General features: G+C 40.7%; 5 protein-coding genes and 1 long non-coding RNA gene across 10 annotated transcripts in view; 2 read left to right on the forward strand and 4 right to left on the reverse strand.

The window, feature by feature from the left end:
• Positions 1-23,303, forward strand: part of LOC133655944 (calmodulin-binding transcription activator 1-like) — a 257,478-nt gene extending 234,175 nt beyond the window's left edge. The window contains exons 16-23 of one of the 3 annotated variants that reach the window (XM_062056624.1): positions 4,105-4,253; positions 6,718-6,779; positions 6,849-6,967; positions 8,760-8,828; positions 10,961-11,106; positions 11,183-11,254; positions 16,033-16,063; positions 16,360-23,303. In XM_062056624.1, the coding sequence (XP_061912608.1) occupies positions 4,105-4,253; positions 6,718-6,779; positions 6,849-6,967; positions 8,760-8,828; positions 10,961-11,106; positions 11,183-11,254; positions 16,033-16,063; positions 16,360-16,386 (675 nt within the window). In that variant the 3' untranslated portion in view covers positions 16,387-23,303. Of the gene's footprint in view, positions 1-4,104; positions 4,254-6,717; positions 6,968-8,759; positions 8,829-10,960; positions 11,107-11,182; positions 11,255-16,032; positions 16,064-16,359 lie in introns of all 3 variants that reach the window. The other 2 variants (XM_062056615.1, XM_062056608.1) reach the window with 2 other exon arrangements.
• Positions 23,304-29,251: 5,948 nt separating this feature from the next.
• On the forward strand, positions 29,252-63,377 carry hipk1b (homeodomain interacting protein kinase 1b). Of its 3 annotated transcripts, XM_062056639.1 has the most exons (18): positions 29,252-29,585; positions 33,857-34,590; positions 37,945-38,136; positions 38,193-38,374; positions 38,455-38,578; positions 38,644-38,763; positions 38,851-38,937; positions 43,261-43,445; positions 43,508-43,658; positions 43,728-43,914; positions 51,236-51,354; positions 51,881-52,015; positions 53,086-53,246; positions 54,387-54,458; positions 56,064-56,234; positions 56,298-56,503; positions 56,576-56,688; positions 61,247-63,377. In XM_062056639.1, the coding sequence occupies exons 2-18, from the start codon at positions 33,859-33,861 to the stop codon at positions 61,703-61,705; spliced, it is 3,396 nt and encodes a 1,131-aa protein (XP_061912623.1). In that variant the 5' UTR covers positions 29,252-29,585; positions 33,857-33,858; the 3' UTR covers positions 61,706-63,377. The 3 variants fall into 3 exon arrangements, with proteins under 3 accessions (XP_061912623.1, XP_061912642.1, XP_061912632.1); XM_062056658.1 differs by lacking the exon at positions 51,881-52,015 and having other exon boundaries at positions 53,089-53,246; XM_062056648.1 differs by lacking the exon at positions 51,881-52,015 and having other exon boundaries at positions 29,253-29,585.
• Positions 63,378-68,566: 5,189 nt separating this feature from the next.
• LOC133637258 (RING finger protein 208-like) lies at positions 68,567-71,093 on the reverse strand. The gene is made up of 2 exons (XM_062030476.1): positions 70,279-71,093; positions 68,567-68,943 (listed from the first exon to the last, which is right to left on the reverse strand). The coding sequence occupies exons 1-2, from the start codon at positions 70,626-70,628 to the stop codon at positions 68,874-68,876; spliced, it is 420 nt and encodes a 139-aa protein (XP_061886460.1). The 5' UTR covers positions 70,629-71,093; the 3' UTR covers positions 68,567-68,873.
• Positions 71,094-78,032: 6,939 nt separating this feature from the next.
• Positions 78,033-102,704, reverse strand: ube2j2 (ubiquitin-conjugating enzyme E2, J2 (UBC6 homolog, yeast)). Its single transcript, XM_062056669.1, has 7 exons — positions 102,522-102,704; positions 97,304-97,434; positions 93,835-93,875; positions 90,747-90,849; positions 90,541-90,679; positions 90,388-90,468; positions 78,033-79,475 (listed from the first exon to the last, which is right to left on the reverse strand). The coding sequence occupies exons 2-7, from the start codon at positions 97,432-97,434 to the stop codon at positions 79,185-79,187; spliced, it is 786 nt and encodes a 261-aa protein (XP_061912653.1). The 5' UTR covers positions 102,522-102,704; the 3' UTR covers positions 78,033-79,184.
• A 4,018-nt stretch (positions 102,705-106,722) lies between these two features.
• On the reverse strand, positions 106,723-113,866 carry LOC133655996 (uncharacterized). The gene is made up of 2 exons (XR_009827078.1): positions 112,721-113,866; positions 106,723-108,311 (listed from the first exon to the last, which is right to left on the reverse strand). It is a non-coding gene; the product is annotated as an uncharacterized LOC133655996 (long non-coding RNA).
• Positions 113,867-126,174: 12,308 nt separating this feature from the next.
• The window catches only part of LOC133655989 (arf-GAP with coiled-coil, ANK repeat and PH domain-containing protein 3-like), a 151,453-nt gene continuing 133,448 nt past the window's right edge, over positions 126,175-144,179 (reverse strand). The window contains exons 16-24 of the mRNA XM_062056701.1: positions 142,892-142,961; positions 142,736-142,830; positions 142,445-142,665; positions 140,868-140,960; positions 136,819-136,911; positions 134,915-135,138; positions 133,011-133,120; positions 132,843-132,953; positions 126,175-127,162 (exon numbers count right to left, since the gene is read on the reverse strand). Coding sequence (XP_061912685.1) covers positions 127,015-127,162; positions 132,843-132,953; positions 133,011-133,120; positions 134,915-135,138; positions 136,819-136,911; positions 140,868-140,960; positions 142,445-142,665; positions 142,736-142,830; positions 142,892-142,961 — 1,165 coding nt within the window. The 3' untranslated portion in view covers positions 126,175-127,014. The remainder of the gene's footprint in view (positions 127,163-132,842; positions 132,954-133,010; positions 133,121-134,914; positions 135,139-136,818; positions 136,912-140,867; positions 140,961-142,444; positions 142,666-142,735; positions 142,831-142,891; positions 142,962-144,179) is intronic.

The raw sequence follows: 144,179 nt of genomic DNA on the forward strand, positions 1-144,179 counted from the left end.
GAAGGTGGCAGGACTCTGAGTGATAGTGGAAATCGGTGGTGTAGATGGTGAAGAGGAAGGGGGAGGTGACTGTGCCCTGCGGGGCCCCGGTGTTGCTGACCAACCTGTCAGACACACAGTCCTGCAGTCGCACGTATTGTGGACTGTCAGTCAGGTAATCAACAACCCAGGACAGCAAGGGGGCCTCCACCTGCATCGTCTCCAACTTCACACCCAGTAGTCCAGGCTGTATGGTGTTGAAAGCACTGGAGAAGTCAAAAAACATGACCCTCACACTGCTCGCAGGCTTGTCTAGGTGGGTGTGGGCTCTGTTCAGCAGGTAGATGACTGCGTCCTCCACTCCCAGTCAGGGCAGGTAGGCGAATTGGAGTGGGTCCAGGTGGGGCTTGACTATAGGGCGGAGTTGTTCCAGGACCAACCTCTCCATGGTCTTCATGATATGGGAGGTTAGAGCCACTGGCCTGTAGTCCTTCGACGTGCTGGGTCGCGTGCACTTGGGGATGGAGACCACGCATGGGGGGGTGGGGGGGGGCAGGAACTTTTCGGAGCCACTGTGTCAAACCTGTTAAAGAACTGGTTTAGTTCATTGGCCCTCTCTTTGTCTCCGTCCAGTCCCCTATCCCCCGACGGTTTGAGGCCGGTGATGGTCTGCATACCTCTCCAAACCGCCTTCATGTTGTTGTCCTTCAGCTTCCCTTCCAGCTTCCTCCTGTAGTTCTCCTTGGCCTCCCTAAGTCTGGTCTTCAGCAGCCCCTGAACTCTTTTCACCACCTCCCTGTTACCAGCATTGAATGCCCTCTTCTTCTCATTTAGTAGGGCTTTGATGTACTTGGTCACCCACGGCTTGTTGTTTGGGTAGCAGGTGACCGTCCTTGATGGGACATTTGAGTCAACACAGAAGTTGATATAGTCTGTGATGCACTCTGTGAGCCCGTCAATGTCCTCTCCATGAGCACCTGCCAGTCAGTTACCTCAAAACAGCCCTGTAGTGTCTCTTGGACCCCTTCTGACCACCTTCTCACTGTTTTTTTGGTCACAGGCTGTCTTTTGATCAGAGGCACATAACAGGGGTTGAGGTAAACAAGGTTGTGGTCTGACCGGCCCAGCTCTGGCAGTGGTATGGAGCTATACGCATCCTTGATGTTTGCGTACAGCAGGTCCAGGATCTTATTTCCTCTGGTGTGGCAGCTGACATACTGAGTGAAGTTGGGTAGTGATTTGTCCATAGTAACATGGTTAAAATCTCCCGAGATGAGGATGAGAGCTTTCGGGTGCTTGGTTTGGAGTCTGGCTATCGAGCTGTGGATGACGTCACTGGCAGCTGCAGCGTTAGCAGAGGGGGGATGTATACTGCCATCATGATAACATGCGGAATCTCCCTGGGCAAATAATATGGTCTGAGTCCTACAGCTAACATCTCTATATTCGGGTCACAGTGGCACTCTTTTATTGTGATATGACCGGGATGACAATATTTCTTATTAATAAACAAAGCAAGCCCCTCTCCTTTCCGCTTGCCGTTGGTTCGGTCCCGGTCAGCGCGCACCGTTTGAAACCCGTTTATAGAGACGTTACTATCCGGAACATTGTCGTGCAGTCACGTCTCAGTAAAACACATTAGGCTACACTCACGATATTCTTTCTGACTACCGGCAAGCACCGACAACTCATCCATTTTATTTGCCAGAGACCGCACGTTACCCATGACGACGGAAAGAAGATATGGTTTGTATCTCCTTCTCTCCCTCCTCGCTTCAGCCCTCTTCTGTCTCGAGCGTCTCCCTTTCCCTCGACAGCCACGAGAACCTCCATAAGTCCTTATTAGCTCCTCCGGGATTTGGTTAGTTAGCGCCCGGTCCGTTAGCTGGATGCTAATAACTGGTGCCGCTAACAACGGTTCCCTGGTGTAGATGAAAGAGTCTCTCAACTGTTGTCCGTCTGAGCTCTTCAATAGCGTCCCCACCGTCAGTAGGACGAACAAAACACTTCTAAACTGCATATTTAGAAGGGCACGACTAGATAGAAAGTAAATGTAGAGTAAATGTAAAAATATAAAAAAGTACAAAGCGAACAAAGCGAACAAAGCGAACAAAGAACAAAAACAAAAGACAAGGACGGAGCGAACTGCAGCAGCGGCCGTCTAGATCGAAAAAAAAAAAATATATATATATACTGTATATATATATATATATAGTCACCTTTAGTCACATTTAGTCTCATTTAGTAACATTTAGTCACATTTAGTAACATTTAGTAACATTTAGTCACATTTTGTAACATTTAGTCACCTTTAGTAACGTTTAGTCACATTTAGTAACATTTAGTCACATTAGGAACATTTAGTAACATTTTGTCACATATAGTAAAATTTAGTAACATTTAGTAACATTTAGTAACATTTAGTCACATTTAGTCACATTTAGTCACCTTTAGTTACATTTAGTCACATTTAGTCACATATAGTAACATTTAGTAACATTTAGTAACATTTAGTCACATATAGTAACATTTAGTAACATTTAGTCACATTTAGTCACTTTAGTATCATTTAGTATCATTTAGTCACATTTAGTAACATTTTCTCACATTTAGTCACATTTAGTCACCTTTAGTCACATTTAGTAACATTTAGTCACATTTAGTAACATTTAGTCACATTTAGTCTCATTTAGTCACATTTAGTCACATTCAGTCACATTTAGTAACATTTAGTAACATTTAGTCACCTTTAGTCACCTTTAGTCACATTTAGTCACCTTTAGTAACATTTAGTAACACTTAGTCACCTTTAGTAACATTTAGTCCCATTTAGTCCCATTTAGTCTCATTTAGTCACATTTAGTCTCATTTAGTCACATTTAGTAATATTTAGTCACATTCAGTCACATTTAGTAACATTTAGTCCCATTTAGTCACATTTAGTCACATTTAGTCACATTTAGTAACATGTAGTCACATTTAGTCACATTTAGTCTCATTTAGTCACATTTAGTCACATTTAGTAATATTTTGTCACATTCAGTCACATTTAGTAACATTTAGTCACTTTTAGTCACCTTTAGTAACATTTAGTCACATTTAGTCACCTATAGTCACATTTAGTAACATTTAGTAACATTTAGTCATGTGTCCCTAGAAAAAATACATGTGAAACTAAAAAAATGTCATATTGTGCAGAGGTGTGTTTAGATGTTGAAGGTGAAAGTAATGGATGACAGGATCATAACATTCTACTCAAGATGTTTCAAGGCTGCTTTTGAAATCATTTTGATGATTATAGCTTCCAGCTTATGAAAACCACAAATCTCAGAAAATATGGACTTTTCAAAAACTGTAAGCGATACTGATCAACATGATAACAAATAAAGTCTGACTTTATATCACTTCTTAGTTTCACATTAGAAGTTGAATTCCTGACATGAAATAACTTTGACACCATGTTCTACTTTTTGACTTCCACCTGTACGATATCATGACTGAGTGAAATATCCAGGGGGAGGAAAACCCGACTACAATTGAACATTCACCTACTGAAAATCAGGAGCACAGTGGCAAATAGTTCCAAGGTTTTGACCACAAAGTGAGTCACTGCTCGGTGACCTTGGTCCTTCCTGTCCTGTGTCTTGGTACTCTTCCCTGCCGCGGCCAAAAGAGAAGCTAGCGGCAGACGTGAACTGGAGCGAATACGCCCGCCTCTGAACTAGTCACAATCTGTCCCTCGCTATGCCTATTTCCATCAGAAGGCATTCATTTCAGTTGAAGAGGTACTAGCTAACATTGTAGGCGTAGTACCTGTTGTATTTACTCCAGGTGACATGAACTTATTGCATGCTGTGTGTAACAGCATATTGCTGGTATGTCCTGCTCTTAAAGAAACAGTACTCTTGCAGTTATTACAGTTTTTTTGTAAAACGTTGGCAAACTTTAGCGTGCTGTCTTGCTGTGTGACGTCACGACGCTCGTCATCCCCTCCCAACAATCCTTAAGGGAATCGTTTGACAAATTGCCAAGCGATTCCAAGAAATTGGTGCACTGGAAACCGGTTCTTGTTTTTCTCGATCCCTAGTCGAAACAGAAAATGTAATACATGTGCGTGTGTTGCAGTTGGACATCTCCATGCTCGCTGATCACATCATGGAGACGTCCACCGGTGGACTTGAACAAGGGACTATGGAGACTGACACCGATTCTGGAAGGCTTGGACTCAGTAGGGATGTCAGATTACTGTCTGGTTATCTGGCTGAAGTGGAAAGGTACATTGGATTTTTTAAATATTTGTGTGTATATATATATATATATATATATAGATATAGATATAGATATTGATATAGATATACATATATAGATATATATTAGGGGTGTGGGAAAAAGAACAATTCGAATTCGAATCGCGATTCTCACGTTGTGCGATTCAGAATCGATTCTCATTTTTAATTTTTTTTTTTTTTTTTTTTTTTAATTAATCAATCCAACAAAACAATACACTGCAATACCATAACAATGCAATTCAATTCCAAAACCAACCCCGACCCAGCAACACTCAGAACTGCAATAAACAGAGAAATTGAGAGGAGACACAAACACAACACAGAACAAACCAAAAGTAGTGAAACAAAAATTTATATTATCAACAACAGTATCAATATTAGTTACAATTTGACATTATCATTAGACATTTATAAAAAAAATTTAAAAAAGAACAATAGTGTCACATCGGCTTACACTTGCATCGCATCTCATAAGCTTGACAACACACTGTGTCCAATATTTTCACAAAGATAAAATAAGTCATATTTTTGGTTCATTTAATAGTTAAAACAAATGTACATTATTGCAATCAGTTGATAAAACATTGTCCTTTACAATTCTAAAAGCTTTTTACAAAAATCTACTACACTGCTTGCAGGTCAGCAGACTGGGGTAGATCCTGCTGAAATCCTATGTATTGAATGAATAATCGTTTTGAATCGGGGAAAAATCGTTTTTGAATCGAGAATTGTGTTGAATTGAAAAAAAAATAGATTTTGAATCGAATCGTGACCCCAAGAATCGATATTGAATCGAATCGTGGGACACCCAAAGATTCACAGCCCTTATATATATATATATATATATATATATATATATATATATATATATATATATATATATATATATATATATATATATATATATATATATGTATATATATATATATATATATATATATATATATATATATATATATATATATATATATATATATATATAAACAAACTTCAAAAGCAGTGAAGTTGTCACATTGTGTAAATGGTAAATAAAAAGAGAATACAATGATTTGCAAATCCTTTTCAACTTATACTCAATTGAATAGACTGCAAAGACAAGATATTTCATGTTCACACTGAGAAACTTTGTTATTTTTTTGCAAATATTAGCTCATTTGGAATTTGATGCCTGCAACATGTTTCCAGAAAGCTGGCACATGTGGCAAAAAAGAGTGAGAAAGTGGAGGAATGCTCATCAAAGACTTATTTGGAACATCCCACAGGTGAACAGGCTATTTGGGAACAGGTGGGTGCCATGATTGGGTATAAAAGTAGCTTCCATGAAATGCTCAGTCATTCAAAAAAAGTACGGGACGAGGGTCACCACTTTGTCAACAAATGCTTGAGCAAATTGTTTAAGAACAACATTTCTCAACCAGCTATTGCAAGGAATTTAGGGATTTCACCATCTACGCTCCGTAATAACATCAAAAGGTTCAGAGAATCTGGAGAAATCATTGCACGTAAGCGGCAAGGCCTGTGACCTTGGATCCCTCAGGCAGTACTGCATCAAAAAGCCACATCAGTGTGTAAAGGATATCACCACATGGGCTCAGGAACACTTCAAAAAACCATTGTCAGTAACTACAGTTGGTCGCTACATCTGTAAGTGCAAGTTAAAACTCTACTATGCAAAGCCAAAGCTATTTATCAATAACACCCAGAAACGCTTCACTGGGCACCAGCTCATCTAAGATGGACTGATGCAAAGTGAAAAAGTGTTCTGTGGTCTGATGAGTCCACATTTCAAATTGTTTTTGGAAACTGTGGATGTCCTGTTCTAGGAGCAAAGTGTAAAAGCCAGCATCTGTGATGGTATGGGGGTGTATTAGTGCCCAAAGGCATGGGTATCTTACACATCTGTGAAGGCACCATTAATGCTGAAAGGTACATACAGCTTTTGGAGCAACATATGTTGCCATCCAAGCAACATTATCATGGACGCCCCTGCTTATTTCAGCAAGACAATGCCAAGCCACGTGTTACAAAAGCGTGACTTCATATTAAAAGAGTGCGGGTACTAGACTGGCCTGTTGTTAAAAGGAAAGGCCATGTAACACAGTGGTAAAAATGCCTTTTTTGCAATGTGTTGCTGCCATTAAATTCTAAGTTCATGATTATTTGCAAAAATAACAAAGTTTCTCAGTGTGAATATTAAATATCTTGTCTTTGCAGTCTATTCAATTGAATATAAGTTGAAAAGGATTTGCAAATCATTGTATTCTCTTTTTATTTATGTATATATATATATATATATATATATATATATATATATATATATATATATATATATATATATATATATATATATATATATATATATATATATATATATATATATATATATACACATATATATACATATATATTACAGTGTTGGCTAAGGTGTGTGCTGTGCTGCCCACCACAGGTTCCTCGATGCCAAGCCCCAGACTCCTGGCCCTAAAGCAACCTCTCACTCGGGGCCCGAGGGTGAGCAGAGTCCCCCAGCAAAGCAAGACCTGTCCTCAGCCTTTGACTGGAACTCCTCCCTCTCCACAGCTATGAAAGGAGAACGCTTGAAAACAGGCTCCTCTTCTTTTCTGGCCATGACGGAAGCAGAGCAGAGAGCGCTGAATGAGACGGTCAGGAACGCTCTGCACTCCCTTCGAAAACACAAGGTATCCTTCATAGCCATCTTTCTTAACCATAGGGCCGGCGCCAAAAGATATTTGTGGGCTGCAGAGGTACTCGGTTGTAATACACCTTTCCACCACATGTGGCAGTAATGACAACATCAAACAAAACAGAGGAAATCTGCAGCTAAAGTCATAGAAAAGAGTCTTAAGCGCCAAAAATGATGACTAAAGTGGTGCAACTGTATTTTCATTTGATTGACAGTTTGTTAAGAAACATTCATTTAGGTCATGTATGTTCATTGTATGTCAATGTGTTTTTGTCATAAGTGTATTTGGTTAGTACTTATCTCTAAATCAGCCTGACCTAAGCCTAAGGTTGACTGAATACGATTAAAATATGATCAATTCAGTGTTGAAGTAAAAAAGCTGGGCCCCCAAGTCCACAAGGTCAATAAGCATTATATGCTCCATTCTTACATGATATAATTCTTCCATGATATAATATTAATTCTTCCATGATATAATATTAATTCTTACATGATATAATATTAATTCTTCCATGATATAATAATATGCATTCTTCCATTATATAATATTAATTCTTCCATGATATAATATTAATTCTTCCATGATATAATAATATTAATTCTTACATGATATAATATTCATTCTTACATGATATAATATTCATTCTTACATATAATGATATTCATTCTTACATGATATAATATTCATTCTTACATGATATAATATTAATTCTTACATATAATAATATTCATTCTTACATGATATAATATTCATTCTTACATGATATAATATTCATTCTTACATGATATAATATTCATTCTTACATATAATAATATTCATTCTTACATGATATAATATTCATTCTTACATGATATAATATTCATTCTTACATATAATAATATTAATTCTTACATGATATAATATTAATTCTTACATGATATAATATTAATTCTTCCATGATATGATAATATTCATTCTTCCATGATATAATATTCATTTTTCCATGATATAATTATATTCATTCTTCCATGATATAATATTCATTCTTCCATGATATAATATTAATTCTTACATGATATAATAATATTCATTCTTACATGATATAATATTCATTCTTACATGATATAATATTCATTCTTACATATAATAATATTAATTCTTATATAATAATATTCATTCTTACATGATATAATATTCATTCTTACATGATATAATATTCATTCTTACATGATATAATATTAATTCTTACATATAATAATATGAATTCTTACATGATATATTTATTCTTACATGATATAATATTCATTCTTACATGATATAATAATATTCATTCTTACATGATATAATAATATTCATTCTTACATGATATATATTCATTCTTCCATGATATAATAATATTCATTCATTCTTCCATGATATAATAATATTAATTCTTACATGATATATTAATATTCATTCTTACATGATATAATAATATTCATTCTTACATGATATAATATTCATTCTTACATGATATAATAATATTCATTCTTCCATAATATAATAATTTTCATTCTTACATGATATAATATTCATTCTTACATGATATGATATTAATTCTTACATGATAACTTACATTCATTGTTCCATGATATAATATTCATTCTTACATGATATAATATTCATCCTTACATGATAACTTACATTCATTCTTCCAGTCGCTCTCTCTCTTGTATGATCTTTGTTTGCTTTCTCGATTCAGCAACTTTTATATTCCACATCTCCTCAGGGTCCTATTCAACAACTTGTATATTCCACATCTCCTCAGGGTCCTATTCAGGAACAACGCAAAGAGATTGCAGCAGTGATCCAGCGCTGCTACAAGAGATACAAGCAGGTCAGAGTCCATCTTCATTGAGGAGCATTCACTCTTCATCATGTTCCTCTTATACCATGTTATTAAAACATGACAATTGGAGGTCAATAAGTCAATAAATGGAAGTTTAAATGGAAATTAACTCAAAAACGTTGCCGTCATTGATACATTGCTACGTCTTCGTCTCTGGCTTTCAACCTGCATACAGGAGGGTTCACTCTGTGCATTGCTCTCAGGAATAAACAAAGTGAGCCTCTTCCACAATCTCTGTTTGGGTATTAGAAAATGTTTAACAAACCGTTTTGAAACAACGGTCACTTTTAACATTGCCTCCAAACCGTAGCAAAAGATGTTGGCCAAGGTGACGTGCAGATCCATACTGGAATATCGATACCACCGATACCAGATCTTTAGGCTCTAATGTCCATCAAAGTATTGATACTTTTGATACTTTAATTCAGTTGTGTCCAAACTTTTTTCCACTGAAAAGTCAAAGTATGCAGCGGCCATATTGATATTTTTGATTTGAAAGAAATGCTAAAAACATATTTATTATTTATATATATTATGACTAAGTATATTATTATTATTAGTTTGAACATTTCAGCTTTTTCTCTTTACATACTGATTGTTTTTGCTCTTTTTTTCTTACATTTTTAACGATAGTTTAATTCCCATGTAAGAATTTAATACAAATAATAATAATATGGTTGTTAAACTGCATGACCTCGTGTGCCAAAAACATTTCCTGTCTGCAAATATTCATGTTCAGTTACACATTTAACATTGTTTATTATATTATTTTTATAGCACTATGAACAACACAACTGTTTCCAGAGTGTCGCACATGCAAACAATACAAAGTAATGAAATGACAAGCATTTAAAATGAAACAAATAAATAAAAAACGGTAAAAAAAACAATAAAATACAAATCAATCAATCAATGTTTATTTATAAAGCCCTAAATCACAAGTGTCTCATCAGTAAAATCACAAGTAAGTATGTTTGAATTAATTAACTAAACTTTCTTTATATTTTATTTTTTATTTTGAGAGCTTCTAATATTTCAGTTCAGGGTGTCTAAACTTTTTCCACTAAGGGCCACAGACTGAAAAGTCAAGTAAAAAAAAAACAAGCTAAAAACATATGATGTATATTTAAATCCAAAACTTTGTGTTGTAGCTGACTTAGTATATAGTTATTCATTATTAGTTTAACATTTCAGCTTTTTTTCTTACATTTTGACTATTGTTTTTTAGCTCAATGTTTTTATTTTAAAATACACAACTTTTTATATTTTAGCAGACATATTAGGTATATTTGCACAAAGTATCGGTCGATACCAGCCTAAGTTTTACTTGGTATTGGATGGGAAAGAAACTCAGTGGTATCACACATCACTGCTGTGAACCCTCGTAACAAGCTGACCAATCACAGCGGTTTTTGTTTTGTTTTCTAACTTAATTTTAACAACGATATTGTACATCCAATCGCAACATACATGTATTTATCATTGTTTTACAAATATGTACATAGAAATGATTTTCAAAGAGTAATTAAGAAAGACACAAAACTTCCAAAAGGAAAGAATAAGCAAAACAAACTTGCAAGGGATAACAAAAACTGGGAAAAAATAATAAAAACATCTTATTATTCTTTAAATGATATATATTGTTTAATTTATATGGCACTTTTCACTTTTTATTTAATAACAGCCAAAACAAAAAAACGAGCTGAACTGACTAATTTGCAGCCGCCCTGCAAACACGCACACACTCGGTCACTAGCACTGTGGTGCACTCACAAAACTAATTGACTTCAAGGTCGCTGTAACGATTAAGAAGAAAACGACAAAAGCTGCTTTACTTTGCCAGTACATTTCTTGCCGTGCAGCGGAAGAGAGTGGGAGGAGGCAGTGTCCACAACCCTAAGGATACTTCCTCAATGTTTCAAACCACACATGGCATGTCCATTGCTTTCTTTGGAACCATATGGAGCTAAAAAAAAATGCTACAATCTATTGTTAGGTTGCAACCATTCCATAGCATTCTTGTTAAGACCCTTCTTCAACAAGTCTTTTATATATTATATTCATAATGTTTCCCAGTATGCACTTTATAATGTTGAATAAAGGCTTGATGTATTCCCCAGTATGCACTTTATAAGAGGATGACCCTGGCAGCAATCCTGATCCAGAGTCGTTTTCGGAGTTTTCACGAACAGAGGAAGTTCCAACAGAGTCGCAGAGCAGCAGTCCTCATCCAGCAATATTACCGCTCCTACAGACACTCCCTCAGGTATTCTGCAAACACACACCCGTCACAATGGTTGCCCCCCCTCCCCCTCCCCACACACCTGTTGCTCCGCCCACAGAGACCTTCTAACTAAAAAGCAGAACCAGGCTGCACGCAAGATTCTGAGGTTCCTGCTCCGATGTCGCCACAGGTGAGCCATGAAGTTGTCCCCGCAGGTGTGCACACATACAGGAACACACAACAACACGCAGGTGTGCGCACATGCAGGAACACACACCAACACACAGGTGTGCACACATGCAGGAACACACCCCAGCACGCAGGTGTGCACGCATGCAGGAACACACCCCAACACACAGGTGTGCACACATGCAGGAACACACACCAACACACAGGTGTGCACGCATGCAGGAACACACCCCAACACACAGGTGTGCACGCATGCAGGAACACACCCCAACACACAGGTGTGCACGCATGCAGGAACACACCCCAACACACAGGTGTGCACGCATGCAGGAACACACCCCAACACACAAGTGTGCACGCATGCAGGAACACACCCCAACACACAGGTGTGCACGCATGCAGGAACACACCCCAACACACAGGTGTGCACACATGCAGGAACACATCCCAACACGCAGGTGTGCACACATGCAAGAACACACACCAACACGCAGGTGTGCACACATGCAGGAACACACCCCAACACACAGGTGTGCACGCATGCAGGAACACACCCCAACACACAGGTGTGCACGCATGCAGGAACACACACCAACACACAGGTGTGCACAAATGCAGGAACACACACTAACACGCAGGCGTGCACACATGCAGGAACTCACCCCAACACGCAGGTGTGCACATATGCAGGAACACACCCCAACACACAGGTGTGCACACATGCAAGAACACACACCAACACGCAGGTGTGCACACATGCAGGAACACATCCCAACACGCAGGTGTGCAGACATGCAGGAACACACACCAACACACAGGTGTGCACACATGCAGGAACACACACCAACACACAGGTGTGCACACATGCAGGAACACACCCCAACACGCAGGTGTGCACACATGCAGGAACACATCCCAACACGCAGGTGTGCACACATGCAAGAACACACACCAACACGCAGGTGTGCACACATGCAGGAACACACCCCAACACACAGGTGTGCACGCATGCAGGAACACACCCCAACACACAGGTGTGCACGCATGCAGGAACACACCCCAACACACAGGTGTGCACGCATGCAGGAACACACCCCAACACACAGGTGTGCACACATGCAGGAACACACACCAACACACAGGTGTGCACGCATGCAGGAACACACCCCAACACACAGGTGTGCACACATGCAGGAACACACCCCAACACACAGGTGTGCACGCATGCAGGAACACACCCCAACACACAGGTGTGCACGCATGCAGGAACACACCCCAACACACAGGTGTGCACGCATGCAGGAACACACACCAACACACAGGTGTGCACAAATGCAGGAACACACACTAACACGCAGGCGTGCACACATGCAGGAACTCACCCCAACACGCAGGTGTGCACAAATGCAGGAACACACACTAACACACAGGCGTGCACACATGCAGGAACACACCCCAACACACAGGTGTGCACACATGCAGGAACACACACCAACACACAGGTGTGCACAAATGCAGGAACACACACTAACACGCAGTCGTGCACACATGCAGGAACACACCCCAACACGCAGGTGTGCACAAATGCAGGAACACACACTAACACACAGGCGTGCACACATGCAGGAACACACCCCAACACACAGGTGTGCACGCATGCAGGAACACACACCAACACACAGGTGTGCACACATGCAGGAACACACACCAACACACAGGTGTGCACACATGCAGGAACACACCCCAACACGCAGGTGTGCACACATGCAGGAACACATCTCAACACGCAGGTGTGCACACATGCAGGAACACACCCCAACACGCAGGTGTGCACACATGCAGCAACACACACCAACACACAGGTGTGCATATATGCAGGACCACACCCTAACACACATGCAGTAACACACACCAACACACAAGTGTGCACACATGCAGGAACACACCCCAACACACAGGTGTGGACACATGCTGGAACACACACTAACACACAGGTGTGCACACATGCAGGAACACACACCAACACACATATGTGCACACATGCAGGAACACACCCCAACACGCAGGTGTGCACACATGCAGGGACACACACTAACACACAGGTGTGCACACATGCAGTAACACACAACACACAGATGTGCACACATGCAGGAACACACCCCAACACGCAGGTGTGCACACATGCAGGAACACACACCAACACACAGGTGTGCACACATGCAGGAACACACCCCAACACGCAGGTGTGCACAAATGCAGGAACACACACTAACATGCAGGCGTGCACACATGCAGGAACACACACCAACACACAAGTGTGCACACATGCAGGAACACACACCAACACGCAGGTGTGCACACATGCAGGAACACACAACACACAGATGTGCCCACATGCAGGAACACATCCCATCACGCAGGTGTGCACATATGCAGGAAAACACACGAACACACAGGTGTGCACACGTGCAGGAACACACACCAACACACAGGTGTGCACACATGCAGGAACACACACTAACACACAGGTGTGCACACAAGTAAGAACACACACTAACACACAGGTGTGCACACAAGCAGGAACACACGAGGTGGATCCATACCGTAATGTCGATACCGCTGATACCAGATCTTTAATATCCATTCTAAAATTAAAATATTTATACTTGTAATACTTTTGTTTAGGGTCTCCATTTTTTAAAATTTTTTTTTACTGTGTAGTCAAACCGTGCGGGGCCATATTGATACTTTTTTATTTAAATGCTAAAAATAGATATTGTGTCAGCTTTGCATTATTAGTGATTATGATTATTATTATTATTAATTATTAGTTAGAACATTTCAGCTTTGTTCATTACATACCTTTTTTTGCTCTTCTTTCTTATATGTTTACCATAATTGTTTTCCTATGTAAAAATATAATAAAATCATAATATTAAGATTGTGTAACTGCATAAAATAGTATGTCAAAATTTCTACCTGTACAAAAATATTAATGTTCAGTTACACATTTAACAGTTTTTATTATGGTTGTTGTAGTTTTTCAAATTCATTCATAAATTATGTTATTGATTTAATTAACTACCCCAACTTTGTTTATATTTTAATTATATTTAATTTATTTTTTAGAGAGCTTTAATATTTTAATTCGGGGGTGTACAAACTTTTTCCACCGAGGGCTGCTTACTGAAGAGTCAAACCATGCGGGGCCATATTGATACTTTTTTATTTAAATGCTAAAAACAGATATTGTGTCAGCTTTGCATTATTAGTGATTATGTATATTATTATTAATTATTAATCAGAACATTTAAACGTTTGCTCATTACATACCATTTTTTTTTTGCTATTTTTTCTTAAATTTTTCCCATATGTTATTCCCATGTAAGAATAGAATAACAGATTGTGTAACTGCATGAAATACTGTGTCATAAAATTCTGCCTGTACTAAAATATTAATGTTCAGTTACACATTTAACAGTTTTTATTACGGTTGTTGAAGTTTTTCCACATTAATTCATCCATCCATCCATTTTCTACCGCTTGTCCCTTTTGGGGTGGCGGGGGGTCGCTGGAGCCTATCTCAGCTGCATTCGGGCGGAAGGCGGGGTACACCCTGGACAAGTCGCCACCTCATCGCAGGGCCAACACAGATAGACAGACAACATTCACACTCACATTCACACACTAGGGCCAATTTAGTGTTGCCAATCAACCAATCCCCAGGACATTAATTCATAAGTTATTTTATTTATTTAATGAACTAACTTTGTTTATATTTGAAGTATATTTGAAGTATATTTTATTCTTATTTTGAATGCTTGTACTATTTTAGATCAGGGTGCATACTGAAAAGTGAAGTGGGGGGCCCCTTTTGATATACTTTTTTTTTTTTTTTTGAAGTGAAGTGAAGTGGGGCGACCTAGCTCGGTTGGTAGAGCGGCCGTTGTGTCCTTGGGCAAGACACTTTACCCACCCTCCCAGTACCACCCACACTGGTTTAAAAATGTAACTTAGATATTGGGTTTTCACAATGTAAAGCGCTTTGAGTCACTTGAGAAAAGCGCTACGTAAATATAATTCAATTCACTTCACTTCACTTTTTTTTTAAAGAAAATGCTAAAAACAGATAAGATATGAATTCTAAGACAAAACTAAGTATATTATTATTAATAATTAATCAGAACATTTAAACGTTTGCTCATTACATACCATTTTTTTTTTGCTATTTTTTCTTACATTTTCCCCATATTTTTTCCCATGTAAGAATAGAATAAAAGATTGTGTAACTGCATGAAATAGTGTGTCGTAAAAGTCTGCCTGTACAAAAATATTCATGTTCAGTTACACATTTAACAGTTTTTATTACGGTTGTTGTAGTTTTTCAGTTATTTTATTTATTTAATTAACTAACGAAACTTTGTTTATATTTGAAGTATATTTTATTCTTATTTTGAATGCTTGTACTATTTTATTTTTATTCAGGGTGCATACTGAAAAGTGAAGTGGTGGGGCCCTTTTGATTTTTTTATTTTTTTTAAGAAAATGCTAAAAACAGATATGATATGTATTCAAAGACAAAACAAAGTATATTATTATTAGTTAAAAAATGTCAGCTTTTTCCAATTTTGGCTCTTTTTTCTAACATGTTTTTAGATAGATTTGAAAAGAGACATTAGTGTGGGTATATTTGCACAAAGTCTGACTGGCTGTGGGCAATAAATGACACATGACTGGCGCTAAGCTAATAGCTGCTGTTGTTCTACCGTTCCTGCGAAGCCCCTTGATGGACCCTAGGCCCCTGAAGCGGGTGAGTTCCCCCCTCCCCCCCTCTGCTCTCTCTCTCTCTCCTCTGGGCGGATGTTTGCATGTTTGGGAGGAGAGGACCCCTGGCTGAGTCTCCTTGTCTGGTGGAGGACTGCGGAATGATGCTTCTACTCGTGCATGAGCGACGGATAGGTAGCACTCGAGGAGCACTCGTGCACACGCTCTTCCTGGGAGCATGACGTCCGCCTAGAGAAAAAAATGTTTGCTTGTGTTTGTGCCTGGAGGGAAGACATGTTCGCAGCAGACAAGACAAGGTGTGCCTGATGTGTGTCTTGACAGGGTCAGAGAGCAGAGAAGGGGTCCTGAGAGCCCGGCGCCAGGCCCCGCCCACAGCCCGCTCAGCCTGTGAGCCGTAGCCTCGCTCCTTCATCTTCTCCAAACTTTGCTCCTTCCTGTCCCCGACATCCTCGTCGCCGCCTCCATGCCCTCCGTCCCGTCTTCTCCTAAGCGGGAGAAAGAAAGAGGAGGCGTCCATCACGGCAGCTCAGACTGACCACGGCCAGCCCCCGGTCATCTTGCTCCGCCCACAGCGACCCGGGAGGCCGTCACATTAACCTCATGGCATTCTTTGCACTCTTCATGGGTACACAGGAGACCCGGCTGGCCAAGCCCATGCAAACATCCAAACAATGACCCGTCACACAACAACAACAACAACAAGTCACTTCTCTGTTGCATTTGCATGCAAGTTGTCCCTCCTTTTATTTGGCTTTCATCCCCGAGACTCTCGTGGCAACTCATCATCACCACCTGTCACCTGATCAAAGGGGAGGAGTCACTTGAATGTAGGAGGGGTTTGACTCCATTTGTCCCTTGGCCAGCCTGGCGTGTGTGTGTGTGTGTGTGTTTGCGTGTGTGTGTGTGTGTGTGTGTGCGTGCGTGTGCGTGTGTGTGTATGTGTGCGTGTGTGTGTGTGTGTGTGTGTGTGTGTTCCTGCATGCTCCTGCATGCTGGCTTTTGTGTGTTTCTTTTGTGGTGTGCCGGTGTCTCACCTTCTCCTCTCTCCTCCCGCCCTGCGTAATGTGAACTGTGTACAAACATTTGGGTGCTTTACTTTTCAAAGAAAAAAAAAAGGTTTATTTATTTAAGGGTCCGATTAATTATCGATCGGCTCAAGACTGATTCAAGGGGAACTGCACTTTTTTGGAGGAATTTTGCCCATCATTCACAATCCTCATGGGAGACTTTTTTTGGACGCATTCTAACCAGTAAATAAATGCTCGCGATGCTCTATTCTGCCTATAAATCGCTCTAAAAAAAACCTAATTTAATGTTGTATACACATGCTGTCATGTAAGTATATATGTATAGTAACAGGCACGTTCATAATATTTACGTATTTTGATCATTTTAAGCATACGGCAGTACATTCATTTTAAGCAGACTTCATGAGAGACAACAAACATAATAAAACATCACTTACTGGGCGTGTCAAAAAAAAATCAGATTAATCGCGATTCTTATTTGTAAAGATTTTAAAAAATCTAAAAAAAAATGTATTTATTTTTTAAAAATTTATTTCATCTGTCCTGTGCAGCCACTCAGACAAATCATATAGTAGATGTAGATGATCTATATCCACTGTACACATTTACTTTACAAAAGATACTTCTCTTGTTGTCTTATTTGTATTTGGCTTTATTAAATGTTTGGCTAGAATCTGATTAAACAAAACCAGTTTTCTTTTAAGTAATATAGAAATTAATCACAGCTGTTTATCTATTTTATCGAGGACTGTAGTTCATCATAGAACTGGCCTCCAATGTTATTAGAACATACTGATTTTGAATCGAGAACCGTTTTGGATCGAGAATTAATTCTGAATCGAATCTTTACCCCCAAGAATTGAATGGAATCATGTGGTGCCCAAAGGTCCACACCCCAATCACTTACTGTACAATGTCTGCTCTCACTGGGATATTCCCGTTTAGATGAAGAATGACTCATGAAGAAAAAAAGGGGGTAGAACCAAGCGTCTTTTCGGGTCTTTTTTTGCCATTCCCGGCTATACATTGGATGCCAAAGTTGACCAACTCGTTGGATTATGGTTTATGGTTTGAGTTTAGTTAGAACGTGCACCACACCTAGTGTGTGTGTGACAATCACTGGTACTTTAACTTTAACTTAACTTAACATACAACATGATATGTCACAATTTCCAGTTTCTCTATTCAACGTGTCGGAAAAGGAGTAGGAAGAAGCAGCGCTCATTTAATCCTATGCCTGTTCTCAATTTTGTTCACACTCCATAAATAATAACATTCTAAAAAAAAAATACATAAATAAATAGTGAAGTAAGTTGGATTTAAATATAAATAAATAGGATGATCAGTAAATTCAGAATGTTTATCATGTAATTCTTTGTACTTTGTGAACACTTTCAGAGTTTCTTGAAGTGGATTATATTAGTACATTGTTTGACATATTTATTCCATCATTTAATTCCACATACTGATATACTGAAGGTTTTAAGTGTTGTACGTGGGTACAAATGTTTTAAATTACAACTAAGATTATATTTCTCTTCTTTAGTTGAGAAAAATTGTCTTACATTCTTGGCTAGCAGGTTATAGTTTGCTTTGTGCATCATTTTAGCTGTTTGCAAATTCACTATGTCGTTGACTTTCACTATTTTTTATTGAATAAATAAAGGGATTGAATGTTGTCTATATCCAACATTATGACCACTTTGGTAACACGGTTAGCGACTGAAGCGTACGTTCCTAGTTACATTACCTCTAACACTACCAAGCAGTAGAGAATATTAAGTGATTTTTGGTCCAAAACATATTTTATCCCTTATTGAAATATTTATTGCCAACTTATGTTGTATATTTTTATTTCAAGTTCATTTCATCATCAATTTTTACACCCAAACATTTGATTTAATTTATTCTTTCATTGCCAACTTATGTCCTCATCCTTCTACTATCCAGGTGAGAGGCATTATTTATAAACTTTCAAGAGCTCCGAGGCGAGAAAGCAGCTCGCCAGCCCACAATGTCAACATGGCAGCATGACAGTGACTAAAACTGGTCCTGTTGTAGATTTAGTTTTTAAGATAACCTTAATAAATGTGCTTTCAAGACCACTTCAAAGATCTTTTATACTTTATATTTTAGTCGACGAAATGTACTGTTACTGAGGTCCACTGAAATGTTGAGAAATGTAGTCGACTAAAACAATCAATTTAGATGACTAAAATATGACAAACTAAAATACATTTTCCTCAAAAGACTGTGACTATGATTAAAAAGTGCTGTCGAATTTTAACACTGTTGAGGATAACTAAGACGAACATTTATAGTCAAAAGTTACCCCAGCAAGCACAAAACATTGAAACGTTTACAAACTTATTGAATCAGGTCCTGACATTGAGTAACACAAAACGTTGAAACAACATGCTTTTTGACAACGTGTAATCAATGTTGAGTTCTGACGTTGATTTTACATTGAAATATGGTCATTTCCCAACCAATATTCTACAACACAAATACAACGTTGAAACAACATGCTTTTTGACAACGTTTATTCAATGTCAGGTTGTGACGTTGATTTGACATTGAAATGTAGTCATTTCCCAACCAGTATTCTACAACACAAATACAACGTTGAAACTACATGCTTTTTGACAACGTTTATTCAATGTTGAGTTTTGGCGTTGAATTGACATTGAAATTTGGTCATTTCCCAACCAATATTCTACAACACAAATACAACGTTGAAACAACATACTTTTAGACAATGTTTAATCAATGTCATGTTCTGACGTTGATTTGACATTGAAATTTAGTCATTTCCCAACCAATATTCTACAACACAAATACAACGTTGAATGAAGCAACATGCTTTTTAACAACATTTAATCAATGTCAGTTTCTGACGTTGATTTGACCATTGAAATGTGGTCATTTCCCAACCAACAACGTGAATCTAACGTTGGGCACCAACGTTGTCTCAGTTTACAAATACAAATATTTTGCAAGGTTGTCTCAAGGTCAGTTTCAGAGGGCGTGTACGTACAATCAACGTTGTATCAATGTCTTGTGCCTGCTGGCTGCTGTCTGGCCACTCAAAAATAGTTTGTCTGCGTTAGTACTCATAATAACAATATTGCTAATAATACTTGGCTAATATTCAAGTCAGGAAATGTAAATTATTGTCGGCGCTTTTCGGATGTTTTTGGAGAGACTTCTGGGCGGAGTAGGGGACCTCTGCTTGCCTCCATTAGAAGCAGTATTTAGTCGGAATGCATCACAACAAAAACATGTCTTGTCTCTCCTGACGATTGTGAAGGATGGGCAAAGTTCCCAAAAAAGTGCAGTTCCCCTTTGGGCTGGAGAGCGGTCGCGCCCACCCCTCACCCCCTTGTGTGCTAAAATATGACATGTTGCGGTGGTTACTCGTCTCTGTTAGTTTGTTCTTTGCGTGAACCTCGAGATCCTAACTGTGGTTTTGAGGAGAGAGTCACATACAGTAACATTGCCTTGACTTCTTCCCGACTATGAGAGGTCTCTATGCTCGCTCTGTACAGGACAGATCCCCATATTAGCCCGTGTGGGCAATCAAATCCATATTTTGGACTATTGCATATTCCTGTATATAAACTGACGAGGTAAGGGGATACGAGGACCCTGAAACTTTTTCATAAGAGGACTGTATTTAAGATGATAAATTATTTTACTCCCATAATGAGAACTTAAGGTAGAGACCCTGTAAATAATGTAGATATGACAAAGTCAGTCATGTGCATGATATTTAAGAAACAGCAAAAAGAAGATGTGAGAGGATTTGAAACGGCTTCACCTTCAGAGTATCCAGTATAAGTGTTACTGAAAAGAACTTTTGGTACAAGCATGCAAATGACGAAAACAAAAAACAAATGTTAGAATGAAATAAGTGGGAAAACAAAGTTAGCAAAACATTATCACATGCTTTTGTTCCTTGGCTAGCAAAAATCCAACACCTTTTGCCAGTAGTGCCAACTATTAGGAATGCTGTAAAAGTTGAGGTCGGGCGGACAGATATCAGCACAGTATAGTCCTTGCTCGACTGTAGTTTGACCATGCAAGGATCAAAACAAGGACAGATGCTCACCACAAAGGCTTGAACATGAGGAGAAAAAAAAGGGTGCTACGTTCTATCATAGCGTGGTCGTGCTTCAGCAACATACTACCTTTATTTCCTACATCCTCACTGGCAAGACGCCTCCTTTTCACGCCCTTCACCCATCACTTCGATCTACTTTCCCCCTCATCACTGCCATCGTGTGCTGGAGGATTCTGGGAAGCTCCGTTTAGGAAGTGCCTGCTCAGCAACAAAATATCAGGAAATGTCTACTGTGTGTCCTCCAGATGGTGTGTTCAGAGTGGTAGAGCTGGTCCGCACCCTCACTTATTTGTCTGAGGTGTGAATGGACGCAGGCGGTCTTGCGTTCTCACCACCACAAACATGTGTGGCAGGACTTCCTGTGTCAAGTGTTCCCGTAGCAGTACCATGAAATAAGAAGGCGCTAGTTTTCCAGAAAACGCTCTTTTCCATTCTCTCTCTGTCTCCCGTCTAGCTCTCTCTCTCACACACACACACACCAACACACACGCGACTGCACACAGTCCGACACGTAAGAAGGCCACAGTCTTTCTCTCTGTGCTCATGTCTTTGGGAACAGTCCAATCTCTCCCTTAGATTTTACTCAGGGTCAAAGAACAGGGAGACGATATGTGGAGTGTCGCTAACATGACGCTAACACGACGCTAACACGACGCTAACACAACAATACTCCGCTCGTTTTGTCTCATTTTGTAAGGCGGTGAATGTGATCTGTCGAAGCTTTATATTTTTGTAAGTCATTTCTTAAGGTCGTAAACGCACAAGAGGAATACAAAGACGTAGAAGTGCTGTCCCCGGTCATGTGGTAAAACACCCATCTACAATTGGAAGATGTGTAAAATGTGCATTTCCCTGATTCCTCTATCACGTTTACATTGTTGACACAAACACACACACTCTTGCACTTCTGACCTTCTTGAGACCGGAGAAAAATGCCTCCCTCTTTAGGACCACCCTTTCTAGATATATAAAGATTTGTATTCACAACATTAATACTATATATATACAAACTATGCAAATATAAAAAAGGTAACATTTTAGTAATTTTTTTTGTTGTTGAATTTTTTGTTTGTAATTGGTTTTTAATCTTTATTATTTACTTCAAGTTATTACAGTATGTCTCTATATACATAATTATTTATTTTTTGTTTTAATTAATTGTGGCCAAAGGGGACGCATTTCAATTTTTTCACACACACTTGTTATTACATATGTTGGCCAGAGGGGGAACACTTCAAATTTTTACAAACACTTGTTATTTTATATGTTGACCAGATGGGGAGCACTTCAAATTTTTACAAACACTTGTTATTTCATATGTTGGCCAGACGGGGAGCACTTCAAATTTTTACACACACTTTGTTATTTCATATGTTGGCCAGATGGGGAGCACTTTTAAAAGCGACACACAGTCAATTTGAAAAATCCCTCCTTTTTGGGACCACCCTCGTTTTGACCAGCAGGGGTGCAAATGAGACATTGTCTATTAGATGCAATGTTATTGGGACCATGATTTATGTCATCACTTGTTCACACCTCCTCATATGGAAGATACTTTTCCTTGTCTCAAGAAGGGTAGAAATTCAAGAACACACACACACGCACACACACACACACACACACACAAGGTGACATTCTTGCGCTTGTCAATTCTCAGAAGGAATGGCGAACACGGAGACGGGGTGATCTTGTGTAGAAATGAGGTTGCTGGTAAACATGGGAAATGAACAGTATGACCTTACAGGTGTTCACCCTAGAAGGGGGCGTGGCCAAAAGCAGGACATTGCATGCTGGAATGGTAGACCCTTCTAGATAACCTCTGACCTCTCCACTCCTCCGTCTTCCCTCGGTCTCACCTCCACCCTGCCTGCTGTCGTCTTCTCCATCCTTCTCCATCATTCCTCTTCTTTTCTTCTTTGACTTCCTAAGTTCTTTTTTTGTTTGCATGCACAAGCATCACACAACTGTTGATGTTTTGAAGACAATATTTTTGTTGCTGAGGCCATGCAAAGTGTTTTGAATATTGCCCTTATATGTGGAAAATGTCCTCTGAATGCTTTACATAATTTCTGCTGTAAAATGAAATCAGAATAAAAAGAAAATTTGCACTTTAATGCGTCTTTGCTTGATATGTTGGGCATCAGTGCCAATCTTCATGGGCAGATGTCATCAAAATATATATATAATCATATCTACAAGGTTTTAAATAATCATTAAATTGTCATATTTGCCACACGATTTTGTATTCATTATTTGATGTATTGTCCTCTGTGGAGGACATTGGTATTAAGCTTTCATCCGTCATCTTTTCTACAGTTTTGGTGAAGGGAACGGGACATACTGTAGTAATACAACAGACTTTTTATAGCTGTCATTGCAAGACGTGGGAAATAATCAATTTTTAGGTGCATCACAAGGGTGATTGTAAACGTCAATAATGGGTAATCAATGTGTTTATTGTAAATAAAGTCCTGCAGGCAGTTGTAAAATGTGTCTGACTGCAGCGAGACGCCTCACCGAGAAAGTCGACAAGCTTCTTTATTTTAAGGCACTATTGTTCCAGTTTTGCACTCATTTCCATGAACTTAATAAATGTAAGCATGATTAATTGAACTGGTTCTTATTACAAATGCACTGTTTTTAAATGATAAATGCTCATTTAGTGCAACAAAAAAGAATGTAAAACTGCATCAATATACTTAGGGATGCATCAATAATTGTTTTTTAATCGAAACGTAACTATATGTTCCATATTTACAGTTGTTATAACAACAGTAAAAAAAAAAAACGAGAACATTTTTCTGATTTGGCCATTTTTTCTAATGACGACACACTTTTTCAGTCGTTTTGTAAATGTTACTGCAAGGAGAAGTTTGTCTTGTCACTTCCACACATGCATGTGTTTCATGGATGATCTTTGACATGAAATAGTTTTATACTGTAGAAATAGTATTATATATACTGGAGTGGTAAATCCTTGTGTCATTTGAAAACACTTGTTACCAAAACCACCTTGTTGTGCCTAACAAAACACTATTAAATTAACTTTATAAGGTTTTAGTTTATTTTTAAATGTTTTATTTGACCCGAACAATTGAATAATTGATTCTATTGTTATATATATAATAGGGTCAGGAAGAAATATTTTCTATTTTCTTGGACAAATCCAGTGGAAAGCCCAGGATGTCCTCTCCAAAACACAACAGCTTGTATTCTTCTTTTATTCCGAGTAGTTTTCATTGCAATTAGGTCAAAGGAAACTGAAAAAGTATACATATATATATATATATATATATATATATATATATATATATATATATATATATATATATATATATATATATATATATATATATATATATATATATATATATATGTGTGTGTGTGTGTGTGTGCGTGTGTGTGTGTGTGTGTGTGTGTGTGTGTGTGTGTGTGTGTGTGTGTGTGTGTGTGTGTGTGTGTGTGTGTGTGTGTGTGTGTGTGTGTGACCACAGAACTTTCCTCCAGAAGGTCTTATCTTTGTCCATGTGATGTCAGTTGAATCAAAAATTGAGCTGTTTTGCCACAATACCCAGCAATATGTTTGTAGGAGAAAAAGTGAGGCCTTTAATCCCAGGAACACCACACCTACCGTCAAGCATGGTGGTGGTAGTATTATGCTCTGGGCCTGTTTTTCTGCCAATGGAACTGGTGCTTTAAATGGGACAATGAAAAAGGAGGATTACCTCCAAATTCTTCAGGACAAGCTAAAATCATCAGCCCGGAGGTTGGGTCTTGGGCGCAGTTGGGTGTTCCATCAGGACCATGACGCCAAACACACGTCAAAAGTGGTAAGGGAATGGCTAAATCAGGCTACAATGAAGGTTTTAGAATGGCCTTCCCAAAGTCCTGACTTAAACGTGTGGACAATGCTGAAGAAACAAGTCCATGTCAGAAAACCAACACATTTAGCTGAAGTGCACCAATTTTGTCAAGAGGAGTGGTCAACAATTCAAGCAGGAGCTTGTGGATGGCTACCAAAAGCGCCTTATTGCAGTGAAACTTGCCAAGGGACATGTAAGCAAATATTAACATTGCTGTATGTATACTTTTGACCCAGCAGATTTGCTCACATTTTCAGTAGACCCATAATAAATTCATAAAAGAAGCAAACTTCGTGAATGTTTTTTGTGACCAACAAGTATGTGCTCCAATACCTCTATCACAAAAAATAAGAGTTGTAGAAATGATTGGAAACTCAAGACAGCCATGACATTATGTTATTTACAAGTGTATGTCATCTTTTGACCACGACTGTATATATATATATATATATATATATATATATATATATATATATATATATATATATATATATATATATATATATATATATATGCAAAATACGATAAGGGTATCGCAACTGGCTCACCTTTACAGGTACTCGCCCCTGCACCATCTGTGAGCCTGTGGCCTCGCTCTCTTCATCTCTCCTTCCATCAAGGCACCGGCGGGACTCTGCATGGCAGGGACGTCCTCCTCCCTGAGCCAAAACTAAGCTTGACCGCATACCTCAACTGGACATGAGTTGGTTGGCATCAGCAGATTCTCAAATGGGCACCCCCCGTCATCAACGTTTCGTCGAATTAAGCCCATGACGCTTCGGAGGGGCTCGACGGCAGATCCAGCGTCCTGGATCTACCCCCGCTGAATGCCACCCAACTCTATGTCCCTAGTCCTTCAGTAGGTCGGCTCTGCCATCGCACCTTTCTTTGTAACCAAATCCAGCGCGATGCTTCCTCTGCCCTTTTAGTGGTGTTGGCTACCAGCCGCTTCCTAGCCAGCCCCTCGATCCCTAGCAGTCCGAGTGCTCTCCAGAGCGACCACCCCGCAAAGCCTCTACAGCCCACCTCCACCGGTAGGTTCCAGGCCTTCCATCCATTGTGCTGGCTCTCGAGGATGAGGGTTTGGTACTTCTTGAGCTTGCGTTCGTACGCCTCCTCTATCCTCTCTTCCCAAGGTACTGTCAGCTCGATAAGCACCACCTGTTTGGTTCCTCTAGACCACAGAACAATATCAGGTCTCAGGGTAGTGTGGGCTATCTCCTCTGGGAATTTGAGCTGCTTCTTCAGGTCTGCCCGCATCTCCCAGTCGTTTGCTGTGGCCAGAACTCCTTTGTTCCTCCCTCCTGCTGCTGCGCTTTCACCTGCCCTGACGAAGTGGATGAAGCGTGGCCCATTAGAGAGCTGCCTTGTCCTCTTCCTGGCCTGCTCAACACCTTCTGCCAGCTGAGCAAGGATCTGGTCATGACGCCACCGGAACTTGCCATCTGCTAAGCTTGAGTGACAAGAGGAGAGGACATGCTCCAGGTTAGCTATCTTCCCGCAGAGTGTGCAGCTGGGGCTCTCTACCATTCCCCAAGTATGGAGGTTTGATGGGGTGGGCAGGACATCATATGTAGAACACAGCAGGAACCTGATCCGGTGGCCTTCCATGCTCCAGATGTCCTGCCAGGTTAGAGATCTGTCTTTTACACTCTCCCATCTAGTCCAGCTGCCCTGTTTTTTCATGGCTACTGCCTTGACATACCGGCTTTCCTCCTCAGCCTTTCGGACCTCCCTCTGCACCAAGCCTCGCCGCTCCTTTGGGTCAGCTTTGTTCCATCTTGTTCTGGATGAGCAACCCAGACCAAGTCTTCCCTGGGCTACTGATCCCACAATGTCCGCGTGATGCAGTCGATCCTCCGCCTCCCTCAGTGCTTTGCTGGCTAACCACTTTCTGCCTGACCTGACGACAATGCCTGCCTGCCGTACTCGCTTGTCTTTGCTGTCTCGTAGCATCATGGCCTGGCGTGTTTTTGTCACCTTGTACTCCTCCACCACTGATGTTATTGGCAGCTGTAGCTTGCTTCCTGTGCTGTACAGTCCAATGGAACAGAAGCTTCTTGGGACACCCAGCCATCTCCTCAAGTAGGTGTTCAACTTTTTCTCCAGACTCTCAACTGTGGATACAGGTACCTCATAAACCAGGAGTGGCCAGAGCAGACGGGGGATAACCCCATGTTGGTAACCCCAGGCCTTATACTTGCCCGGGAGGCCGCTCTTTTCGAGGGATGTCATCCAGGCTTCTGCTTGGCTAAGCATTTCTCTCACACTCAGCCGGTCATTGAGGTCTGCCCTATACCACTTCCCCAAGCACTTCACAGGTTTCTCTTGGACAGTAGGGATGATGTTCTCCCTGATCTTGAAGCGAAACTGGTCCTGAACACGCCCTTTCTTCAGAACCAGGCTTCTGGACTTTGCCGGTTTGAACTCCATCCTTGCCCAATTGGTGAGCTCAATCAGGTCCTCCAAAATCCATCTTCCTTCTGGCACTGATCTTGCTGTGATGGTAAGGTCGTCCATGAACGCTCTAATGGGCAGCATCTGGATTCCGCTTGCAAGGACTGCGCCTCGACCTAACTTCTCTGCCGACTTGACAAGAAGGTTCATGGCTGCAGAAAATAAAATCACTGAAATTGTGCAGCCAGTGACAATGCCCACTTCGAGTCTCTGCCAGTTGGTGGTGAATTCTCCGCAGGTGAATCGCATGTTGAATCTGTCAAAGTACTGACGCAAGAGTTTCTGGAATCGCTCTGGTATGTGGTAAGTCTTCAAAGTCAGCTCCACTAACTTGTGGGGTATCGTTCCATAGGCATTTGTTAGATCAAGCCACAAGACTGCTAGGTCTCCGTGGTTCCTCTTTGCATCCTCGATGATCTTGGAGATTACGCTGGTGTGTTCGAGACAGCCAGATACCCCTGGAATGCCACCTTTTTGAACTGAAGTATCCATGTAGCCATTATCCAACATGAAGGTGGTTAACCTCTTCGCCAGAATCCCCAGGAAGAGCTTAGCTTCCACATTGAGGAGGGAGATGGTACGGAATTGCTTAATCCCTGATACCTCTATAATGTGAGTGATAACACTTTTATCAATGGGGCCCTTTTGGGTCCATGAGAATTTAAGTGGGTTTTAAAAGAAAAAAAAAATTGTGCTTGCTCAAAAAATATTATGGATCAAGATCAATGTTGTTATTGATCTATTTAAGGCTCCACTAAAAATATTCCACTTTGATATATTTCTGTTGGGGAAAACATTGCATATTTTGTGTTTTTGCCATAAAAAAGATGTTCTTTGCCAAAAAGGGCGTACGAAATTTTAAAAAATTTAACATTGGATCTGAAGATGATCTATAGATTTAATCGTTAAAGTTCAAACAAAAAACTAAAACTAGTGTATTTTTAACCACTGTGGGGTCCTTCAGAAATTTAGTGGGATTTTTTTTTTAAACTGGCTTTGCATAAAAACAATATGAATCAAAATCAATGTTATTATAGATTATTGACCTATTGAAGGCTCCACACAAAATATTACACTTTGAAATATTTATGTGGGGGGGTTTTAGCTATAAAAACAGGGTTTTCTCGCAAAAAAGGGCATACAATATTAAAAACAACTTTATATCGACTGATAGATCTGAAGTTCATTGTAGACTTTTTTAAAACGTTGACCAAAAAAAATTATATATGACTTATTTTTAACAGTTTTATGACTGAGACACTTCTGGGTCCCCTGGAGCAAACTAGCGGGGAGCCAATAGAAATAGACTTAGCAGTAGTTTGGAAAGTGACAAATATTAAAATGTAATATTTCCCAGTGCGCAGCCCTCAGTGGAGAAAGTTTGGACCCCCCTGTACTGGAGGTTTGACATTGCAAGGAAGGTTTTGAGCAGCAGACCACCCTGATGGAGCAGCGGCCGACAGGAAAATTACTGGGAAGCCAATGACGTCAATCCATTTTACCGTAAAACATGGTGAATGCGTTTGTCCTTGCCACTCAAAATCTCCTGTTGTTGGATTTTACATTTTTTTAGTCAGGGCAAGGCAATTTTATATATATATATATATATATATATACATATATATATAATCATAATATACCACTCCATGCTTGTTTTCCCTTACATTTCAACCTTTACTCGGTATTTTTCCACCTCGCTCAATGTCACTACCGTCATTACGGTAATGGCCGGAAATGACGTGGGCATCGCAGCTGATATAACGACTCGGGTGCTTTTCCGGTGTAAAATGGATTTTTTTGCCTCAGGATAAACTTCTTTCACATTTGATTCCAGCCGACGTTTTCATCGACAGATGTGTTGGTTCCGACACGCCGGACCTTCGTTGTCGTGCGCAAGGCGACGTATGGCCGCTGCTTGTGGGACGTCCCGTGTCGCCGTCGACTGAGCGCACAATGCAGGCCTAGCTGACGTTAGCATCGCTGCTAGCTGGCGAAAGCTCCTCGGTTATCTGCTCCAGTAGGTACTCGAACCTCGAACTGAGCCGTTTGTTGGACTGTGCGAGGACGTACTTTCAGGTCTGTGACATCCTCCTTCATCAAGTGTGTGACATATATATCACCAAAGTTAATAGGTGGTTAGCATTGGTGACCAAGTATGTCGAGTTTGCGGTTATTTGTATGACTTGACATTTGAGGCTGATAGTGACTGTCACTTGCATTAGTCAGCGGGTCCTGCATGTGTGGTCATGGCGGCGCTTTAAACTGTGCAAGGCACTGCCATCTAAACATGGAGCAAGTGCCGCTGCAAGGAGGACTAAATAAAGAGCGGATTTGTGCAAATAATCTAACCAAGTCTGATGTCTGTCATAACCTTGTGGTGCCTACAATCGTTTCGACTTGTTCTGCTCCGTTTTAAACAGTAATCATGTTAGTTGCGGTTAGGGCTGGGCGATATGACCTTTTATTAATATCTCGATATTTTTAGGCCATGAACACTTGATGCATATAATCACAGAAGTATGATGATTCTATGTGTCTACATTAAAACATTCTTCTTCATACTGCATTCATATATGCTCATTTTAAACTTTCATGCAGAGAGGGAAATCCCAACTAAAACTGTATTTATTAAACAGTTATTAAGCAGTGGCACAAACATTCATGTCATTTCCAAAACAGAACGTGCAAGATTGTCAGAGACATTTTAAAACAAGCTATTAGTGCACTATTGTGCATGATGTCACTAAGATGACATATCAAAACAACACTAAATTGAAGTGCACTTTTTGTACAGAACACCACTACAATAGTTAAAAAAAAAAATGTTGTGCATGATGTCACACAAGATATTTCAATAACTGTCAAATAAAAATGAGCTACATAATAGGAAATCAAATAGTGTATGTCCTTCGCTATGTGGTAGGTTCCTGCGGACGTTATCTCCTTTTGTTGTTGACTATTTGTTTCATACGGTGTTGATCTGGAAACGGTTGCTTTGGCATTTTGTGGGTGTGACACCGGCAGAGATGTTGACATGCAGAGTTTCAACCACTCTTCACTCTCTAGCGGGTGACTTTTCAAATGATGCTACAAATTAGCAGTGCTGCTACTTTTTGTAGCAACGCTTTTGCCACATACTTGACATATTACAGTTGTCTGTTCAACATCTTACCGCTTGAATCAATCAATGTTTATTTATATAGCCCTAAATCCCAATTGTCTCAAAGGGCTGCACAAGCCACAACGACATCCTCGGTTCAGAGCCCATATAGGGGCAAGGAAAAACTCACAACCCAGTGGGATGTCAAAGCCAAACCACTGCCAGACGATGGACCCCGTGCTGTTTTTCTTGGGAACTAATTCCTCTTCCTTCATTTGTTACCAGATTCGCACCTTTCTCTCGTATTACCACTCGCACCACTCCGCCAGCATCACAGCTAACGTTACCCATGCCGCTACCTCTCTGCTCGGCGAGAGCGTATGACGTTGCATGTGTGACAGTATGTGACGTATGTTTTATGTCTCTGATAGGAGAGACAAGAAAGAGTGAGAAGAGCCTGTAGTCTAATGCCCGCAGCTAAACTGCGTGAGAACGTATACTCGAATATCACAATAGTAATTTTCTATATCGCACAGAGACAAACCTGCGATATATCGAGTATACTGTATTCCATATATCGTCCAGCCTTAGTTGCGATCATTATATACGGTGCCTTTCTCTGTATAGACCATTTTTTTGGACTGTAGCCCATGTTTTAATCGTTATTTTGTAAATTGATCCCACATCTTTTATATTCTAGTTTCTTCAAAATAGCCAGCCTTTGCGGAACACGGAAGTCACGCCCACATTGCGTCACATGTTCTAATGATCTTTCTATAGCTTGTATTCCCACACGTGACCTCGACCTGGAAGTGGAAAAAAGCGGTGGTCAACCATGCCAAGATGGCTGTGCATCGAACGAGCAATCTGAGTACGCAAGTGGCCTAGATCTTCCTGCAAAATAATTAGACATAGACTTCCTTTTATTGTCATTCCAATTTTAACTTTTCAGTACAGATAAGATTTGTGTACCCCCACCAAGGACTGTTTTCACTGCTGGACTCTAGAAAGAGGTTCCACAGCCTCCATAGCAGAACCCCCCAGGTTCTGTAACAGCTTCTTCCCTCAGGCCATAAGACTCTTTAACGCATCAAAAATAATCCCCTCAATTCCCCCCAAAAACGGATTAAATGGCTGGAATATAAAGACAATATAACATACATCCATAAACGTGGATGCATATGCAAAAGTGCAATATATTTATCTGTACAGTAATCTATTTATTTATATCTGCACCTTATTGCTCGTTTATCCTGCACTACAACCAGCTAATGCAACAAAATGTCGTTCTTATCTGTACTGTAAAGTTCAAATTTGAATGACAATAAAAGGAAATGTGTTGCATTAGCTGGTTGTAGTGCAGGATAAAAGAGCAATAAAGTGCAGTAATGAATAAATAGATTACTTGTTGCGCGATCAAGCGTGGAACGCGCTGAGTGATCACTGTGGCTAATACACACACATATACATTAATTTGCTCTTAAAACAGGAATAAACTACAACACTGGTTATTGGTTGGGGGTACTAGTAGCCCCGGGGGTGATTGACAGAACTCAAGGGTACATGGGATTTAGTTATAATTTATTATTTGATCCCCTGCTGATTTTGTAAGTATACCTCCTTACAACAATAGACACACTCCAGAATTGTTATGCTAGGTTCATTTTCACAAGGAGAGTATGTAAAAATGCAACGGAAACAATATTTCAAAAAGTAAAAAAAAAATTTAATTAATCAAAATGTATTTATATAGCCCTTCATCATTAGTGCCTCAAAGGGCTTCACAAACCACATCCAAAGTTTACGGTATTCATTTGTATTTCCTATCATGGTTTTATGCTGCCGATAATAATACCCGTCACATGTATTAACTGTAAATGTTTCAATTTTTACATGTTGAGTGTTATTGACAGTTTTAACAATATCAACACAATATTTAAACTAGTTCCTTATCTTTTATTACATATACGTTTTGGAGCAAAACTAAGTAGAACACAATCACTAAATAAAACCAAACACTACCATTTACTACTCATTTAAATCCTTTGTTGTTTGTCCTCAAAGTTAATTTTTTCATTCCCTGAGTTTGACAAAAGAACAAAAAATATTCTGACAAAAAAAGAATATTTATCTAGTCGACACCACCAATGTATGGATGGATACGCCCTCTTTACATGTAGGGTACTGACTGTGACAATGCTGACATCTTCTCCTCAGACTTTTATTCATCTACTTGTTAATAGCTGCTTACTTTCTGCTGTTCCATCTTCAAGTTAACTAATCACTTATTTCTTGCTGGTTGTTAAAAGCTAGCTTAGCTATTAGCATACCCGCTCCTTGCTTGTGCTCGGTGTGTTACATGTTATAAGTAAGGCTCATCTTCCAGTGATAGTGATACTTAAGATACTAATGGAGGTGATTATTATTAGTTTAGGGGTTGTAAACATTTGCTCCACACTGGTTATGGAGACACTAGATGCTTGTCAGTCAGGGTACTAAAAATAAATGGTGTCAAACAGAGGCCATCTGTGTATGTAATCGCCAATAAAAAGCATTTATCGGCGATGGCGATGGCGATGACCGACTTTCCCGCCGATGAATCGGCACATCTCTGATCTGTATCTTAAATGCAAATAAATAATTAGGGGGTACTTGGCTGAAAAACATGTTCCACCGTAAATAGCCACAAGATGGCGCAGCAAGAGTAAAAAACAGTCATCTAGCATCCTCCATGGCTTTTAGTCTTCTTTGATGGTTTGTTTGGCCGTTTTGAGGGTACAAGACATTTTTAAAGTACAGTTGAATCTAAAAAGGCTGAATACCATCATATTCCAGACGCTAAGTGATACATACAAGTGCAAAATGAGTTAGTCATATCAATGCAGTATTTAGCTGGCCTGTTCTCCAGGTACTCTGCCTTCCTTGCAGTTCCCAAATACATGCTCCAATCTAAACCTTACTGAGATATTTAGTTGCGCACATTAAACCTAGAGATCAATCTATTCTCCAAGGAATATGACATCAGGAAGTTAATTTTCATATAGTTACATCCCTAATAATAAATAACACAAACATCAGATTTGCAACAGATACAACACAACTACAGAGTTAGAGTACATTTAAAATACCTGTGTTGTAAATATTCATTGAGTGTTAATGTATAACATAGAATCTGATGGCATTGGAACAGCGTTGTGCATTAAATAAATCAGAGGTTTGTTGATGTTAATTTCTCTGTCTCTCACAGCCATGACCTCTCAGCTGCAAGTCTTCTCTCCTCCCTCCATCTCCTCCAGTGCCTTTTGTCGCGTTAAGAAGCTGAAGGTGGAGAACAATGTCTGGGATGTGTCCACTACTGAAGCGTATAGTTCCTTGGCAGGCCAGTCTGCATACACCTTCACTCCGGCCATGGCTGTGCCCCCCTTTGCACCGTCCCTGGTCTTCCCCCCGACAGCGCCTGGGTCTCGGGGTCAAGTGGTGGTCCGTGCAGCTGACAGCACTGGCAGTCTTCCTCGAGGCTCCAGTCGACGCGTGGCGGAGCATGCCACATCCTCCTCTTACGCTCATGTGGAGACAGCCTCGGAAACCAGGGGACAACACCGCCACGGGCACAAGCGCAAGATGGAGGAGACCCACGAGGGCAGCGGGAGTGGCTGTGGCAGTGTGCAAATTCTGGAGGAGCTCTCCGCCCCGGCGGCGACGTACTCCACCCGTACGGGCGGCGGAGGCGGAGGCACGGGCCAGTCCATACCTCACTCGGCTCCCACCACAAAGAGTAGTAGCTCCAACGGCGAAGGCGACTATCAGCTGGTGCAGCACGAGATCCTCTGCTCAGTGACCTGCAGCTACGAAGTCTTGGAATTCTTAGGGAGGGGCACCTTTGGCCAAGTGGCCAAGTGCTGGAAGAGGGGTACCAATGAGATTGTGGCTATCAAGATTCTCAAGAACCATCCTTCATATGCACGCCAGGGACAAATTGAGGTAAATTATGATGTCATATGTGAATCCAACCTAAATGATATTTTCCTCTATGGATTATGATCTCAAACTACCACATCTTTTTTCAATATCTTTACAGTTTTGCTTATTTAGTTCAGAAAATGGTAGGGGTGTAACGGTACACAAAAATTTCGGTTCGGTACGTACCTCGTTTTAGAGGTCACGGTTCGGTTCATTTTCGGTACAGTAGGACAACAACAAAATATAATTTTTTTTGTTATTTGTTTACCAAATTTGTAAACAATGGCTTTATCCTTTTAACATTGGGAACACTTTAATAATTCTGCCCACGTTGATCAACATTAAACTGCCTCAAGTTGTTGTTCAGATTAAATACAATGACAAAACTTTTCTTCTACATATAAAAAGTGCAACATGAAACAGTTTCAAGTCAACTCATCATGCTTAATTTATTACAGCATTTGGGAAGCCTGTAGTTGATGTTTATTATGTAAATGTTATATTTTTATCAACATGTGATAGCAGGGACCCTGCCATTCAAAACTAGGCTGCTGCATTTCTAATGATTAATGTAACTATAGCTGAAAAAATGGTACAATAGCAATAGGAGAGACTATGTAGGCTTAATGATGCAGTTACATTATTATATCAACTATAAGAGACAGAAACTCTTCATTTAACATAATGTCCTTTTTTGCTGCTTCAACACAGCTCAATCAACACAGAAAAAGGTAAAGTGAAATAACAGACAGACAGGGCTTTGCTGTCCGTAACACACACACACACCGCAAAATGAGCTAACGTTACGCTAAAAGCGAATTAGCCTTCACCTCAAGCCAGGACTGTGAGCTAGCTGAACTGCCTTTTATATTTCTAGATAGACAACGGGCTCATAGTGATGTTACTAGTAGTTGACTGGGAGGTGTTTATTATAATTTGGGGAGAGTCCGCTGCCTGATACTTACCTGCTAAACGCTAAGCACTGACTACATGCGCTCTGAATACGCACTGCTGATTGGCTGTTACCGCTCTGAATACACACTGCTGATTGGCTGTTACTGCTCTGTTTGTAACCAATCAGATGGTTGTGTGGGTGGGACAATGCTGGGTGCTGTGTAGAGGACTGACAGGGACAGAGGCAGAAGGAAGCGGAGGCGGCTACTTAATATGTTCGTGTGGAAACTCGTTCGGTACACCTCCGAACCAAAACCCCCGTACCGAAACGGTTCAATACAAATACACGTACCGTTACACCCCTAGAAAATGGGCAAGGTCATGTCTTTAGCGACCCCTTAAGGGAAAAGTGGCCACTAAACGCAAATTGCCTTGACAAACTCACACGTTGTACGTTCTGGAAGAAAGCACAGAACAGTTTACATGGTAGTGAGTTTATCCCACCCCACCAAGCACACTTGTGTTACGGCCGCGCAGCCGATATTCTTACACTGTAGTCTCTAGTAGAGGTGGGGAAAATAATCGATATTTTTGCATCACAATTTGGACATGGATGATTATAGAATCGATTAGAAAACGTCAATAATCAATTTATCTATTGTAAATAAAGTAATGCAGACAGTTGTAAAATTTGACTGACTGCAGCGAGAGATCCGACCAACTCCTTTACTATCGGGCACTTATGGTGCAGTTTTGCATACATTTTCATTCATTTAATACATGTGGAAATTAATTGAACAGTTTCTTTTTCCAAATGAATTGTTTTTTTAAGTTACAAGTGATAAACGCTTATTTAGTGAATGTTGTCTGGCTATCTGTGTTGGCCCTGCAATGAGGTGGCGACTCGTCCAGGGTGTACCCCACCTTCCGCCCGAATGCAGCTGAGATAGGCTCCAGCACCTCGCGACCTTGAACGGGACAAGCGGTAGTAAATGGATGGATGGAAAGTAAATGTAAAACTGCATCAATATACATAAATTAAAAATGCATCATTAAACATTTTTCATCAAATCGTAGCTTTTGAATGGTAATTGTATGGTGCCCAAAGATTGCCACCTCTAGTCATTAGTCTAGGTCCTGCCTTGCTTGTCTGCTCTGTCCCATCTCCAACACTCCCAGCCGCTAATACGCATGCACAGATGGGGTAGAGCGGGACAGGAAGTACGACACATAAGCAATATAGGTCCGGTTGAATTTCAGAATAAAAGACTGTTTAATAATAGCTTACTAACCCACGTAGTCCACCTCTCTTTTTCTTCTCCAGTTGGACCTTCTATCTGTTGTTATCCCACATACTGTGTTGGTACTAGGGCTGCAACTAGTCACCGACTATCTTAACCATTAGTCACTAGTTGGATTATAAAGTGTGCACATATTCAGTGGCTCTAATTTTGCCATCATCTTAAAAATTCAGATTGAGATATTTTCAGGCATGTGTTCACTAACAACAAAGATGACTGATTTGTTAATAAATATGTATTTATACTGTATCTATGCAGCTCACTAGGCTGTTAAACATTTTTTAGTAAATATTAAAAACTTTGTGTGTTGTGTTGTGTTGTGTTGTGTTGTGTTGTGTTGCAAATTGACGCTGCTTTAAAAAGTAGTTGAATTTGTGTAAACAAAGTTTAGCTGACAGACTTTGGCTAACATGATAGTTAATCCATTTTTTACAAAACTTAATTTGACACTTGTTAGCTCGCTAGTAAAGGATAACAATCTTACAGAGTTCATATGTCGGACATTCCTTTTAATGCTCCCGTATCACACATATAGTGCCATAAAAATAAGATGTGCTGTACAGAATGAGCAAGGTATTCATATTTAAACAAGAATATGAGGAAATATTTCCACACTTTATATGTTTGCACCTGCGATGTTGATGCGAGTGGCGGTACTGACTTGCGTCCTTTGGAAAAATCAGAGTGATGATGTCACGACTATGTCGACAAGTTTTATTGTTGACAATGTCAACGAATTGTTGCACCCCTACTGGGTACATATAGAGTTACTACATTACCCAGAAGTCTTAGCGACAGGCCAGAATGAAGTAAAAGATTGTTTTTTAGTATAGACATGAGCAAGTACTAGTATTGCGCTGTGTTCTAAACAATCTGTTCCTGAAAGCTATGGGTGTTGCGTTCTTTAAACATAACATATCAGTGGCCTTGCACAATCGCAAGGTCTCTGGCTGTCTGGCGCAGCCTGAAATACTCAGCATGTAGCTGCTGAGTGTTGGAGGAGCACAGAGCAAACTCCTGGCACATCGTAACACAAATTAATCCAACTCATGCAGCACATCTTGATATTAGTGGCTGCTATATGGAGTAAAAAAAAACCTCCGCGATAGAGAAAGTTCATAACTTGACTTTTCTCTGCAAGGCACATTTTGACTCTTGCGTATTTGTAATTTCTGTCCAGGTGGGCATCCTGAACAGGCTGAGTGCAGAGAATGCTGACGAGTACAATTTTGTGCGTTCCTACGAGTGCTTCCAGCACAAGGGTCATACCTGCTTGGTGTTTGAGATGCTCGAACAGAACCTTTATGACTTTCTGAAGCACAGCAAGTTCAGCCCACTACCTCTGCGACACATTAGACCAATCCTCCAGCAGGTGAGACCACCATCTAAATGTCTTTGGGACCAGTGTTAATGCCTTGTCATGTTCAGGTGGCAACAGCACTTATGAAGCTGAAGAGCCTGGGACTTATTCATGCTGACCTCAAGCCTGAGAACATCATGCTGGTGGATCCTCTCCGGCAGCCTTACAGAGTGAAGGTCATTGACTTTGGATCTGCGAGCCATGTGTCCAAAGCTGTGTGCTCAACATACTTACAGTCCCGCTACTACAGGTACCACGCCTTCACAGACATGCTGACAGTTTATAGCATCAGCACTAGCTAGTCCCTCCAACATTTGCTTTGCTCTGCAGGGCTCCTGAGATCATTTTAGGTCTCCCGTTCTGTGAGGCCATTGACATGTGGTCTCTAGGCTGTGTGATTGCAGAGTTGTTTCTGGGTTGGCCTCTCTACCCTGGAGCCTCCGAGTACGACCAGGTCAGTACCTGCAATTTGGCCTAACTGAGACAGAAACCTAATTATTGTTTTTGTTTTTTTCTCAGATCCGTTACATCTCTCAGACTCAAGGCCTGCCAGCTGAGTACCTATTGAGCGCAGGCACCAAGACCAACCGCTTCTTCAACAGAGGCCCCGACTCCAGTTATCCACTTTGGAGGCTTAAAGTAAATTAAACCAGATCAGTCATTTAGATGTGTTGCTTATGTAGACAGTTAAGGAGTAATAACATGGTCATTATATCTGCTTTGCAGACACCATCAGAGCATGAAATGGAGATGGGCATCAAATCCAAGGAGGCTAGGAAATATATCTTCAACTGTTTGGATGACATGATGCAGGTACATATGTTCTTCTTTCATTTGGCTGGATGTGTGCAGGCTGTTCAGTGTTTTCAAAAACATAAGGTTGGAAATAAAAAAAATGCGTCAACCACTTAGCATTCTGGGATTTTATAAAAGTTAAAGTACCAATGATTGTAGGCTCAAATGACTAAGAAAGTAATACCCAAATTAAATGTAACACTGTCCTTGAACCATTTAGAGTAGAGGCATGGCTTTGGGCTTAACATTAAAATTTATGTCGATAGTCTCATCTTTAGCGCCGCCTTAGTGGCTCCCTGGAGCTTTTTAAAAAAATGGATAACGATGGGGGGAAAATATATATTTAGTTTTAATGTGGTTTCTGTAGGAGGACACACATGACATAAACCTTCCTAATTTTTAGGCAAGGCAAGGCAACTTTATTTATATAGCATGTTAATAACAACTTTTAAATTGGACCAAAGTGCTTTACAGGTTAAAAAGCATAGAACAAAAAAAACAAAGAACATACAAAATGCATAAGCTAAACAAGATAGTGCAAAAGCAATACGGTGAAAGGGTTCGGATAAAAAGTAAAATTGCAAGATAAAAATAATGAAATAATAAAAGTGCGACAAATTGAAAAAAAAAAATGAAAAAAAATAAAAAGAAAGGCCACTGTTTAACATGTTTATTTATGCTTCACTGAGGAGAGTCTTTAGAGAGCACCGTTTTGTCCTATTAATTTTGGCGGTCCTTGAACTCACCGTAGTTGTGGAGAATGTGATGCAACAGTTTTACATGTATAAATTTCTCTGACGCTGCCACAGAGACGTGTTTTATGCCACTCTTTCTTTGTCTCATTTTGTCCACCAAACGTTTTACACTGTGTGTGGATGCACAAAGGTGAGCTTTGTTGGTGTTACTGACTTGTGTGGAGTGCTAATCAGGTGTATTTGCTCAGTGGATGACTGCAAGCTAATCCATGCTAACATGCTATTTAGGCTAGCTGTATGTCCTCTATGTATTTAAGTTATATTTGCAAGTCTCATGACACGTTATCTGTATGTAATATTGGCTGCATTTCTGATAGTTGTTTGTGTGCCATGTTGTTCCAGACCACAGCAAACGTTACCCGGCTGGCAAAGATTATAATAAATCCATTAGAAGAAGTTTCCTTTAACTTGGACACAAACATCTACACTTTTGGCCAGTCTCTAAGTCAGTCATTTCCAGGAGTTATCTCACCCTCTGAGAAGTTTTACTAATGTTTTCCAATGTTGTAAAAATGTGTAGAATAAATATTACATTTCAACATTTCTGTCAGTGAAGATTTGTGTCAGCCTGCGACACAGTCATTTTGATAGTAGGCTAATATAGCTAATATAGACACATCACGAGTTGTCTTCATTATAACACTTATATAAGACTTTTAAAGTCATTTTAATTGTAGGCTAATATATTTAATATAGACACTTACGTCATGTGTTGTCTTCGTTATAACACTTAAAGGCCTACTGAAACCCACTACTACCGACCACACAGTCTGATAGTTTATATATCAATGATGAAATCTTAACATTGCAACACATGCCAAAACCAACCGCTTCTTCAACGGGTTAACTTATAAATTGCAATTTTAAATTTCCCGCCACACTTCCGGTTGAAAACGTCTAGATATGATGACGTATGCGTGTGACGGAATCAGTTGATACGGAAGTATTGGTACCCCATTGAATACAATACAAAAAAGCTCTGTTTTCATTTCAAAATTCCACAGTATTCTGGACATCTGTGTTGGTGAATCTTTTGCAATTTGTTTAATGAACAATGGAGACTGCAAATAAGAAAGTTGTAGGTGGGATCGGTGTATTAGCGGCGGACTACAGCAACACAGCCAGGAGGACAGAGATGGATAGCAGACGCGCTAGCCGCCGAACTCACCTTAACTTCCTCCGTCTCGCCGACCGCATCTGTGATCGGGTGAAGTCCTTCGTCGCACCGTCGATCGCTGGAACGCAGGTGAGCACGGGTGTTGATAGCAAATGAGGGCTGGCTGGCGTGGGTGGATAGCTAATGTTTTTAGCATAGCTCTGTGAGGTCCGGTTGCTAAGTTAGCTTCAATGGCGCCGTTAGCAAGAGCATTGTTAACCTTCGCCAGGCTGGAAAGCATTAACCGTGTAGTTACATGTCCATGGCTTAATAGTATTGTTGATCTTCTGTCTATCCTTCCAGTCAGGGATTTATTTATTTTGTTTCTATATGCAGTTAAGCACGATGCTATCACGTTAGCTCCGTAGCCAAAGTGTTTCATCGATGTATTGTCGTGGAGATAAAAGTCACTGTGAATGTCTATTTCGCGTTCTCGACTCATTTTCAAGAGGATACAGTATCCGAGGTGGTTTAAAATACAAATCCGTGATCCACAATAGAAAAAGGAGAGAGTGTGGAATCCAATGAGCCAGCTTGTACCTAAGTTACGGTCAGAGCGAAAAAAGATGTCTTGCTCTGCATTCTAGTCCTTCACTCTAACGTTCCTCATCCACGAATCTTTCATCCTCGCTCAAATTAATGGGGTAATCGTCGCTTTCTCGGTCCGAATCTCTCTCGCTGCTGGTGTAAACAATAGGAAAATGTGAGCAGTCCTTCCCCCGGTGTCGTCACGCTACTTCCGGTAGGGGCAAGGCTTTTTTTTATCAGATACCAAAAGTTGCAATCTTTATCGTCGTTGTTCTCTACTAAATCCTTTCAGCAAAAATATGGCAATATCGCGAAATGATCAAGTATGACACATCGAATGGATCTGCTATCCCCGTTTAAATAGAAAAAATTCATTTCAGTAGGCCTTTAAAGGCCTACTGAAACCCACTACTACCGACCACGCAGTCTGATAGTTTATATATCAATGATGAAATCTTAATATTGCAACACGTGCCAATACGGCCGGGTTAACTTATAAAGTGCAATTTTAAATTTCTCGCCACACTTCCGGTTGAAAACGTCTAGATATGATGACGTATGCGCGTGACGTCAACGGTTGATACGGAAGTATTCGGACCCATTGAATCCAATACAAAAAAGCTCTGTTTTCATCCCAAAATTCCACAGTATTCTGGACATCTGTGTTGTTGAATCTTTTGCAATTTGTTTAATGAACAATGGAGACTGCAAAGAAGAAAGCTGTAGGTGCGATCGGTGTATTAGCGGCGGACTACAGCAACACAACCAGGAGGACTTTGAGGATAGCAGACGCGCTAGCCGAACGACCTCACCTTGACTTCCTCCGTCTCCGGGCCGCCAACCGCATCGATGATCGGGTGAAGTCCTTCGTCGAAAAAAAATGTTTTTTTTTTTGTTTTTTTTTAAATTAAATCAACATAAAAAACACAATATATACATTATATATCAATATAGATCAATACAGTCTGTAGGGATACAGTCCGTAAGCACACATGATTGTATTTATTTGACAAAAAAACAAAAACAACGAAAAAAAAACATAACCCATTTATTTAACAGGCGTCAACTTGCAGTCCACATGTATCTCTGTCTGCCATCTACTGGTCACACTTATCATTACACCATGTACCAAATAAAGTTGCTGGGATGTCAGTAAGCACAACTAGAATTAATACGTACATTAGGCGCACCGGATTATAAGGCACACTGTCCATTTTTTTTTGAGAAAATGAAAGGATTCTAATTGCTCCTTTTACATTCATTTACTCGTGGTTACTGTCAACAGTTAATAAAAAAAATGTTTTTTTGTGATACATGAAGGTATTACTTGACCTTCCAGCTGGTATATGTGCTGACATCTCCTGGCAATCATGTTCCTCAAAACACTGACTAGGTTATTTGTTCTAAAAAGGTTGAGCAACAGGCTTCCATAGCACATCAGCACATAGTGTTGAGCAGCAGACTGGCCTTTTAGCGCTCCATATTTGTTCCTACATAGTTTGGTGAGTGTATAATAGCTAAACTTATTGCATTGGAGCTCAAGTACTTGAGTGACTGGTAGAATTTGTGCAAACCTGGATTTGACTGGGAACGCCCACATTTGGAGGTTGCTTCACCCAGAGTGCACATTTTGGATGACAGACCTAAGTCAGGGGGAGAATGATTTGTGGCCAGAATCTGTAGCTTTTTTCACTGAAGCACATAGGGGAACAGGGCCCAAAGAGCGTGGATGACTGACAAGAGGGTTTACACTGGTTCTCTAATTCCGCTATAGATCAATAGCAACATGGCTCAAAAACGTGATACGGTTGCAGCTCCGTGTCATTAATTTTCCCCTAATAGTTAATCAAGGCTATATAATTAATACCCTGTTTGACCCATTTTGCAATCATTGTTTTTCAGGTCAATCTCTCAACTCATTTGGAGGGGACGGACATGCTGGCTGAGAAAGCTGATAGACGAGAGTTTATAGACCTCCTGAAGAGAATGCTCCGTCTGGATGCTGACAAGAGGATCACACCTACAAAGACTCTGGGCCATCCTTTCGTCACAATGAGCCACCTCATGGATTATCCCCACAGCTCCCAGTAAGTACACCTCAACTTGATTTGAAGGGACTGTTACTTACTAAAATGCTGCTGCTCTCCAGCGTGAAGTCTTGCTTCCAGAACATGGAGATCTGCAAGCGCCGGAGCACCTACGACAGCAACAAGTCCCTCTACTCCACAAATGCAGTCCCCAGCGCTGCAGCAGGCAACCTGACTGTTACTTTCAGTAGCCAACTCAACCAGCATAACCAGGCAAGCACCTGGCTGCATTTCTTATATGTCAAGTTACTTTAAATGTATTCATGGCTGGGTGTTTACCAGGTGCCTTCTGCGGGGGGAGCGGTGCCTCTGCTAAATTACCAGCCAGCGCTGTACCAGCAGGCAACGATCAACATTCCTGGCCTGACGCAACAAAGTGTACCTATTCCAACACGTCCTGCCGGACTGTGTAGCCAGACAGAACCCTTCCAACAGACTCTGATTGTTTGCCCACCCTCCACAATTCAAGGTGAGGGATTCCAGTATTCCACCAGATACAGTCAGACATGTTCTATGCTGCTTTCTAGGGGTGTCCCGATTAGTGTTGCAAAGGGGTGGAAAATTTCCGGAAATTTACCACGGGAATTTAAGCTCGGGAAGTTTGGAAATATTGACCATTATTTGATTATTCAAAGTTGGACACCGTCCATGGGAAATAATGGGAATATATGGGAATTAATGGGGAATTACAATAATTATATATTATTGGGCACTTGTCTATATGCTGCTGCATCTTTGTGGCATTTTTTGACGTAACTCTTTGCACAGTATTTGCAAATGTACACAGCCTTTCCGCCTACATTGGTTGGGGTGAAATGTCTCCACACATCAGATGGTGTACGTGGCATTATTCTGTTTGTATTTATTTATTCTTGTAAAACACTAATGCAATGCCACACACAGATATAAATAGTCAGCTAAACAATTGGAGTAGTCTTTAAAAACATTTTACTGATGCACAAATGAATAGAAATAGGCTAAATGAATAAATTAACACTCAATCAGCATGCTAAATCAAACTATAACCCTACATTCTTGTATGACAACAGAATGGCTAGCAGAACAGAAGGCAGAGGAAACTACACGTTTTGATTTAGTATTTGCTAGTTGAACTTAACACATCACAAAAAAAGGTAAAATTGGATCGCTAACGTTGTTAGCATAAATGAATGGGGTTTAAAGGCCTACTGAAATGAATTTTTTTTATTTAAACGGGGATAGCAGATCTATTGTATGTGTCATACTTGATCATTTCGCGATATTGCCATATTTTTGCTGAAAGGATTTAGTGTAGAACAACGACGATAAAGATCGCAACTTTTGGTATCTGATAAAAAAAAGGCTTGCCCCTACCGGAAGTAGCGTGACGTAGTCAATTGAACATATACGCAAAGTTCCCTATTGTTTACAATGATGGCCGCATGGAGTGAGAGAGATTCGGACCGAGAAAGCGACAATTTCCCCATTAATTTGAGCGAGGATGAAAGATTTGTGGATGAGTAAAGTGCAAGTGAAGGACTAGTGGGGAGTGGAAGCGATTCAGATAGGGAAGATGCTGTGAGAGCCGGGAGTGACCTGATATTCAGCTGCGAATGACTACAACAGTAAATAAACACAAGACATATATATACTCTATTAGCCACAACACAACCAGGCTTATATTTAATATGCCACAAATTAATCCTGCATAAAAACACCTAAGTGTTTGTTATGCTAGCTCCTAGCTCCTATGCTAGCTCCTAGCTCCATATAAGCCGCCAATCCAATTCAAACACCTGCACAACACACACAATCACTCAGCCCAAAAGACCGTTCACCTAACCCGAGGTTCATAAAGCTTATATATTTAAACAAAGTAACGTACGTGACGCGCACGTACTGGCAAGCGATCAAATGTTTGGAAGCGCAGCTGCTATTCACGGTACCTGATATTCAGCTGGGAATGACTAAAACAGTAAATAAACACAAGACATATATATACTCTATTAGCCACAACACAACCAGGCTTATATTTAATATGCCACAAATTAATCCTGCATAAAAACACCTACGTGTTTGTTATGCTAGCTCCTAGCTCCTCTGCTAGCTCCTAGCTCCATAGAACACGCCAATACAATTCAAACACCTGATCAACACACACAATCACTCAGCCCAAAAGACCGTTCACCTAACCCAAGGTTCATAAAGCTTATATATTTAAACAAAGTTACGTACGTGACGCGCACGTACGGTCAAGCGATCAAATGTTTGGACGCCAAAGTTGCATACTCACGTTAGCACGTCTGCGTCTTTGTCATCCAAATCAAAGTAATCCTGGTAAGAGTCTTGTGTTGTCCCAGTTCTCTACAGGCGTCTGTGTATCGAAGTCAAAAGTCCTCCTGGTTAGAGTCTCTGTTATCCGAGTTCTTCGATCTTGACTGCATCTTTCGGGAATGTAAACAATGAAACACCGGCTGTGTTGTGTTGCTGCTGACTTCCTTCGCAAAATACGTCCGCTTTGCACCGAGAACTTTCTTCTTTGCTTGCTCAGCTTCTTTCTCCATAATGCAATGAACATAATTGCAACAGATTCACCAACACTGATGTCCAGAATACATCCAGAATGAGATGAAAACAGCTATTTCGTATTGGCTTCAATGTGGAAGCCATACCTGTGTTCTACTGGCTACGTCACGCGCATACGTCATCCTCAGAGGCGTTTCGAACCGGAAGTTTAGCGGGAAATTTAAAATTGCACTTTATAAGTTAACCCGGCCGTATTGGCATGTGTTGCAATGTTAAGATTTCATCATTGATATATAAACTATCAGACTGCGTGGTCGGTAGTAGTGGGTTTCAGTAGGCCTTTAACATAGAGAAAATTAGCATCCCAGCTAACGGAGAAATATTTTCAGTTCATTATGAGACTGTGGTGGTACATAAACCTAGCTAGCTAGAAATATTGGCCCCAAAGTCATTTAACAAGTACAGGAACAGCTAGCTAGCTTGAGTGGAAGTCTGCTGGAGTAGTCTACAGTCATACAGTAACAAGCCTCCAATAAATTTAAATACCATAGATCAAATATATTTACCCCAGTAATATCATCAAAACTTTACTGACTGGATGAAGTCCTTGGGCTCAAATACTAGTGTGGCCTCAATAGCCCTGCTGTAGTGTGTAGCATGCTGGGAATTATCTGTGCATGTGATGGAAGAATGCACTGCACATGTGATGGAGGAATGCACAGTGAAGGGTTGAAATTCTACTGAATTTGCATTAAATCAGGTTGTTTTAGCTAATAATCATGCTGCAAGATCTAGCATGTTGCATTCAATGTTTATTCCCCTTAATTTCCCGTTAATTCCCATATATTCCCGTTAATTCCCATGGAAAGTTTCCAACTTTGAATATTCCCGAACCGATACAACTTTTTCACTTACAGATATTAGAGCCTTGTGTGTTGACCAATACTGATATATTGATCACTTATATCGGCGGGAATCATATGACATACCTTAATCATTATGTACTGTGGCATGTTTGAAAATGTTTTGATCAATCAAAAATGAACAATAGTAAATGTGAAAAACACAGACCACCAAACGTACAGAAACTTTTGGTTCCTGGATCTATAGGTTCCTGTAGAAGTGTATGGTTTGCGTTTCCACCGCATTTCACAGTTCAGGGTAGTTTATACTAGGGATGTCCCGATCCGATATTTGGATAGGATCGGCCGCCGATATTTGCCAAAAAATGCGTATCGGCAAGGCATGGGAAAATGCCAATCCAGATCCAGTTTTAAAAAAAAACTCCGGTCCGTGTTTTCCAACGCATCGATTTAAATAATACATTCCACTTTTCTGCTGCTCCCTAATTTCCGTTCCGCATTTTCCAGCACACCTTCAACACATCCACAGGTCTGTGGATTCTCACGCAGTTGTTTTTCGCTGCTGGCATTACACGACAGGCTCTTCTCACTCTTTTCTGTGTCTCCCTCGCACAGACAGCAAGCGCACCTTCTTACACACGTCACATACTGTCACGTCATACGTCACATACGTATACGCCCTCCCCGAGCAGAGAGGTAGCAGCATGGCTAACGTTAGCTGTGATGCTAGCGCAGCCGTGCGAGCAACGTTCCCTCTAAGGTGCGCGCCTGTGCAATTGCGCACTACTCAAGCGTTTTCTGCGCATAGCAATTATATGCCACGCACAAAATCAAATAAAAAAATAAGCGCATAACAATTTTCGACACACGGACACGACAGAGAAAACAGTTTTCGTCATCATTGTTCAAATATTGTAACGTCTGTCGAGACGCTTATCTCCATTCGGTGCCACACGCCCACACCATCAAAATGCCGAGGCAAAAATTTCCACATCAACACCGTATGAAAAAATTAGTGATTTTTTTAGTTGTGATTTCCTTCTCTGCATGAAAGTTTAAAAGTAGCATATATTAATGCAGTATGAAGAAGGTTTTAATGTAGACATGCAAGCCTTGAAAGAACATTTTGAAAATCAAGACTACATTTCCTGCAAATGGGTGCATTTCTACCTTATATTTTAACTTTAGATTTATTCTCATATCAAACTCTTTTGGCTGTCTTTTTGACACTTACATCCGGCGCCCCCCCTCCACACCCCGGATTATAAATAATGTAAGTAATTCAATGTGATTATCTTGTGTGATGACTGTATTATGATGATAGTATATATCTGATAGTATATATCTGTATCATGAATCAATTTAAGTGGACCCCGACTTAAACAAGTTGAAAAACTTATTCGGGTGTTACCATTTAGTGGTCAATTGTACGGAATATGTACTTCACTGTGCAACCTACTAATAAAAGTCTCAATCAATCAATCAAAACACATAGAATCATCATACTGCTGTGATTATATGCATCAAGTGTTCATTCAAGGCTAAGGCAAAATATCGAGATATATATCGTGTATCGCAATATGGCCTTAAAATATCGCAATATTAAAAAATGGCCATATCGCACAGCCCTAGTTCAATGATGCCATTTCTGTTTGTCATGTATAATTTTGTCTATCTTGTGTTTATCCTTGAATAAACAAGTCAGTTTCTTGTTACCAACCATTGTGTATTATTCAAACTCCCCTAATTCAGCTGGCTAGTTGTTATCAAGAGTACTAAAACCTTCAACATGATTCTGACAACTAAGTAGGCTAAATAACTTTAAACTTTAATACATGCTCAGATAGGCCAGTATCGGTATCGGATCGGAAGTGCAAAAACAATATCGGTATCGGATCGGAAGTGCAAAAACCTGGATCGGGACATCCCTAGTTTATACCAATCAGGCTGATGACGTGTGGAGGAGTGGTTTAGTATATTTCTACACTGATACCATGTAAATAAACAGACAATATTAGGTCACAGTTCTTGTACTAAAAAGTAATTGAAATACAAATCAATCATGTACAAAACGATGTGATTCATAAAGTAAAATGTACGAATTGTTTATAAAAAGTCAGGCTTTTGTCCGCAATGTCCAACAGTCAGAAAGTTGTCCTCAGTGAATGATTAATTCATGAGGGTCAGCCTTTGGTCCATTTCAGCTGTAAATAACAAAATATTAATAATAAATGTCAGGGTTTATCTCAGGCAGACAACACAAATACATTGGCTTTAGAGTTAGCTTGTTAGCATTAGCATTTAGCTCTCTCGGGTTGAGGCTAATAACTACACAAATGGAGTGTCACTGACTGCTTTTACAACATATAATAGTTAATATTTGATGTTATTTAGCTTTGTTCCACTTGTCTGCTGCCTCCCTTTTTCCACATTTATCCAACAACATCAGAGTAGTAAGCAGCTGAGGTGTCCGCTTCAAGTCCGGCTTCATACTACTCCGCAAATACGTTTAAAAGAGGCTGACCACTTCTCGTAGCTTTGCGTATCGAAATTAAGTTTGTAAAAACAGCAGAGTGCAAACACTTCCAGATAGTGACAGCGCAGCCCGCCCCCGAAAACGTTCCTGGTCGCTTGGAAAAGTCCCACTTATCTAGGAGGAACTGTAAAAGGTTCCTAAAAGAAGTCAATCTACTTGGGTAGTTTTTGGTGGAAACACAGGGGTAAGTGGGGAATTTCCTTTTAAAAATTCCTGCGGTGGAAAAGGGCCTATTTGTTGTTTTGTAGTGTGACATGTTGGAAAAAGGTTTGATCAAGTAAAATGACTCAAAGAACAGTGGTCGGTATGGAAATAGTCCCTTTATTACAGATTTATACTTTCGAAGTAGAGCAGCAATTTGTTTTTCAAGACACTTTGTGGTCACAATCATTTGTTGAATTAAACGCATGATGCAGTAAGTTGAATGACTCAGAAACATTTGTTTATCGATACTTTCAACTACAATTCTGCATTGGAGACTTTGTATGTGTAAGAATATACAACTTTAATTATTTGATACGTCTTATATTGACAAATGTTGTGTTTTAGACTTCAATATTGTTCAGTTAAGGATACTTATTGCAAATGTGTGGCTTGTGTGGTGTTGTGTACTTAGCTGAGGTGTAGATTCTAGCTCCTGGTAGCCTTCACAGTATAGCCTACCATGTTTACCTTTGGTAAATAACTTGACTAAAATACATGAAAAGACCATCCTTGTGTTAGTGCTGAAAGATTCATTTATGATTGTTTATCAAAATATAACTATAGATGTCAACATTGTGTATGTGCTAAAAGATTCATTTATGATTGTTTATCAGAATCAGAATACCTTTATTGTCATTGTATGGAAACAACGAAATTGGACAGCAATCCAGCTCAGTGCTTTTAAAACAAACCTACATAAAATAGTCTTAAGACAACAACAATAATAAAACAATTTAAATTTAAAAACATAATAAAATGTTAAAAATATATTGCACAGCATATCTCTATCAGAGGTAAGCAAGTAATAAAGTGGTGAGTGTTCAGGTAAGTGCAGAGTTTAGGGCAATAACAGCTCTAGGATAAAAACTGTTTTTCAGTCTATTTGTCCTTGCTTTGATGGTCTTATAGCGCCTCCCTGAGGGCAAGAGTTCAAGCCAGTGGTGACCTGGGTGGGATGAGTCCCTGAGGATGCTGTTTGCTCTCCTGTTGCAGTGTCTCTTATACAGGTCCTCTATCAAAATATAACTATAAATGTTAACATTGTGTATGTGCTGAAAGATTAATTTGATTGTTGCCTTTGGTAAAAACCTAAAAGAGTTAGGTTTTGCTCACAATTGCTTTCTTTTATTTAGACTCGCCGAGTTGGTGCTTTTCCAAACACTTGTAGCAAACATGTTTAAGAAATACAAATAATATCAAGATAATACTTAAATGGAAATAATAAAGGTTAAAAGTGTATCAAACAAACCTTTAACAAAGTGATCACTGCAAACTCATGCATTCTTTGACTCTGCTCCCTTGGACTGGAGTGTGAGTTGCTCTCTCGTCGTTTCGTAAAATCTTACACTCTCCCTCCCTTCTTGATAACCTTTCGAGAAACTCTGACGAAACTTTCATCCTTTTCGCGATATGAACGGTTCGTACAGCCCAAAACAACGAAAGCACAGGGAATTATTTTTTTTGAGAAAGGCTAAATGGTGCCTAGTACCCATTGAGAACAGCTAGCTTGACCACCACGCATATATAATTAGTGTGAGCTGGACGAGAAGTCAGTCAAATCCATCCATATCGGCTCGAGACACCCCTACTGGTTTCTGTTCTCTGCAACCACGGTACTATAGAAATTAAACTTGGAGATACCATACATAATGCTGTGCATATTTTCTGAAAATTATGTCCAGGCCTACAGTCGTCAAGCAAGAGCTCCAGTTTCCCTGTTAGGATGGATAACTCTGTACCAATAGTACCTCAGAACCAGCCTGCTCAGTCATTGCAGATCCAGCCCAGCATGCTCACACAGGTAAGAGTTTGCAAGGATGTGCTAATCCTGTTTGTATAAACTAAAATGTGAAATATATCCCTGGTAATGTGTATTTCCAGTTGTTTGGCCCTTTTCTGCCATTGTAATGGTGACGTGGGCAGATTTGTTGTGAAATGTCAGCTTGATGTGATGCAATGTTTGCTTCCTGCAGCCACAGTTGGTAAATTGCTACATCACCACCCAAAATTACAACTCTTTGAAGGCGATATTGCCATTTAATCTGAAGGTGTGTGATGTACCAAATGTGGTATATGCTCGGTTTTGTTATTTTTCTGTTCATTACACTGTCACTTCATGCAAGTCCTATCTATCCAGGGCTTGAGGCCAGTCTGCTGATCTCGTCTGCCTCCAAATCTGTGTTTCAGCTAAAATGAGGAATAATTTGGAACACATTGCCGTGTTTAGCAGTCCAGAGGGGCATGCACAGCTGGATGTATCTGCTCTCTACATCATACAACAACCCTGAAGGACATTCTAACACTATCCCCCCACCCCCATCCTCCAGGGTTCCTGCACCCCACTGATGGTGGCCACCCTGCACCCACCCTCATCAGGCATAGCCTCCCAGTATTCTCTACCAGTTGGGCTCGGCACCGGGGTGGGCCGGCCCACCCTTTTGGAGCACACAGCCACTGTGCTGGTAAAGAACCACCTGTAGTTTTTCACTACACATAACGCCAGTCTTTCCTACTTTCCTTTCTTTTCATTTGTTTGCGGCGTCCCTCTACCTTTGCACTTGACATGGACTTATCTCAAATGTATTCCCCCGTTTTAGACAAGCATGTGATTTTTTTCACTTATCAGTTAGAACGTTAAGGTTGGAGTCAACTGCACTTCTTGTACCCCTGGTGATGTACTTTTATTTGTCATTTTAGCGACTAAACACATGAGCTCCTTATCCTCGAGGGTCTTCTCCTCCTTACACTCACTTTGACATTCTCTCCCCGACTCTTTCCCCATAGGTGTGTTTAGGGCATGGAGCGCATGTGTTGCTGAGTTGGTCTGTGCTTTGCTTGCAGCTGCTCATGTCTCCTCCTCTTTTCGGTTTCAGCACAGGACCATGCGCCGCCAAAGCGCACAAAAATCCCTACATTCTCACTCTAACACGTTCTACGTTCCAGCCCATGTGGCATGGTTATTATCCCCAAGATGGCTTGCCATGGGGCGGCGCGGCTGAGGTGGTAGAACGGCCGTGGCGGAATCCAGCTTCTGCCATCCCAGTCACTTCACCCACCCTGCTCCCAGTATGAATGTGATTGAATGTTGGGTGGCGGTCGGAGCCCGAGCAGCAGCGGCGACAAATGTAGCTTCCTGCCATCATGGAGTGAATGAAAAATGGGTTCTCAGATACATTATTATTATTACCAGCCGACATTGTCATCGTTAACAAAGCAACTAACTCTTCTGTTTCTTCTTTAACAGGCTTTTTTTTTTTTTTTTGTCCTGATCTGTTCCCAGTGCTCCAGTGTTTGTGCTTTGCATGATTCCTTCTTGTTGAATTGTTGCAGGGCAATGCTAAATATAACGGAATGGCTTAGGAAAGGTTGCTGGCTTCTCTAGCTTTGTGCTTTGCCTGCAGCAGAGCTTGCCTTTGGATATATTTCTCAGCATGGCTCACTTTGCCTGACATGGTCCAGCCATGAAGCCTTCTCTTGTGCGCTCACTGACAATACCTGTACTGAAATGTGCCGTGTCTGCTCTTTCTTCTAGCAGGCCTGGCCCACTGGAACTCAACAGATCCTCATTCCATCATCTTGGCAGCAGGTCCCGGGCGTAGCCATTCACAGCGCTGCTCACCAGGCAACTGTTGCCGAATCACCACGACAATCCCATCACTTGGATGCTGCTGCTCAGCAGGCACACAACTGGAGGTGTGTCCTCCAAGACATCTTCCATTGCATGCTTCAAATGACATATTTGTTAATTTGGTTGATAAACAAAAATATGTGGCAGTACTGCATTTTCCGGACTATAGAGCGCTCCGATATATAAGCCTCACCCATTAAATTTCAGAAGAAAAAATATATTTTTTCATATATTAGCCGCACTGTAAGTCACTATAAGTCACAGATATATACGTTGTGTAATGAGTTATTGACACAAATATTTTGTCAATGTTTAATTAAATACCTTAATTGTTTCCAAACGGTGTCTCTAACACGGCATTAAAACAGCTGATCAAACAAAACAGACATGGACCCACTAGCTGCGGAAGCTAGCTCTCCAATCAGCTAAACAGACTCAATAACTCCACGGTGATGTCGTTGTGAATTTGCTGGGAAATTTGGGAAACAATACAAAAAGAGTGCCATTGTAGTTAATTATACGAACACAGACACTCGTAAACGTGTTAACGTAATAGCTAATGCAATAGCAGATACAAATATGCATGAAAACACACATGGGACGCTTTAGTAGATAGTTGTTTGTTATATTGTAAAACTTACAAACGTTGCTTTGAATGAAGAATCCATACCAGTGAACAACAAGAAGAAGGAACGGCACATGTACTTCCAGTTAAAAGCTCTAAACAGAAGGGCACTGTAGCACCCGCAGTTAATTGACTCGTCCAAAAGATTGCGTCATAGCACAAACAATAACACACCTTTTTAGAGTCTTTGCTATTTGCGTAATGGCCGTCAGTATAGAAAAATCCATAACTTAGCCACACGGTTTTATAAGCCGCAGGATTCGGAGCGTAGGAAAAAAAGTATAGTCCGGAATTTACAGTAATTGATTTCAATCAAAGTGAATAGAAATTGGCAAGCAAAATTGAAGTATTTAGCTGTAATGTATAAAGGTCAGTACTGTAGCTGCAAATGAGTTGATTTAGCTTTCCCAAACTGGCAGGCTGTTGGTGCTATGTTGTTGTACACTAGATACCCATTTGATGTTTGTATGGTAAAATGACTTTATATACCTGTAAGAACTTTTACACTGTCACCTCATTCAGCAAAAAGAAACATTTTTGTATTTAGTGTATAATTGATCTGACTTTTGGACCCTGACAGGAGCACAGCACAAGCCAAGACTCAGCCAGAGAGAAAGAAGGTCAAAGCAAGACGGGGAGAGAACAGGAACAGGTTTGACTAAATGACTTACTTTCAACACTTGAATTCTTTTAAATACAGATTTAGCTATTGACATAACATTATTATTATTTTGGGGATGATAGCCTTTTTGTCAGAAATATTTTTTTTGTCATAATGGGAAAATGCAAAATGTGCAATATTTCTAAAAAAAAAAAAAAAAAAAATCAGTTGCCGAGTGGAATATTTGCAGTTGGGTAATTGAATAGGTAAAAAATTCATGACATGGATTTTGATACAGTAGACGAGTAAGATTATTTTAAAAGTGCCCTCTGAGTTGCAACGAGCGAGGAAGCAGGATGGACTTGGTTGACTTTGAGTTAATTCAAGTGTTTATATATATACCTGTGTGTGTGTATATATATATGTATATATATATATATATATATATATATATATATATATATATATATATATATATACATATATATATATATCTGTCTAGTTATATATAACTGCCCAATATCAAATTATCATTTAAGCATTTCAATGGCAGTTCAGTTAAGTGAGTTTACGCTCATCAAAGCTTTGAGAATTAGCCTCCTATGTTTCTGGCGCCATCTGGTGGTTAAGGGGTGCATTTACACCAACACAATAAAGTCTTTCAACCAGCAAATGGGAGATTAATTTGGTATTCATTGAAAAGGCCTAGTAGTATGCCAGGATTACAGTCCGTTAAAAAAATAGCAGTTACAATGGCAGAAAGAGTTCTTAAGAGAAAGCTTTATATTTGTCCTATTTTAACAACGTTGCAATCAGAAATACAATTCTATTTTACTAAAAAAATATAAAAGAAAAGCTCCCCTGGCCAAATGTCATATCAATAACGCTCATACTGAACAATCACATAAGGATGATATGTCATGCTGTTTTGGGCCCAATGGTTAATATCATCACACCGAAAGACTTCTTAGTCAATGTGTCAAAAAATCTATTTGCAGATTATCGCGATTCTTATTTGTAACAAATTCTTAATTGATTTTTAAAAAAATCTAAAATGTTTATTTATTTATTTTTTCAATCTGTCCTGTGCAGCCACTCAGACGAATCATATAGTTAATGTAGTTGATCTATATCTGCTGTTAGAGGTGGGCGAAATAATCGATTTTTAGATGCATTGCTCTTTATGGAGGTATGTAGTTAATCATAGAACTGGCACCCAATGTTTCAAAAAAGTATAGATTTTGAATCGAGAATCCTTTTTAAATCAAGAATTAATTTTTTTGAATGGAATTGTTACCCCAAGAAACAAGTGGTGTGGTGCCCAAAGATTCACAGCCCTCATCACTAGTGATGTACAATATTACGACATATGTCAGAGTATGACATACAAATAATTGTCCATCATACGATATCATTCTCTATTGTTGATAAGGATAAGCAAAATTGGTATTAATGTTGTGTGTATTTGTATGTACATATGTATATAAGAGAGAAAACTTTTAAGAAAGCACTTCTCGTAATATAAAATTACCGACATCAGGATGCATATTGCACAGCACACTACCTGTTACTCAACACTTTGACTTAGTAGACATATCTTCTACAACTATGTCATATTTGACTGTCAGGAAGCTGAGTGTGTGTTTGTTTCTTTAGGGGTATATCCACTGCATCACTGCTCAGCACTAACTGTGTGACATCATCCAGCCTCATGGCCACCTTGTCGCAGCCTATTGTCATCTCTGACACCCCCAGCCCAGCAGTCAGCATCATCACCATCCACAGCGACACCGACACAGAAGACGAGCGCAAGTTTCACCCTGCCAGGTGAGCGTCTGATGATTTGCCAACTAATAACTTCCCCACTAATCCATGTGTCCATGGGCACAGTGTGGCATTGGGCCAGCGCACCAACGTCATCAGCTGTGTGACCGTGCACGACTCGGACTCCTCCACAGCCAGCCCGCTGACTCCGCTTCCCCGCACGCTACACGCAGCGTCCTCTCGCCAGGCGAAGTGTCTGGCCGTGGTGGCGCCTTCAGTCAAAGTCCACGTGCCGGAGAGAGGGGCAGCTTCACGGAGCCGCCCAGAGACCGGTGAGAAGTGTGCCCATTTCCTTGGCCATTGAAGTGGAAGTAGTGAACACAAGTTACTCTTTCAACCCCCAGTGAACTACATGAAGCCCAGGAGAAGCTCTAATCAGCAACCAAGTAGTTCAGGGGAGAACCTGGAGCGTCACGGACTTATGCTGAGCCAGTCACGTCCTTTGAACCTCAGCCAGGTGAGCCACTGACATCTTCTATCTGGTCCAGTTATTAGGTGATTTTTAACACACCTCTTACATATTTCAAGATATTTGGCCTTGATTTCCTTTTCTGCACACAAGTCAGCAAAGGGTGATGATTTGGTATCAACATAATTTCAAACATGGTCAATTCCATTGACAATTAATCAATATTTAAAGGCCTACTGAAATGATTTTTTTTTTATTTAAACGGGAATAGCAGATCCATTCTATGTGTCATACTTGATCATTTCGCGATATTGCCATATTTTTGCTGAAAGGATTTAGTAGAGAAAATCGACGATAAAGTTCGCAACTTTTGCTCGCTGATAAAAAAAAAGCCTTGCCTGTACCGGAAGTAGCGTGACGTCACAGGAGCTAGGATTCCTCACAATTCCCCGTTGTTTACAATGGAGCGAGAGAGATTCGGACCGAGAAAGTGATGATTACCCCATTAATTTGAGCGAGGATGAAAGATTCGTTGATGAGGAACATTACAGTGAATGACTTGAGAGGCAGCGATGGACGTATCTTTTTTCGCTCTGACCGTAACTTAGGTACAAGCTGGCTCATTGGATTCCACACTCTCCTTTTTCTATTGTAGATCACAGATTTGTATTTTAAACCACCTCGGATACTATATCCTCTTGAAAATGAGTCGAGAACGCGAAATGGACATTCAGTGCCTTTTATCTCCACGACAATACATCGGCAAAATGCTTTAGCTACGAGCTAACGTGATAGCATCTTGCTTTAACTGCATATAGAAACAAAAGAAATAAACCCCTGACTGGAAGTATAGATAGAAAATCAACAATACTATTAAACCGTGGACATGTAAATACACGGTTAATGCTTTCCAGGCTGGCGAAGGTTAACAATGCTGTGCTAACGACGCCATTGAAGCTAACTTAGCAATCGGACTGCACAGAGCTATGCTAAAAACATTAGCTCTCCACCTACGCCAGCCAGCCCTCATTTGCTCATCAACACCCGTGCTCACCTGCGTTCCAGCGATCGGCAGAAGGACGAAGGACTTCACCCGATGCGTTTGGCGGCCCGGAGACGTAGGAAGTCAAGGTGAAGTCGGCGGCCAGAATACTGTGGAATTATGAAATGAAAACAGAGCTTTTTGTATAGGATTCTACGGGGTACCATAACTTCCGTTACTCGGACTTCGTCACGCGCATACGTCATCATACCGCGATGTTTCAGCCGGATATTTCCCGGGAATTTTAAAATGTCACTTTATGAGTTAACCCGGCCGTATTGGCATGTGTTGCAATGTTAAGATTTCATCATTGATATATAAACTATCAGACTGCGTGGTCGGTAGTAGTGGCTTTCAGTAGGCCTTTAAAAGTCCTGATGTTTTCAGACTGATCATATCGTTGTAGTCTTATTACAACAGAGTTGACCAGACCTTTGCCAGCACAGCAGTGTTATCAAATAAGATGTCCTAGCCAGCCGTTAGCTTAGCATTTGCTTGTTCTTACCCTATAACATGTTAGCCTTGTCTTTCAGTGGTAATAATACTTGTTTTCTGCAATGGAGATGCAGTTTAGGGATCGACTGATTGGCGCCCATGTTTGGCACTTTGATGTTTATTGATATCAGCCTTCATTTTTCAGTATAGGACAATATTTTTTTACAACTGCAACATAAATACATCAGCAGATACAATATATGTACATATGATAGTATTAAAAATAGTCATAAGTAGAGAGTAGGTTAGTAGTAATAACCAGATGACACCCCTCCCTTCTCTCTCTCTCCTTGGAGTCGACAGCACGTTTACTATTGTCAAAGCTTCCTTTTTTTGCCAGGTATTCCATTTTTTGTCCTTCTTTCCTGTCTTCTTTTCCCTTTCTTTGCACGACAAGCCTCCTCCGTCCCCAACACTCACAGCGGGCACAGGCTCATTAAAGGAGCGCGGACAGTTTTTGAATTTCTCCATTCAATCAAATTACAACACGACAGATGGATGTACATGAAAATGCCAAAAATCCACACTTTGTGTAAATCGACAAATAGGACACTCATATAATACGTGAAGAAGCGCAGGCGTTGAGGAAGAAATGTCAGCCAACTTAAAAAATGTCCCACCTAAAAGTTACATCAAGGAGCGCAGAATTAGTTTTATTTGAATGTTTGCCGTATTTAGAAATCATATTTCATATCACAGGGTTTCCCGTACTCTGCCAAGATACCTGTGGCGGTGGGGGCGTGGTCACTGTGACTTCATCAAGGAATTTCCATAATTTTCTATGATGGTATTTTTTTCTTTAAAAAGGCTAAACAATGTGTGTATACCGTATTTGCCGCACCATAAGCCGCACCTAGAAACCACAATTTTTCTCAAAAGCTGACAGTGCGGCTAATAACCCGGTGCGCCTTATATATGGATTAATATTAATATTTATTTTCATAAAGTTTAGGTCTCGCAACTACGGTAAACAGCCGCCATCTTTTTTCCCCGTAAAAGAGGAAGCGCTTCTTCTTCTACGGTAAGCAACCGCCCCCATAGAAGAGGAAGCGCTTCTTCTTCTACTGTAAGCAACCGCCAAGGTGAGCACCCGCCCCCGTAGAAGAAGAAGCGCGCGGATATTACGTTTCATTTCATTTGTGTGTTTCTGTAAAGACCACAAAATGTCTCCTACTAAGAGACGCGTACAAGGTTCCACTGACTTTTGATATTTATGTGAACCGCACTGTGGATACAACGGGAACACGTACGGTGAATATTCGCACCACAGAGAATGAGAAGTTGTCCTGTTCTAGCTTGCCATGCTAACGGTCAGAAACTTCCACCCACGGTGATATTCAAAAGGAAGACCTTGCCAAAAGAGAACTTTCCAGCCGGCGTCATCATAAAAGCTAACTCGAAGGGATGGATGGATGAAGAAAAAATGAGCAAAGAGACCGGGTGACTTTTTTCACGCAGCGCCGTCCCTGTTGATCTACGACTGCATGCGCGTCCACATCACAGATGGTGTCAAAAAACAAGTGAAGCACACCGAACAAGAAGAATTCGAGGGATTTGTGGATGAGTAATAACTTCAGAAAGTGAGCTTTAAATGTTTATTTTGTGTGTTGTGTGACACTAACGTATGAGCAATGTGGAGTTATTGATGTTGCTATTGCTCTGCACTATTTTGAGTGTTACTATTTTTGTGATTGCACATTACATTTTGGGAGTGAACAGAGTTGTTAGAACGCTGGTTTGTAATGTATTATTAAAGTTTGACTGACCTATCTGACTGTTTTTTTGACATTCCCTTTAGCGTAGCTTAGGTGCGGCTAATAATACAGGGTGGCTAATAGGTAAACAAAGTTTTGAAATATGCCATTCATTGAAGGTGCGGCTTACAACACGGGGCGGCTTATGGTGCGGAAAATACGGTACATTTAAAGAGGCTGCAGCCAGCATGACATCACACTTGCTTGGCGCTGTTCTAGTTTCACTTTCTCTTAAAAGTCGCCACTGTTCTCTTAATATTTGCACATTTTGTAGATGGCTGTCTGCGGGTATATCTGCAATATAATCAAGTATGTCCACACCACAGACATGCTGACAACGCTCTAGACAATGGCGTGCATTTTGTTTACATTTGGTTTTGGAAGTGCGGTTTTCGGTGATCAAAGTCTTTTTTTGGTGATTAAGTTTTCGGTACATCACTTGTCAATAGTGCGCAAATAATAGGCTATATTTATCAATTCATACTGTGAGGACCAGCTAATGTTTTATGTTTGTGTGGTTTGGATTTGATGTCAGTTTTTCCCGTGGTCACAAACACACCGTCCGTGCCTGAAAGGTGATTGGCGGAGAATGAGGAAGTGTTGTTGTGTGTCTGGGGAAGCGCGGACTCACGAGACGAAAGTGTTTGCACGGGAGTTAAAACCTGTTGGAATTGTGCCGTGCCGTTATCGTAAGATTGGTAATAAAAGTTAAAAATAGTCGGACTTTGTGTGGGAATTGTGCCATTTGTAAGATTGGTAATAAAAGTTAAAAATAGAGTAAGACTTTGTGACTTTTTTTTCTTTCTTTAATTTGTTTTCAAGTAATAAAAACTACCTTATTTTCAAGGTAATGTAAAAGCTGTGGCGGTGTGCCACATTCAATTACATTAAGAGGAAACTCTGTATCAATCATACTAGGCCTGGGCCGATAACAAATTTTGCCATACGGTTTATTGACCTACTAATTATTGCCGATGAACAATATCATTGCAGTTATTTTTCTGAGACCAATTAACCACTGATGTAATGATCCATAATAATAATGGCTGTATATTTTTTCAAATTCAACAACTTGTATTTGTCATATATTCTAACATTGTGAATGGAATTAACATATTTCAATCTCCAAGTTAAATAAAACAAATAATTGAATAAAAATCACAACCAAAAACAATAACATGTTAAGGAGGGGGTTCTGGTTGGAATCAAGGCATGATGCCCAACCATTAGTGTGTGTACCATTAGTGGCGTGATGACTTGTGGAGACATCCCACACTACTAGAAGTTGCCATAATTGTGTCCTTTTGTGATGAAGGTCCAGCCCATGGTGTCTTCATCTCAGGAGCGTGCAGTGGTGTCCCACACGGACTCGTCCCTACGCCGCCAGCAAACGTTCGCCCCGGCCGTCTCCGCCTCGCACTACAACTTCCCCGAGGTATCGGCGCTGGCCTCGGCGGCCGGGCCCGGCCTGTACACCTACCCGGCCTCCACCGCCCTGTCGTCCGCCTCTCAGGTCATGGAGCAGCTGCTGGGCCGCGGCACTGCAGCAGGACATTCGCCCTCCGCCTATGCAGCAACGTACACCTCCTCCTCCTCCAGGCGAGACTCGGCCGGCCGCAAGGACTCGGTCAGCAGTCTGCTGCACGGCCTGCCGGCGGTCTACCAGCAGCAGTTCGCCGCTGCCCCTCCGTATGTGAGCGTGACTCCGCGCTCCGAGGCCTACGGTGCCTACCAGCTGAGCCCCAGACGCCTGACGCAGTACCCCTACCTATAAGGTCAGACACCAAGTCACTTCTTCCTCACCTTTCCAAAATGATTTGCCATGTTTGATCAGCCACTTTATCCTTGTGTTGGTCGTGTAAGAGAGACTCTGCTCCTTCCACAAGCCACTTTAGGCCACTTCCTGTCACCTGACTCAGTGCTAGTGAAGTTTGATTTCCCCACACTAATCCAGTGAGTTCCCATGTTTTAGCTAACCTAATAATAGCAGATATGTCTTTGCTATGTTCATTCTGTCTGTAAGGTAGCACACATTTAATGTTAATTTAAGTGCACGTGTGATAGTGTGTTCATGTAGTGTTGTAGGCCAGACCAATAGTTTATTTTCACCTGCATCAACTGTGTGCTGAATGTATTTATCGAGTCCAATAGGAACATATTCTTTTCTTCTCCAGACACCAGTAGGTTGTATTCACCCCACGCCATGAAAAATGCCAGGCTTGAAGTGGTGGGCCCTCTGTTGTCGTAGCGCCTTTCCCCAAATGCCCTGTGCTTACCTTGTTTTAGGCTGTTGGAACCATTTAAATTGTGTAAAAGATAGCTTTATTCAGTGTTTCTCAAGAAGGGCTAAAGAGTGCAAGATTTCACAAGACGATGAGAAGACCAAGGGAGCAGTCAAAGAACACACCCATTTGCAGTCATCACTTTGTTAAATTTTTAACCTTTACTATTTAAGTATTATCTTGATATTATTTGTGTTTTATCTTGTTTCAGAGTTCTTAAATTGCATTTTTGCTTCGAGTCTTTCGTAAAGCACCAATTTGGCGAGTCTAAATAAAAAAGCAAATGTGGGCAAAACCTAAAAGAGTTCAGTATTTACCAAAGACAACAATCATAAAGGAATCTTTAAGCACATACACAATGTTGACATCTATAGTTATATTTTCAATAAAGATGGAGAAAAATACGCTACTCTTAAACGGTTCGTGCAACAACAACAACAACAAACATGGCTGTAAACACAAAGTTAAAATATAAATACAACTTTATCCGAGCAAAAACAATGCATGATTTATCCAAAAGAGTCTTGATACCAATGTTCTTGACCCACAAGTTGTAGACCTCCAAGTTTCATCTGTTTTGTGGTGTAGAATGGCGTCTGCAGCACCAGATAGTTTGACATGTCTGGGAACGCGACCGACAGATATTCCTTGATATCACTTGAAAAATCTTGTTGTCGTAGATTCCATTGCAAAGTTTCATTTTTGGCTGAATTTGCCTTTAGTGGTAAGATCTAGGCCCCTTGCGTCCTCTCATTGGTTTGGTGGCCCACCACTTTATTGAAGTCACGTGACTGAATACAACCTATAAATGATACTTCAGATATCTTGATGCCAGTTTTATCCTTACGTTTTAGAAAGTGTCCCTTTTTGAAGGAGGCCTATTGATGCTTATATCCTCACTGCTGAAGCTTGGCGTAACGGTGACAAGAAAAGTAGGAGTCAAAAAAAGGAGAGAAAAAGCTCCTCCATTGCAGACTGCAGTGACTGTGGCTTCTAGAAGCTCTCAATCCATGTTTGTTTTGTCTTGTAATGTCGCAGTACTTAACTGTCATTTCACCTTATTCTAGAAGTTCAAAATGCTACTTGTTAGAACTAATTCAGGGAAATGTTTCTGTTCAAAAATCCACCATCACTGTTTGCAATAAAATAACCACAAACCCCAAACTGTCTTATGACATGTGTGTTGTTATCTGAGGAACGCTATCAAGTCTAAGGGATCATTCATCCAAAACAAACACATGCACTACCACAACAGTCGCTTATCTGTTTTCTCTGGAAGTACCAATACTTTTAGTGCCTTTGTTAACTACGACTGCACGTGTTACGCTTCCTCCTTAAACATTAATGCACAGTCATAAAAAACAAACCAAACAAATATTCTGTTGATCAATCCTGTGACGTTTTTGATACAATCGACTACAAATTGTCTGAAAAGTTTGCAGTACTTGTAAGTAACACATGATTTAGTGACACATTATAAAGAAATGGAGAGTTATTAGGCAAGTAGGAATGTACAATTAACTTTTTTTAAATTAATTAATTCATATCAGATATTTTTATTCCGTTAGAACAGGGGTGTCCAAACTTTTTCCACCAAGAGCCCTCATTTATTGCTGTGAATGTTTCCGGACATGACCATGATAAATTAATTTGTCATCAATTACACCGTCAATTCGCTACTTATTTATACATTTGTCTTCACTGACGGCCATAATGCAAGTACTTGTCATGAAACACATGCAAAGACATTTAAAAGGTGTGTTATTGTTTGTGCTATGGTGCCATCTTTTGGACGAGTCCGCTCTGCAGGTGCAGCTGTGTGAATGCCTACAACTCTTTCCTGCTGTTTAAAGCTTTCAACCGGAAGCAGAAGTGCCATGCAAGCTTTAAACCGGGAGTAGAAGTGTGCCGTTCTGTTCTCTAATCATCCATAGCGTTCTACTCGTATGGATTCTTCATTCATCGCTCCCGGCAACGTTTGTAAGTTTTACAATATAATTAAAACCATTTTTACTAAAGCGTCCCATGTGATGTCTGTCTGTTTTCATGCATATTTGTACGTGCTATTGTAATGTAATCAAGCGAGCGTTGTTAGCATTAGCTAATTTGCTAACATGTTTACGAGTGTCTGTGTTAGTATTATTAACTTACAATGGCATTCTTTTTGTATTGTTTCACTTTCACAAATTTCTCAGTAAATTCACCAAACAGTCACTGTGGAGTTATTGAGTCTGTTTGGAGAGCTAGCTTGCGCAGCTAGTGGGTCCATGACAATGACTTCTGTTTTGTTGGATCAGCCGTTTTACTGCCGTGTTACAGACACCGTTGGGAAGCAAGGAAGGTATGTAAATAAACATTTACAGAATCTTTGTGTGTAAATAACTCATTTCACAACCTATTAACAGTATCTGTGACTATAGTCCGGTGCAGCTAATATATAGAAATGTTGTTTTTTTGTTTTGTTTTTAGTTTTTTACAGACAGGATGCTATTTCACATGAATATTCATGAGTTTTTTAAAGCATGCCGTATAAAGAATATACAGCAGAGTGAAATAAAATTAGTTTAATCGTCATCTTGAAAAAAATCAACTTCATACACGCATAGAGACAGAAAAAAGTTAACAGCTGACATTAAAAAAATTAAGAGTGAACATTTAATACACATGAGGGTTTATTAACCGTGATGCACAACTGATATTACTATAAGCATGACTTTTTCCTGTGCAAAAGAAATAGAATATTCCTCAATGGAGACAAAAGTGCATGAATCAAGGCGGTCCACACTTTAGTCCCCTTTATTGTTCTATGGTTTTAAACATACTTGGGCGACAGAGAGTGTGTTACTTTATGACGTTTACACTTACAAAGCTGACAGGCTGCTGAGGCAGTGGTTGTTACGTAACCAAATTTCCAGGGAAATCCTTTCTAAAGAACGTTTACCAACTTGCTGGTTTGTCTAAGTCAGCAATGCGGACACTTTTATGTCACTTCCTGCAACAAAGGGCAGGAATTGAAAGAACTCTGTTGATTCAAGTCCATTTTTGGACTTTTCCGCACCACATTTTTCCACCATAATTCCAGATGTGTTTGCTGACACCACTGGTTTGAACGCCATCAAGTGGCAGAAAGTAATTCCTCGTAAAAGACCAGTTACGACTGCTGTCGAGCAAGACAAGCTAAACGCTTCTAACCTTAAAGCCGTCAAACCCAAACAACGTGTAGGAAATACTGTTCAGGCTTGAGAGGGTGAATACCAGCAAAAGGTACCTAAAGAGAAATGAATTGGCAGATAAGATGGCAAAGCAGACACTGATACTAGAGCAGCTCAGAGAAGTTCCTCAGTAAGACCGAGGAAAAATCATTAATTCAAGGAAATATTTTGAAAGAGTGGCACTCGCATTGGGACATGAGTACAACAGGAAGACACTTGTATGCAATACAGAACCCAGTAGAAGCAGGAAAAAGTGTAAGGGGGAGCGGAGCACAAAAGAGAAAGGAATCGTATTAGATTAGGACACACTAGACTGAAGAAGACGTTGCACTTTATAAACAACAGGATTATATGACAGCTGCAGTGAGGTGGAGTCAATCATTCATTGTGGAGAAAGGAGAAAACTAAGAGGAAGTTGGAAGACATGGACAGAAGGTTACTCTTAAAGTGGTACTTAGCAGCAACCAGGAAAAACAAGTGTTTGCTAAACTTGATAAACAACGCAAGGACATGAAATTATTGTCCAAAACCATTAAGGAAGTGAGGAAGGGTAATATACAAAAAAACTACTGCCGCTTCCAAAGAAGAAATGGTTGTTTTTCTACAAAACAAATGTCGACAAAATTAGGAGAATGTTGTTAAACGTATCTACTAAGAAATTCCATATTCTCAAATCCAGATTACAAGCGGTAGAAGATGGATGGATGTACAGATCATGTAAACCATTTTTTCCCCTGAATTTTTATTTTTGAAGTAAAACTCACTAATGAAGACAAAAGCCATGACAAATTCCCACATTCTGAACAACTACCAATTTCAATCAAAGACAAATTAAAAATGTTTTCCATTTTTATTTTCATGTTTAATTTTCTTGATCTCAATTTTGTCTTTTTAATAATTAAGACTTTTTATCTCATAATTTCGATTTTCTAATCTCATAATTTCGATTGTATTCTCACAAAAATTACTTTTTTTCTCATAACCTTGATGTTAGATCTCATGTTCACTTTATCTCATAATTTTGACTTTTTATCTCATAACTTCGACTTTTTATCTCATAATTTGACTTACCTATCTCATAATTTCGATTTTTTTTTTTACTCAGAATTTCTATTTTTTGTTTCATATTTATGATTATTAATTATTTCCCATTTTTTTACAATCATAATTTCGACTTTCTTATCTACTAATTTACATTTTTTGATCTGAGTAATAAAACTTCTTATTTCCTAATTTACATTTTCCATTGAAGCATTGTTGTTGGCGGGAAAAGACTTCCGTGATGAGTTCTGGGAAAAAGCCCGCATCTTCCGGCTTGTATTTAAACCACGCCTCCTGGGTCGGCTTCTTTAGTCTGTCTGACGCTGATTGGTCCATTCACTTCCGTGTGCAGTTTCGTAAAAAATATTTACACGTATTTGTTTTACTTTCGTTTTAGCTCACAGACTCTGCATTCCCCATTGTGTGCTTATGAGTCCCATAGATTATTTCTGAAGAACTGCACTCAACCAAACAACGTCATGGAATTTGTTTAGTAATGTTTGTCGCTGCCTGATTCACCCAGCTGCCCGATCCGTTTGCACATGCGCAAACCTAACAACTTCCCACCTTTGAGTCGTCAACAAATGTAAGAAAAATGACGTTTGACGTCACCAGCAGTGGAAGCTAACATAAAATGGGAAGCTTTAAATTTAAATAATAAACGATGTAAATTAATAACTTTTAATTTTGATGTGTGGTCGTAGAGTATTTCAGGACATCAGTTGATACAATATTTTGGCGAACGCGAACTGTTGTTTAATGTTTAGTACAATCCCAAATAAAAGGATAATACTTGTACTAGTTTGCCTTCAATTGTTAGTAAACACACTTTTACAGTCACTCCCTTTTTAGAGGACACAATTGTGTACTCTAGTCCCACTTTGTGCCGCTTGCTGGCAGACAGCAAGTACTGCAGTCTCATGTTGCGACTAGTCCAAAAAAGTACGCTTTAATATCACGATTATTGAGTCAAAAACAAAATGGTAATCATTTAAAATGTTGTAAATGTCCACGTTCCAAATAATGTCTGCCCAAACCCAGGCTAAAAAAAACGTATTTTTTACTGTGCATATTACATTTAAGTGTTTTTAATGACGCTCTGCTTTTATACGGTATGGGGCGGTATGGCTCGGTTGGTAGAGTGGCCGTGCCAGCAACTTGAGGGTTGCAGGTTCGATCCCTGCTTCCGCCATCCTAGTCACTGCCGTTGTGTCCTTGAGCAAGACACTTTACCCACCTGCTCCCAGTGCCACCCACACTGGTTTGAATGTAACTTAGATATTGGGTTTCACTATGTAAAAGCGCTTTGAGTCACTAGAGAAAAGCGCTATATAAATATATTTCACTTCACTTATTCCGTGATTATGTTAGTTTTTACGATTATTCTATTCTGTTTGCCTTCTTGTGTGCTTTAATGCATCCGTAAAAACTTTGTGTGCGAATTGATAAAAATCATATCATATAAACTTGCCGAATGACATAAGGAGCTCGAAATTCCCAGCTCACGTGAACTTATCCAATGCGTGTGTGCGCGTGCGTGTAATATGTTAATTTAATGTAGTCTTTATGTGCTGTAATATAACTCTTATTAAAACACAGGTGATAAATGAAAGACGATAACATATTATTACTATCATAATTAATCACCCGATGGCAAACAAGGTGATCAATATGTCTCTTTAAAATTATATATATATATATATATATATATATATATATATATATATATATATATATATATATATATATATATATAATCTGTTTTGAATCACGTTTATGTATTTCTTCCATTCCTGCGGCATTTTTACACCTGATTGTTGCAAATAAATGCAAAGTGTTCACAATATAGTAAATAAACAAACACACATCATTTAACCCTCAATATTAATTTGGGATAGTTTGCAATAAACAATTCCAATGCTTCTAAAGGTTATTGATGTATTTATTGATGTCATCTATTGAACAAATCATTCACATGCTGAATATTTCTTTTAATGAATAATATTGATTATAAATGGTGTGCATTTGTACTTCTTTAAAGGTTAAGAAGATGAATGAAGATGTGCAACAAGTTTTTTTTTACATTTATTTCATGCTGTTAAGAAATCGGTATAAACAAAATCACATTTATTTAATGCCATAATTGATCCATTTTTTAACAAAGGATTGATTTCACATGAGAAAAGAACAAAACAGAGAGATGTAACTTTGAACAATAAATATAAAACATAAATAACATTCACATTGTAGCTTTCACAGTCAAAATCTTCACCTTGCAGTAAGACTGAAGAAACCAAGAACATTTGGAATTTTGTACATTTTTACAGTGAAAGTTCTTGCAGAACTATTGACAAACGTGGTGGACGTGACAAGAAGAACACCAGCAGTGGATCCACTTAAGCAAACGTTAAGTCAGCGAGACACAGCGGAACATTCTTTGGAACGTCCACTTCACCTCTGGGGACTTGGACTCCACTCTGAAGAAGACAGAACATTGTACTGCTGGTCCAAGACACACATCTCTACACATGTTCTGTAGATGTCCTACATATGTTTTAGAGATCCTCTACAGGTGTTCTATAGGTGTACTATAGTTGTTCTACACGTGTCTAGGGATGTGCTACAGGTGTACTGTAAATGTTCTACACATGTGCTAGAGACGTTCTACAGATATGCTGTAGAAATCCTACACTTGTGCTAGAGGTGTTCTACAGATATTCTGTAGAAATCCTACACTTGTGCTAGAGGTGTTCTAGCTGGTGTTTTACGTGTTCTACAGATGTAGGATATTTTACATGTTTTACAGGTGTTCTGCACGTGTTCTACAGATGTTTGTACTGCACATGTTTTACATATGTTGTGTAGATATTCTACAGTTGTTTTTCATGTGTTCTACAGTTCTGCAGTTGTACTACAAGTGTAGTTTTACATGTGTACTAAACTTGTACCACATGTGTCCTACATGTGTACTACACTTGTACTACGTGTCCTACACTTGTACTACACTTGTACTATGTTTGTCCTACATGTGTACTACACTTGTACTACATGTGTACTACACTTGTACTACGTGTGTCCTACATGTGTACTAAACTTGTACTACGTGTCCATGTGTACTACACTTGTACTACGTGTGTCCTACATGTGTACTACACTTGTACTACATGTGTACTACATGTGTACTACACTTGTACTACATGTGTACTACACTTGTACTACATGTGTACTACACTTGTACTACGTGTCCTACATGTGTACTACACTTGTACTACGTGTGCCCTACATGTGTCCTACACTTGTACTACATGTGTACTACTTGCATACTACACTTGTACTACGTGTGTCCTACATGTGTACTACGGGTACTACACTTGTGCTACGTGTTTTACACGTGTGCTACACTTGTACAGATGTACTTTAGATGTTCCACAGTTGTTTTACAGGTGTTCTTTAGATTTTCTAAAGGTTTTCTACAGATGTTCCACATTGTTCTACATGTATCCTACAGATGTTCTGCATATGTTTAAGAGGTTTTCTACAGATGTTCTACATTGTGCAGAAATTCTACAGGTTTTTCTACAGGTGTTCTTTAGATGTTGTACATGTGTTCTACAGTTGTTCCACCGTTCTACAGGTGTCCTACAGATGTTCTTTAGATGTTCTACAGATGTTCTTCAGATGTTCTACATGTGTTGTACAGATGTACTTTATGTTCCACATGTGTTCTACAGATGTACTTTATGTTCTACATGTGTTCCACAGATGTTCTGCATACAGATGTACTTTAGATGTTCTGCATGTGTTCTACTTACAAGTTGGGCTGGATGAGATGATGGTCCTTCTGCTTCCTCCACGTCATTTTCTTCTTCTCATTCTCCTTCTCCTGATGCTGCTGCTCTCTGTCCGTAATCATGTCCCATATGTGGGTGTTGACCCACAATGCACCTGGCAGGGTGAGGCTGGCCCTGGCACAGGTGATCCAGCGGCAGAGCGGGCAGCAGATGGTCCTGATCACACCTTCCAGGTGGGAGAGTTTCTCCAGACAAGGAGCACAGAAGGTGTGGCTGCAGTGGAGCATGCGTGGAACCCGCTGCTGGTGACAATACTGATGGCAACAAATCACACACTCCAGATCTTCTTCTGTGCTGCTGCCAGACATCATCAGCGGCTTCTTCTACTGCACAAATATGTGCACACATCAACTACAAGGCAGAGCTTTTCCAGGTGTGTGGGAGAGTGTGTGTGAGACAGAGTGTGTGTGAGACAGAGTGTGTGTGAGACAGAGTGTGTGTGAGACAGAGTGTGCCCGATGTTAAATAGTGTCGCTGAGCCTCTTCCAGAGAAGTGTGCTGAGATAAGAGTTATTGGGAAGTTGGAGGCGTGCTCAGCTCAGGTGTGTGTCTTCAAGACTAAACAAAAAGTTTGTGAAACTTTGACCTCCCACGTGCTGCAGCTGTAATCTCCTTAATGATCTTATTGATTACATCACTCAATCAGTCATGTCTAATATGTTGTCATTTCTAATCATTTACCTTAAACTACACTTTTTATTTGGCAATGTGTCAATCATTCACACTCCTTATGTGAGACCACATTCTAACTCCTTATGTGAGACCACATTCACACTCCTTATGAGACCACATTCTAACTCCTTATGTGAGACCACATTCTAACTCCTTATGTGAGACCACATTCACACTCCTTATGAGACCACATTCTAACTCCTTATGTGAGACCACATTCACACTCCTTATGTGAGACCACATTCTAACTCCTTATGTGAGACCACATTCTAACTCCTTATGTGAGACCACATTCACACTCCTTATGAGACCACATTCTAACTCCTTATGTGAGACCACATTCTAACTCCTTATGTGAGACCACATTCTAACTCCTTATGTGAGACCACATTCACACTCCTTATGTGAGACCACAACATGCATTCTAACTCCTTATGTGAGACCACATTCTAACTCCTTATGTGAGACCACATACACACTCCTTATGTGAGACCACATTCACACTCCTTATGTGAGACCACATTCACACTCCTTATGTGAGACCACATTCACACTCCTTATGTGACCACATTCACACTCCTTATGTGAGACCACAACATGCATTCTAACTCCTTCTGTGAGACCACAACATGCATTCTAACTCCTTATGTGAGACCACATTCTAACTCCTTATGAGAGACCACATTCTAACTCCTTATGTGAGACCACATTCACACTCCTTATATGAGACCACAACATGCATTCTAACTCCTTATGTGAGACCACATTCTAACTCATTATGTGAGACCACATTCTAACTCCTTATGTGAGACCACATTCTAACTCCTTATGTGAGACCACATTCTAACTCCTTATGTGAGACCACATTCTAACTCCTTATGAGAGACCACATTCTAACTCCTTATGTGAGACCACATCCACACTCCTTATGTGAGACCACAACATGCATTCTAACTCCTTATGTGAGACCACATTCTAACTCCTTATGAGAGACCACATTCTAACTCCTTATGAGAGACCACATTCTAAATCCTTATGTGAGACCACATTCACACTCCTTATGTGAGACCACAACATGCATTCTAACTCCTTATGTGAGACCACATTCTAACTCCTTATGAGAGACCACATTCTAACTCCTTATGTGAGACCACATTCTAATTCCTTATGTGAGACCACATTCTAACTCCTTATGAGAGACCACATTCTAACTCCTTATGTGAGACCACATTCTAACTCCTTATGTGAGACCCCATTCACACTCCTTATGTGAGACCACAACATGCATTCTAACTCATTATGTGAGACCACATTCTAACTCCTTATGTGAGACCACATTCTAACTCCTTAAGTGAGACCACATTCTAACTCCTTATGTGAGACCACATTCACACTCCTTATGTGAGACCACATTCTAACTCCTTATGTGAGACCACATCCACACTCCTTATGTGAGACCACAACATGCATTCTAACTCCTTATGTGAGACCACATTCTAACTCATTATGTGAGACCACATTCACACTCCTTATGTGAGACCACATTCACACTCCTTATGTGAGACCACATTCACACTCCTTATGTGAGACCACATTCACACTCCTTATGTGATACCACAACATGCATTCTAACTCCTTATGTGAGACCACATTCTAACTCCTTATGTGAGACCACATTCACACTCCTTATGTGAGACCACATTCACACTCCTTATGTGAGACCACAACATGCATTCTAACTCCTTGTGTGAGACCACATTCTAACTCCTTATGAGAGACCACATTCTAACTCCTTATGAGAGACCACATTCTAACTCCTTATGTGAGACCACATTCTAACTCCTTATGTGAGAACAGAATCACACTCCTTATGTGAGACCACAACATGCATTCTAACTCCTTATGTGAGACCACATTCTAACTCCTTATGAGAGACCACATTCACACTCCTTATGTGAGACCACATTCACACTCCTTATGTGAGACCACATTCACACTCCTTATGTGAGACCACAACATGCATTCTAACTCCTTATGTGAGACCACATTCTAACTCCTTATGAGAGACCACATTCTAACTCCTTATGAGAGACCACATTCTAAATCCTTATGTGAGACCACATTCACACTCCTTATGTGAGACCACAACATGCATTCTAACTCCTTATGTGAGACCACATTCTAACTCCTTATGAGAGACCACATTCTAACTCCTTATGTGAGACCACATTCTAATTCCTTATGTGAGACCACATTCTAACTCCTTATGAGAGACCACATTCTAACTCCATATGTGAGACCACATTCTAACTCCTTATGTGAGACCCCATTCACACTCCTTATGTGAGACCACAACATGCATTCTAACTCCTTGTGTGAGACCACATTCTAACTCCTTATGAGAGACCACATTCTAACTCCTTATGTGAGACCACATTCACACTCCTTATGTGAGACCACATTCACACTCCTTATGTGAGACCACATTCTAACTCCTTATGTGAGACCACATCCACACTCCTTATGTGAGACCACAACATGCATTCTAACTCCTTATGTGAGACCACATTCTAACTCATTATGTGAGACCACATTCACACTCCTTATGTGAGACCACATTCACACTCCTTATGTGAGACCACATTCACACTCCTTATGTGAGACCACATTCACACTCCTTATGTGATACCACAACTTGCATTCTAACTCCTTATGTGAGACCACATTCTAACTCCTTATGTGAGACCACATTCACACTCCTTATGTGAGACCACATTCACACTCCTTATGTGAGACCACAACATGCATTCTAACTCCTTGTGTGAGACCACATTCTAACTCCTTATGAGAGACCACATTCTAACTCCTTATGAGAGACCACATTCTAACTCCTTATGTGAGACCACATTCTAACTCCTTATGTGAGAACAGAATCACACTCCTTATGTGAGACCACAACATGCATTCTAACTCCTTATGTGAGACCACATTCTAACTCCTTATGAGAGACCACATTCACACTCCTTATGTGAGACCACATTCACACTCCTTATGTGAGACCACAACATGCATTCTAACTCCTTATGTGAGACCACATTCTAACTCCTTATGAGAGACCACATTCTAACTCCTTATGAGAGACCACATTCTAACTCCTTATGTGAGACCACAACATGCATTCTAACTCCTTATGTGAGACCACAACATGCATTCTAACTCCTTATGTGAGACCACATTCTAACTCCTTATGTGAGACCACATTCACACTCCTTATGTGAGACCACAACATGCATTCTAACTCCTTGTGTGAGACCACATTCTAACTCCTTATGTGAGACCACATTCACACTCCTTATGTGAGACCACAACATGCATTCTAACTCCTTATGTGAGACCACATTCTAACTCCTTATGTGAGACCACATTCTAACTCCTTATGTGAGACCACATTCTAATTCCTTATGTGAGACCAAATTCTAACTCCTTATGAGAGACCACATTCTAACTCCTTATGAGAGACCACATTCTAACTCCTTATGTGAGACCACATTCACACTCCTTATGTGAGACCACATTCTAACTCCTTATGTGAGACCACAACATGCATTCTAACTCCTTATGTGAGACCACATTCACACTCCTTATGTGAGACCACAACATGCATTCTAACTCCTAACATACAGCTAGTAGGAGGTGGCTAACAGGAGTACACTATTGGGCCCCAAAAGACCTCCGAGAAACTTCCAAAATCCACCAACAATACTCTATTTATATGTCGTGACCTGAATATTAACCAAGCATTAGCGATCTTGTTATAAGTGCTATCGTCGAGGAACTACTTCTAGCCGTGCCGTGATCACAGAGAGCTAGCTAGCTTATGTGACATAAAGCTTTCGAACAAAACATCCAAAAAATGCCAACAATCTGAATCTGAATATTAACCAATTATTAGCGACATTGTTATAATGAGTGCTAACGCAGAGGAACTACTTTTAGCCACGCTGTGACCACAGAGAGCTAAAGCCCTCCAAAACATGCAAAAAAACTCCAACAATCTCGTGACCTGAATATTAACCAACTATTAGCAATATAGTTATAAGTGCTAAATGTCGAGGAACTAATTTTAGCCGTGCTGCGATCACAGAGAGCTATCTAGCCTATGCGCCATAAAATGTTTACATGTTGTGACCTGAATATAAACCAAGTATAAGCAACATTGTTATTATAAGCGCTAACACAGAGGAACTACTTTTAGCCGTGCTGTGACCACAGAGCGCTAATCAACTAATTCGACATCAAGTCCTCTGAAAGCACTTCCCAAAACTGCCAACAATACTCCATTTACATGTGGTGACCTAATATTAACCAAGTATTAGCGATATTGTGATTATAAACCTCCTCCCTTAAGGAGCTTGTGTGTTCCAATGATCCTAGGAGCTATGTTGTCCTGGGCTTCTGTGCCCCTGGTAGGATCTCCTATGACAAACAGATCCTAGGTATGGGACCAGACAAAGAGCAGCTAAAAGACTTCTATAAATAGATAGTATCCAGGACCAAAGTTTCCATCGCCCGGATGCGGGTCACAGGGGTCTCCCTCTGGAGCCAGGCCTGGAGGTGGGGTGAGCGCCTGGTGGCCTGGCCTGCCCCCATGGAGCCCGTCAAGGCACAACCCGAAGAGGCAACGTGGGTGCCCGCTGCAATGGGCTCACCACCCATAGGAGGGGCCATAGAAGTTTGGTGCTCTGTAAGATGGGCAGCAGTTGAAGGCAGGGCACTTGGCGGTCCGATCCTCGGCTCCAGAAGTTAGCTCTCGGGACACGGAGCGTCACCTCATCGGGGGAAAAGGAGCCTCAGCTTTTGCGGTTTGAGCCAGATCTAGTCGGTCTCACAACCGAGACGGCACAACAAAGGCTCTGGAACCAGTCTTCTCGAGAGGGGAAGGACTCTCTTCCACTCTGGCGTTGCCAACAGTGAGAGGCGACGGGCGGGGGTGACAATACTTGTCACCTTGGGCTCAGAGTCTGTACGTTAGAGTTTAACCCGGTGGACCAGGGGGCAGCTTCACTCCGCCTACGGGTGTGGGGACAAGTCCTGACTGTTGTTTGTGCTTACACACCAAACAGTGGTTCAGAGTACCACCCTTTCTGGAGTTCTTAGAGGGAGTACTGGAGAGTGCTCCCTCGGGTTACCTTGTTCTCCTGGGGGACTTCATCGCTCACGACAGTGAGACCTGGAGAGGCGTGTTTGGGAGAATCGGTCACCCTGATCTGAACCAGAGTGGTGTCTTGTAACTGGACTTTTGTGCTAGTCAAAGATTATCTATACCAAACACCATGTTCAAACATAAGGCTGTGGGGCTACCATGGTCGACAAGACTCTACAGCGTTGCGTGGACAACGAGAGAGGTGCCTTTGGATGTTGGCAGACTTGGGTGGTGGTTCCTCTATTTGAAAAGGGGAACCAGACGGTGTGTTTAAACTATCGTGGTATCACGTTCCTCAGCTTTCCTGTTAAGGTCAATTCAGGTTTACTGGAGAAGAGGCTACGCCAGATAGTCGAACCTCGGATTCAGGAGGAGCAGTGTGGTTTTCGTCCTGGTTGTGGAACTGTGGACTGACTCTATACTCTCGACAGGATCTTTGAGGGTGCATGGGAGTTTGTCCAACCGTCTACATGTGTTTTGTGGACTAAGAGAAATTTGGCGGTCCGCTCCCTGTATGATCAGTGTCAGAGCTTGGTCCGCATTACTGGCAGTAAGTCTGACCCGTTTCCAGGAAGTGTTGGACTCCGCCAGCGCTGCCCTTTGTCAGCGATTTTGTTTACAACTTTTTTGGACATAATTTCTAGGTGCTGTCAGGCCGTTGAGGGGATCCGGTTTGGTGGCTGCAGGATTAGGTCTTGATGGCTTCATCTGGCCAGAAGTTAAGCTCTCACTGGATTGGTTCGCAGGTGAGTGTGAAGCCATTGGGATGAGAATCAGCTCCTCCATATCCGGGTCCACGGTTCTCACCCGGAAAAGGGTGGAGTGTCATCTCCGGGTTGGGGATGAGATCTTGCCCCATGTGGAGGAGTTCAAGTACCTCGGAGTCTTGTTCATGAGTGAGCGAAGAGTGGATGGTGAGATTGACAGGCGGATCGGTGAGGTGTCTGCAGTGATGTGGACCCTTTATCGGTTCGTTGTGGTGAAGAAGGAGCTGAGCCTGTATGCAAAGCTCCCAATTTACCGGTAGATCTACATCCCTGTCCTCACCTATTGGTCATGATCTGTGGGTTATGAGCGAAAGGACAAGATCACGGTACAAGCGGCCCCGTTATGTGGCGAGGTTCTCCCTTAGAGATAGGGGGAGAAGATCTGTCATCCGGGAGGAGCTCAAAGTAAACCTGCTGCTCCTCAACATGGAGAGGAGCCAGAGGAGGTGGTTCTGGCATCTGGTCAGGATGCCACCCAAACGCCTCCTTGGGGAGGTGTTTAGGGCATGTCCGACCGGCAGGAGACCACGGGGAAGACCCAGGACACGTTGGGAAAACTAGGTTTCCCAGCTGGCCTGGGAACACCTCGGGATCCCCCTGAAGGAGCTGGATGATGAAGCTGGGGAGAGGGAAGTCCCTTCGCTGACTTTGGATAAGCAGAAGAAGATCAATTGAAATGATAGTGGTATGTGTGCCACAATGTACTTGACTGGTGGTTGTAATGTGTATGTAGAAGTGGCTTAATGTCTTTGACTGTGGGATGAACACCTTGTCTTACCCTATCAGCTTTTGTTCATTCCAGGTGTGCCTAATAAAGTGGCACATGTGAGTATATCTGTCACACTGCTTTTCTAAATATTCCCGTTAGGGCAACTTTATTTGGATTTACTATGAAAACAGACAATGTCCCACAAAATCAAATGATACACGAGATTTGTCTTTTTGCCGCACGCACGCACACACACACACACACACACAGACAGACAGACAGACACACGCACACAAACAAACGCACACACACACTCTCCATTTTATTGTCCAAGTGTTGGTGCAATGATCAGCAGTCATGTGAATGCTGGACCAGTCACGTTTTATTTGTGTCGTAAAACAATTCCTCAGAAGCACGACTACACAAACACACACATTCATACAAACACACTCACTCACTCACTCACTCCAAGGCTTTGTCTATAAATTAAAAAGACCAGAAAGAAAATGTACAGAAGTTGTTTGGATGATGATTTGGAGCGGCGCTGTATGAAAAGTGCACTGGTCCCAACTCACTACTGGGCTCATGGGTTGTTGAGTGGAGGGAGCACATGTTCTCATCCTAGAGAGGAGGTTTTCATGTATCATCTTAGAGAGGATGTTTTCATGTCTCATCTTGAAAATGATGATTTCATGTATCATCGTAGAGAGGACATCATCTTGAAAAGGATGATTTCATGTATCATCGTAGAGAGGACATCATCTTAGAGAAGATGTTTTTATGTATCATCTTGGATTCATTTCATGCATCATCTTGAAAAGGATGATTTAATGTATCATCGTAGAGAGGATGTTTTTATGCATCATCTTAGAGATGTTTTCATGTATCATCTTAGAGAAGATGATTTCATCTATTAACTTAGAATGATATGCATCGTCTAAAAAAAGGATGATTTCATGTATCATCGTAGAGGATATCATCTAAAATGAGATTATTTCATGTATCACCTTAGAAAAGATGATTACATGTATCATCTTAGAGAATATGATTTCATGTATCATCTTAGAGAGGGTATCATCTTAGAGAGGATGTTTTCATGTATCATCTTAGAGAAGATGTTTTCATGTATCATCGTAGAGAGGACATCATCTTAGAGAGGATGTTTTCATGTATCATCTTAGAGGATGTTTTCATGTATCATCGTAGAGAGAATATCATCTTAGAGAGGATGATTTCAATGTATTGTCTTAGAGGATATCATCTTATAGAGGATGTGTGTACACCTGCTTCATACTTTGACACATTTTGTGTTTAAAATGCTCAGAGAGCAAAGAGAGGGATGATTTGTTGTAGTTTGGGTGTGATGTGATGATGTCACAGGAGTAAAGATGGCGACTAACTGACCTTGTCCACAACCCATGAGCCGCCTTTGTCTCCGCCACCGCTGCTTTTAGTCCTTCTAAGGTGGTCTGACTTTTTGTCTTGCAGAGTTCACACCGGCATTGAACCTGGAATGTCACTCCTGCGCTATGCTCCTCAGCACGTACTTGACCGTGTAGGCGAAGGCGGCGAAGCCGACGATGACGAACAGGTTGGCCAAGGCGCCGCCCAGAAGTCCGTGATTGCGATTGCCTTGCTGCAGGCCGGCGCCGGGGTTGGCGCCCCCGAGCGGGACGGGCCTGCCGTTGAGGGCGGGGAGGCCGTAATGGGCCTGCTGGGGGTCTCCATCTGGCACCACGTCAGGCAAGGGGAGAGGCTGAGTGCGGGCGTTTAACTCTTCCTGAACTTTCTGTTTCTGCTTCATTTCCTGGTGACAGGACAGAGACAAATGGTTAACAGAACACCTTTATTATAAGTCTACTCCAAAATAATCCAAGAAGTCAAAATGGTGAGCACGTAAAAAAACAAGAAAAAGAAAAAAATTATATATTTGTCACTCATTTCAGAAGTGGTGCCTCAGTTTTCTTAGTAATCTGTTCCGCCAAATTGCACAAGCAGCCCCCCGCCCCAATTGATCCATTCCAAACACGCAAAATATAAAAACTCGGGCTGTCAAACAATTAAAATATTTAATCTGTTTGTTCATAGTTCATTCAAAATTATAAGTTTTTGTCATTACTAAGTGAACCCTAGACAGATACTTTAAGATTTTATTGCCATGACTGGATCATTATTTTGCTTTAATAGAATGTTTTTTTTAAATATTATGCTTTTTTAAACAGCTCAACACAATAAAGACTTAACACACTTTCAATGTCAATAACGTCAGATGTCAATGTCAGAAACAAAGTTTCAGCGGCAAAATAACAACAAGCTTAAGCTTACATAAACTCAACGTCAAATTTGAGGAAGCACATCGCAGTAAGTAACGTTAGTAGATATTTTGGCTGTCACCGTAGGCTGATGTTAGCTTCCCTGCTATGAATCACTGTCAAATGTACATTGTGTGGGGACATTTATTAACGCACTGCAGCCTCATAGACACGCACAGTCGTACACACACTCACGCATGCATACAAACACCAATCAGAAGTGCACAGTGTGTTCTCAGGTGCAGCCCACACCTATCAGTTTATGGTTTGCGTAAAGGCTAACTTGTTATTTTCCTTTGTAATCTCTGCCTACTGAGCCTATGGTGCTGTTAAGTTATTGTGGCTCAATTTGCCTTAATTTGTTTTATGTTAATGTATTATTATTTAATATATATTATTGGTTTAGTTGCTTAAGAGATATTCCTGGCTCTGAATTTGCTCATTGCTATTTTTATATTTTTGTGCATTATTTGTTGCCGTCATTAAATGAACAGGTTACTCATCAGTTACTCAGTACTTGAGTAGTTTTTTCACAACATACTTTTTGTTTTTACTCAAGTAAATATTTGGGTGACTACTCCTTACTTTTACTTGAGAAATAAATCTCTAAAGTAACAGTACTCTTACTTGAGTACAAATTCTGGCTACTCTACCCACCTCTGCTTGCATTCAGAAGAGAAACTACACTTCCATGTTGAGATACCAGTTTCAAGTATTGATAACAGAAAATGTGGATTGTTATGATCATGCTTTGATTGACAAAGATGTTTGGCCATGCAATCTGTGATTATTTCTACCTAAATAAATGCTTCTGATATTCTGTACATGACATGTTGTACAAGTTAATGCTATTCATATCTCTGCATGACAATGTTTTAATCGTCTATATTTATAAATGAAATGTAATAGTCAGCCTGCTGAACATTCTGTAATTGCAAAATATCAATCAGAACAGGTTATAAGAGAATATATACTTTATTTCAATCTGCTATCAAACATTTAAGTAGAAATATCACAGATTACATTAAAATACATCTTTGACAAAGCAAGATGTAATATAACGCATGTACAGCGTAGCGCTTTTGTGGTAAAGCCAGAAGTATGTGATTGGTTTGAGAAGGTGTCTTGACATGTTTCATTGAAAGTCTCCGATTAAAAAATGACTCCAGACTTTCTCTCTACCGTCTTTTTTTCTGCTGAGATTTTTGTTTCATTTTAGTAAAGCAGTTAGTGTAACAATCAACATTTTATGCTATTATTGCACTCAACTGGAATGTTAACACGGACATCAAGCTCCACTCTAAGCAGCAAAGGCGCCAGCAGGTAGTTGCTGCAGTGAAGTCGTCTAACAGCGATAGAAGATAAAATAGTCTATCCTTGTCGGGAGAACGACTTGCAATGGCTTTTGACATGGGATTTCCATAATGTCCCCTTTTCTTTCTCCATTTCTGCTCACTATTGTCCCGCTTGTGGCTCAACAGTATCTGAACACAATTACATTTCTCCACACTATGGAATGGTCAGAAGGTCAAAAAGGAGTGTTAAAAAAATGTGTGCCGTTAAAGGAACTTATAGTTAAGGCTGTCAAAGTTAACGCGCTAACTAACGAATATTAACACAAAATACATTTTATAGAGAAATATCACAGAAAACAGTACAAAATTAATGAACCTTTATTTAACATCTCTTCTTGTTGCAAAAGAGTGCCTGAAAGCCTAGAACGCCCCATCATTTAAACAGTGCAGGGAGCAGTGCTTGACAGATCCTGTCTTGAAAGCAGACTGACACAGAGTTGTCCGTCGTTATGTGCGCGTTCGATGAACAAATAAACCACACATATAACAAAATAATTAGCTGGCCAGAATTGGTCTATAGCAGACACTTGTTTTTATCGAGGGCCACATCGCACTTATGGCTGCCATCAAACTGCCGCTTATAACAGCGAATTAAATATGAATTTGCCTATGCATTTGATTATTATACATATTTTTTACGTAAACTGTTGACAGACAACTCAATCAATAAAATATTATTTTTTACAACATATTACTGTAAATGATAAAACAGTAAAAAACTGGCAGCTTAGTCACCAGAACTTTACTGTAATATTTATGGTGGTTTTTACAACATCCATCCATCCATTTTCTACCGCTTGTCCCTTTTGGGGTCGCGGGGGGTGCTGGAGCCTATCTCAGCTGCATTCAGTAAATGGAAAAACAGTACCACTGTTTTTTTTTTTATTCTGGCAACTGAGCTGCCAGTTATTTACCATAAAAAAATGTGGTTCCATTTTTCCCATTTACAGTAAAACAACGTAACAATAACCACCAAAATAAATTTCACGGTAAAAACAAAAACTAACCGCCAAAAAATATCAGATTTTTAGCTGTGGTCCGTATGTGGTCAGAGGAGTTTGCTCACTGCAGGTGCTGTATTGCACTTCTGTTTAGACTGAGCTATGAACTGGAAGCACAATTCGGTCTTCTAGTCGTCTATATCGTTTCTACTCGTATGGATTATTCCTTTTATCAATCCAAACAACGTTTGTAAGTTTTTCAATATAAGTAAAACAATTCATACTTACTAAACCGTCCCATGTGTGGTGTCTGTAGGTATGTTTTCATGCAAATTTGTATGTGCCATCGTAACATAATCATGCAAGTGTCGTTAGCATTAGCAAATATGCTAACATGTTTACGAGTGTCTGTGTTAGTATTATTAACTTACAACGTAGGGCTGGGCGATATATGGAATATACTCGATATATCGCGGGTTTGTCTCTGTGCGATATAGAAATTTACTATATGGTGATATTGGAGTATACGTTCTCAGGCAGTTGCTTTTAGCTGCAGGCATTACACTACATGCGTTTCTCACTCTGTTGTCTCTCCTTCTCACTGAGACGTAAAACAAGCGCACCTTCTTACATACGTCAAACACTGTCGCGCGTGCAACGTCATACGCCCTGGCGGAGCAGACAGGTAGCAGCGTGGGTAACGTTAGCTGTGATGGTAGCGGAGTGGTGCGAGTGGTTGTCAGAAAAATTGTATGTAATATATCAAAAAACTTTCCACTCTATTGGGTTTTCCTGTGGTCACGATGAGAGATGTCTTTGTTGTACCAAGCGGGGGTTTTGGAGGATGCGACAGGTATACGATGGAAGGAGACGTAGGTGTTAACCATTTGTCCTCAGCTAGCCGGCACAGCTGGACCAAGAACTTCAAAGCGGACAGATGGCAAGATCTTCCCAAACTTCCTGAGGAAGTTTCTCTGAACTATTTGGTAACCGAGGGCAACGCTATTTACGACCCGCTGCCCTCTTGATGTAGCTGGACCCAGGATGAGCCCAGGCCCGAGACATCCTCCTCTCTTTTGTCTTCGATGTGACCAAGAACAGTGACTGTTTTGCATACTTCCTATACCTGCTGTGGCACGTGTTGGTGCGTGAACATTGAATGTCTAAAATAAAAGAGGAGACGAGAGCTTCCTTCGGCAGAGCGTGGGTGACACTGTAGAGGTTGCAGTGTCGGCACGTGATCTCCTCAGCTGAGTCCAAATTTGATTCTGTCTCTGTTTGATTATTTGTCTCTTGTCTGTTTTAATAGATGTCAAACCGGGTTTGAACCTAACAGTGGTAATACGAGAGAAAGAAGGTGCCAATCTGGTAACAAATGAAGGAAGAATTAATTCCAAGAAACATAGCACAAGGTACATCGTCTGGCGGTGGTTTGGCTTTAAGCGGCAAGATGTCGAATAGACAACCTTAATATGTCAAGTATGCGGCAAAAAAGTTGCTACAAAAAGTAGCAGCTCTATTTGAAAAGTCACCCGCTAGAGAATGAAGAGTGTTTGAAACTCTGCATGTCAACATCTCCGTTCGGTGCCACAGCCAACAAAATGCCGAAGCAACCATTTCCACATCAACACCGTATGAAAAAATAGTCAAAAACAGAAGGAGATAACGTCTGCAGGAACCTACTACATAGCGAAGGACATACACTATTTGATTTCCTATTATGCAGCTCATTTTTATTTGACAGTTATTGAAATATTTTGTGTGACATCATGCACAAAAGTGCACTTTATTTGTTTTAAACTATTGTAGTGGCGTTCTGTACAAAAAGTGCACTTTAACCATTGACCAACAGAGTGGATGACATGCAGCAGCAAGGTTCCGAACATGAGCGCCGCATCGAAGCGCTCGAACAAAAACTGACTGAAACGCAGAAGAGCAATGAGAAACTGGCAGCTAAAATTGACAAATTGGAAGGGCGCTCAAGACGTAATAACTTAAAAATAGTCGGGATACCAGAGCAAGAAGAAAAGGGAAGACTTACGGATTTCGTTGCGGACCTGATACCAAAGTTGTTTGGAGCGAGTAACTTCTCCAAGCCAGTGGTGGTGGACCGCGCGCACCGTGTCCCGCTCGCTCGCTATGGTGACGGCAAGCGCCCCAGGAGCATCATCGCAAGGATACACTTCTACCAGGACAAGGAGCTACTTCTTCGACTGAGTCGCGGCCAGGAGCTGATCTACAACGGCCTGCGCGTCTTCCTGTTTCCAGACTACACTGCCGAGGTGACAGCGCAAAGACGGGCCTTTCGAGAGGTAATGAACACGCTACGGGAGAAGGAAATCAAGTTTATGCTGCGTTTTCCAGCTCGCCGGCATGTGGAGTACAACGACCAGGTAAAGGTGTTTACCTCTCCTACAGACACTAAGACTTTCATTATAAAACATCTTAGTGGCTAATCATCAATAACGGCTCCACCACACAAGGCTTATGATCAGCATAAAGCAGAAATACACTTTTTTCACTGATGTTTATTTCACCGGAGGACGCAGGAAAAAAAGAAAACACTTCGCTGCTGAGCTAGTGCTTGGAGCAGTGAACGCAACTACTAGCATGCGCCCTGCGCCTGAAGATGGGGGTGGGGATGGAGGACTCTTGGACTGGGGAATCGACCAACACGATGTCGTATGGATAACATCACTACGGAGATTTCACTCCAAAACATCGAACTACACACGATGGGGACAGAGGGAGGGGGGAACAATGGGGTGTGAGTGTGTGAATCTGAGCATGAATGTGGAGGAGCGAGGTGCACAATTATATTTCAACTTGCCAATTACTAAGGTTTTTTTTCACGTAAAGATAAAATACCCTAAAAAACTTTAATGTCAACTTATAAGAAAAAAATTAAACTAGTTTCATGGAACGTCAGGGGTTTAGCTAAAAATATTAAAGCAGGGAAGGTTTTTTCACACTTAAATTCATTAAAAGCAGATGTTTTATTCTTACAAGAAACACATCTCTGTAAAGACAACCAACACAAACTTAAAGCTAGCTGGATATCTCAGGTTTATCATGCACCGTTTACTTCACAAGCTAGAGGTGTAGCCATTTTATTTCATTAAAATGTGCCTTTCATACTTACATCAAAAATAATTGACCCTAACGGAAGATTTATTTTATTAAATGGTCATATTACATCCTACCCAGTAACTTTTTTGAATATCTATGGACCAAACACAGATGACTCAAACTTTTATCATAGAGTCTTTGGTCTACTTCCTGATGATAACTCCTCTCATATCTACATTGGTGGTGATTTTAACTGCCTTTTGGATCCCACTTTAGATAGATTGTCAACTAAATCTCATGTAATTGCTAACTCAACTAAAACCATTAATAATCTTATGAGATCAAGAAATATCATAGACATATGGAGAACAAAACATCCTAATAAAAGGGAGTATTCATTTTACTCCGCTGTACACAATTCTTACACAAGAATCGATTACTTCTTAGTAGAAGCCTCTGCTCTCTCCAATGTCAGTAATCCTGAGTACCACAGTAGAGTCATCTCAGATCACAGCCCTATGAGTATGCAGATCCAAATTGATCTCCATAAAACCAAACAAAAATGGAGATTTAATCCACAATTATTATTATATGAAGATTTTAAAGAGTATATGAACAAGGTTATCCAAGAGTTTATTGAGGTGAATGATAACGGAGAGGTCTCAGACTCTATATTGTGGGAAGCCCTTAAAGCTACTGTGAGAGGATATATCATTTCATTTGAAAGCTCAAAACAAAGAAGTAAGAAAAAGGCATAAAGAACTGGAAAAAGAAATTAAAGAAATGGAAGAAATTCATATAAATTCTCTTTTGCAGTCTGACTATAAAAAGATGCTGAAACTGAAAAATGAATACAATTCTCTTCTTCACGGGGAAGTATCTAAACTCTCACTGAAAAATAAACAAAAACATTTTGAAATATCTGATAAACCACAAACACTTCTGTCTAGACAGCTCAAAGGAGATCGAGCTAAAGCTGCTATCCACAAAATATGCTCAAAAACAGGTGAAACATGTACAGATTTACAGGATATCAACAATGTCTTTAAAGACTTTTATTCAGAATTATATAAATCTAGTTCAGCTATATCGGTTAATGATTTTAATGATTTTTTTACTCCATTAAATCTACCTCAACTGAGTCCAAACCATCAGAATTCTTTAAACAATACTATTTCAACTGAAGAACTGCTAAAAGCACTGAAATCTTTCTCTGTGAATAAAAGCCCTGGTCCAGATGGATTTGGTGCAGAGTTTTATCAAGCTTTTAGTGAAATACTGTCCCCTATAATATTAAGAATGTTAAATGACTCTTTCGTAAACAATAAACTTCCAAGCTCTTTGTATGAAGCTAATATATGTATAATACCAAAAAAGGGAAAAAATCCACTCGATCCAGCCAATTATAGACCTATTTCCCTGCTCAATCTAGACCATAAGATTCTAACTAAGGTACTCGCAACAAGGTTAAGCAACCACATAACAGAAATTATCCATCCGGATCAGGTTGGTTTTATCCCGGACAGATCTTCTTTTGGCAATGTACGGAGATTATTGAACCTGTTGTACTCGGACTGCATAGTAAACAAAAAGGCAGCCGTCCTGACTCTGGATGCTCATAAAGCTTTTGATTCAATTGAGTGGGCTTATCTACTTCATGTTCTCAAATTATTTGGGTTGGGAGAAAATTTTATAAAATGGGTTAAAATAATTTATTTTGCACCAAAATCATATGTCATAACTAATAATGTAATATCGGATAGTTTTGAATTACATCGTGGCGTGAGACAGGGCGATTGCCTTTCGCCCTTACTTTTCAATTTGGCCCTAGAACCACTGGCTATTGGTTTAAGAATGAACTCTAATATTAAGGGATTTTCAGTGGGCACATCAGAGAGTCTCATCTCACTTTATGCAGATGATGTACTTGTTACACTTACTGAGCCAGAAATTGCATTACCACTTCTTTTAGAATATGTAGACTCTTTTGGTAAAATATCTGGTTACAAAATAAACTGGTCCAAAAGCGAGCTTATGTTCCTTGGAGATAATGTTAAGATCAGTCAAAACCCGGTTAAAGTTGCAGAAAATTATATATCCTATCTCGGCTTAAAAATATCTAAAAATTATGAATCATTACTAAAATTGAACTTTACTGAAGCTTTTGAGAAATTGAAAGTGTGTATAGAGTATTGGAAGACCCTACCCCTCTCTATGTTGGGTAGAGTGAATGTTGTCAAAATGATTACCCTGCCAAAATTTACTTATCTTTTTCAAAACTTACCAATTCTAATTCCTGCAGATTTTTAAAAAAAACTTGAATCTTTAGTTCTAGATTTTGTGTGGGGATATAAAAAAACGCAGAATATCTAAAAAGCACTTATTTAGATCTACAGGGAAAGGGGGGCTGGGTCTCCCAATGTTAAAAAATTATTATTGGGCATCAAATCTGAACGCATTGACCTATTGGAAGATGGGGTTCCCAAAGAATGAATCACTTAATTCTGCTCCCTTGTGGCTGAAATTGGAACTGCAGTCATTTGTTAAACCTTACACATCATTGCTATCTTTACTTTTTACTAAACCAGTCTCTTCTATTAAATCAACAAGCCATAGTGTAGTAGTAAGAAATTCTATCAAAATTATTTCTCAAATTAAAAAACAATTGAATATTTCCAATGTAACTATGTATTCACCATTGTCTCACAATCATGCATTTATTCCATCAATAACAGACAGACATTTTTTTAACTGGTACTTGAATGGAATTAAATGCATAAAAGACATGTTTGTCGAGGACAGTCTTGCATCATTTGAGCAATTGCGAATCAAGTTCAAGTTGTCCCAATTCAGTTGGTTTTGCTATTTGCAGGCAAAAAAATTTATTAAAGAAAACATTTCAAAGTATCATCTGGTAAATGAAAAACACCCTCTCTTAGAATTACTAAATTTATCACCCACAAGTAAAAAGCTTATCGCCAAATTTGCCAGCTGCTTCATTATGCCCATGACATCAGCAGACGGTGTTAAAAGAGCCTGGGAACAGGAACTAAGAATAACAATACCCAAACAGCAATGGGAACGGACACTCTCTCAAATTCACAATTGCTCAATTAACAGCAGACTTAGGCTCATACAGTTTAAAGTGATTCATCGTTTTTACTACTCCAAAGTCTTATTACACAAATTTTATCCTGATACATCTCCACTTTGTGATAAATGTAAATCTGCTGAAGGATCACTGTCTCATTCGTTTTGGGAATGTCCAATGATTCAATCATTTTGGTTCAGCATTTTCTTTTTTTACTCGGGGGTATATCAGAGAAAACTTGTCCCTGACAGGGATATAATCTTGTTTGGGTGGTCTTCAGAAACACAAAAACTTCCAAAATATATTACAGCCGTGTTGCTGCTTGGGACGGTCTTGGCCAAAAGACTCATTCTCAAAGACTGGAAAAGCCCATCTGCACCCAACTTCAGGAACTGGCTAAATGAACTTGTGAATGTAATGACTCTTGAAAGAATACGATTTATAAACTCTGCAAGTATGAATAAATGGGAACAAACCTGGAAACCTTTACTGACATATATTGAATCATAATTTAGACATTTAAGAAAAAAAAAGAAAAGAAAAAAAACTGCCATCTTTTTTGTAGGTGTATTCATTTTTTATTATCTTTATTATTTTCTGTATTGATCCTACATTATTGTTTGTTTGTTTTTTGTTACTTCTGATATGGCCTTCCCACGGTTTACTTGCTTATTTATGTATTTATTTTTTGTGACTTTTTATTTTGTATTGTTTTACATCTGATCAACTTCTGTGACTTTCCTTTTCTTTTTTAAGTGTGAACGGTGGAAAAGCCCTCGAGAGGTGATCTTGGGATCACTTCCTGAGGATCCTTGATGCAGAGGAATGTTCATCCATCTTGCTATGGTCTGGATAGCCTGCTGATCCTGAGCCAGAGCGGGATGGATGGATAAATATATACAATATCTGGGTATCTTTTCTAATAATGTTTATACTGTAAACCTTGAATTGTTGGAGTTTAAGTGCACCTCTCTCCTCAAATGTGCATGTGAGTGGGTATGAGTGGATGTGTGATTGTATGTAGGTTTTGCGTGACCAAAGTATGACTGTTAAATGTGATTTTAACTGTAAAATTCAATAAAAAATATTTGCAAAAAAAAAAAAAAAAGTGCACTTTAATTTTGTGTTGTTTTGATATGTCATCTTAGTGACATCATGCACAAAACTGCACTAACAGCTTGTTTTAAACTATTGTAGTGGCGTTCTGTACAAAAAGTACACTTTAATTTAGTGTTATTTTGATATGTCATCTTATTGACATCATGCACAAAAGTGCACTAATAGCTTGTTTTAAAATGTCTCTGACAATCTGGCACTTTCTGTTTTGAAATGACATGAATGTTTGTGCCACTGCTTAATAACTGTTTAATAAATAGTTTTGGTAAATTGACTTAGTTGTGATTTCCCTCTCCGCATGAAAGTTTAAAATGAGCATATATTAATGCAATATGAAGAAGAATGTTTTAATGTAGACACATAGAATCATCATACTGCTGTGATTATATGCATCAAGTGTTCATTCAAGGCTAAAGCAAAATATCCACATATATATATGGTGTATCGTGACATGGCCTAAAAATATCCAGATATGAATAAAAGGCCATATCGCCCAGCCCTATTACAACGACATTCTTTTTGTATTGTTTCAGTTTTGAAAATTCTCCAAAACGTCACTGTGGAGTTATTGAGTCCGTTTAGCTGATTGGAGATTGACCACGACTGTATATCTGCGGCTTATAGTTCGGTGCGGCTAATATATGAAAAATATATTTTTTCTTTTAAAATTAGTGGGTGGGCTTAAATAATGGTGTGTTCTAGAGTCTGGAAAATATGGTACGTTTCACTTTCTGAAATGAGTGACCAAAATATTTAAGTTTTTCATGATATTGTAAATTTCTTGTGCATTGATGGTAGGAAACATAGGACAAAAAAACGGGTTACAATTATTCACCTCAACGACTTCGGGAAACAATTCACAGAAGACTTTGTCCTTAAGGTTGAAGGCGAGGCTTTGGGCCGAGAGTTGTCGTTTCTGAAAGAAAAAGAAAAAAGGTAAATGGGGGTGAAGCTCATTCGCACGCTCACGTCGGACTTTGGGTATCACCGTGTGCTCGGAGGTCTCGATGCTCCCCAGGGTGGGACCTTTCTCCACCATGAAGCTGAGCAGACCTGTGAGGATGGTGGAGACGGACCACGCCGGGTTCCACGTGTCCGGGTGGAAGTCTGTGATGGACAAACATAACCTGTGGAGCGACAAGATCAGCGTGACGGAACGTCAGCGCGAGCAAAACAATAAAGATACATTCTTACCTGGTATTGCATTTAAATCTGCCGTTCGGTGTGATCATGTAAATACTTGGTGGTTTAAAGGGAAATTCCCGAGGAAATATCAGCTTTCCGTGGTAATAACCTCCTGCAATAAACAGATTTTTTAAAAGCGCTTCCAGTAAAATCAGAAACAAATATACAAACTCAAAATGAATGGAATCAAAAAAAAATAAAATAAAGGAATTTGACCCCAATATTCAGAAAAAAGATGCCTTAAGCATCAGCTGATCATAAGACCTTGTTTGTTCTGTACTTGATGTCCTTGTTTTGTTTCTTCCACTATTTTATGTCATGGTTTTTATATTAGGTTTTGAGTTTTTTCCATCCACTGTAATTTTGTGGGCTTTTAAAACAAGACTAAATGCTGTCCAAGAGCTTTCTTCACCTTAGGGGTCAAAACCCACCAAAAACACTTACTCATAACAAATATGTGTGTGGCTTGCCATGTTAGGCATATTTTTCATAATGAATTATGTAAATTACTGCATTTATTCTGACAGCCCTAATTATATGTCTTATAATGACAGAAAGTGATAATGTTAAAGGCAAACACTATTTGTTAGACTTTACACATAGTGTGCCCAGAAAATATTCACAGCGCTTCACTTTTCTACATTTTGTTATGTTACAGCCTTATTCCATATTTGGAATACATTCATTTGTGCCCTTCAACAGACATAATGACAATGTGAAAAAAGTAGTTGTAATGTTTGCTAACTTATATATATATATATATATATATATATATATATATATATATATATATATATATATATATATATATATATATATATATATATATATATATATATATATATATATATATATATTTTTTTTTTTTTTTTAAATCACATTTGTTGATGCACCTTTGGCAGCAATTACATCCTCAAGTCTTTTTGAACACCATGCCACCAGCTTGGCACACCTATCTTTGAGCACTTTGGCCCATTCCTCTTTGCAGCACCTCTCAAGCTCCATCAGGTTGGATGGGAAGTGTTGGTTTTCATCCAGGATGTCTCTGTATATTGCTGCATTCATCTTTCCCCTCTATCCTGAATTGTCTCCCAGTTCCTACCGCTCAAAGCCATCCCCACACCATGATGCTGCCACCACCATGCTTCACTGTAGGTATGGTATTAGTGGTGATGAGCGGTGTCTGGTTTCCTCCAAACATTTACGCCAAAGACTTCAGTCTTTGTCTCATCAGACCAGAGAACTTACTTTCTCATGGTCTTAGAGTCTTTCAGGTGAATTTTGGCAAACTTTTATTAAGAAATGGCTTCCGTCTGGTCACTCTTGGTTGATTCCTGCAGAGATGGTTGTCCATCTGGAAGGTTCTCCTCTCTCCACAGACGAATGCTGTAGCTCTGACAGAGTGACCATCGGGTTCTTGGTCACCTCCCTGACTGGACTAAGATGAATGTAGCAATGTAAAGAGACATCCTGGATGAAAACCAACGCTCCTCATTAAACCTGATGGAGCTTGAGGGGTGCTGCCAAGAGGAATGGGCCAAACTGGTGGCATTGTATTCAAAAAGACTTGAAGCTGTGTTTGCTGCCAAAGGTGCATCAAGAAAGTATTGAGCAAAGGCTGTCAATACTTATGCACATGTCATTTTGTAATAAGGCTCTAACAAAAGTAAAGCATTCTGGATTAGGGATGTCCCGATCCAGGTTTTTGCACTTCCGATCCGATACCGATACTGGCCTTATCCGAGCATGTATTACAATTTAAAGTTATTTAGCCTACTTAGTTGTCAGATTCATGTTGAAAAGGGTTTTAGTACTCTTGATAACAACTAGCCAGCTGAATTAGGTGAGTTTGAATAATACACAATGGAGATGTTGACGTGCGGAGTTTCAAACACTCTTCATTTTCTAGCAGGGGACTTTTCAAACGATGCTACATATTAGCAGTAATGCTACTTTTTATAGCAACGCTTGTGCCCCACACTTGACAAATTACGGTTGTCTGTTCGACATATTCCCACTTGAAGCCAAACCACCGCCAGACGATGGACCACCTGCTGTTTTTCTTGGGAATTAATTAATTCTTCCTTCATTATTACCGCTCACGCGGCTACGCTAGCATCACAGCTAACGTTAGCCTTGCTGCTACCTCTCTGCTGGGAGAGTGCGTATACGTATGTGACGTATAACGTGACAGTATGTGACGTGTGTAAGAAGGTGCGCTTGCTGTCTATGAGAAACAGACACAAGAAGGAGTGGAAAGAGCCTGTCGTGTAATGCCAGCAGCTAAAAGCAACTGCGTGAAGACGTATACTCGACTGTGTTGAAGGTGTGCTGGAAAATGCGGAACGGAATATAGGGAGCAGCAGAAAAGTGGAATGTATTATTTAAATCTGTGCGTTGGAAAACACGGACCGGAGTTTTTTTTAAACTGGATCTGGATCGGCATTTTCCCATGCCTTGCCGATACGCATTTTTTGGCCAATATCGGCGGCCGATCCGATCCAAATATCGGATCGGGACATCCCTTTTCTGGATGCACTGCATGATCCTGATAAGTTTGAGGTGGATTACAGTGATCAGCTGCTTGCATATTAACTTGATCAAACATGGCGACAACAGCCAATCAGAGTTAGCATAGTAATCAAAGTCCGGCATTTTTTAAACCTTGGACGTGTGACAATAAAACATTTAAATCTTCTAAATTTGCATTAATTCTCATTCCCTTTATGACAAGATATAAACAGGATGCAATCTGAACCATCATATTTGGTGTGCGTAACTTCATCTTGTCTCTCCAGCAGTGCAGGAAGAATCAAAAAGTTATGCCGCACCTAAGCAAATTTGATCCACAGGTTCCACGCTTGGCGGTTGAACAGCTTTTCTTTTCGCCGAAAGTGGAGGAATTGTGGCATATGCAGACTTCTTGTGAAATAGCAAACGGTTGCTGGTTTTAAGACGGAAGCACTGCATGACTCACAAGTGACTACGTGGGTTGAGGTGTGCCATCAGGAAGAAATACCACAATGGAAAACCTGTCTCTCCAAACCCACATGTACATCTAGGAAAACAAGCACAGAACTAAGCAGCAGGTTTTTACCTTCGTATGGAGTTTTCTCAGGACCTCTGACCACATAGCGCCTGCGGGACACACAACAAAGGTGTTAAGATACTTTATAGCATTTTAAAAAAGAAAGCATTAAGACTACCTGGTGCCTTTAGATAGCTTGTACAACTGTAACACGTGTGATATCACAAAAGTTATTACTTCTACCATTTGAATATGTTTTGAATATCATTTATATTTTAGTCTTTTCCCAAAAACAAACCACAGCAAATATGATCATTGGTAGTGGAACAGCTTATTGTTTTAACTTTGTTGGTAATATAACAAAAAGCTCTGTATAAACACACCAGCCAGTGAGCGGATGTAGTAACCAAGCAAATTCATACAAAATGATTTGCTATGGCCAGGAAATACTTGTAACATATTTCAGATGTGCGTTCTTATTTGTCGCCTCAGCCATGCACAAGTCAAAACAGCAGACTGTTGATTAATAGACTTCAGTGTCAATGGTAACAAGGTCACATTCTCAGCTAGGGAAAAATTCATGTACAGTAAATACAATCTGACATATTTAATGGTCAAAAAAATGTCATGCTTCTTCTGTGGAACTGGTAAAATATGCATTGTGTCATTTCTATAGAGCACACCGAGATAGGTGCAAGATTCTTGTGTGCAGACAAAGTTTTTTGTGTAAGAGATGCCTCATACCTGCTGACAGTTTTGGCGATCTATTTGATAAGACGTGATGAAAGCAAACGCTCTATAGAGCGCACAGCGGGAAGTTTGCTCCAGTTCACTTGCCACAAGCGAGCAGAAATGTACAAAAGAAAGTCTACCTTATGGAAGTATCAGGTTCAAAGCCATGGCATGTTGTTCTCCCGACAAGAAAGGACTATTTATCGCCGTGAGAAGAGATTATATCACTGAAAAAATGCCTGCTACCCACGTCGTTCAGATGTGGGTGGTGCTCCACTTCCGTGTTCAGATTACAGTTAAGGTGCAGTGATAACATAACATTTAGATTGTTACTGTGACTGATTTAGTAAGTAAGATGACATAAAAGCTAAACAGTAATTAAAGACAGTCGATCCGACAGTCAAGGCACTTTCTCAAAACAATCACACACTTTTCCGGCTTCAAAATAAAAGCGCTAATGTACGGCTTCATATTAGCCGCTACACCTAACAAAGTAATTTAATGTACCATATTTTCCGCACTATAAGGTGCACCGGATTATAAGGCGCACCTTCAATGAATGGCATATTTCAAAACGTTGTTCATATATAAAGCGCACCGGATTATAAGGCGCACCTATGCATCCATTAGATGGAGCTGCGCTAAAGGGAATGTCAACAAAACAGTCAGATAGGTTAGTCAAACGTTATTAATAGATTACAAACCAGCGTTCTGACAACTCTGTTCACTCCCAAAATGAATAAACAGCTGTTTTATTATTTTGCCCGAGGTAAAGTCAGTGACGTGGTGTTTTGTTCATCTTTTAACAACAGCAAGGTATAACATGTAGTGCAACATTTATATCACAAAGTGGAGGGGAACTTTTCCCTGATTACGGTTACGGTAAATCAAACGTTAGTGCAATCACAATATAGTAACACTCGAAATAGTGCAGAGCAATAACAATATCAATAACTCAACGTTGCTCAAACGTTAATGTCACAACACAACACACAAAGCTCACTTTATGAAGTTATTCCTCATCCACGAATCCCTCAAATTCTTCTTCTTCAGTGTCCGAATTGAACACCATTGATTCGTTTATGTTAAATTATCTCGCTGCTGCTCTATTCCCGTGTTCTACTGCATGACTGATCGTCTTAAGTTTAAACTCTGCGTCATAAGCGTTGTCTCTTAATAGAAGCCATTTTTGGGTTAGAAGCGCTTCTTCTTCTACGGGGGAAAATGAACTCGGCGGCTGCTTACCGTAGAACAGGGGTGTCAGACACGCGGCCCGCGGGCCAACTGCGGCCCGCGAGATGTTATTTTGCGGCCCGCACCTTAATATGAAAATGTAATGTTAGCGCGGCCCGCGAGTTTTATATGAATGCCGCTTGACAGCGTCATACTTGCCAACCCTCCCGATTTTTTCCAGGAGACTCCCGAATTTCAGTGCCCCTGCCGATTTTCACCCAGACATCAATATTAAGGGCGTGCTGTGATGGCAATGCCTTTAGCGTCCTCTACAACCTGTACAAACAGCGTGCCAGCCCAGTCACATGTTGTATTTGGTTTCTGTAGACACACGTAAGTGACTGCAAGACATACTTGATCAACAGGCAGGGTTGGGGGGGCGGAGTTTGGTGGTAGAGGGGGTGTATATTGTTAGCCCGGAAGAGTTTGGGCTGCAAGGTGTTCTGGGTATTTGTTCTGTTGTGTTTATGTTGTGTTACGGTGCGGACGTTCTCCCGAAAAGTGTTTGTCATTCTTGTTTAGTGTAGGTTCACAGTGTGGCGCATATTTGTAACAGTGATAAAGTTGTTTATATGGACACCCTCAGTGTGACCTGTATGGCTGTTGAACAAGTATGTCTTGCAGTCACTCACGTGTGTCTGCAGAAGCCTCATACAACATGTGACTGGGCCGGCACGCTGTTTGTATGGTGAAAAAGCAGACGCGACAACAGGTTGTAGAGGACGCTAAAGGCAGTGCCATCACGTCACGCCCTTAATATTGTTGTTCGGGGGAAATTCGGGAGAATGGTTGCCCCGGGAGATTGTCGGGAGGGGCACTGAAATCCGGGAGTCTCCCGGAAAAATCGGGAGGGTTGGCAAGTATGTTGCGAGGGCGGGAAAGCCATTCAAAGAAGGTGAATTCATTAAAAAGTGCATGTTAGATTTTTTAAATAAATCTTTTCCTGCAGCCCAGCCTCACCCAGTTTCTGCATCCAGTGGTCCCCAGGTAAATTGAGTTTGAGACCCCTGACTTAGAATTTCATGGCTGCAACACGTGCCAAAGTAGTTGGGAAAGGGCATGTTCACCACTGTGTTACATGGCCTTTCCTCTTAACAACACTCAGTAAACGTTTGGGAACTGAGGAGACACATTTTTTAAGCTTCTCAGGTGGAATTCTTTCCCATTCTTGCTTGATGTACAGCTTAAGTTGTTCAACAGTCCGGGGGTCTCCGTTTTGGTATTTTAGGCTTCATAATGCGCCACACATTTTCAATGGGAGACAGGTCTGGACTACAGGCAGGCCAGTCTAGTACCCGCACTCTTTTACTATGAAGCCACGTTGATGTAACACGTGGCTTGGCATTGTCTTGCTGAAATAAGCAGGGGCGTCCATGGTAACGTTGCTTGGATGGCAACATATGTTGCTCCAAAACCTGTATGTACCTTTCAGCATTAACGGCGCCTTCACAGATGTGTAAGTTACCCATGTCTTTTTGGTAAAGGCTGAGCTCAAATGTAATAATGACATTACATTTCAAAAGTTAAGATTCCACAATACGACAAGAGTGTGGTGCATGGATGAAGACCATACCATTCTAGGATGTTTGAGGGGAGAGGTTCAGCACAGATGTAAGGCACAGGGTCTTTCTTTATCCTGAGGTAATCCTGCTTAAGTCGCTGAGTGGCTGTGGTTGGAGCTCTCTTGTTCCCGCTGTTGTTCATCTGTGGATATAAAGGAGGTGCATGAGGAAGAATAATTTCTCTGTGAATTACAATATTTGTAGTTCGGGCTGAAAGATTTATCGTTTTCTGAACGAAAGCCCGATTTGCAAAAACACGATTAGGTGATCGCTGAAGCTGCGGTTTTTACACCAATAATTCAAATCAAATTTGTACTTTGCATTGGAGTAATAGCTTTCAATGTTTTGATGGTATGGTACCATTTTCTGTCACATTTGTAATGTTACTGTACACTGTGAAGATTGCAAAAAAGCCAGATTTTTCAATCGATAGGAACTTTTATTTATTTATTTATTTCTTAAATGCAGTTCCCCTTTAAGGATATCTTCTCCGTCATTTTCAAGTGGATCCATATCTCGCACGTTGTTGATTTAAAAGAATCCCGTAAATTGCAAACTGGCCACGCTGCTGTCATGAAGGCGTCTTGCTCCGAGTGATGTCGAGTGTCACAGAGGCTTGAGGCAAACGGACTCTGGCAAAAATGCTGAGGTCCGTCAAGAATGTACGCTAATTTAAATTCTCTTCTATTCTGTGCCATTGAATGGACCGGGTGTGGGACAAAAGTGAATCTGAAGTCGTGCCAACCTGTCTACAGAATGTTTTCATTGTCTAAGTATGATTAAGGGATTCAAGGATGTTGCAAAACAAACATGTCGAAGACCACAAAATCATGACGCACAAAGAAAAACAGACTGACGCACGAAGAAACAGATAAAAATGCCCAGGAGACCAGGACTCGAGAGAGATTGCTTTTTGTGAGTCCTCCGGAGGACGGCCGTTTGTTTGCAGGGACAAAACAATCCAACTTATGCACTTTTGACTATGCGTAAATAAACTTGTACTAAATTCACTTTTGTTGCTGTTTAAGCCTTGAACAAGCCACCACAAAATATGTGATTTCCTCGTCAAAACATTAAGATTACATAAAGAGTGTCTGAGTCTAAGCATGGCGGTATTGTCTCAAATACATACCTCTTTCTAAAATATACGGGTATAATTTGTAATACCGCCCAGCCCTATTACAGGTCACATTAATATGGACAATAAGATACCTCTCATTGTGCAGCACTTCCCTCTATACCAGGGGTCCCCAAACTTTTTGACTCGGGGGCCGCATTGGGTTAAAAATATTTGGCCAGGCCGGTGTGTGTGAGTGTGTGAGTGAGTGAGTGAGTGAGTGAGTGAGTGAGTGAGTGAGTGAGTGTATATATACAGGACTGTCTCAGAAAATTTGAATATTGTGATAAAGTTCTTTATTTTCTGTAATGCAACTAAAAACATGAAAATCTCATACATTCTGGATTCATTACACATCAACTGAAATATTGCAAGCCTTTTATTATTTTAATATTGCTGATTATGGCATACAGCTTAAGAAAACTCAAAAATCCCATCTAAAAAAATTAGGATATTTCCTCAGACCAAGTAAAAAAAAAAAAGATTGTCCTGCCCACAGTGCCAAAACCACCAGTAACTGGTGTACTGACCATGGCATTACTGTCCTCGATTGGCCTGCCAACTTCCCTGACCTGTACCCCATAGAGAATTTGTGGGGTATGGTGAAGAAGAAGCTGAAAGACACCAGACCCAATAATGCAAATGAGCTAAAGGTCGCTATTGAAGCATCTTGGGCATCCATAACACCTCAGCAATGCCACAGGCGGATTGCCTCCATGTCACGCCGCATTGATGCAGTAATCCGTGCAAAAGGATTCCCAACCAAGTACTGAGTGCATTAGTTGACATTTTAAAATGTTTGATTTTGCTTTGCTGTTATAAATCTTTTTTTTTTTTACTTGGTCTGAGGAAATATTCTAATTTTTTGAGATGGGATTTTTTAGTTTTCTTAAGCTGTATGCCATAATCAGCAATATTAAAATAATAAAAGGCTTGCAATATTTCAGTTGATGTGTAATTAATCCAGAATGTACGACATTTGTTTTTTTAATTGCATTACAGAAAATAAAGAACTTTATCACAATATTCTATTTTTCTGAGACAGTCCTGTATATATATATAATTCTCGCGCACTAATTGACTGAAAGAGCGTGCACTTGCCGATGATGTCACTTTATCGATGGGAAAATGCATTTTTAGACAATATTATTTGTAACAAGTGGTAGAAAATTGATTAAAAAGGACAGATTTAAAAAATATATATATATATATATATATATAAAATAAATAAATAAGTATTATTTTTTTTAAACTTGGAACTTCCCGCGGGCCGGATTTTGGACGCTCGTGGGCTCTTTACCCCACTAAACGTATCGAAAAAGAAGCAAAACCACGGCTCTAAAACCAGGTTAAGACTATAGCGTGGGTTACCTGTACCATTGCACCTCTACTAAGCACAATGATGTATATGAAGACAATGACAGTAGTCAGCTGTTAGTATGAATATTACCTCAATCCAACATGTCAGTCATAAACCGTAGGGATGTGCTACTCGCTATAATCCTGCACGGGACGCTATAATAAAAAAAAACTAATTGTGATATTAATCGAGATAATTTATTTTGCCATATCAACCAGTCCCATTAACACTCACTGACTGGTAATTTGACCCACTATTACTGTCATGTCAAATATTGGCATGTAAGAGCACTATTCAAAGCACTTGGACACAATGAAATATATTCAAGGCAAAACAAGGCAATGCTTTTTAAATAAAAATTGCATGTACCAGATATATGGACTAATATAAATGTCATGTCATCCAAAATATATCATTACATATCATGCTTTATTAGTTTGGTACATGACAATTGGCCATTGACTTGCTTATCTCCATAGCAACCGCGGTTTGCATTGTGCATCATTTTTTACGCTGTGTAGGGTTATTTTTGTACCAATTAAAAAGCACATAGGCTTATGACGTAGTTCACATATCTCAAAAGTGCCTTGACGTCGAAACTTTCTGGTCCGATATAAAGAAGTTAAGAAAATCAACACGCAAAATGTTACATCTCAAGATTGTACAAAATGACACCTGAAAGTTAAAGGGACTGTTTGCAACTTGTTTACAGTGACTTTTTTCTAAGCAAAAAATATAACATGAAAACCATTGGCTAGCTTGTGTTACCATTAGTGGTTTAACAGAAGACATTTCTGTAAAAAGAGTCTATATTTTTCACACTTACTAAGTCTGCTTAGTAAAATGATTTACCGGCTAGAATAAAATGGTTGGTGTTTATGGCGGTCACTCACCCTTTCTTGTACGCGCACACATACAAAAGCAGTCCAAAAGAAGCAACAAACAATCTTCAATCATGTTGTTATGATAAAATATATAGAATATGACATATAACACCCCACACCCAAATCGCTATTATTACACCCAAAGCTAATGTGTAAATGTTGCAAAACTGCCCTTTTAAGTTTTAATCTCTTATAATTTATCACTTTTGTATACATATTTGTCCTAAAATATGAAGTGAGTCTGAGCATTCAATCACGGTTTTTGAGCGTCCTTAAAATGATATACATACACACACACACACACACACACACACACACACACACACACACACACACACACACACACACACATCTATATACACACACATACACATATATACATATATAATATGCATACATACATAATATTTACACACACATATACATACATATTTATAAACATATTCCAGGACATATGGAAGTTGGAACTATATTTTTGTTATTTGTAATGTCGCTTTTTAACTTAATTAAATAATACAAAAAATATGTATATTTAAAACAAATTTATTTAATGATTTTCTTTGGGTTACTTAACTAAGAATCCATAAGTTTTTTGTTATGCGTTTATGAGAAATAAGGGAGCACTGATGTTTTGACGTTCACTTTCCAAAATAAAGGTCACACATTTCTCTATTGTCTTAAAGGATAACGCAAGACCGATTCTTGAACTTCGAGCAGTCGTAGCTCCCTTAATATTTGGCCTATCACGATGCTTCAAGTGACATTGGAAAGTTTTTCCAAGGCCTTTGCAACTGTATCATTTGCTTCGAGATATTTTGCAATTGAAATCTTTTGTCACTTACCTATATTAGTTATTGGAAAATAACGCCAAGTATATTCCGCTTTGCTACAAACGATCACGTGGTAACCAGCTGACAATGTGACGCCATTAACAAAATACATATATAATGATATTCCACTTTACAGCCAATATAATCACTTAGTGACACTTTTGAGTTATGAATTTGTGTCGTGCGACGCTCGTTTCGCCAATATTTGTTCATGTCATTACAAATTAATATTTGTTCATGTCATTACAAACTAATATTTGTTCATGTCATTACAAACTAATATTTGTTCATGTCATTACAAACTAATATTTGTTCAGGTCATTGCAAACTAATATTTGTTCAGGTCATTGCAAACTAATATTTGTTCAGGTCATTGCAAACTACCAAGCTCGGAGGCGACAGGAGCGGAAGCAATACTGATCGCGCAAACAACACGTTTGCTTTATTATCTTATTATTATTATTGTTGTTGCTTTATGTTCAAACAAAATAGTTTTCTTACATTTACCACGTTGACGAGGCCGCCAACAGGCTAATGAAGCAGCTGTTGGGTAATGACTAGAAAAGACTAGTAAAGGCTAGTAAATTCTAGTAAAGACCAGTAAAGACTAGTAAATATTAGTATATACTAGTAAATGCTAGTAAAGACTAGTACATGCTAGTAAAGACTAGTACATATTAGTATATACTAGTGAATGCTAGTAAAGACTAGTAAATGCTAGTAAAGACTATTAAATATTAGTATATACACTAGTAAATGCTAGTAAATATTAGTATATACTAGTAAATGCTAGTAAATACTAGTAACATGCTGGTAAATGCTAGTGAATATTTGTGAACACTAGTAAAATGCTGGTAAATGCTAGTAAATATTAGTAAATGCTAGTAAAGACCAGTAAATACTAGTAAAGACTAGTAAGCTGACATAGGCCAGTGCCACTTTTAGCGAGCTAATGCTAGCAGCCGCAGTGTTACGGACAAAAGTTGGCCGCCTTTACGCCGACAACTTGACTAATAATGGCGTGTGGTGCTGACATACCTCTCCAGAGACCCCGGTGAAAATGTGTATTCGGGTCTGGATATGAAGCAGGTTGTAGTTTCTACAGTCAGAGCCCAAACTATAAAACGATGACAGCAACCTACGGTTAGCTAACGGAGCAGCAGCCTGACAAACTGGCTTCCGGGTTTCTTCTTCTTTATTCTATGGCGGCTCGCAAGCAACGCTATAGGTGCATACCGCCACCTAACGCACTGGAATTATAGGTGCATACCGCCACCCAACGTACTGGAGTTATAGGTGCATACCGCCATAGACATGTTTTAAGGCTAAGCGTACGCAGCATCGAGCGCTACTGCCTACTGGCGCTGACGAGACGCGGGGCCGCCATCTTGGAGTGGTGATCCGCTCCACTCAGTGCAATTCATTTGGCAGGAGCAATGAACTGTCAGCGCATTTAATTCATTTTACCTCACTGAATACCACTGATTTTCATGCACTTTTGTGTCATACGTGTAGCTATGATAAAGGACACGTGTTTTGTTATTCATAGTTTGCTTAACAGTAATAGAATATTCCTATAAACTATAAATGACAGACATCCGAGATCAAAACTGGGAATATAATCCCAGAGAGGGGGGGGGGGGAGGGGAACGGTCAGCTATTTTTAAATTGAAGAAACAATATGATTAGGTTATATAAACATGCATATATCCTACATAAACAATGTATGAATACATTAGATATCTATATTGCATCTCATTCTCTGTTGCTGCAGCAGCAGAGAGTTTATTCTGTCTTGACACTTTTTATTGATATTTTGTATTACATTCTTCCCTTAAATGAACATGTTTACAGTGATTGTTTTATATTTATTTTTTATGTATGTCACTTTGGATAAAAGCGTCTCCCAAATACTTAAACATAAACATATATAAACACCTGTAAGTCTATATATAAGCTAAAACCACCAATCTGTTTCAATGGATTCAGAATAAAACAAAATTCTGTCTTCCCCAACAATGTTAGTATTTGAATATTGTTACTTGAAGCTAGACTAAATTTAGACTTGTATTATACTGTATAGCCACTGTCCATCTGATTGTCTAGTTAGCTAACATATATTACCCCCCGCCCCCTACACAATCTGGACTGAGGTCCTAACTTTTATCCCTGTTGGGCTTTTACAATCTTTATCTTCATCATTTATTTCTACTTTATGTTATTCAAGTATGACATTTTTAAATGTAATTAATTTAATTGACAAGCAATTATATTATGGTCATACTCTTGTTTGCTAGCGGCTACGATTTCAGTACTATTGAAGATCTTTGCTCCTTCTCAACTCTGTGGTAATATTCTTTTCACAAAATACAGTATGTTATGTTAAATCTTACTTGTGAAAAGAAATCCCCCGATTCCTATTTTCAACAGTCTGCTCATTTGAGCAGGAAAACGCTGAACACCATCTTTGTTTTCTACCTGTCAACTGTCAGTTTAGGCTGCTCGCCGGCTCCTCATCACCACTTCAATATGGCGGCCCAATTTCTCGCATCACAGCAGCCAATGCTGGGTCCACTTATAACATGTCTATACATACCGCCACCTAACGTACTGGAGTTATAGGTGCATACCGCCACCTACTGTACTGGAGTTATAGGTGCATCCCGCTACCTACTGTACTGGAGTTATAGGTGCATACCGCCACCTACTGTACTGGAGTTATAGGTGCGCATACCGCCACCTAACATACTGGAGTTATAGGTGCATACCACCACCAAACGTACTGGAGTACAAACCCCGTTTCCATATGAGTTGGGAAATTGTGTTAGATGTAAATATAAACGGAATACAATGATTTGCAAATCCTTCTCAACCCATATTCAATTGAATGCACTACAAAGACAAGATATTTGATGTTCAAACTCATAAACTTTATTTTTTTTTTTGCAAATAATAATTAACTTAGAATTTCATGGCTGCAACACGTGCCAAAGTAGTTGGGAAAGGGCATGTTCACCACTGTGTTACATGGCCTTTCCTTTTAACAACACTCAGTAAACGTTTGGGAACTGAGGAGACACATTTTTTAAGCTTCTCAGGTGGAATTCTTTCCCATTCTTGCTTGATGTACAGCTTAAGTTGTTCAACAGTTTGGGGGTCTCTGTTGTGGTATTTTAGGCTTCATAATGCGCCACACATTTTCAACGGGAGACAGGTCTGGACTACAGGCAGGCCAGTCTAGTACCCGCACTCTTTTACTATGAAGCCACGTTGATGTAACACGTGGCTTGGCATTGTCTTGCTGGAATAAGCAGGGGCGTCCATGGTAACGTTGCTTGGATGGCAACATATGTTGCTCCAAAAACTGTATGTACCTTTCAGCATTAATGGCGCCTTCACAGATGTGTAAGTTACCCATGTCTTGGGCACTAATACACCCCCATACCATCACAGATGCTGGCTTTTCAACTTTGCGCCTGTAACAATCCGGGTGGTTCTTTTCCTCTTTGGTCTGGAGGACACGACGTCCACAGTTTCCAAAAACAATTTGAAATGTGGACTCGTCAGACCACAGAACACTTTTCCACTTTGTATCAGTCCATCTTAGATGAGCTCAGGCCCAGCGAAGCCGACTGCGTTTCTGGGTGTTGTTGGTAAACGGTTTTCGCCTTGCATAGGAAAGTTTTAACTTGCACTTACAGATGTAGCGACCAACTGTAGTTACTGACAGTGGGTTTCTGAAGTGTTCCTGAGCTCATGCGGTGATATCCTTTACACACTGATGTCGCTTGTTGATGCAGTACAGCCTGAGGGATGGAAGGTCACAGGCTTAGCTGCTTACGTGCAGTGATTTCTCCAGATTCTCTGAACCCTTTGATGATATTAAGAACCATAGATGGCATACTTGCCAACCCTCCCGGTTTTACCGGGAGACTCCCGGAATTCAGCGCCTCTCCCGATAACCTCCCGGAAGAAATGTTCTCCCGATAAACTCGCGGAATTCAGCCGGAGCTAGAGGCCACGCCCCCTCCAGCTCCATGCGGACCTGAGTGGGGACAGCGGCGACAGTCTGTTTTCACGTCCGCTTTCCCACGATATAAACAGCGTGCCTGCCCAATCACGTTATAACTGTAGAATGATCGAGGGCGAGTTCTTGGTTTCTTATATGGGTTTATTGTTAGGCAGTTTCATTAACGTCCTCCCAGTGCGGTAACAACACACAACAACAGCAGTCACGTTTTCGTCTACCGTAAAGCAGTTCGTCTGCCGTAAACAGCAATGTTGTGACACTCTTAAACAGGACAATACTGCCATTTACTGGATAGCCTCTGGAACACTGAAATTCAAGTATTTATTTTATTTATATGTATAATAAAATAAATATATATACATATATATATATATATGAAATACTCGAGTTGGTGAATTCTAGCTGTAAATATACTCTCCCCTCTAAACCACACCCCCAACCAAGCCCCCCGCCCCGCCACCAAGCCCCCCGCCCCGCCAGGCATATTTGTACGTGCTATTGTAATGTAATGAAGCTAGCGCCGTTAGCATTAGCGAGTATGCTAACACATTTATAAGTGTCTATGTTAGTATTATTAACTTACAATAGTAATCTGTTTGTATTGTTTCAGTTTCGTAATTAAAGCTTTGAACCAAAAGTACAAGTGCTGTTCTGCCTTTTAGTCGTCCATAGCATTTCTACTCGTATGGATTCTTCATTCATCACTCCAAGCAACGTTTGTAAGTTTTACAATATAACTAAAACAATTTATACTTACTAAAGCGTACCATGTGTAATGTCTGTAGTAGTGTTTTCATGCATATTTGTATGTGCTATCGTATTGTAATCAGGCTAACGTCTTTAGCATTAGCAAATATGCTAACATGTTTACGAGTCTTCTGTGTTAATATTATTAACTTACATTCTTTTTGTATTGTTTCAGTTTTGAAAATTCACCAAAATGTCACCGTGGAGTTATTGAGTCTGTTTAGCCAATTGGAGAGCTAGCTTGTGCAGCTAGCAGGTCCATGACCATGACTTCTGTTTTGTTTGATCAGCCGTTTTACTACCGAGTTACATACACTGTTTGGAAACAATTAAGGTATGTAAATAATTGTTTACAAAACGTTTGTAATGGGTGTGGCTTATAGACTGGTGCGCTTTATAGTCCGGAAAATACGGTCTTGCAATCGTTAGTCATTCATCTAGTGTTGAGACCACGTCTTGAGGAATTCACAATGTGTGAACAAAAGTAAAAATGTGGCGTTATAGGGGAATCATTAAAGGCCTACTGAAACCCACTACTACCGACCACGCAGTCTGATAGTTTATATATCAATGATGAAATCTTAACATTGCAACACATGCCAATACGGCCGGGTTAACTTATAAAGTGCAATTTTAAATTTCCAGCTAAACTTCCGGTTGAAAACGTCTATGTATGATGACGTATGCGGGTGATGTCAATCGTTGAACCGAAAGTATTGGTACACCATTGAATCCAATACAAAAAGCTCTGTTTTCATCTCAAACTTCCACAGTATTCTGGACATCTGTGTTGGTGAATCTTTTGCAATTTGTTTAATGAACAATGAAGACTGCAAAGAAGAAAGCTGTAGGTGGGAACGGTGTATTAGCGGCTGGCTGCAGCAACACAACCAGGAGGACTTTGAGATGGATAGCAGACGCGCTAGCCGCCGACCTCACCTTGACTTCCTCCGTCTCCGGGCCGCCGATCGCATCTATGATCGTCGCTCCGTCCATCGATGGAACGCAGGTGAGCACGGGTGTTGATGAGCAGATGAGGGCTGGCGTATGTGGATAGCTATTGTTTTTAGCATAGCTCTGTAGAGGTCCCGTTGCTAAGTTAGCTTCAATGGCGTCGTTAGCAACAGCATTGTAAAGCTTCGCCAGCCTGGAAAGCATTAACCGTGTATTTACATGTCCATGGTTTAATAGTATTGTTGATTTTCTGTCTATCCTTCCAGTCAGGGGTTTATTTCTTTTGTTTCTATCTGCATTTAAGCCCGATGTGCTATCACGTTAGCTCCGTAGCTAAAGAGCTTCGCCGATGTATTGTCGTGGAGATAAAAGTCACTGTGAATGTCCATTTTGCGTTCTCGACTCTCATTTTCAAGAGGATATAGTATCCGAGGTGGTTTAAAATACCAATCCGTGATCCACAATAGAAAAAGGAGAAAGTGTGGAATCCAATGAACCCTTGTACCTAAGTTACGGTCAGAGCGAAAAAAGATACGTCCTGCACTACACTCTAGTCCTTCACTCTCACGTTCCTCATCCACAAATCTTTCATCCTCGCTCAAATTAATGGGGTAATCATCGCCTTCTCGGTCCGAATCGCTCTCGCTGCATTGTAAACAATGGGGAAATGTGAGGAGCCTTTCAACCTGTGACGTCACGCTACTTCCGGTACAGGCAAGGCTTTTTTTATCAGCGACCAAAAGTTGCGACCTTAATCGTCGATGTTCTCTACTAAATCCTTTCAGCAAAAATATGGCAATATCGCGAAATGATCAAGTATGACACATAGAATGGATCTGCTATCCCCGTTTAAATAAAAAAAAATCATTTCAGTTGGCCTTTAAAAAGGGATGCTTGTTGATGGTAATAATAGTCAATATCTAGTCACAGACAATAGTCACAGTCATGATGTCCATCTGACACTGTCAACAAGAGCTAAGAGTGTTCCTCAGGATCCTGGCGGCGACTGAACTAGACGCTCCTCCTCCTCAGTTCCTCGGGCTGGAGAGATGCGAGGAGAAAAAAGTTGCGAAAGACATCAACACGGGAGATTTCACCTGCAGCGGGGAATATTACAGACCTCATTACAGCTGCAAAGTTGCATCACCTTGTCACACCAAACAAAGTTGCATCATCTGGTCACACCAAACAAAGTTGCATCATCTTGCCACACCAAACAAAGTTGCATCATTTTGTCACACCAAACAAAGTTGCATTATCTTGCCACACCAAACAAAGTTGCATCATCTTGTCACACCAAAAAAGTTGCATTATCTGGTCACACCAAACAAAGTTGCATCATCTAGTCACACCAAACAAAGTTGCATCATCTTGTCACACCAAACAAAGTTGCATCATCTTGTCACACCAAACAAAGTTGCATCATCTGGTCACACCAAACAAAGTTGCATCATCTTGTCACACCAAACAAAGTTGCATTATCTGGTCACACCAAACAAAGTTGCATCATCTTGCCACACCAAACAAAGTTGCATCATCTTGTCACACCAAACAAAGTTGCATCATCTGGTCACACCAAACAAAGTTGCATCATCTTGCCACACCAAACAAAGTTGCATCATTTTGTCACACCAAACAAAGTTGCATCATCTTGTCACACCAAACAAAGTTGCATCATCTTGTCACACCAAACACAGTTGCATCATCTTGTCACACCAAACACAGTTGCATCACCTTGTCACAGCAAACAAAGTTGCATCATCTTGTCACACCAAACAAAGTTGCATCATCTTGTCACACCAAACAAAGTTGCATCATCTTGTCACACCAAAAAAGTTGCATCATCTGGTCACACCAAAGAAGTTGCATCATCTGGTCACACCAAACAAAGTTGCATCATCTTGTCACACCAAACAAAGTTGCATCATCTTGTCACACCAAACAAAGTTGCATCATCTTGTCACACCAAACAAAGTTGCATCATCTTGTCACACCAAACACAGTTGCATCATCTTGTCACACCAAACAAAGTTGCATCATCTTGTCACACCAAACAAAGTTGCATCATCTTGCCACACCAAAAAAAGTTGCATCATCTTGTCACACCAAACCAAGTTGCATCATTGTGTCACACCAAACCAAGTTGCATCACCTTGCCACACAAAACAAAGTTGCATCATCTTGTCACACCAAACAAAGCCACCAGGGATGTATTAAGAGGAGGGAACATGAATGAGTTGAGGTGGTGGGACAAAAGAAAATGCAGAGGAGAGAGAGAGAGAGAAGCATCCTGTTCCTTGTCCACATTCAATTCTCCCACAATGCATTGCTGGATCAGGGTTTCTGCAGGTAATCTAATTTCATGCTTTTAATGCCAATGAAATGCCTGTGTTCTACTGCGGATATAGTTATTATGTATCGTGTGGACAAAATTGGACGCATTTGACGGTGATAATCCTAAATAGTTGAAAAGTTGACATCAGGCCTGTTTAAGTGGCTTAACTCGGCCCACTGAACATCACCCAAATAGTCTTGATGAAGCCATTCAAACTAGGGTTAATCATGACTGCAGTACTCCCGCCACCCGGCAGGGAACAACAGTAAAGCATATGTGTCACAATGACGCAGCAGTGGGTGAGTAGAAGACGATGGCACTATCGACCCTGAAAAAAATAAAAATAAATCGCGAAAATCAGACTTTTAACAGCGATTGGAACAAAATGTACACATTTATTTAAATTGCTGCCTTGTTGATGTGTTTTGTGTTCGTGGTTGTGTTGTTTTGGCAGTTAAACTCTGCCGATCAAACTGGTTAAATACACGTAGCGCTGAATTTGACCAGCAGAGGGCGATAAAGCTACAACATTAAAACCTTCTATTTGATTGATCTAACACACCCAATGGACATTATTTACGTAAAATACACGATGGACGTTATACTCTTGTAATGTTTACATGTTCAGTCTTACAAACCTCAATAAAAGGAAGACGTATGAAGAAATACAACTAAGAAAACTCATTTGAAAGAAAGAACATCAATCATCAACAAAACTTAGCTTGTGTTTCTTCACGCTGTTAACTATCTGTTCAGCTGCGCACGCTGGAAACGAGTAGCGAGGGCAGAATAATTAATTTATTGACGGAGCAGTGTAAAAGCTGATGTGTTTACAGAGTAAATAAGTAAACACAGTGTCAAAGGAATATAACCTTTCTAAATAAACATTTTGATGTCTGGCCCCTGAGACCTTGGGCTCTTGAAACCACGGCCCTCTTCATTGAATAGCCCTGGTTTATAGTAACTCTTACAATTGGCTCATAAGACCGTTTAATTTGAGAATGTATTTGTTTTTCTGTAGTGGTAGCAGCAACTGCCAGTTGTGGTGGCAACAGCAGAAGTTGCTTTGCTGGTCACGCCAATTACATTTGGCAGCGTCAATTGCTGCCTGTGATTAGCGTTAGAGTGTCCGTCCTGAGATGGGTAGGTTGTGAGTTCAAACCCCGGCCGAGTCATACCAAAGAATTGGGGGTTAAATCACCAAAAATGATTCCCGGGCGCGGCCACCGCTGCTGCTCACTGCTCCCCTCACCTCCCATGGGTTGCTCAAGGGTGATGGGTCAAATGCAGAGAAGAATTTCGCCACAAGTGTGTGACTGTGACAATCATTGGCACTTTAACTTTAACTTAACATGCTTCCAAGTTCCAATGTTGTCAAGCTGCAGCTTTACATTTGGTTCAAGTTGCATGAAAAGTTATTGAAATGCTTTAAAGGACGTTTGCCAATCCCTGAGTGGGTGAAAATTACTAAACTAATGACAGAGCTTTTGCGTGGCATCAAAGTACACATTTGTGACAGCTTCAGTAGGTGATACCCCCTGGTCACTTTACCAGGTACACCTGCACCCTCACATATGTCTATTTAAAAAAAACATGATAAAAATACTGATTTTACAAGAAGAGAAAGTGACAAAATATTGGAGTGCGGTTCTGATTATTCCTTTTCTACAAGAGCCTTTTTATCCGAGCCGCAGACAAGAATCCAATGACTGTCTGTGCATGCTAAACACCTTTAAATATTGTTTTGGGTAAAAAGGTTGTTTTGGTTCAAATATGATGGCGCTATCCACTTATCCCAGGGTGGGTTGCGGGGGCAGCAGCCTAAGCAGGAAAGCCCAGACCTCCCTCTCCCTAGTTACTTAGTCCAGCTCCTCCTGGGGGATCCCGAGGTGTTCCCAGACCAGCTGGGAGACATCATTGATTTTTTTCAATGGTATTAAAAAAGTTAAAGTACCAATGATTGTCACACACACACTAGGTGTGGTGAGATTATCCTCTGCATCTCCCTCACCCCCTGGGAGGTGAGGGGAGCAGTGAGCAGCAGCGGTGGCCGTGCCCGGGAATCATTTTGGTGATTAAACCCCAAATTCCAACCCTTGATGCTGAGTGCCAAGCAGGGAGGTAATGGCTCCCTTTTTTTTAGTCTTTGGTATGACTCGGCCGGGGTTTGAACTCACGACCTACCCATCTCAGGGCGGACACTTTAACCACTAGGCCACATATTCTTCTATTTCCTCTCCTACATGGTTACTTTTATTTGTGAAAATGTGTTTTTATATTTGCCATGTTTATTGCTTAATAATGCAATGTATTACTGTCATTTAAATGTTCACTTTTATTAAATGTCATTGGAAATGTTTTCAAATACATTTCAAAATATATTTATTTTTTCATTTGAATTTTTTAGGAAAAAATATATAATTTTGATGTACCTTTTAAAACACCCAGGAACACTAAGATATAACATTTGGCCAGAAGATAGACAGTGCACATGAACATTTCGATGGAAATATTAAGAAATAATGTATTTTTCATATTTTAAGAATCATGGAAAGATTTGTATTTACTCAAAAAGCTACAATTCAGTTCAGTTCGATAGGCATGTGTTCCTAATCCAGATAATATCCATCATTTGAAAAAGTGAACAAAACACAATAAATGGTCAAAAACTATGAAAAAATCATGTTCTCTATACATTAAATCTTTAGGGAAAATGTTGGGCTACAATTTAAACTTAAATGCGGTCGTATTAGAAGTATGACGGTGACTCTGTCACGATGACGCCGTTTGTACAGATGCTAAATGAACAATTATTTCTATGGGCTTTTGAGCTTTCGATTGGTGTTGCCAAACCTCACTTAAAGACCTGTAGACTTGCTGCTGGTTAAAAGTTGAGCAGAAACGTTGTACATTTGTATCTATCAAGTGATTTCACTTCAAAGTAGAACAAACAAAAACCTGCAGAGCACGACTCCTGTTTATGCCAGGGGCCGCCCCTGCTTTTAAAACACGTCTGACGACCTCAACCAAAGAAGTCTTGCCCTGGACTTGCTGAGACTGTGCAGGTGTACCTAGTGCCACCGTGGAAGAAGCCAGAAAGCCCACAGACAAAGGCGAGATCCCAGAAGGAAGCAAAGTGTCTTATTTGACGGCCCAGGATGCATCACTCACTCTCCCCCCAGCATCCTTGGACTTGACCCGCTTGCCGCTCTTGGTGAGTCCTGCGGTGACAAGGATACAGACGTTAGTTCCGAGTGAGTGACATATAAATGTTGGACGCACTTATTGATTCAAGGCTGCCTCTTCATAGGACTGAGAACCGCATTTAAAAAGGTCACGCAGGGTTTGAATAAGCCCAGTGTTTCTTGGAAAGTTTAGACCAGTGGTTCTCAAACTGTGCTACGTCGGCTCCATCAAGTGGTACGCCAAAGAATGACTAGATTAAAGTACAGTGTTTCATTTTCCTACAGTGTGCACTTCCGCCAAACCGCAGATACATGTGAGTGGAACTGAAATGCTTGATTGCCCAGGGTGAGTGGAGTGTGTGGAAGCTGGAACGGTTCTAATCGGATGAGAAATGTGGGATATAGAGGTTTGTATAATTGTCAATGGGAAGAAAATTACAGGAAATTCTGGGAAAACAAGGAATTTTGGGAAAGGGAAAATATGTTTTGCGTTCGATATATGTGAAGAGTAGTGTGTGTGGATGGTTGAAAGGTCGGAATCAGGTTTAAAAATGGTGCACAATTTTGAGTATTTAGGCCATTGTAGAACTATGAATATGTCCATTCATTTGAATGGGAATTTCCTGGAAATTTCGGGCAAACCGGGAAATGTGGAAAATATTATTACTGGCACAATTGTCTGAGATGATATGAATAGGTAGGTGTTGGAATTTTTTGAATCGGTTGAGAAATGTTGAGTAACAGTTTGAATTGAGCATGGGTACTTTGGAGTTCCTGGAATTTCGGGAAAACTGGCAAGACGTGAAAATTGGGCTTTGGAAAACCTGGAATTCTGGGAATTCCCAGATTTTTTTTTATCTTGTCCAAGGTGAGTGGAGTGTGTGGATGGTGGAACGGTTCAAATTGGGTGAGAAATGTGGGATATGGAGAGGTTTGTATTTTGTCCATTCACTGTCAAAGGGCAACATGACCCGGAAAACCTGGAATTCTGGGTAATCCGGAATATTCCATCCATCCATCCATCTTCTTCCGCTTATCCAAGGTCGGGTCGTGGGGGCAGCAGCCTAAGCAGGGAAGCCCAGACTTCCCTCTCCCCAGCCACTTCGTCCAGCTCCTCCCGGGGGATCCCGAGGCGTTCCCAGGCCAGCCGGGAGAGATAGTCTACCCAACGTGTCCTGGGTCTTCCCCGTGGCCTCCGACCGGTCGGACGTGCCCGAAACACATCCCTAGGGAGGCGTTCGGGTGGCATCCTGACCAGATGCCTGAACCACCTCATCTGGCTCCTCTCGATGTGGAGGAACAGAGGCTTTACTTTGAGCTCCTCCCGGATGACACAGCTTCTCACCCTATCTCTAAGGGAGAGCCCCGCCACCTGGTGGAGGAAACTCATTTCGGCCGCTTGTACCCGTGATCTTGTCCTTTCGGTCATGACCCAAAGCTCATTACCATAGGTGAGGATGGGAACGTAGATCGACCGGGAAATTGAGAGCTTTGCCTTCCGGCTCAGCTCCTTCTTCACCACAACGGATCGATACAGCGTCCGCATTACTGAAGACGCCGCACCGATCCGCCTGTCGATCTCACGTTCCACTCTTCCCTCACTCGTGAACAAGACTGCGAGGTACTTGAACTCCTCCTATTGGGGCAAGATCTCCTCCCCAACCCGGAGATGGCACTCCACCCTTTTCCGGGCGAGAACAATCCGGAATATTTTTTTGTAATTTTTGAAGGAGTTCCGGGTTCCCGGTCGAGCTGAACGTGTGAATACTGGAACTATGGAGTGCACCAAACCTTTGTGGAGGAATATTGATCAAATACAGTAGATGATTATTTGCAGTATGCTTTGGACACTCAGGTGAAGAGAGGGGCTGAACTGTCAACTGATCACCATCTGGTAGTGAGTTGGGTCAGATGGCAGGGGAAACCTCTGGACAAACCTGGCAAACCCAAACGTGTAGTGCAGGTGAAACTGGAAATGTTTGGAGGAGTCCTCTGTCTGGGGGGACTTCAACTCCCACCTCCGACGGGACCTCTCTGCCATCCCTGTGGAAGTTGGGGACATTGAACAGGAATGGGCAATGTTCAAAGCCTCTATTGCTAAAGCTGCAGCTGCGAGCTGTGGCCAGAAGGTTTTAGGTGGACCACGGTGGTCAGGGTAGTTGTCCGACTGAAGAAGGAGTCCTACCGGGTATGTTATCCCAGGGGACTCCGGAGGCAGTTGCAAGGTACAGACAGGCCGGAAGGGCAGCGGCCATGGCTGTGGACGAGGCAAAGCAGAGGGTGTGGGAGCAGTTCGGGTAATCCATGGAGAAGGACTATCGGGCGGCACCAAAGCTGTTCTGGAAGACCATACAGCACCTCAGGAGGGGGAAGCAGGGAACCATCCAAGCTGTGTACAGCAAGGATGGGACTGATGACTTCAAGTGAGGAAGTCGTAGGGCGTTGGAAAAAGCACTTTGAGGAACTCCTGAACCCAACTACATCAGACACACCCTCCTTGACAGGAGTGGAGCCTGAGGATGATGGGGGATTGACGTCGATCTCTCGGAGTGAAGTCACTGAGGTAGTTAGACAACTCCACAGTGCCAAAGCTCCGGGGGTTGACGAGATTCGTCCAGAAATGCTGAAGGCTCTGGATGTTGAGGGGCTGTCTTGGTTGATACGCCTTTTCAACATTGCGTGGAAGTCTGGGACAGTGCCAAGTGAGTGGCAGACTGGGGTGGTGGTTCCCCTATTCAAAAAGGGGGACCAGAGGGTTTGTGCTAATTACAGGGGTATCACACTACTCAACCTCCTTGGTAAAGTTTACGCCAAGGTACTGGAAAGGAGGTTACGGCCGATAGTCGAACCTCAGATTCAAGAGGAGCAATGTGGATTCCGTCTTGGTCGGTGAACAACTGACCAGATCTTTACTCTGGCGGGAATCCTGGAGAAGGCCTGGGAGTATGCCTATCCAGTCTACATGTGCTTTGTGGATTTGGAGAAGGCGTATGACCGGTTCCCCCGGGGGATCCTGTGGGAGATGCTGAGGGAGTACAGGGAAAGGGGGACCCTGCTGAGGGCCATCCAATCTCTGTACAACCAAAGCGAAAGTTGTGTTCGGGTGCTTAGATTTAGGTCGGATCCGTTTCCAGTGGGGGTTGGTCTCCACCAGGGCTGCACATTGTCACCTATCTTGTTTGTGATTTTCATGGACAGGATTTCTAGGCAGAGTCGTGACCATGGCGGAGAGGGTATACGTCTCGGGGGGGGGGGCTAAAGGTTGCGTCACTGCGGTTTGCAGATGATGTGGTCCTGATGACACCATCGGTTTGTGACCTTCAGCTCTCACTGGATCGGTTCGCAGCCGAGTGTTCAGCGGCTGGAATGAGGATCAGCATCTCCAAATCTGAGGCCTTGGTTCTCAGCAGGAAACCGATGGTTTGTACAGTCAAGGTAGAGAGCGATACTCTGTCCCAAGTGGAGAAGTTTAAGTATCTCTGGGTCTTGTTCACAAGTGAGGGAAAGATGGAGAAGGAAATCAGCCGGAGAATCGGAGCAGCTGGGGCAGTATTGCAGTCTCTCTGCCGCACTGTTGTGACCAAACGAGAGCTGAGCCAGACGGCAAAGCTCTCGGTCTACCGAGCTATCTACATTCCTACTCTCACCTATGGTCATGAAGTGTGGGTCATGACCAAAAGAATAAGATCGCGGATCCAAGCGGCCGAAATTAGTTTCCTCAGAAGTGTGGCTGGCATCTCCTTCAGAGATAGGGTGAGAAGTTCAGTCACCCGAGAGAGACTCGGAGTAGAGCCGCTGCTCCTTCGCTTGGAAAGGAGCCAGATTAGGTGGTTCGGGCATCTCACGAGCGTCTCCCTTGGGAGGTCCTCGTTGCACGTCCCACTGGGAGGAGACCCCGGGGCAGGCCAAGGACCAGATAGGGGGATTACAGCTCCTCTCTGGCCTGGGAGCGCTTCGGGATCCCCCAGAAGGAAGTTGCTAATGTTTCTCTGGAGAGGGAAGTCTGGGGGTCTCTGCTGGAGCTGTTGTCCCTGCAACCCGATTCCGGATAAGCGGTTGAAGATGGATGAATGGATTATTTGCTATAGAAGCTTACATGTCACAAAAAAACCCTCAGTCGTTTTTCTTTCAAATTATTTTTGTTATATTATTATTATATTATTTTTATTATATTATTTCCGTCAGCAAACAAACATCCAGAACTCCGTCTTACAACCTGCAGTGTGCCAAGTGGAAGAAAACAAGTAGCGGCTTATAGTCGGGAATTTAGTCTCCTGTATCTCATGATACTTTCTTCTGAGGTGGAAGAAGTTTGAGGACCACTGGTTTGCACCAAAGGAGCAGAACTTTTCTCAACACCCAGCAGTCGTCAATTGTTGTGTGGATGTTTGGTGAATTGTTGTGTGGATGTTTGGTGAATTGTTGTGTGGATGTATGGTGAATTGTTGTGTGGATGTTTGGTGAATTGTTGTGTGGATGTTTGCGCTGCGATGCTGAGAGAAGTGCCAGGAATGAAAGCCAGGAGAGGCAGGGTTAGTTCAGAGTGGTTCTCAGGTTTATTGGTTCCTGATGGTCACCCAAGACATAATAACATTTGTTGTTCTTCAAGAATAAAAAGACAAAGATGAAAGGTCTGTTCCTGAACGCTGGGGCAGTTGGAACACACAAGTGGACTATTTAGTTTTCATGTCAACACACCACGGATACCACACTGAAGACGTTTGGACTTCATCCTGCATGGACCTAACCCCACTGACACCAACTGTTCCTCAGTCTGTTCTGGGATAAGTGGGCCAGGACATGTGTTCTGGGACATGTGTTGTAGGACATGTGTTCTAGGACATGGGTTCTAGGACATGTGTTGTAGGAATTGTGGGCCAGGACATGTGTCCTGGGACATGTGGGCCAGGACATGTGTTCTAGGACATGTGTCCTGGGACATGTATTCTGGGACATGTGGACCAGGACATGTGGGCCCGGACATGTGTGCTGGGACATGTGGGCCAGGACATGTGTTCTAGGACATGTGTCCTGGGACATGTGTTCTAGGAAATGTGGGCCAGGACATGTGTTCTAGAACATGTGTCCTGGGACATGTGTTCTAGGACATGTCTCTTGGGACATGTGTTCTAGGACATGTCTTCCGGGACATGTATTCGGGGACATGTGTCCTGGGACATGTGTTCTAGGACATTTGGGCCAGGACATGTCTTCTGGGACATGTGTTCGGGAACATGTGGGCCAGGACATGTATTTTGGGACATGTGGGCCAGGGCTGCACGATTCTTCTTTTAATTAGTGCGTTTTTTCCCCCCTGGCAATCGGAATTGTTGAGCTTTGCGTTTTGTTGGTTTCAAACGGGGACGAAGACGTCTGAGTGGAACTGACTGAACACAGTGAGCCCTCTTCTCAGTCATCAACCATCTTTGTCTCAGTGGGCGGACTTTTTGTGTTGTGTTATGTGTGACCATGTGTGTTGTCTTGTTGTTGTGTTATGTGTGACCATGTGTGCTGTCTTGTTGTTGTGTTATGTGTGACCAGGTGTGTTGACTTATTGTGTTAGTTTTTTTGTTCCATGAGTGGGAAAGGTTGTTTGGATTGGGTCATACATAATAATACGGTGCTGTGAACTTTTCAACGTGCAATCCCTGGTCAATAACCGGAATGACTCACGATGGCCACCAGATGGCAGCAAACTTGCAGCGATTCTACTCTGGGACGCTTCAAATGAAATTGTTCCTTCATGCGTGCCGTAGTTTGGACACCACCAATGTAAACAGAGTCCACATCCACAGTCTGAAAGTCTTCCTTCACAGTTTCACGATGAATGTAAAAATGTCACATTTTGGAGAGAAAAAAGCGTGCAGCACACCAAAGTCTTTCTACCACTGGCAGATGGCAAAGACTCCACCGAGGAACCACGAAGAAAACTTTGCCTTCAAAAGTCTTTGGCCGAAGGAAAGGGAAGAAAAAGGTCACCAGAGAGGTCGTGTCGGACTCCACAGAGCAAAACATGGCAGGAGGCCCACAGAGCATGCAGAGAAGAGCTGGCAGGCCCACAGGTGGAAACATGGAAGAAAAGTGTGCTCCATCATCTCAGAGGATGACAGACTATTTACAACCAAATGTGGGCGTGGCTTCATGGCTTTGAAGGGCAGTGAGTGGCACGTTGACCAGGGAGGCGTACTGTACTGTACTGTACTGTACTGTACTGTACCGTAAGTCCATGTTTGACTGCTGTGTCGCCTCACCGCTGAATAAAAGGACATATTGTGGATTCTTAAGGCCGTGACACGTGAATAATGGACTGCTATTAACAACACACTAGTAGTCAAACACTTCATTTCCAGCAATAGTTTGAGACAATCTTTAAAAAAGAAAGACTACGGTAAAAACTTCATCATTGCACTCATCCTCTATGACACATCAACATCAATATCAACATTACAGACCAGACAAAGTCGAATGGAAACAAAATAATACTGAAGGCGGGAAAAGTGCAGAGTTTCAGTACTCGGAAAAAAAGGAAAATGTCGACTTTCAACGTCAAAGTCAACCGGTTCTGACGTCTCTTCCTGGAGTTAGGTCACAACGAAAGAGGACGTAAACGGAGGAAAACAATAACCTTAAAAGGCAAAATAAAATAATTTGTAGTTCTTACAGTGAGAGAGTAAGCGACACAAAAATATATTCCAAATGTCTTTTCTAAAGAAGGCCCAGCCTTGCCTCGCTGTACTCGATTTCGTAAACACTTGTTTTACTACGTTAGCACATACAAGGGAGCGGGTTTAACTCCAAAAAGAGTGGACGTGTTCTGACTTCATTTTTTAGAAAGGAAACAGAAAGCTGTTGTTAGCCTTTAGCCTAGCTAGCTAGTTTGCGCCACAGTTAGCTTCATCCACCCGCTCACTTGACCTTTACATTTTTTTAACCTGCTAATTTCACTCATGTGAAAAGGAACATAAAATAATTTTTAGTTCTTCGAGTAAGCGACACAAAATATATTCCAGAAAATTCCTTTTTTGGCGGACTAAAGGCCCCGACCTCTGGGGAGGTGGCCTCACTGTACTCGACTTCATAAACACTTATTTTTTTTTACAACATTAGCAAATACAAGTTAGTGGGTTTCCCTGCCGAAAGTGTTCTGATTCATTCGTTAAAAAGTAGATTTTAGTGCTTTGTGAGTGAACATTACCAGGAAAGAGAGCTGTTGTTAGCAAAGTTAGCAAGGCTCGTCTGCTAGCAACATTTTAGCATCGTTTCACTTTACATTTATCAAACCTGCGCATTTCACTTCCGTTAAAAGGCTAAAGTAATTAGTGACCAGGCGACACAAAATATACTTATGTGGACTCGAGGCCCCGACCTCAGTGTACTCGACTGACAGGCTACGTTACTAAACAGAGTTACTGTGTGTTACCCAGAAAGAGTTGTTAGCCTTTAGCCATGTTAGCAACTTTAGCATGGTCCAGATTACCGTCATATTTTCCTAATTCAGCTAATTTCACTGACCTTAAAAGGCAAAATAAAAATAATTTGTAGTTCTTACAGTGAGAGAGTAAGCGACACAAAATATATTCCAGAAAATGTCTTTTCTAAAGAAGGCCCAACCTTGCCTCACTGTACTCGACTTCGTAAACACTTGTTTTACTACGTTAGCACATACTAGGGAGTGGGTTTAACTCCAAAAAGAGTGGACGTGTTCTGACTTCATTTGTTAGAAAGGAAACGGATTTGTGGGTGAAAGAAAGCTGTTGTTAGCCTTTAGCCTAGCTCGCTAGTTTGCGCCACAGTTAGCTTCATCCACCCTCTCACTTGACCTTTACATTTTTCTAACCTGCTAATTTCACTCATGTGAAAAGGAAAAATAAATAATTTTTAGTTCTTAGAGTGAGCGACACAAAATATATTCCAGAAAATTCCTTTTTTGGCGGACTAAAGGCCCCGACCTCTGGGGAAATGGCCTCACTTTACTCGACTTCGTAAACACTTATTTTTTACAAGATTAGCAAATACAAGTTAGTGGGTTTCCCTGCCGAACATTACCAGGAAAGAGAGCTGTTGTTAGCAAAGTTAGCAAGGCTTGTCTGCTAGCAACATTTTAGCATTGTTTCACTTTACATTTACCAAACCTGCGCATTTCACTTCCGTTAAAAGGCAAAATGAATTAGTAACCAGGCGACACAAAAATATACTAGTGTGGACTAGAGGCCCCGACCTCGGTGTACTCGACTGTAAACACGACATGGTCAAATACGACGCTTTAACTCCAGAAAGAGACAAGAGTGGACGTGTTCTCACTCCACTTGTTGTTAGCAAGTCAAGTTAACTGTGTCAACATTACCTTTGTTAGCCTAGTTAGCACACAATTAGCATCGTTTCAAATCACCTGTTAACTCAACAACAAAACAAAGCTAGCATTCGATTGAAGGAATATATTTTGGTGAAACCGGCTGACATAAATCACGTAAAGTCAACACTTCTTTTTCACAAGTCTTTGTTTTACACAAATGTTTGATCCTATTCTTCAACTCTTGCTGTCCAAAGCAAGCCGCTCAATAATTTAGTCACAGCTTTAATGCTCCATCCCTCCGTACTGTGGGTTTATGACAGCTTTATAAATGTTACACGCTAGAAAGGTCAGACACTTCTTAAAGGGGAACTGCACTTTTTGGCCTATAATTTACCATCTGTATGAGAGACAAGAACACATGTTTTCTATCTCCTTCATAGAAGTCAGCTTACAATAGAGTCAGTAGGAGGTCCTCATAACGCCCTCTAGATAACCATCCAAACAATTTCATGACCTAAATACATTAACCAAGTATTACAATTAGTTCGGAAAATCTGTAAACTTTGTTGTACCAGTGTTCTGAAAATTACTTTTAGAAAGTAATTGTAGTTACCCGTTACCAAAAAAGTAATTGAATTACTAACGAAATGATTCTTTAAAAAATTTAATCTATTAAAAGGGAAAGTAATTCATACGTTACTTAAAAAAAGAAAACCTTGAAATATGTGCAGTCTGTTGTCTAGTGACGTCATCGAGTTGTTAGCTTTAGCAGTTAGCAGCGCCAGCTCTTTTCAATCTTATCACCAGATTGTGTTAGCTCTGGCTAATAAAGAGTTGGAATGTGTTATGTTTTCTAAAAGGAGTTGATGGCACAGACACCAGGGGGCAGTAAAGTTCTATGATTTATTATATATATATATATATATATATATATATATAGGCAATATATGTATAATAATAAAACAATATTAACTAATAACTATAGAGTGGTGTGTGTGACAAAACCCAACAGTGTGTGTGTGTGAGGCTATGTGTATGGTTAGCTGTAGTGTGTGTTACCAAGTGTTGAGTAGAGCGAGAGGAGGGGCGTGTCTCGGTGCAACCCAGCTGCCGGAGAAAAGCGGGTTCTAGCCCGCACCGTGACAGAATGTACTTCAATGGCGGTCATATCTTCTTGTCAACAAACGGTGTATTGTTTGGATGGCAAGTTTGTCACTTCAGCCATTGAGTTGATGTTCATTATTACCATTGTGTAGTTGTGTGTGTATGTTGTTGTCTGCTGTGTCTCAGTGTGATGGTGCCTCTTCCTCTTTGATTAAAAGTTCATTTTAGTCTTACTTTCACCAGTAAAAAGATATTTCTTTCTTTAATTCTTGTCGACATAAAACCACATCAAAAGTAGCGCGCCACGTTACATCAAGCTATCGCTAACGGTGTTATAACGAACCTAAAAGTAGTTAATTAGATGACTCGTCACTAGTAAAAGTTACAAACACTGGCAATGACAATAAAGTCCTTCCTTCTTATTAGCGACATTGTTGTTACAAGCGCTAACGTTAAGGACATTTTTGAGCTGCACATTGTCACAAAGAGATATTTACCTCACGCTGCCGTGAGCCGCTTCCTCGCCTGGGAGCTGGTGAAATTTTATTGTAGATGATAAATCATCACCAGGATAGTAAAAGGATGAGGACATAATCTGAGAAGTTGGTCAACTTTAGACCCAAAAAGAAGTTGTTTCCTTTGCAAGGATTAAGATGAATTCTTCATCTAAATGTGAATATGTGAACATCTTAGTCGGCATCCGGATGAGAGCAGACATTGTACAGTAAGTGATGTTTTATTATGTGTGCTGGCTGTGATGAAGTCTGCAGTGAGTAATAATCAGTCATGTCGTCGAAGGAAAAAGTGAACATCGTGATGCGTTTTGGAAATTAATGCGTTGCCGTATGCTTAAAATTGTCAAAATATGTCAATATTAAATATTATGAATGTTACTACATGACATATATACTTACATCATGTATATATTACATGTTATTATGAATGTTACTACATTACATATATACTTACATCATGTATATATGACATGTTATTATGAATGTTACTACATTACATATATACTTAAATCATGTATATATTACATGTTATTATAAATGTTACTACATTACATATATACTTACATCATGTATGTATTACATGTTATTATGAATGTTACTACATGACATATACTTACATCATGTATATATTACATGTTATTTATGAATGTTACTACATGACATATATACAGTACTTACATCATGTATATATTACATGTTATTATGAGTGTTACTACATGACATATATACTTACATCATGTATATATTACATGTTATTATGAGTGTTACTACATGACATATATACTTACATCATGTATATATTACATTTTACAAATGTTACTACATGACATATATACTTACATCATGTATATATTACATCTTATTATGAATGTTACTACATGACATATATACTTACATCATGTACATATTACATGTTATTATAAATGTTACTACATTACATATATACTTACATCATGTATATATTACATGTTATTATGAATGTTGCTACATGACATATATACTTACATCATGTATGTATTACATGTTATTATGAGTGTTACTACATGACATATATACTTACATCATGTATATATTACATTTTATAAATGTTACTACATGACATATATACTTACATCATGTATATATTACATCTTATTATGAATGTTACTACATGACATATATACTTACATCATGTACATATTACATGTTATTATAAATGTTACTACATTACATATATACTTACATCATGTATATATTACATGTTATTATGAATGTTGCTACATGACCTATATACTTACATCATGTATGTATTACATGTTATTATGAGTGTTACTACATGACATATATACTTACATCATGTATATATTACATGTTATTATGAGTGTTACTACATGACATATATACTTACATCATGTATATATTACATATTATAAATGTTACTACATGACATATATACTTACATCATGTATATATTACATCTTATTATGAATGTTACTACATGACATATATACTTACATCATGTACATATTAATTGTTATTATAAATGTTACTACATTACATATATACTTACATCATGTATATATTACATGTTATTATGAATGTTGCTACATGACATATATACTTACATCATGTATATATGACATGTTATTATGAATGTTACTACATGACATATATACTTACATCATGTATATATTACATGTTATTATGAATGTTACTACATGACATATATACTTACATCATGTATATATTACATGTTATTATAAATGTTACTACATTACATATATACTTACATCATGTATATATTACATGTTATTATAAATGTTATTACATGACATATATGTAATGTATGGAAAAACATAAAAGGTAATGGAAATTACTTGCCATCCAAACAATACCCTGGTTGTTGACAAAAAGATATGACAGCCATTTAAGCACATTCAATGGGCTGTGACTCTTTGGGCGCCTCATGATTCGATTCGATTCTTTGGGTTAACGATTTGATTCAGAATCGATTCTCGATTCAAAATCAATACTTTTGTAATAACATTGGTTGCCAGTTCTATGATTAACTAAATTCCTGCAAAAATAGATAAACAGCCATTTCTATATCATAAATGTGAAATAAGCACAATAAGTGAGGTGTTTGGGAAACGTCTTACCTTTTCCCATTTCTCAATTTTTTCCTGCTAGACCAGGGGTCGGCAACCCGCGGCTCTAGAGCCGCATGTGGCTCTTTAGCGCCGCCCTAGTGGCTCTCTGAAGCTTTTTCAAAAATGTATGAAAAATGGAAAAAGATGAGGGGAAAAAAAAACATTTTTTTGGTTTTAATATGGTTTCTGTATGAGGACAAACATGACACAAACCTCCCTAATTGTTATAAAGCACACTGTTTGTATTAAACATGCTTCACTGATTCGAGTATTTGGCGAGCGCCGTTTTGTCCTACTAATTTTGGCGGTCCTTGAACTCACCTTTAGTTTGTTTCCATGTATAACTTTCTCCGACTTTCTAGGACGTGTTTTATGCCACTTCATTTTCTGTCTCATTTTGTCCACCCGACTTTTAACGTTGTGCGTGAATACACAAAGGTGAGTTTTGTTGATGTTATTGACTTGTGTGGAGTGCTAATCAGACATATTTGGTCACTGCATGACTGCAAGCTAATCGATGCTAACATGCTATTCAGGCTAGCTATATGTACATATTGCATCATTATGCCTCATTTGTAGCTATATTTGAGCTCATTTAGTTTCCTTTAAGTCATCTCAATTCAATGTATATCTCATGACACACTATCTGTATGTAATATGGCTTCTAATTTGTTGCGGCTCCAGACAGATTTGTTTTTGTATTTTTGCTCCAATATGGCTCTTTCAACATTTTAGGTTGCCGACCTCTGTGCTAGACCAAAACATCTCAAAATGTGAAAATTGCAGAAAAAGGGGAGCCTAAAACACGTCAAAATGTGAAAAAAGAGTGAGGTGTTTTAGTCAAGCAGGAAAAATGAAAAAAATCGGAGAAGGTAAGACGTCTTACGTAAAAATAGGCCCAAGACTTAGCAGCTATTTGTTTCTCGTTTGCTGCTCCTTTTAAAGCCCCAAAGTGCTTCTGGGACTACCGAGGGTCCAAAACCCGGGGACACCGGTCCGTCCTGCCCCCCTGTGGCTACTTTTAAAGAAAACTGCTTTATTTAATACAATTCTACCCAAACATCTAATAAAGTCAAATACAAATAAGGCAACAAGAGAAGTATCCAACAATTATCTTTTGTAAAGTTAATGTGTACAGCAGATAGAGATCATCTACATCTACTATATGATGTGTATCATCTACATCTACTATATGATTTGTATCATCTACATCAACAATATGATTTGTATCATCTACATCAACTATATGATTTGTATCATCTACATCAACTATATGATTTGTATCATCTACATCAACTATATGATTTGTATCATCTACATCAGCAATATGATTTGTATCATCTACATCAACTATATGATTTGTATCATCTACATCAACTATATGATTTGTATCATCTACATCAGCAATATGATTTGTATCATCTACATCAACTATATGATTTGTATCATCTACATCAACAATATGATTTGTATCATCTACATCAACTATATGATTTGTATCATCTACATCAACAATATGATTTGTATCATCTACATCAAGTATATAATTTGTATCCTCTACATCAGCAATATGATTTGTATTATCTACATCAACTATATGATTTGTATCATCTACATCAACAACATGATTTGTCTGACTGACTGCACAGGATGGAGTAAAAAAATAATTTAAATCAATTTAAAATGTTTTGAAAGGATTAAGATCATTACAAATAACAATCTGAATGTGGATTAGTTTTGACCCCACAAAATGGTCTGTAATTATTTAGCACTTTACTACACCTGCAATGACACCCAGGAGTTTGAAGTGCTTCACAGGCAAACTAGAGCCACTTGTCAGCAGGCTTTTGCTGCCATTATTTACTATTTACTTGTCAGCAGACTTTTGCTGGCATTATTTACTATTTACTTGTCAGCAGACTTTTGCTGGCATTATTTACTATTTACTTGTCAGCAGTCTTTTGCTGGCATTATTTACTTGTCAGCAGACTTTTGCTGGCATTATTTACTATTCAGAAAGAGAAAAAGAGATGTCTCACGTAAGGATGGTGCATGATGGGCAAAAAGTGCAGTTCCCCTTCATATTTCCACAGATGCTATGATCTGCTGTGATGCATGGAGGGTTAATGTAGCGACAGGTACCCGCAGCCTCCCGAGAAGGACTACACCGTGTGAGGATGTTAGCAGGAGGCCAACATTGAGTGGGAGGAGTTAGAAAAAAGGTCCATCTAGGAGGTGACTAGAACTCCTCTATGGTGAGGCAGATGAACTCCTGGATGCACTTCCTGTACTGCTGCTCTGTAGGGCTGCTGGTGGGGTATTGACCTGCTTGACCCAGGGGGGTCTCCGCCTCCCGCATCTCCTCGTTCATCCTGGCCAGACGCAGCCTGGGAGAGTGAGAGTTAATACATGCCCGTTATTCATTTGACTTAATACATCCCTCTTATTCATATAGACTTAATACATCCCCCTTATTCATATAGACTTAATACATCCCCGTTATTTATATAGACTTAATACATCCCCGTTATTCAAATAGAGTTAATACATCCCTGTTATTCATATAGACTTAATACATCCCCGTTATTCATATAGAGTTAATACATCCCTGTTATTCATATAGACTTAATACATCCCCGTTATTCATATAGAGTTAATACATCCCCGTTATTCATATAGAGTTAATACATCCCTGTTTCCCTGTTATTCATATAGAGTTAATACATCCCCGTTATTCATATAGACCTAATACATCCTGATATTCATATAGAGCAGTGGTTCTTAACCTTGTTGGAGGTACCGAACCCCACCAGTTTCATATGCGCCTTCACCGAACCCTTCTTTAGTGAAAAATAAAATGTTTTTTTCAAATTCAAGACAAAGTTATGTTTTTTTTACTGGTGCACAAAATGAATCATGCATGAACATCACCTTGTTCAAAGAACAACACAAACACAGTACATGAACTCACAACAAATTACACACCTGCAAATCAGATGGAAAATTAGAGGGAAAATTGTTTGGGGGGTATCCATGATACGCCGATAGGGAGAAGTTCTTATTTACACGATGAGTTGGGTGTGTCTTGATCTCAGTGGCGGAGGCTCCGCCGAAACCCTGAGGCCGACTCACCGAACCCCTAGGGTTCGATCGAACCCAGGTTAAGAACCACTGATATAGAGTTATTACATCCCCGTTATTCATATAGACTTAATACATCCCCGTTATTCATATAGAGCAGTGGTTCTTAACCTTGTTGGAGGTACCGAACCCCAGCAGTTTCATATGCGCATTCACCGAACCCTTCTTTAGTGAAAAATAAAACATTTTTTTTCAAATTCAAGACAAAGTTATATGTTTTTGGTAACACTTTAGTATGGGGAACATATTCTAAGTAACAAAGACTTAATTTAGAATTATTTGGTTAGGGTTAGAGGGTTAGGGCCAGGGTTAGAGGGTTAGGGCCAGGGTTAGAGGGTTAGGGTTATAATAAGGCCATGCCGAATAAGGCATTAATAAGTACTTAATAATGACTATTTAAGAGCCAATATGTTACTAATTTGCATGTTAATAAGCAACTAATTGATGGTGAATATGTTCCCCATACTAAAGTGTTACCATGTTTTTTTTCTGGTGCACAAAATGATGAACCGTGCATGAACATCACCTTGTTCAAAGAACAAAACCAACACAGTGCATAAACTCACAACAAATTACACACCTGCAAATCAGTCTGACTTCTGCTGTTGCCGTATCCGTAATACGCCGATAGGGAGAAGTTTTTATTTACACAATGAGTCGGGTGTGTCTTGACCTCCGCCGAACCTCTGAGCCCGACTTACCGAACCCCTAGGGTTCGATCGAACCCAGGTTAAGAACCACTGATATAGAGTTAATACATCCCTCTTGTTCATATAGAGTTAATACATCCCCGTTATTCATATAGACTTAATACATTTCCGTTATTCATACAGAGTTAATACATCCCCGTTATTCATATAGACTTAATACATACCCGTTATTCATATAGACTTAATACATACCCGTTATTCATATAGACTTAATACATCCCCCTTATTCATATAGACTTAATACAGCCCCATTATTCATATAGAGTTAATACATCCCCCTTATTCATATAGACTTATTACATCCCCCTTACTCATATAGACTTAATACATCCCCCTTATTCATATAGACTTAATACAGCCCCATTATTCATATAGAGTTAATACATCCCCCTTATTCATATAGACTTATTACATCCCCCTTATTCATATAGACTTAATACATCCCCGTTATTCATATAGACTTAATACATCCCCCTTATTCATATAGACTTAATACAGCCCCATTATTCATATAGACTTAATACATCCCTCTTATTCATATAGAGTAGATCTACCAACGCCTCTATTTTCAGCCTGTAATAATAAACCTTGCGGAGGCCATTTTGATATTTTCAAAACCAATACAATGTATATGTCACGACTGGGTCTATGGCGTGGTTTGTTCTCCCAGAAGGCAATGAAAAATTGGCGCGTGCAAGACGTGAATTTAAATACATTTTTAATTCTAACTCAAAAAAAGTACAAACAAAAGGCGCTCACAGCGGAGGTAAAAAACTTGACTAGACAAAACAAAAGGCGCGCACAATGGCGGAGAACTATGAACATTAAACAAACAAAAACTTACGTGACAAGAGATGAAACAAGAACTAACGTGACAAGGAACTGTGGACATGGCATGAATGGGTGATGTCGCCAGGACGAACAACAGAAACAGAAAAGCCTATATAGTGACAACAGGTGCGTGACTTAACTGTGAACAGGTGCGTGACATGACAATGTGAAAACGTGAGACAGGTGTGTGTGAGTACAAACGTGGAACAGGTGAAACTAATGGTTGCTATGGTGACAAACAAAACCAGGAAGTGAAACAAGGAACTAAGGAAGTGTCCAAAAAACAAAACAGCACATGGCCAAACAAAAACATGAACACAGACATGACAGAACCCCCCCCTTACGGACAGATCCCAGATGTCCAAAAACAAAAAACAGGATCAAGAGTCATGGGAGGGGGGGAGGGGGACATGGCGGTGGGTCGCCAGACCAGGTGTCCCCGAATCCACCGGGGCAGAGTCAGGTGGCGGCGGCGGGTAGACCGCCGCTGAACCTGACGAGGTGGGCGACCTGGGAATGGCCACATTCGTGGCAGACGAGGAGGTCGGCGCACCTGGCGTGGCGGACGCCCATGGAAAGGCCACATCCTTGGCCGACGAGGAGGTGGGCGCGTTGTCGTGGCAGGCGGCGAAGCTTGGCGTGGTGCGTCAGGCGGCGAAGCTTGGCGTGGTGCGTCAGGCGGCGAAGCTTGGCGTGGCGGGTCTTGACGAGGGTCTTGGTCTTGGCATGGGTCTTGGTCTTGGTCTTGGACTTGGTCTTGGCGTGGTTGGTCTTGGTCTTGGACTTGGCGTGGTTGGTCTTGGTCTTGGACTCGGCGTGGTTGGTCTTGGTCTTGGCGTAGTTGGTCTTGGACTTGGTCTTGGTGTGGCTGTGCTTGGACTTGGTCTTGGTTTGGGTCACTTGGCGGGTCTTGGTCTTGGTCACTTGGCGGGTCTTGGTCTTGGTCACTTGGCGGGTCTTGGTCTTGGTCACTTGGCGGGTCTTGGTCTTGGTCACTTGGCGGGTCTTGGTCTTGGCTTTGGTCTTGGCGTGGGACAGCCACGGGCGGCACTTGGCGGCGTGGGGCAGCCCCGGGCGGCGCTTGGCGGCGTGGGGCAGCCACGGGCGGCGCTTGGCGGCGTGGAGCAGCCACTGGCGGCGCTTGGCGTGGAGCAGCCACTGGCGGCGCTTGGCGTGGAGCAGGTACTGGCGGCGCTTGGCGTGGAGCAGGTACTGGCGGCGCTTGGCGTGGAGCAGGTACTGGTGGCGCTTGGCGTGGAGCAGGTACTGGTGGCGCTTGGCGTGGAGCAGGTACTGGTGGCGCTTGGCGTGGAGCAGGTACTGGTGGCGCTTGGCGTGGAGCAGGTACTGGTGGCGCTTGGCGTGGAGCTGGGCGTGGAGCAGGTGGATCTTGGCATGGTCGAAAAACTGGTGGTGGGGGTCGTGCTGGAGGCTGTGGCTTGGCGTGACGAAAGACTGGTGGTGGGGGTCGTGCTGGTGGCTGTGGCTTGGCGTGACGAAAGACTGGTGGTGGGGGTCGTGCTGGTGGCTGTGGCTTGGCAGGTCGAAAGGCAGGTGGTGGTGGTCGTGCTGGAGGCTGTGGCTTGGCGTGACGATGCTGACCCACCCCAACTGAACAATTCCCATCCCTAGCCCCCCCCTCAAGGAGCGGATCCCAGACGCGCTCCCCGCGGTCTGGAACCGTCTTTTGGGGTGGGCGGAGGGGGTTCAGGAGGAGGGCAGAATCCTCCCCTCTAAATTGTCCAAAAGGTCTTTCGTTCCCCCCCACCTGGGCTTTTGTGGGTGAAAAAAAAAATTCTGACTTAGGCGTGGCATGAGTCCTGGGGGGCGGGGCATGAAAATTGGGTGACTGTGATTGACAGGATCTGATTTCTAAAAACATGTCTTGGTAATATTTAATCATGGATTTAGAGTCTTGGGTTGGATGTGGCTGACAAGAAAAAGAGTTCAGGGGAAAAAAATCCATGACGTCACCCACTGGCAGCGGCGTGACGTCGTCCTGGGGAAGCCGGGCTGGCTGCAGCTCGTTTCCGCCCGGAGGGGGAGGAGCTTGCGGGAACGATGCGTCCTTTCCACTGCTTGTGGAAGCCCTCCCTGACGTCCTTCGTCGGGAGCGGCGCTTCCGGGACTGCGGTGACGCAGCGCCATTTTCGGACCAAATGGAGTCTCTGTACTCCACGGAGGAGTAGCGCAGCGTTTCCTTCTCCATGGCGTGGAGGACCTCCCACGCTGCCTCGTCCAAAACGCCCAATTTTCTTGCGGGAGAACTTTTATGCTGGCGACATACTGTCACGACTGGGTCTATGGCGTGGTTTGTTCTCCCAGAAGGCAATGAAAAATTGGCGCGTGCAAGACGTGAATTTAAATACATTTTTAATTCTAACTCAAAAAAAGTACAAACAAAAGGCGCTCACAGCGGAGGTAAAAAACTTGACTAGACAAAACAAAAGGCGCGCACAATGGCGGAGAACTATGAACATTAAACAAACAAAAACTTACGTGACAAGAGATGAAACAAGAACTAACGTGACAAGGAACTGTGGACATGGCATGAATGGGTGATGTCGCCAGGACGAACAACAGAAACAGAAAAGCCTATATAGTGACAACAGGTGCGTGACTTAACTGTGAACAGGTGCGTGACATGACAATGTGAAAACGTGAGACAGGTGTGTGTGAGTACAAACGTGGAACAGGTGAAACTAATGGTTGCTATGGTGACAAACAAAACCAGGAAGTGAAACAAGGAACTAAGGAAGTGTCCAAAAAACAAAACAGCACATGGCCAAACAAAAACATGAACACAGACATGACAGTATAGAATTATTTTTGAACCTTTCGGGCTCCACTCAAGTTTGGTCCCGGGGACCCAGAATGGTCTCAGTCATAAAAATAGTTCCCCACACTTAAATCTCTACATCAGGGGTGTCCAAACTACGGACCTTCATTTTTATATATATATACACACATTATCATTATATCTATCTATCTATCTATCTATCTATCTATCTATCTATCTATCTATCTATCTATCTATCTATCTATATATATATATATATATATATATATATATATATATATATATATATTGGCCAAATGTTTTAAGGCCAAAGCGGCCCCCCAGTCAAACAGTTTGGACACCCCCTTTAGATCAACTTCAGGCCTGTTGATGTCAAGTAAAAATATGTTTTATGCCTTTTTAGTCAAAACCCTGTTTTTTTATGACAAACACATAAATGATGCAATATTTACCCCCAGAACATGCAACATTGCAAATGGAGTATTTGAATTAAATAAGTCAATAATTCATTTAATTCCTTATCCTTGGAGCCATGACACTTGACCGAAAACAACGTGACAGCAAAGTAAACATGAGGTCACTCACAGGGTGACGATGTCAGCGTTGGCAGCCTGCACGGCGATGCTGAGGGGATCATGACCTTTCTCGTCCACCTCCGTCTGTGACGCCCCTCTCTTCAGGAACAGACACACCTGGCTGCACACAAACACACCTTCTAGTCTGCGCCACCTGTAGCCAGCATGCTGGACGTACCCGGTGTGTCCCAGGTAGGTGGCGTGATGCAGCGGGCCCCGCCCCCTCATGTCCCTCTGGTTGACGTCGGCTGCGTTCTGAAGCAGGAACTCACAAGCTATCAAGGAGCCCTGGAGAAGAAGACAACTTGTTCACCTGGGACCTGCAGTGTAGATCAGGTCCAAACAAAATTACTCCATTTTTCACACCACATTATTATCAATCAGCGCGTCTAGTTTCATACATAAGGCGCATTAAAGGAGTCATATGATATTATTTTCTACATGTAAAAGACTTCCTTGTGGTCTACATAACATGTAATGGTGCTTCTTTGCTCAAAATGTAACATAGATGATGTTTTACAGATCATCTTCAAGTCACTTTCTGACCGTCTCTTCAGGATGCACCATTTCGTGGGCGGTCTTATTTACGTGCCTCCACTTCGACAGCGTCTTCTCACCGCCATCTTTGCTGTAGTTTTTAGCGCTTCCATAGCGAGTCTACTGACAGATATAAGTTAGAACTGTGCACTGCTTTATATTAGCGGAGGATGAACGCCCCACAACAAGAGGATAGAGAAAAAGGAGTTTATTGACTACAATGGCGGATGTGCGCACATTTTCAGGACTTATGCAGATGCCAAATACACATCAGCAGGTATCAATAGGTAAGAAAAGTTGTTTTTGCATAATATTGCAAAACAAAACGCCAGATAATGTCTCCTAATAGGTGCCATTTTGGGGTCCTTATACACACACACCATAATAATACTGTATGTTGAAGCACAGTACGTCTGACTATGGTAGCCGTAATGCTCCGACAATCCATCAAGCGGTGCGACTTCATAGCTTACCAAAGTCGTACCAAAACATTTTGACAGATGTTTGAGCGCAGTGTGTAATTTTCTATATTCTCAATGAAACATCAAAGTTTTGGTGTTGCTTGCTAGCGTCATTTGGTCTTATTTATGTGCCTCCACTTCGACGCTTCTTCTCACCGCCACCTTTGCTGTAGTTTTTAGTGCTTCCATAGCGAGTCTACTGACAGATGTAACTTAGAACTGTGCACTACTTTATATTAGCGAAGGATGAACGCCCCACAAGAGAAAATAAAAAAATACGTTTATTGACTACAGTGGCGGATATGCGCACATTTTCAGGACTTATGCAGATCCCAAATACATATCAGCAGGTAGCATTGGGGAAGAAAAGTTGGTTTTGCATAATATTGCAAAACAAAACGCCAGATAATGTCTCCTAATAGGCGCCATTTTAGGGTCCTTATACACACACCATAATAATATTGTATGTTGAAGCACAGTACGTCTGACTATGGTAGCCGTAATGCTCCGACAATCCATCAAGCGGTGCGACTTCATAACTTACCAAAGTCGTACCAAAACATTTTGACAGATGTTTGAGCGCCATGTGTAATGTTGTATATTCTCAATGAAACATCAAAGTTTTGGTGTTGCTTGCTAGCGTCATTTATTGAACAGTCTACACTTAGGTTGTGAGTTCAAACCCCGGCCGAGTCATACCAAAAACTATAAAAATGGGCGCCATTACCTCCCTGCTTGGCACTCAGCATCAAGGGTTGGAATTGGGGGTTAAATCACCAAAAATGATTCCTGGGCACGGCCACCGCTGCTGCCCACTGCTCCCCTCACCTCCCAGGGGGTGAACAAGGGGATGGGTCAAATGCAGAGAATAATTTTGCCACACCTAGTGTGTGTGACTATCATTGCTACTTTAACTTTATCTCTTATGTGTGACTGCCATCTACTGGTCACATTTTATACACCATGTACCCAATAAAATTGCTTCAAGGTCGGTAAGCACAACTAGAATGAATACGAGCATAAGGCGCACTGTCACTTTTTGAGGAAATATAAAGATTGTAAGTGCAAGAAAAAAGTCCCTCACCCCCAGTACTGCCTGTATGAGGGGTGTTCGTCCATCCTCTTCCTCACTTGCACAGTGTACGTCAGCGCCGTGCGCCAGCGCCTCTGCCATGAGGGCTAAGTTGTGCAGGCGCGAGGAACGTTGGAGGAGCGCGCCAGGGTGGAGCTCCCTCGGGTCCTCGGGGTCTGAAGGGACTTCTTGTTCAATCTCCACCTCGCCACTAGAGGACTCCTCGGACTCCTCTTCTGGTGGACAAGTCACAGGAGATCACAAGTTTTATTTGCTGAATAAAGGAGAACTCCTATTCAAGACAATGTCGCTCTCAAACTGCTCTTCAGGGGTGAGAGCAGCTCTAACGTTAAAACAAGTAACACTGGCGCCTAATATGACATGAAGAGAATATGATGAATACTTTTACATATTTATGGAAAGTCAAATAAATAAATAAACAATTAACTTGTATTAATTTATGTTGGACCTTGACTTGAAGTAATATGCCGTTTATTTTATGGAGGAATGTAGTTCATCATAGAACTGGCACCCAATATTATTGAAAATAATTGATTTTGAATCCAGAATCAATCCTGAATCGACTTGTTTCCACCAAGATTCATGTGGTGCCCAAAGATCGACAGCCCAAGTAAATACTCTACATCAGACCTGGGCAAATTAAGGCCCGGGGGCCACATGCGGCCCGTTAAGCTTTTCAATCTGGCCCGCCGGACATTCCCAACATTTTTTTTAGATCTTTAAGATAGAAACTGTAGCTGCCATTATGATGTGCAGTGATGTTTTACCGTAAGTCTTCAACTATACAAAGTATTTACATGGTTGGAATCTGCGCTTTTGCATGATATACTAGTTACTATGATAATCTAATGAGTTACTATGATAATCTAATTAGTTACTATGGTAATCTAATGAGTTACTATGGTAATGTAAGTCACAGCAGCTCAGACGAGGCACCAAGCAGTGTGGGTGGGGGGCGTTTCCAGAGAGTGTTTCCAGAGCCTGAAATGTGGGTGTCAGGGACAGACGTGGAAGGAGATTTTTACAACAAAGTTCTAAAGCTTAGTGTGTATATATATATATATATATATATATATATATATATATATATATATATATATATATATATATATATATATATATATATATATATATATATATATATATATATATATATATATATATATATATCAGATTGTAGGCGGGGTTTTTTCCACCCTTCACGTTCACATTTCGCTGTGTTTGTTGCATTTTTGTTGTGTTTCGCTTGATTGTAAAATATGTGGATGGAGAGGGGGTGTGACGTTCATATGTTGTAAATATTCAGTGTTTTATCCTTCATAGTTAATATTGTAACATTCTTTATTTTCATGTACATTCTGGGTGTCTCATTCAGTAAAAAAAATTAAAATTCCATTCCGTTTTTTAGGGCGGTCTGCCATAACGTTTTTAGCGTTCAATGAGACATTATTGTGAGGTTTTGTATTAGTGTTCCTAAAAATCAGATATACCTGCCCCCAGACACATTTTTTTTCTCTAAATTTGTCCCCCCGAGTCAAAATAATTGCCCATGTCTGCTTTACATGACCTTTCGATGACTTCCCGCGTTGTTAGTAGTACTTTCTATTGTAGTATTCTTGTCTGAAAGTGTCTCTTCCCGAATGCAGCTGAGATAGGCTCCAGCACCCCCCGCAACCCCAAAAGGGACAAGCGGTAGAAAATGGATGGATGGATGTTAGAATTGTGCAGAATAAATTCATTTCAATGGAAGACCTTGATTTGAGTGTTTGGAGGTCACAGAACCAATCACGCTCCTAAGTCCAGGTACTCTTGGTGAGTTCAGGGGCTTTTAAAGTGTGGGACACGCAAGATGCCTGCTTTAACGTAGCTGAAGTTGGTTTCCAACATCAACTCACCTTCTTCTGTGACGCTGTCCACCACAGAGCCCAAGAGCAGGATGTCAGTGCTGCCATCAGTGCTTCCTCCCAGGCCGCTGTCACTGCTCAGACCTGCAGGACCAGGTCACGCCAGGACACGGACACGTCACCACACCATCTTTTAGGGCTCACATCTTACATTACTTATTCCAATACATTCTTTTTTCTCCTCAAAATTCTACAAAAATTACCCCATAATGACAATCTGACAAGGTTTTCTTTTTATTCTGCTAGGTGTCTAATGGCGATGCTAAAGTTAAATAGCAGACACTATCAAGAAATGATCTTGGATTGTTCTACAAACATGACGCTACTACCAAGAATGTATCGGGTGGATGCAGGTCCGGAGCAAAGGAAGTCCGGCGGGAGATTTTTTTCGAAGGAAGTAGTGTGAAACTATCACACTGGCGACGATTTATTGCTACCACGCACATTTCTGATAGCTAACATTAGCATTTTGGTTTGAGCATGGAAAGTCACTTACTAGTTTAGCAGGAACAGAACCAAGTTAGCATCGCTCCCAGCCAGTGAAAGTCAGGACAATGTTGATCCTTGACTGTCCTTTCATCCGGCTAGCCTCCCTTTTTCTTTTTTGTCTCCTCATAAAAAACTTGTCATTTCTTTGGTTGTTTTGGAGCTTCGAACATGATAGCAGTAATTGCACGTGGGCGTTCTTCTTCTTTTAGTTTTCTGGCAGCACGCAGGCGTTCGCATCGACTTCCGTCTTTTTAACGATTGGGGAAAGGGAGAGTGATGTATGTCGTTAAAGCAAGTCAGCACATTTGTAGTTGTTTGTTGCTAAGTGCCAGGGAGAGCGATACAGGCCATGACACAGGTGTCCTACAACTAGTTGAAAGTCCATGTTTCATCCCAAATGTTATGAAAATATTTGATGAAGGTTGAAAAGTTACTTAGTGCTGTTATAAAACTAAAACAATCACATGTACATAAGTATTGACAGCCTTTCCGTGATACTTTGGCAGCAATCACAGTCTCCATTATTTTTCTTCTATCTTATTCTGCCGCCATTAATGCGAGACGAACCGGGCAACGAACCGGGCAACGAACCCTCACATATCTTATACGGTCAGGAGGGTCTCGCTCGCGCCAACAGCGCTAATTATAGTTGGGAACATTTCGTGTTACCGTGGCGACGCTATTCTGGAAACAAATCCAAGATGGGCCAATTGAATTGGTACATACCCTTACAATGGAGGATTGTTTTGAGACAAACGGAAAAAAGGCAAGATGACCTCCACATACATTTTGGTATTTCTGCTTATCACATCACATGATAGCATGCTAATGTTAGCATGCTAACATTTTCTACTAGCTTTTCAGCTAATTTTGCAAATTTTTACCTAAACATAATGATTTATGACACTTGGCGACATCTTGGAAGTATGCTAACGTCTCTTATATTAGCATGCTAACGCTACCATGCTAACATTTTTTGCTTGCTTTTTAGCTAATTTTGTATCATTAAACTTAAAAATTATGATTTGCCGCCATCTTGGAAGTTTGCCAACGTCTCATATTAGCACGCTAATGTTAGCATGCTAACACTTTAGGCTAGCTTTTGAACTAATTTACACTTAACCCTTGTGTGGTGTTCGGGTCTGTGGGACCCGTTTTCGATTTTTATTAAAAGAAAAATGATACAATTAATTAATTTGTCAAACTGAGACTCACTGGCTTTGGCTCATTTTATGTGAAGAACATATATCAGAATACATATTTAATGAACACACACCATACACCCCCCCTACACATTTCTATTACATATAAGATGTTTGGGTCCACTAGACCTGGGGCTAATAGAAGTGTGGAAATTGATGTTCTGTGTACCACACACATGCAGCCACCCACCCACCCACACACACACACACACACACACCACCTAGACAGGGGTAGGACAGAGTGTAGGTACACAGAACATCAGAGGGTCAAATGTGTGAGAAAATGAGAGCAGACAGTGTTGAAAAACAATGTTGCAACCTTGTGTGGGAACCGCAGGTGCAGAAACACAAAAGAAGAATCCCTGTGGGATGCAGAAACTGGCAGAGAATTTTCCATGCAACGTTCATATTGTTGTTACTCAGCCAGTGTTTGTGGGTCTTAGACTTAGACTTACTTTTTATTGTCATTCAAATTTGAACTTTACAGTACAGATAAGAACAACATTTTGTTGCATTAGCTCATGGTAGTGCAGGATAAAAAAGCAATAAGGTGCAGATATAAATAAATAGATTACTGTACAGATAAATATATTGCACTTTTGCATATGCACCCACATTTATGGATGTATGTTATATTGTCTTTATATTCCAGCGAGTTAATCCATTTTTTGGGGGGGAATTGAGGGGATTATCATGATGCGTTCAAGAGTCTTATGGCCCGAGGGAAGAAGCTGTTACAGAACCTGGAAGTTCTGCTTCGGAGGCTGCGGAAACTCTTTCTAGAGTCCAGCAGTGAAAACAGTCCTTGGTGGGGGTGGGAGGAGTCTCTGCAGATTTCCTGAGCCCTGGTCAGGCAGCGGCTTTTTGCCATCTCCTGGATAGGAGGAAGAGGAGTCCTGATGATCTTTTCCGCCGTCCTCACCACTCTCTGGAGAGACTTCCAGTCTGAGGCACTGCAGGCTCCAGTCCAGACAGAGATGCTGTTGGTCAGCAGGCTCTCTATAGTGCCTTTGTAGAATGTGGTGAGAATGGGGGAGGGAGCTGTGCTCTTTTCATCCGTCGCAAAAAGTGCATGCGCTGCTGAGCTCTTTTTACAAGAGCTCTGGTGTTTAGGGACCAGGTCATATTGTCAGTTATCTGCACCCCCAGGAACTTGGTGCGTCTTACCATCTCCACCGCTGTGCTGTTGATGAAGAGTGGAGCGTGGCTGGACTGGTGCTTCCTGAAGTCGACGATGATCTCCTTGGTCTTGTCGATGTTCAGGACCAGGTTATTGGTTCTGCACCAGTCAACCAGATGGTTCACCTCCTCCCTGTAGTCCATGTCGTTGTTGTCACGGATGAGGCCAACTACTGTCGTGTCGTCCGCATACTTCACAATGTGGTTAGTAGTGGACCTGGCGCAGCAGTCATGGGTCATCCACGTGAACAGCAGCGGACTCAGGACGCAGCCCTCGGGGGAGCCGGTGCTCAGGGAGATGGCACTGGAGGTGTTGTTGCCCACTCTCACAGACTGGGGTCTGTCTGTGAGGAAGTCAAGCAGCCAGTTGCATAGGGGGGTACTGAATCCAAGGGGGGCCAGTTTGCTCACCAAGTGCTGCGGGATGATGCTGTTGAATGCCGAGCTGAAGTCCAGGAACAACATCCGCACGTGTGTGTCCTTTCCTTCCAGATGTTCTAAGCTCAGGTGGAGTGCAGAGGAGATGGCGTCCTCTGTGGAGCGGTTAGGGCGATAAGCAAACTGGTATGGGTCAAATGTGGGGGGGAGTCCGGAGACAATATATTCCTTTACCAGCCGGGCGGTATAGCTCGGTTGGTAGAGTGGCCGTACCAGCAACTTGAGGGTTCCAGGTTCGATTCCCGCTTCCGCCATCCTAGTCACTGCCGTTGTGTCCTTGGGCAAGACACTTTACCCACTTGCTCCCAGTGCCACCCACACTGGTTTAAATGTAACTTAGATATTGGGTTTCACTATGTAAAGCACTTTGAGTCACTAGAGAAAAGCGCTATATAAATATAATTCACTTCACTTCACTTCTTGAAGCACTTCATTACAAATGTTTTTTGGGATAAGGTAAACACTTGTTCAGTATTTTAACATAAAAGTGTTTGATTGTGAGGCATTAAAAGCCACAAAATGCAACGGGTCCATCACACCCACAAACACTGGCTGAGTAACAACAATATGAACACCACACAAGGGTTAAATCTATGGATTTGGATACTTGACGCCATCTTGTAAGCTAAGGTTTTAGGATAGTTCTTTAGCTCATTTTCTACGGTTACACCTAAAACTCATAGATGTGGATACTTAGTAATAGGTGGAAATGGTGAAGAGTGGCAGACTTACTGCGTGGACCGGAGCCGGTGTCAAAGTAGGAGAAGAGGGAGTCCAGCTCATCCGGACAGAACAAGGAATCCCGGCGAAACTTGGCTGCAGCCGCTGGCAAGAGAGGAGATGCCAGGAATCATTAAAGAAGATGTTGGCACTAATGTCAGGAATCATTAAAGAAGATGTTTGCACTAATGTCAGGAATCATTAAAGAAGATGTTGGCACTAATGTCAAGAATCATTAAAGAAGATGTTGGCACTAATGTCAGGAATCATTAAAGAAGATGTTGGCACTAATGTCAGGAATCATTAAAGAAGATGTTGGCACTAATGTCAGGAATCATTAATGAAGATGTTGGCACTAATGTCAGGAATCATTAAAGAAGATGTTGGCACTACTGTCAGGAATCATTAACGAAGATGTTGGCACTAATGTCAGGAATCATTAAAGAAGATGTTGGCACTACTGTCAGGAATCATTAAAGAAGATGTTGGCACTAATGTCAAGAATCATTAAAGAAGATGTTGGCACTAATGTCAAGAATCATTAAAGAAGATGTTGGCACTAATGTCAGGAATCATTAAAGAAGATGTTGGCACTAATATCAGGAATCATTAAAGAAGATGTTGGCACTAAGGTCAGGAATCATTAAAGAAGATGTTGGCACTAAGGTCAGGAATCATTAAAGAAGATGTTGGCACTAAGGTCAGGAATCATTAAAGAAGATGTTGGCACTAATGTCAGGAATCATTAAAGAAGATGTTGGCACTAATGTCAGGAATCATTAAAGAAGATGTTGGCACTAATGTCAGGAATCATTAAAGAAGATGTTGGCAGTAAGGTCAGGAATCATTAAAGAAGATGTTGGCACTAATGTCAGGAATCATTAAAGAAGATGTTGGCACTAATGTCAGGAATCATTAAAGAAGATGTTGGCACTAATGTCAGGAATCATTAAAGAAGATGTTGGCACTAATGTCAGGAATCATTAAAGAAGATGTTGGCACTAATGTCAGGAATCATTAAAGAAGATGTTGGCACTAATGTCAGGAATCATTAAAGAAGATGTTGGCACTAATGTCAGGAATCATTAAAGAAGATGTTGGCACTAATGTCAGGAATCATTAAAGAAGATGTTGGCACTAATGTCAGGAATCATTAAAGAAGATGTTGGCACTAATGTCAGGAATCATTAAAGAAGATGTTGGCACTAATGTCAGGAATCATTAAAGAAGATGTTGGCACTAATGTCAGGAATCATTAAAGAAGATGTTGGCACTAATGTCAGGAATCATTAAAGAAGATGTTTGCACTAATGTCAGGAATCATTAAAGAAGATGTTTGCACTAATGTCAGGAATCATTAAAGAAGATGTTGGCACTAATGTCAGGAATCATTAAAGAAGATGTTGGCACTAATGTCGGGAATCATTAAAGAAGATGTTGGCACTAATGTCAGGAATCATTAAAGAAGATGTTGGCACTAATGTCAGGAATCATTAAAGAAGATGTTGGCACTAATGTCGGGAATCATTAAAGAAGATGTTTGCACTAATGCCAGGAATAATGCCGCCATTAAAAAAAGCTCCACTAACCCGCAGAGAGATTAGCGGGTGAGGCACAGCCGGGCTCGTAGCGATGGTATTTCCTGCGGACTTTGTTTGGAGCCCGAAGCGAGCTGTTGTGTCGCTGGCACTTCTTCACAGTCCAAGGTCTGGACTTTCTTTGGCCCTCCACCAAGGCCTCGCTCCCGCTCATCTTCTTCAGGAAACGTTTCTCCACATATTTGGACTTAATCCAGGCTTCCTTCTCCTGCCTGGAGAGCCAAGCAGACACGTTCAACCTTTAGATGCCGGCCCAGTGAAACAGCCCAGTGAGACACTGACCTGGGACTGGACGCTCCAGGTTTTTTCACCCCCAGATCCTGGCATGCTCCCTCGTAAATGTGATTGATGACAGTGTTGCCCAATTCACACATCAGCTGAGCGAGGGGAAATACAATGTCAGTAAAAGTGGGATCCGGCTGAGGAGGAAGGACGTACCTTCAGGAGTTCTGGTTCCCAAGAGTCCAGAGTCAGTGAGCGCACTTTGGAGCAATGGACCCCAAGACTCCTGGAACAGGAAACAAAACATCTGAGAGCTGAGACTTTAGTAGTCAGCAACATTTGGGATGACTTTGACGGTACGAGTCTGTCCCGCCTCCACCCACAGAGACAAAGAGTGGATGACTGACAAGAGAGTTCACTACATTCCTCTACAGAACAAACATGCCCAATTTTTTTTTTCGACATAAAAAACACAATATATACATTATATATCAATAGATATCAATACAGTCTGCAGGGATACAGTCCGTAAGCACACATGATTGTATTTCTTTATGAAATAAATAAATAATGGGACAAATTTTCAAGTGTTGACCGGTCCGCAGCTACATAAAGGTTGGGGACCACTGGTGTAAATGGTAAATAAAAAGACAATACAATGATTTGCAAATCCTGAGAAACTTATATTCAATTGAATAGACTGCAAAGACAAGATAGTTCATGTTCACACTGAGAAACTTCATTTTGTTTTTGCAAATAATCATGAACTTTGAATTTAATGGCAGCAACACATTGCAAAAAAGGTATTTTTACCACTGTGTTACATGGCCTTTCCTTTTAACAACACTCAGTAAAGGTTTGGGAACTGAGGAGACACATTTTTGAAGTGGAATTCTTTCCCATTCTTGCTTGATGTACAGCTTAAGTTGTTCAACAGTCTCCCTTCTGATTTTTTAGCCTTCATATTGCACCACACATTTTCAATGGGAGACAGGTCTGGACTACAGGCAGGCCAGTCTAGTACCCGCACTCTTTTACTATGAAGCCACACTGTTGTAACACGTGGCTTGGCATTGTCTTGCTGAAATAAGCAGGGGCGTCCATGATAACGTTGCTTGGATGGCAACATATGTTGCTCCAAAAGCTGTATGTACCTTTCAGCATTAATGGTGCCTTCACAGATGTGTAAGTTAGCCATGCCTTGGGCACTAATAGACCCCCATACCATCACAGATGCTGACTTTTACACTTTGACCCTAGAACAGTCCGGATGGTTGTTTTCCTCTTTGTTCCGGAGGACACAACGTCCACAGTTTCAAAAAACAATTTGAAATGTGGACTCATCAGATCACAGAACATTTTCCACTTTGCATCAGTCCATCTTAGATGAGCTCAGGCCCAGCGAAGTGTTTCTGGGTGTTGTTGATAAATGGCTTTGGCTTTGCATAGTAGAGTTTTAACTTGCACTTACAGATGTAGCGACCAACTGTAGTTACCGACAGTG

The sequence above is a fragment of the Entelurus aequoreus genome, linkage group LG01, assembly GCF_033978785.1.
Source record: "Entelurus aequoreus isolate RoL-2023_Sb linkage group LG01, RoL_Eaeq_v1.1, whole genome shotgun sequence".
Classification (NCBI taxonomy): Eukaryota; Metazoa; Chordata; class Actinopteri; order Syngnathiformes; family Syngnathidae; genus Entelurus; species Entelurus aequoreus.

Coding starts and splice junctions, on each gene's coding strand:
- hipk1b (XM_062056639.1), top strand. CDS start 33,859: ATGACCTCTCAGCTGCAAGTCTTCTCTCCTCCCTCCATCTCCTCCAGT. Junction 53,247..54,386: donor CAGCAGGCACACAACTGGAG/GTGTGTCCTCCA, acceptor GGACCCTGACAG/GAGCACAGCACAAGCCAAGA. Junction 54,459..56,063: donor CGGGGAGAGAACAGGAACAG/GTTTGACTAAAT, acceptor TTGTTTCTTTAG/GGGTATATCCACTGCATCAC.
- LOC133637258 (XM_062030476.1), bottom strand. CDS start 70,628: ATGATGTCTGGCAGCAGCACAGAAGAAGATCTGGAGTGTGTGATTTGT. Junction 68,944..70,278: donor CATCTCATCCAGCCCAACTT/GTAAGTAGAACA, acceptor TGTCTTCTTCAG/AGTGGAGTCCAAGTCCCCAG.
- ube2j2 (XM_062056669.1), bottom strand. CDS start 97,434: ATGAACAACAGCGGGAACAAGAGAGCTCCAACCACAGCCACTCAGCGA. Junction 90,850..93,834: donor TGAGAAAACTCCATACGAAG/GTAAAAACCTGC, acceptor TGTTTATTGCAG/GAGGTTATTACCACGGAAAG. Junction 90,680..90,746: donor AGATTTAAATGCAATACCAG/GTAAGAATGTAT, acceptor GTCGCTCCACAG/GTTATGTTTGTCCATCACAG.